Below are 144,179 nucleotides of genomic sequence, written 5' to 3'. Positions count from 1 at the left end.
ATTGTTCAAATCCGAAACCGCATGGCAGCAGCACGAGATCGCCAAAAGAGTTACGCCGACAAGCGCCGAAAGCCTCTTGAATTTCAAGTGAACGACCAAGTATTACTCAAAGTCTCACCTTGGAAAGGTGTGGTTCGCTTCGGAAAGCGAAACAAACTCAATCCACGATATGTTGGCCCCTACCGGATAACTGAGCGCATTGGTCCGGTGGCGTACCGACTGGATCTACCAACGGAACTCAGTAGTGTACACAATGTATTCCATGTATCCAATTTGAAGAAATGCCTTTCCGATGAAACCCAAGCAGTCCCTTTGGACGAGTTGCAAGTTGATGAACAGCTACGCTTCATCGAAGAACCAGTCGAAGTTTTGGATTGGGAAACCAAAACACTCAAGCACAGCAAAATTCCAATCGTCAAGGTTCGTTGGAACTCGAGACGTGGACCGGAGTTCACGTGGGAACGCGAGGACCAAATGATGAAAAAGTATCCTCACCTTTTTGAAGGGTTGACCAAACACCGAAAACCGCGAAAGCCGTCAAACCGTCAGAAATCACCAGAGGTATGAATTAAATTTCGGGACGAAATTTCTTTCTACTAGGGGATGATATGACAAACTGAAAATTTTTCTTGCTTTTGCAGACACCCATCGCGACTTGGCTCAAATTTTCAGGACGAAAATTCTTTCAACATGGGAATGATATGACACTCGTCAATTTCAGGTTAACTCCGTTAATCCAAACTCCGTCAATTCAAACTTAAGATCACTAGAACTATAACGCACATCTCATTACATTTAAACTAGGGTTTTAAATGACGCTTGACAATCACTACATATGTAGTCTTTCGGGATTGCACCGAAATGCAAACGAGTTGACGCAAACCATTGGTGAATAAACGAAAAACATCCAAACAATAATTATTTGATAATTATGTGTTAGGCTTATGTGCTATTTGATAATATTGTATCGAACATTAACTCAAGATGCAAACAGGTTACTTTATGCTAGAAAAGTAATAATTAAAAGTTGAGGGGTCTTTATGTAACATGTTATTATTTAATAATAACAAAAACCCTAACTCCCTCCCTCCTTCTCTCAAACCGATCGCCCCCCCCCCCCCCATCCCCACACCCCTTGCGACGGCAGCCATCACCACCACCATATCACTTCCGTTTTGGCCTTGTTTTTCATAATCGGAGCATCCCGCACTTGTTTCTAGGCATCTCTCACCTTCCTCTTGCTCGTTTCTGCGTTTTTAAGGTATAAACATAAAACCCTAATTTTGTAATTCATGTGTTAAGTGTTCATATGCTTTGTTTTGATTGGATGATGATTGATTATGCTTCGGTTATTGATTTAGATGGTCATATGTGATATTGAACGGTGAAAGATTGTTAGATCATTGATTGTTTGTAAACCCTAGAGGGTTTACTATTGATTTTATGGATAATTATGTTTATTGCATGTTTGGAGATATGTCGTATGCATAGGATGCATGTTAGACGATTGTTTGTGCTTGCTGAGTTTTGACAGCAGAGATAGTTAAACTTGAACGACATGTAACTTGTTAAATATAAAACCAAACTGAGCTATTTATGAGTCTAAAAGGTAGTACTCTGAGTCTAGTTTCAGAAAACCCAACCACGCCTGATTTGGAGGTGTTTTGGTTGCTCAAACGATTCAAATGTGATCAAAGGTCAAAACTGGTACTGGACAGATTGTTAAGTTATGTTTAGACGGCTGTAACTGAATGTTAATGTGGTAATTGGTTGAGATTATTAATACTACCGTGTACTAGGTTGAGTCTAGTTTCTATAAAGTTCAAGTTTGTAATTTTTGGATGTGTAAAAGTTAACTTTTATTATTTTACAAAACTGAAGTGCAAGTCTGAATTGTGAGACCTGCTGTTAGGCTGTCTTGTAATTATCATATTTCATAAACTACAAGACCAAATGGGTTGGTTTCACTTCTGGAAGTTAACAAGTTTAATTAAGAACCTAACCCAATTGGTCTTGCATTAATTAGATTTTTCATTTAACGGGAATAACAAATATCATTCTGTTGCGCATGATTCTGACTGCTGTGAGTTTACTGTAATGTTTTGACCATTGTGAGAAAACTATGTGGAATAAAAATACAATAAAAATAGTTCTGAAAACCTAACTCATGTGTGCTTTTTTGACGATTTTTGGTGAATTAATTGATATGTTTAATAGAGTAATATTTCAAGTAGAAATCTGTCTTGATAAAACTAGCTGCTGAACTATATGAAAATACATGAAACGTGCTTGTTGCTAGACAATTGCTATGTTTTTGACTAAATTGCCCTTGTGGGGAATGATTGCTAGTAATGTACAATATTAATGCTTGACACATAAGTAGTTGTTCACACATGTAACGTATCACCAATGTGTTTGTTGAGTCACACGCAATTCACAAACGAAACACGAAACGTGTCTTATGCATAGGTATTATGTGCCGAGTCTAGAGACTCAATATTAGTTCCAACACTTAGAAAATCTCATTCTTGTTTTAGAACGCTAGAGAGGATTTTCTGTGACGCGCATCTCTTGGTTGACTTGTTTTTGAAATTCTTCGCAAACAGTGAGTTTCACGTTCCCCTTTTACTCTTTTAAACGCTTTTTACTTGGGGGAGATAACATACTCCAAAACGCTTTGGATTTTGTTATTAATTATATATCACTTGTAAAGGCTAAGTGGCAAACGAACCAACTAAAGTCCTTCATAACATCGAACCGTTTAATATTGGATAATAGCGAGTCACTGTTGAGTAGTACTACTGGGTTTGACAAACCCCACCCAACGCTAAACTCGACTGGAGGTCGAGTGGATGTAATCTTGGCTAACACATTTTCCATGGTCGTGGTAGACATGGTGGCAAGGCAATTGATAAACAGTCAGCTTCGGTGTCGAACACTTAGTAATACTTGTTTTATAGGCTAGCTACCTATAGATATATAATTGACATAACATTATTCGGTAACACAAACGAAAACGCAAAACGTAAACGCAAACGCTTTATTTATATAAACTTGTGAACTCACCAACCCCGTGTTGACACTTTTAGTATGTTATTATCAGGTAGCCGAGGCGGGCGCGCGGTATAGGAACATGCATTACATTGAACACTGTCGTTTTTGCAAACTTGTTTTTAAACTGTTATTAATTGGGTTTTAAGTCGTCCTGCGTGACGCAACACTTGGTTTATGAATTTACGCTTCCACACTTATTTACACTTAAATGTTTTCGTGGTTTGAAAACTTTACTTATGGTTTGATTATAACTAATAACTCCGATCCTATTAGTTCACACCCTCTGACGGTAAAACTCCGTTAGTGGATTTTGAGGGTGTGACAGTAATGTTCAAGGTTTTCAGCAGAGGCAGGAGCAGGTTAGTGTCCCAGAGGCATCAGGAAATTCGAGTGCGGGGAAGAGTAGCGGTATGGATCCGGATCTTAAGGAGCTTCTAACTAAGAAATCTACCATGCTTTCTCACCTTATTGACAGAGATACTAACACACAGCAGAGACTGGCTGAGCACGACACCCTACTGAAAAACCAGCAGTCGTCATTTTTGGAGATGTCTCGAAATGTGGATGAGATGATGAAGCAGATACTACCTAATAAGCAGGTCGGAGCGTTTCAGGGTAGCACCGAGCTTAACCCGAAGGCAAAGTTGAAGGCGGTGACCACGCGTAGTGGCAGAGGAGGTGATCGAGAGCAGTCGTCGGCAGATGATGAGGAGCTGGTGGACGAGGATATAGAGATGGAGACTCCTATGAGGACGCACGAGAGGCGAGTTCCAGCAAGTACCGCGTCAAACGGTGAGTCTCCTGCAGAGAAAGTTGTTGAGAAGAAGATTGAAGATAAGAAGAGTCCCGAAGTCGATCTTACTCGTGTTCCTTATCCTGCTCGTCTTCTGCGGCAGAAGTATGCGCAGGAATATGGACACTTCTTGGACATGTTTAAACAACTAAAAATCAATCTTCCGTTTGTCGAGGCACTCCAGCATACGCCTAAATATGCAAAATTCTTAAAAGATCTTCTTTCAACAGTATGTTTGAATGAAGGATGCTCTGCGGTAGTCCAGAACAAGTTTCTAGAGAAATTAGCAGACCCGGGACACTTCACGATTCCGTGTTTGTTTGGCAGCTCGACTGAGAGCTACGTGTTGGCCGATTTAGGTGCTAGCATTAATCTGATGCCATATTCTCTATATAAAAAGCTAAACCTTGGCGAGCCAGTCTCGACGCGCATGAGTTTATCCTTGGCTGACCGTTCGGTCAAATATCCGCTGGGAATTGTGGAAAACGTACACGATAAAGTCGATAATTTCGTTTTCCCTGTGGATTTTGTTATTCTTGACATGGAGGCTGACGATCAGGTCCCACTCATTTTGGGACGACCCATCTTGCGTACTGCTAAAGCGCTTATTGAGGTCTTCGACGGCAGAATCACACTTCGTGTAAGGGAGGATAACGTCACTTTCGATGTCGTCAAATCAATGAGGAACTCTAGTAGTCAGGACGATTACGTTTACTTTCTTGACACGTTCATATCTCAGTTTGAGCGATGTCTTGACTACATCTCTGGAGCAGATTTGCTCAATCAGGAGGACGAGGTTGATGTTCCTCCGGAGCACGGCCTGAGCATTCTTGTTAGCTCAACTCCTTAGTACCCCGAGGTATTCACGGTTGCAGATTGCACCGAGGGACCGAAGATTGAGTCACCACCGTCCCTCGAGCTTAAAGAGCTACCTCCTCATTTGGAGTACACTTTATTGGACGGTGACGCCGATTTACCCGTCATCATTTCTTCTCACTTGACGGATGATGAGAAATCGTGGTTGGTTGATGTGCTCAAGGCACACAAACAGGCTATTGCGTGGAAACTCGTGGACATCCAGGGCATCAGCCCCAAATTTTGCACGCACAGGATACTCATGGAGGATGAGTACAAGCCTGTAATCCAGCCTCAAAGGAGGCTTAACCCTAACATGTCGGAGGTAGTCAAAAAGGAGGTTATCAAACTCCTCGACACTGGCTTGATCTATCCCATCTCCGATTCTTCAGGGTGAGTCCCGTTCAGGTTGTCCCTAAAAAGGGAGGGATGACAGTTGTCACTAACGAACGTAACGAGCTTATTCCAACTAGGACAGTCACAGGTTGGCGGGTATGCGTAGACTATAGGAGGCTTAACGACGCTACTAGGAAAGACCATTTTCCTCTTCCGTTCATTGATCAGATGTTGGAGCGTCTTTCAGGATGACAGTTTTACTGTTTTCTTGATGGATTTTCAGGTTATTTCCAGATCCCAGTCGCACATGAGGATCAGGAAAAGACCATATTTACATGCCCATACGGTACCTTCGCATACAAACGTATGCCTTTCGGGTTATGTAATGCTCCAGCTACTTTCCAGCGTTGCATGGTAGCGATATTCCAGGGCATGATCGAGAGTTCCATGGAGGTTTTCATGGATGATTTTTCGGTATATGGGGACTCTTTCGATCAATGTCTTTCTAATCTTGAGAGGATGATGAAGCGGTGCATAAAGACGAAGTTGATGTTGAATTTGGAGAAGTGCCACTTCATGGTGACTGAGGGTATTGTGCTCGGGCACAAGATTTCACGAGACGGTACTGAGGTAGACAGAGCTAAAATCGACACTATCAGTAGACTTCCTCCACCGACTAGTGTGAAATCCGTTCGTAGTTTTCTAGGGCATGAGGGTTTTTATCGTAGGTTCATTAGAGATTTTTCTAAGATCACCCGGCCCATGACTCGTCTTCTAGAGAAGGACGTCGCATTCGATTTCGATGTTGATTGTCTGAAGGCATTTGATTTTCTCAAGGGGCAGTTGGTTAATGCCCCTATCTTAGTAGCACCCGACTGGAGCTTACCCTTCGAGCTCATGTGCGACGCTAGTGATTTTGCAGTCAGTGCTGTTTTAGGTCAGCGGAAGGACCAACACTTTCATCCTATCTATTACGCGAGTAAAACCCTCAATGATGCTCAGGAGAATTACACGACTACTGAGAAGGAGCTTCTAGCAGTGGTCTTCGCGTTCGACAAATTCCGTTCTTATCTCGTGCTGTCCAAAACCATCGTTTATACTGATCATGCGGCATTGCGATACCTGTTCGTTAAGAAAGATGCCAAGCCTCGTCTGATAAGATGGATTCTCTTGCTTTCCGAGTTCGATATTGAGATTAGAGATAAAAGGGAGCAGAGAATGTAGCTGCGGATCACTTATCACGCCTAGAGGATCCGAAGAGAGAAGAGATTAGAGAGGATGCCATCGGGGATAAGTTTCCCCATGAGTCATTGATGATGGTGAGAGTGAGATTTGAGAAAGAGCCAGTTTTGTACATAAGTGCTGAAGAGGAGGGTCTGCCATGGTTCTCCAACTTTGCGAATTATCTGGCCGAAGTAGTAGTGGTTAAGGGCATGAGTTATCAGCAGAGGAGGAAGTTTTTCTCAGACGCCAGCCACTACATATGGGATTCACCGTATTTGTTTCGTGTAGGCGCCGATCGAGTGTTGAGGAGGTGTGTGAGTAGGGAAGAGGGCCGTGAGATTCTTAGGCATTGTCATAAGGGTTTAACTGGAGGTCACCATGGTTCGTCTTCCACCTCTAGGAAAGTTTTAGATTCCGGATTTTATTGGCCATCGATTTTCAAAGACTCACACGAGTTTGTCAGACAGTGTGACGCATGTCAGCGCACTGGTAACATCTCATCCCTTAATGAGATGCCCCAAAACCCTATTCAGGTTTGTGAGGTTTTCGACGTTTGGGGCATTGATTTCATGGGTCCGTTCCCGTCTTCTAGAGGGAAACGATACATTCTCGTGGCTATCGATTACGTTTCCAAATGGGTTGAGGCGCAAGCCTTGCCCACTAACGACGGGCGAGTTGTAATGGGATTCTTGAAGAGGTTGTTCAGTCGGTTTGGTACTCCCAAGGCCTTGATCAGTGATAGGGGTACACATTTCTGTAATGCCCAGATGGAGAAGGTGTTGGCACGATATGGGGTCACCCATCGATTGTCCACCGCCTATCATCCACAGACGAGCGGGAAAGTGGAGAATGCAAACCGAGGAGTGAAGCGAATTCTAGAGAAAATTGTCGGCAAGAACCGAAAGGACTGGTCTGACAAGTTGGATGATGCACTTTGGGCTTTCCGCACAGCATTTAAAACGCCTATTGGGACCACGCCCTTTAGGATGGTTTATGGGAAAGCGTGTCATTTACCGGTTGAGTTAGAGCATAGAGCATATTGGGCGTTGAGATCCGTTAATCTTGACCTGACCCAAGCTGCGAAAAACCGGTATCTCCAAATTCATGAGGTAGAGGAGTTGAGAGATGAAGCGTATGCTAGATTATGGAGTTATAAGGAGCGTACTAAGGCGTTGCACGATCGAAAGTTAAGGAAAGTGAAAGAGTTCAAGTGTGGGGATCGTGTGTTGGTTTATAATTCCAGTCTAAAGTTGTTTCCAGGTAAGCTAAGATCGAGATGGGTTGGTCCGTATACGGTGAAGGCGGCATTCCCGCACGGTGCAGTTGAGTTAGTTGATCATGAGAGGAGAGCGTGGAAGGTGAACGGCCATAGGTTAAAGCATTATATCAGTGGGCCGGCTGATTCGGTCGAGGAAGATGTATTTCTCCTCGACATCCGTACTTCGATTGCTTGATAGGGATAGGTCTCGGGAAATACCCGATTGTAGAGTTTGTATACTTTTTATTTGTTTTCCCTTAATTTTTATATTTTGAGTCTGTTTAAGTTTTTAGAGTCTGTTTGATGTCTACTTTGGGTGCTTTGAGCTTTGTGTTGCAGGTTTGGATACTTTCGTTCGTACTCAATCTCCATTCGGACGGGGGCGTTCTGAGCTTATTTGATTGTAGAGGGTACCCAAAAGCTGCGGCCGCGAATGAAATCCTATACGGTCGCTTTATTGGAACATGACATACACATATCATTGCCATATTACCAGGGGAGTCTGTTCCATTTTCTTTATGCTTTGTTTTATTTTATTTTATTTTATTTCCGCTTTATTTTTGTGTTTTTCCTTTCTTCCATTGAGGACAATGCGAAATTTAAGTGTGGGGATGGGAAACTGACGTTTTTAATTTTATTAAAAAAAATAAAAAAAGTGGAAAAAAAATCTATAAAAAAATAATAAAAATAATTAAAAAAACGAAAAAAAAAGATATAAAAAAATAATAAAATAAAAAATTGAAAACCTAAAAAAATGTCCCAAAAATTTATTTTGCGTATAATGGAAAATGATATTATTGTTTAAGGTTGATCTTTTAAAACTACTATTATATGTGAGATTAAATAACAGATAGCGCACTTAATTTGGGATGTGTCGGTAGGCCCAACTAGCTTTGATAGTCCTCTTTAGCAGATTTTATATCTCTAATAATTTGAAAAAAACGGTGAAACCGAATTTCGATGCTTAGGGAGGATTACCATGATCTAAAAACTTTGAGATGGTTATACTTAGATGCACTCAAACCAGCACACACCACATGTTCATCTTTCTACGAGCTTAGAAATAGTTATATATTTTAGGATGATATAAAAAAAGCAAAAAAAAAAGAAAAAAAAGAGTATGTTTTGAAAGTGTATTCCAAGAGTTGGTTCAAGAAAAGCAAATGCTTGTGAAGAAAGTTATGTATTGTAAAATGCCAAAGAAGCATTCTCAAAGATTGTAAAATGCCAAAAAAGCATTCTCAAAAATAGTAAAAGAGGCCAAAGATGCACATACTAGACGGGACTTAGAGTTTACGTGTTACCAAGGGGATAGTGACTCTAAGGATACACTATTGGGGCTCGAAGGTTCTTAGTCAATAAATATCAAATTAGGAATTTATAGGACAAAGTCCAATAATATTTAGGAATAGCTCGTACGACCTTCACATGACCATTCATCCATCAAAATTTCACCGAGTGCATCTAATTAGCAACATCAACGAGTCCTTGGCTTATGGTGATTTGTCGAGCCAGTTTGCTTCGACTCTAGTTCTTCTAGCTCTCTTTGTCTGAGATGGGGTAGGTGTAGCCATAGCTTTTAAACTTTAAAACGCTTAATAAAATTGGGGCTTGAGAGGCTGGTGGCTGGGTTTAAGTGGACAACAATATCGGCAATCTCGGTTTTTGCGTTTATCTATGCTTAAAAGATAACCTATATGTTTTAAAGATCGATTTTGAATTATGATTCCATTGCATTATATATTTTTCGAGGACGAAAAAAGTTTAAGTGTGGGAATATTTGATGTGTTCTAAATTATATACATATTAATATAAATATTTTCTACACTTTTAGATACTTTTGAGCCATGTTTTTATTGAATATTATTATTAGATGGTTCATATGTGGGTTATAAATGGTTTGAAGAGACAACGGACTAAAACGGTATATCAAATATAATCTTGAGAACGAGTAAATATTTAAACGTATATTATATTACGTTTTTATATTGTTAATATAGTTGAGCACCTTTAAACTATATGGTCATTTAGTGGGGGAGTTATTGACTCATGATTTATATATATACTTATCGATTTATATTGTTTGATACAGAAGTTGCAAAAGTCTTGATGGACCTCATGGGCTTTGGAGTTAATTTGGATCACACACAAATATTAAAGTATGGGTTGCTAGGTTACGTGAGAAAGGGGCCGCCAACTATTATTAATATTATTCTTATTGTTTTTGTGGGGAGTTGACAACGTGAGACATCAGCCACAAGTTGCAACCAAAATACATTATTGTTATTGCTATTCACGTGGGGTTGATTTAGAGGTGAGTGGGAGCAAAGAACTTTTGGCTGCCGCTACAGGAGGACTATTATTATTGTTTTCGTTTTATTCAGACACAACAGAGCCGCCAAAACATTATTATATTCGTTTTGTTGTGTGGTCTTGGACGAGAGGGTACAGCAGCTGCAAGTCAAAGAAAGGGTCGCACAGTAGCAAGCAAAAACGAAAATTTTGGTGATGAACTCTTTTATAATTATTTATTTTCTTGTTTCGAACATGATTATTGGCTAAACCTTTTTAGTTATCTAGGCTTGTGATGATGTTTTGTTGACTGTTTTGGACTTGTCGGTTTTCGGGTTTTGTATATGGGATTTGATTAATTAAATGTTTTGACTAGTTTTATTGGATGTGTCTCATGCGTATTTACTTTTGATTTGTGCCTGAATGAATGTTTCACATGTTACTTAATTGATTGTTTTTCGATTATAGTTGCATGTTAGGGTTGTTTACTGTGTGTTTGCAACTTGTTTATGGTTTATTGAGTTCATTCACCATAGAAACTGATTTTTGGCATATTATTAGAAGTTTATATTCTTACTAGCTTAAATATCCGACGGGTAATAAGTTGTCGGGTTTGTCTGCGTTGTTAGGGTTTTAGGTTAAATTATCTGACAGGAGGTTTGCCTATTTTTGCCTTAATTTCATTGTTTACCCGTGTCCTTTAAACTGTTCAAAACCACCCTATGTACTTAGGTGCATTGAGATTGTGAAACCGACGGGTTAGCTATTTTATAGGGTAATTAATCATAGTTGGTGAACTGACAGGTGAACTAATAAGCGGGTGTTTTTACATGATCTCTAAGATTTCTTTTTCGGTTACACCTTGAGAGTGATTAAGGATCCATTAAGTTTCCTAGAGCTTCATACCTTTAGATTCCCGGTTCCCATAACATTTCCCCGTAACCGATAAAAGTCCGAGTCGTCACAATTCGGATTCCTTGCCTAGGTAACTCTTGCTCCCATATTTGAATTTGCTAAAGTTTTTATTCAGTAATTTAATTTTCTAGTTTACTTTAATTTAATTAAGTAATTATTTCAATTAATTATTAGTTTTTTAAAATAAAATAAATAAATAATTTCAAAAATTTATTTTCTTAATTATTACTTTAAATTAGCTTTTAAAACTAGTCTCGTTATTTAAATTAGTGTCTCTAGGGTTCGATATTTCCGGTCTTCCCATAGCTATTCTACACCCGATAAGTTCACTTGCCTGTTACTAGTGGTTTGGTTTAGGGTATTCTAGGTTTTTATTACTCGTTGTGCTTGGTCATTATTTGCTAGATATTTATATACCACTTCGTGCACATCAGTCGTCATCCTCATCAGTCCACTCCTTCACAATTAATTTTTCTGCACATGAAGTAGACACGTTAGAATAATTCATACTTGAAGTAGATGGACCGGCATTAGTAGAACCAGTCCCCTCACCTTTATCTTGTTTACCGTACTTCAAATCCTTTATCTTTTCTTCCTGTTCTTTGGTAACAGAAGTAGGAACATAGTTGTGGTTGTATGGTGGGGGAATTTGACTGAATCCTATCCCCTCACCTTCATTTTCCTTCCACCACAACTGATTTTCAATCATTGAGTTGACAACTTTACTGGACCCATAGAATTTCTTAAAATCAAGTTCAGCCTTTTCAAACTTGCTAGTCAAATTTAAAATTTCAGATTTGGTGGTTTCCAGTTTAGCAGTCAACTCAGCGATTTCTTGTTTAGCATCAAGATAGTGACAGCTCTTAATACTAAAATCAGACTTAAGTTTCTTAATGTCTTTGTTGAGAGATTCAATTTTGTCTAAAAACCCCTTTTCATTTTTTTTAAGTTTAAAACTCTCTGATTTTATTCTTTCCATATCTCTAATTAGACTATCATTATGAAGTTGATACATCTCAATTTTCTCACCACAATTTAGAGAACATGGCTGAAAACGTACCTCAGATGGGTCCGGAGAAGTGAATGCCATGTATGCAAACTGGAGTTCCTTGACCTTCTCCTCAGCGGTGTTTTCCTCTTCAGATTCCTCAACTGTGGCAAAATTTGCTGTTTGATTTCCAATGTTAAGCGCAGCCATCTGCCCTTCCCAAGAGAAAGTTTGAGCCACCATACCCCTTTCACCATTTCCCGAACTCCCTCCAGCCTCACCCCGAGCATTCCCAACTGGAACCAATGCCCTTTCGGTATTTCCTTCCTTAGCTGGATTAGTACATTCACGAGCAAAATGACCCGGCTCGTGACAGTTGTAACATCTGAGTGTCTCTTTGTTAAAACCCACCTTTTGGTTATTAGGCATGTTCCAGTTATTTCTACCCGTACTCTTAGTAAACTTCTTTGCACGGAAAACTGCCATGGCAATTTGCCACGAGATGTCCATTTCTTCAACATCATCGGGATGAATCTGATCAAGTTCAGCAGCAACCACTGGTTGAACCAAGTCTCCAGCTAGAAATGCATGATAGCAATTCATAAATCCGGCCATTAGAGCAATATTTTCTTGAGTTTCTTTAGGTATAGTGGGAATCTGGCTGGTGTTTACACTAGGAGTGGTTTTGCCAGAATCACTGGCAGACTGACCAGATTTAGTAAAAAATACTGGAGCTGGATTAGGTGAATTTGATGATGATGACTGACCGAGGGTGGACGAGAACATCTGAAAGTTTCCCTGTGGTGGTAGTTGAGAGGTCTTGAATAGTGAGAAGCTATCTTGAGACATGAGGGCACTGTTAGAAGCAACGTTATATCCAGCAGCGCTATAAGAGCTAGCATGATTTATTGCCCGCTGTTTATCATCCATATCGCAGGCCTTAATAGTTGCAATCATTTCAGTCATGCTCATTCTGTTAAGGTCTTTGGTTTTTTTAATGACTGCAACATGCATGTCCCAATTCTTTGGCAGAGAGTTCACCAACTTGTTGTTAATCTCTGAGGTTTGTAGAAAGATTCCAGCAGTTCTCATTTCAGTTACGAGGGATATAAACCTTTGAAGCTGGGATTCCAGTGTCTCTCCCAGAACGTGATTAAACATATTAAACTTCTGACGCAGCAGATCTTGACGACTTCTTTTCATGTCCTCATTTCCCTCGTAAACTTCTATCAGCACGGCCCACAATTCTTTAGCTGATTGGAGTTCTCTAAACTGAAGCGCAATCTCAGGTGTGAGTGCCATAGTTAGAGTTGAAAGAGCTTTCTCATCTTCTTCGACCTTTTCAAAGTCAGCATCATCATATTGAGCAACTGGTTTTATAAGGACCTCGGTTGATCCATCCTTTTGGTAGGTGATTCTTTGAGGTCCTCTTACGATACTTTTCCAAATTTTTGAGTCTTTCATCTTGGCATAGTGTTCAAAACGGAATTTCCATTCATTGAACCCTTCAGGGGATAATAAACGAGGTACACGAGTAGCAGTACCCATGATTGAATCAAGTTCTTGGTGAAGTGACGAGTTGGTTGAATTGCTGTCATTTGTTAACTGGGCCATTGAGATTTGATTACGGATTGTTTTAGATCCAATCAAAGATTAAGTCCAATAAAACAAGCCCAAATCAACAGACTGGGCTGAGCACACTCAAACTCGTAGGCCGAGAACCAAAGTAAGGAGCAAATTTGACCGAGAACCACAGATAGCCGAGAACAGTTGTTGACAGAGAACAAAAGCTGACCGAGAACACTCTTTGGCCGAAAACAAGTGTTGACCGAGAACACCAACGTTGACCAGCTCTTTTACCGAAAACCACCTTTGGCCGAGAACTCAAAGTGTGAATAAGCTGTTTGACCGAAAACTAGGTATGTTGACAAAATCAATTGACCAAAATCTCTGATTTTGAGCAGATTTCAGCCGAAAACTAATTTTAGCCGAAAACTAAGGTTTTAATGGAACTGATCTTGGCCGAATACTCCAAACTTTCCAGTTTTTGTTGCAACAAACTTTCAGGAAATTTGGAGGTTTGATTTGTTTCCAAATCAAAGTCAATCTTTACCCAGAAAATGGCTACCCAACCTTGATATCTTTGAATCGTTGATATCACAATAACGAGCTTGAATTCGTCAAAGGCTCTGATACCAATTGTAAGTCCCGAATCTGGATCACTACAATATGATATCAACTAAACGAGTATTGGTGCGGAAAACAAACACTCGGTGATTCAAGAACACGAATAACACAGTAAAAGTAACAAGGAATTGCTTCAAAACACACGTATATTATTGAATACGTCATGTGCTTAAACACTTGCAATACAACTTGGAATCAACAACTTTACCCTATACATGATCGAGACAATATATAGGCAAAGCAAACAATAAGCCGGCCCAAACACCAAAAAGCCTACCGAGTACACATAAGTGTTCCCGGTTTACATATGCACCCAAAATCCAAGCCCAAATATATAGAACTAAGTACAAATCAAGCTCAAACCATAAAACTGGGCCCAACACACATCATGAACCCATATCACACGCCATAAATCCCAAACACACTATCCCCATACATGCAGAAAGTCTCGAAAATCTAGCCAAATATCCAAAGCCCCAAAGTTTCGACGATTTAATCCCTTGTACGCAAATTAAAGTAGAAGTGTTGCACGACCAACCTTAGGCGTCCAATTCCAAGTACCCTTGTAAGGTAGGGGTTCCGCTTAAGTATTTTATTTATATTGTTTAAACCCCCGTAAGGGGTATAGCCTAGACCTTGATAAAAATAAGTGTAACATAGCTTTTCATATACAAAGGTTATAGTTAAAATAATGTTTCTTCATGACTGTGAAATATAAGGTTTTCCATATAAGAACTATTGTCAAATTGATGTTTCTTCTCGAAGAAGAAACCTAACATAGACGTTTCTTCGTGAAGAAGAAATGTATCATATAAGTGGTAAACAAACCAAAAGACTATATGTTTAAATGTTTTACTCAAAACAAATATTTATCAAGGTTTAAAGCTATCAAAGCAAAAGTAAAAGTATGTTGGGATTGAGTTTGAAAACTGCTTATTGTTTTCTTGACTTTTTTCAAAAAGTCAGGATTTGAGACTTTTAGAAAACTGTTTTTTAACCCTTTCTAAAACTAAAACAAAAGGAATTTTTGTGATTGCCTAACACCATTTAACTTATTAGCTTTTTGAAAAAGCCAATAAGCTAATAAGGTGTTTTAAAACTCAATCCCAAACATGCTCTAAAGGTCTGTAGCCGGATGAAAAGACTATCTGAGTATTTATGTAAACCTATTTTATTATAGTTTAAGCATAATTCATTCACGAAAGTTTTCAAACGAAATCATCACATCTTACATATTAGCCAATCATAGGTGAATATATTAAACCTTTACAAACAATCAAAAGAGTTATTACTCGATGATAGGAACTGACAGTTTGTCTCAAAGAGTCAAACAAATAATTATGAGATTACGTGATCTCTAACATATAAAATTAAAAATAAAAGCAACTCAGACTGATTGCACATGTGTCTGGATCTAACCATAACTGACCAAGTAGGCAAGCTAAATTTCAGTCATAACCAGTTCTCCAATGGGCTATGTGGCTCGGAGAACCTTTTAATTGTGTGTGTATGGCAGTGGCACAATCCCAGGAATAAGATACATTCCTACTGAGTTTGTTTAAGAAAACTAGTCATTTAAAGAATTTATTAAATGTTTTAAGAGTCAACTTTTCATCAGCATATCGTTGACGTATTTTCCCCCACATTTCAGGAAATCAAGTTTAGCACAAGTAGCAAGGATTAGAGTCACTAATGGAGTTAGATGATCGCTATATGAAGATGTCTCGTTTTTATTAAATCCTTGAAATCAAATAAAACAGAGTTGAGTTTTGTAAATAAAATACTCGGTTATTTAATTCCCGAGTATGTTTACAATATAAAAAAATTAATTTAAAAATTTTTCAGCTAAATCAAACCCGCAACTTTAATATATACAAAACAAGTACCAATAGGTGTCACACTTCTAGGCTTAAATTCGGATTTTGACATTAAACACCATTTTACTTATTAAAAATTACCAACAATCTCAAGTTTCTCTAAATTTTAAAAAAAAATATGTCCCGTTAATCTCTTAATCTACCTCAATTATTTGAAAAATATGGATCAATGACGTGGTTGTTACCGACCGGGTATGTCGTTCGGTTAAGACAACTATGTGTATGTCACCTAGTTAGCGCATAACTGATGCCTGGGTGAAATCACGTGTTCTTAATGTTTAATCTAGTGCGATTTAGTTCTTTATATCAATCGAACACGATTACTTTGATTGGTTGTGTGATTACAGGTGCTTGGATCATTAAAGATACTAATAGGAAGCTTTTATTTGCATGCTTTGAAGTCTGTGGGAGTTCGGAAGTGATTGCGTTCGTTTAAAAGTAAAACGGGCATATCCGGAGCTAGAAAATGAATTATGAGACCCATAATATATGAATTTTGGGTTTCTTGACAAATCTAAAAACCAAAAATGGAAAATGAAGAACTGAGTGTCACCTCCATCGTAGCTTATGGTGGGGGTTGGGTAAAAATGGCGTAATGTGCATCGTAAGGCACAAAGCAAGTACCGTAGAGCCTGGGTCCACCATAGATTACGGTGGCCCTACCATAGCTTACGATGGACCCGACGAGGAAAGTCGGTTTTTGCGTTTTTCTTCTATATTTAAGTTTGTTTAACCCTAGGTCGAAACATCTTCATGCCTCAACCGTTTTGGATGATTTTGGGGGCTTTTATTCATCATGTTAGCACCTTTCAATCAATGATTCTTCCATGGTTTAATCCTTTCAATTCGTAATCGAGCTAACCATGATGTAAAGGCAAGGCTAAACCATTTGTGACCGCTTCAGGTATTGGGTTTGCATATAAACTAAATATTTTATGATTGTGACTAGTATTAGGATTTAAAAATGGATTAAGAAATAAGAAACGCTAGACAAACAAACATTCATGCTTAGACATTTTCTTGTCATAATACCAAATACAAACTAAAGGAAACGTGTCAAATAAACTTTTATGGCCGTTGGTCTTTATAACATCTTTAATATAATAAATAAAAAAATGGTTGTGTCTCTTGACGTCTAATTGAATAAAAAACTCATAACATGACTGAGTTGTGCAAAGTGGCAAAGGAGCTTAAGCAGAAGTTACAATATTTCCAGATTTGTCATATCGAAAGGGTATGCATTTTTATTTTATAAATATTTTTGCTCTCTCTTTTAATTGTTTGATTTAATATTTGGAAGCATATAACTCTAGAAGCGATACTCAAGCAGTCAAGCTAACATAGGTGTACATCTTCAAAGTAAGAACGACATCTTTTGTTTAGGGTTTTATGTTTTATTTGAAGTATTTGTAATATGTTTAATATGTTTGTGTAGTCTGCAGATGGTGAGTTTCAAGAGAAATTGATAGGAGATAGGCCAAGCTTTAAGTCTTGTAAAAGTGGTTAGTCAACGAGCTTCAGAAAACTTAAGATTCATACGTGTATAGATATGAACAAACGTAAACCGACACGAACAAACATAAACATATATAAATAAGCACACTAAAATGAAAAAAAAAACAAATAAATATAAAACATTAAGTAAATGATTCATTTAATGTTTTATCAAAAAATATACATAAACGAACATAACCGAACATAAATTGATCAGAATAAGTCAAACTACATAAGAATCATTTTATTTTAAAGCCCTTATTGACCGAACTTGTTTTAACCCAAACCCCTTTTAATCCGTCACCCGAACTCACCCATTTTGTCGGTATACAAATATCATTTATCAATAAGCTAAGCACAATTGCATTCCATTATTATAATTATACATCCATCCATATAGCATTGAGCTACACTTGAGGTTCCTGATGTGCCATATCATAAGTGGCATGAAGACCAAACAACACATAATAAACCAACATAATCCCGGTGCATATGCCAAACCGAATAAAAGCCATATAACCCAACGACCCCATTAGAAACAAATTTGTCGCAATAGACATTGAAGGAAGCCATGGAACTAGTGGCACCCCCCACACTTTCGGCGTGCGTTGTTGCGGCAAAAGCACCGAAATCCCAAGTGTACCCATGAACCACAACGGGACAATCACCGCATAACCAACCAAACCACTCGAGTCTAACCCCCAACTAGCCGATATCCCAATCGATGAAAGTATTATGATCAACAAAAACCCGACTAGTTTGAATAAACTTGTACGCGGGGTGACCTCGTGTACATAATACCTTCTCACGATAAGTGCAACCGCCATCATCATGAACACAAAAAGCGTGCTCACGGATAATAAACTAGATAAAATGTCCAAATCCGAAAATAAAGCAATGCACGCGCTAGAGATAGTCACTAACAGCGTCGCGTTTATTGGAGTTTTTGTTTTCGGGTGGACTAAAGCGAACCATGGTGGGATCATATGCGCTCTAGCAATATGAGTTATATACCGAGCTTGACCAAGCGCGCCAACCAATAGGACCGTGGTCATACCCTTGAGTGCACCTAGAGCCACTAAATACTTAGCCCATTTCATCCTAACCCTCTCGAACGCAATTGAATAAGCCGCATTCGGGTCGATGTCCGTGTATTTTTGCATCATGGTCAGTGAAAGCGCCATGAGGCAATAAATTACTGTAATAATCGACATTGACCCGAGCAGGCCTAGCGGTATGTCCCGAGACGGGTTCTTCGTTTCTTCCGCCATCGTCGCAATAGTATCAAACCCTCCGTAAGCGAAATAAACAATAGCCGCGGCTCGGAACACACCCTCGACACCGAAAGGCACGAACGGTTTCATATTAGAAGCGTCCGCGTGTGAAAACCCGACGATGATCACAAACAAAATCACCACCGTGTTGACCGCGGACGCGATCCAATTGAGAAAAGAGGTGTTGCGGGTACTACTCATCGCAATTGTGGCTGCGACCGCAAGCACGACAACCGCAATCGGGTCTAAAAGATTATACCCTTCCGCGAGATGAGTATGTATTCGTAACGTATTTGGTTCACGGTTTAAAAGCGAGGTGAAGTACGAAGTCCACGCTCGGGCAACCGCGGCGCTGCCCACAATGCATTCGAGAAGAATGTTTCCCGCGGTAATGAAAGCCGCAAAGTCTCAGAGTTCGACTCGGAGGTACGCAAACGAGCCTCTGGCTTTTGGAATCTCTATTGCGAATTCGGTGTAGCAGAAAACCGAAAGCATGGCTGAGAAACCCGAAGCAACGTACGACAATACAATAGCGGGTCCCGCGTTTTCGCTGGCTTGTTGACCGGTGAGAACGAATATTCCAGCTCCAATGACAGCTCCGAACCCGAACCACATTAAGTCCCACCAAGTGAGGCAACGCTTCATGTCGTTTTCGCTTTGTTTTCGTAGTTTTTCGATCTCATCGGAGTCTTGAGAGCGGGTTAGAAGGCGATTTTTGAAGCGGGGATATGTGCGGGACAAGGCGTGGCGGTAGGAAGGCCAGTCCTGGAAAGATTGTTCCGGGACGAAGTCTTGTTTGCTCCATCTCCAGTAGGATTGTGGCTGGACTTGCTCCTCATTCTTGTTTGATATTATTATGTTTTCTGATGAAGACACTTTGAATGTATATTAAGTTGTGGTTAGTTTTAATGTCAAGGCATTCTGATATTATCTCATTTATTGGTTTGATGTTTGGTGATGAAGATGAATGCATTGGATGGAATGGAGAATGGAAGAGTAACATAACATTGACTTAGAAAATGTAAATGCCATCTGTTTCATTGGGTCACTCGACACTCGTTTTTCTAAATGGATGTGATGTCTGGCCATGACATTTTGTGAAAACCTAGAAAAAAACATATGTTGTGTTATTTTACTGTATGGCGGCTCTGGTTGAATTTTAAAGAAATAAACGAATTGTTAGTGAAGTACTTTTGAAGATAAGTGTTTTAACGAATCTAAAATATATTACACATTAGGCTATAATAATCTAGCTCTTATAAGTTAAACTAGCCGAGTTCAAGCTTTGACAAACTCATGCTCAAGTTTATTAGACTCAACTTGTTTACACCCCATGAGGGCTTGCGAGTGTGGGTTTGAAGGGGGTTGAAACGAGCGTCTTAAATATGGTAGTTATGGTAATGGTCGAATGAAGGCTCAGTGGTCGGACATGGTTGTATGGCTCATAAGACCCTCCGCTATGGGCGCGGTGGAGGGTCGCGAAACACCGCCGGGAGGGGGCGCGGAAGGTCCGGCGCGGTTGGTAGGATCGTTGTGACGTTGGGCGCTTTTGCTCTCTCACACACATACATATATATAGGGGCGTCAATGGGTATTAAACCACAACGGACATTATTGATTGGGGCTTCGGTGCCCCCGGTGCTTACGTGACACTGACGTGGCACTGGTGAGGGGCTTCGATGCCCCCACCATAGAGGATGGTGTAATACGTGATAGTCATATGAGGTGGATAGCTTTTGTAGATATTTTAAATCTTAAAAATAATAAACTTTTTAACTAATAATCTTTTCACAAATTAATTAAATTTAATTTCAACTCAAACTAGAAAGATTAACCAATAATTACTTCCAGACAACGTTATCATCAGTCACAACAAGTTCTAAAAATAAAATTTATATATATAAAAATCTTGTAATTATCTATTTCAAGAAAATAGCTCCTCACGATGGAATCAAAGTGATTTGACTTTTAGACGTCCAAACACTTAGAAGACTAATGACTTTTGAGGTCTCGGGTGTACTTAATTGTGATTGGTAAAAAATATAAGTTAAAATATTTCAATCGAGTGTTTTGGACGGCCAAATACTATCTCACTAAACTTCTTGATTGGTAAAAAAATACTCAATTATGATTTTATAACAGAGGGGACCGCTTAAAGAGCCAGGGAAAGAGTAGGATAAAATAGGGTTTGCCAAGAATACCATCCCTTGGTTTGTCTCGGGTAATTTTTACTGGTTTTTACTCAGGATTTTGGTACTTTTGTGCCTTTTGCCTGAGTCTTGGGCAAAAGACTTTACTGAGAAATTAGGTCGGGGAACTGGGTTGGAGTGAGAGGCCTCCTTCAACGTGCAAAGCCTTTACTAAAAGCAAAAAAGGCTATAATCGTCTTTGCTATTTTAAAATAAAATGAACCTATACGTCTCTTCGTTTTGGTCATTTCTTTTGCATTACGTTGGAAGTCTTTGCCTTTGTGTGTTGAACACACGGGTACGTCTTTTTTGATTTGGACACTAATGGCTAAAATGCACAATTAAAGTCATTATCAAGATACACATTCTTTTCAAGAGCCTCATCTATCAAACACTATTTCAATAATACATATAAAACACTTTATAATAGAAGTTACAAAACAAAAATAAAACTATACTTTCTTTCTTAAAGATATGTCTGTTAGTTTCTATTAGGGGAGAAATAATGAGCAATGCTAGAACCTCGTTTAACTGTGTTTGCTTGCTTTTGAGGCCGAAGCCACGTACGAACCTCTTCCTGTATTTCTGGTGGCAACTCTTCCACCACCGACTGGTCAATTTCATCTGCATTGTAACGCCATGTATTTGCTCTTCGTGCATTTTGACTTTCGGTTAATGCCTCACTCTCTATATTCAATCCTTCTTGTACTCCTTCAATCAGTGCATCAACAACAGTCATTTCAAACACTAAAATATGTAAAACATGAAAAATAATAATGAAGTTTGATACCTGATGACAAACATATTGTTTCTTGCTTTGATGAAGAGCAAGAGTTAGTTTGGAGAAACCTCAGAATCGAAGATGTTCCCTTTTCTTTTGTTGCTTTCCTTTTGTGCTCATACGATCGTTTTCCATCGTTAATGTTACTTTCTTTCTGAGATAACCTTGGTTGTGGTTCATGATGTTTTGAAGTCAAACATACATCATCTTTACATGTGGTCTCATTTTGGTCAAAAGTGGAAGTATCATGTGTGATTTGAGTCTGTTGCCCACCACATTCAGTTTGATGAGAGGCTGAATGGTTTTCGATCCAATTAAATGGAAAAAGTAATTAGTGTACTAGCATGGGTGATTTATTATAAAAGAAAAAACCATTATGAGAAAGATTTACAACTTGATGGTGACAAAGTATCATCTTCTGGTGCAAGTTTTTCATCAGACGGTTCTAATGAAGGTTGAAACCGATCTTGACCATGGAAGTACTTCGTGATTGTAGAAGTCCCCTGCCAATACAAAGTTACAAACATAAAGATTCATTTTAGTGAATATAATCTCACTTTTAGAATTTTAAAAAATAATTATTATTATAATAATAAAGGCATTTCTTACCGAGGGTACAGCAACAATTTTGCTGGCTGAAACAGAAAGATTAGTAATTCCCCAGCCACAATCGGCAGGATTCGTATAGGACCCAAGGAATTCACGTAACGCAGCTTGGAAGAGATTTACAGAATCTTCTAGAATCTTCCCTGCTCCGTATCTTAAAGGGCATGACTTAGAAGGGAACTTTTTGTGTGAATCTGTATCTGTTGACTGCAAAAACAACATTAAATGTAAACCTGGAAGAACGGGTGTGTTGGGCTAGGTTTGGTTGGGCAACGACTCGACAAGTCAAAACAGGTTCAGGTCAAACTTGGATTCAGGTCAAAGCGGGCGGTTTCTTAAAAGTATTAAACTAGGTTTGGGTTAAAATGGATTGTGAGCAAAATGAGTTCAGGTCAAAATGGACCTTTTTTTAAGTATCAATTTGGGTTCGGATCAAAACAAGTTCTAACAAAAAATAAGATCAATTTAAACTTTAAATGAGCTGTTACACAGAAAAAGTATCAAAACAAACATGTTTATATTTTTTTAATATAAAAGTGTGAGCCCATTTAAGTTAACAAGTTTTATAAGAGTGACCCATTTTGAACCATTACCCAAAGTGAACCCATATTTCACATGTTTATTATGTCTAAATCAACCCAATCTCCAAAGAATGGGTCATGACTGCCACCTCTAATTAAATGATCAAAACAGTATTAAAAGAAGAAAAAATGCCAAGAAAAGGGATCGAAGAAAAAATAACAACCTTGTATGCATTAGCATGCAGAGTAAGTGTATGTGCAACTCGTTTATTTGTTTCTAGATCTAACTGCAGTCGTTCACTTAACTCTTCGCACAGTTCTTTCAGCCATTTTTCAACCTGAATAAATATTAATAAACTTTAGTACTCAAAAACAGCTGGAGATAGAAGAAAATACACACAATAGCCAATCAACAATACTGACAGCAGCAATAGATTTTAGGGCTTGAACTCCAGGAAATGTCTTCCCGGAACAGTGGCTTTTAGGGAGCAAACGACCCTCAACTTCATCCCCACTAACACCTCTTGCAATATTCCATAGCCAAGTACTGGAAAACAATTTAAAACTAAAATATCAACAATAATTTAGTATACTACTAATGAATAACAAATAACAATAGTTACCCTGTATTAGCGCCGTAAAGATCTTGTAGTTTTTCAACAGAAAACTGCAATAGATCACCAACGGTATTCACTCCAAGGTCAGTTTGTAAGGAACTCCCGAGCTTCCCGCCAAGCTGTTTCCTGATAGTGACATGTCAACAAAGCATTTTAAGTAAACATAAAAAGATTAAAACAAGATAAGCATGTACTAAAATACTAACTTACATTTTCTTTATAGGCAAAGGTTCAAGAAGTCCTTTTACTGATGACAGAGTGACAATAGTCTGTTGTGCAGGTTTATTCATACCGCTTGCTAGTTTAGCCAGCATCTGCAACATTGGCATTATAAGTTTTTGACCGAAAAATTATATTCTTGATAGTAAGAAGGTGATCAAAAAGTTAAAAAGTAATTACTTTGTTATGAGCAACGCCTGCAGAACATGTGAACTCAGTCTCCTTTAAAACTTGCAACCGAAGTTCAGCAACAATAATAGCTCCACACGCCAACAATTTATCACGGTGATCAGCATCTCTTCTCGTCAACCATTCCCTCACAATCTCTTTATCATTATTTCCATTCTGAACAACAAACTCAGCAAATGTCAAAAATATATATAATTTATCATTACAACACTACTGTACAAAGTACAAACAGTGTTTTCTTACCAAAGTGAGCCCTAAAACATGTGATTTAAGAACTTCTTCATGAATACTTTCCAAGCTTTCTAACGGCGTTTCTTTCAACATTGCCTCAGCAGCATCAGTAAGATCAAGATACACTTCGTCAATCGATGCACGCTCGCACCGCCCCTTTCTTGAAAGAATAGAAACAACCTGCAAAAGTAAACATAACAAACACACCAATCTTTTACCACTTAAGCACCAAAAAACAATGCAAAACTCAAAACTATTTAAAAAGTTTAAAAATTAACAAACCTCTGAGCCAGCATTCCTGTATATGGTCAAGTCGGCTTTACTACGGGCCACCGGGACTTGAACGAGGTGAATTTGGGGACAAACTTTCTTTGCTTCATCACCTCTCATTGAGCTTAACACCAAACAGATAATACAAGTTTAGTACTGAATAAATGGTAATGAGTCTGAGATAATAAGAACGAGTGGGTACCGTTTAACGCCGTCTTTCCTGGCTTCGTAACCGACAGCGATGAGACCCCCACCTTTCCAAGAGTTGTATTGAACAACAGCAGTTGGTTGGCCTCTTAAATGAGGTTGTTTTCGTTGCTCCACTAATTATGAAAATTGAAAAGGTTTAGGGTTAAGTTTAACTGTTGTATGCAATTGATATGAATTACGAGTGATTATAGTAAAGGAATTGAGTGTGAATAACAAGTAAATGAAAATCCCTAATTTGTTAGTTAATAATAATAATGGGAATGATGAAAACCGAACGGCTAATAATAATATTGTAGGATACATACAGCAAGTATAGTCATAATAGTAAAAGGGAAACCTTGAACGTAGAAGCAGTCCATGTCGACGTGAGCAATGATCCGAGAATCCGACGTCTCTGGTCGAGCTACCGGCATCTCTTCCTCTTTTCCCTCCAATTCAACCTTCACAAAAAGGGTTTTTAAGTGTTTCTGGGGGTGTTTGGGATTGTTTATTTTTATCAACTTATAGCTTATTAACTTTTTAGAAATTAATAAGGTGTTTGGGATTGCTTATATTGTGAGAGGAAAAGTTTTATAAGTTACAGTTTTGTAACTTATTAACTTAATGAAAAGTTATAAGGAGTTAAAATAACTATCAAAACTAGTTGGGTTTAAATTAGCGATGGGTCGGGTTTGGATCAAGTTTGGTATTCCTAATTCATACCTGATTAGTAAAGTTCGTCCCATATCTGTCGGGTATTGATCAGGTAACTACTTTTGGGTTTCTAGGATACCCACCGGGCTTCGAGCTTTCTATCAGGTTTTCACGAAAATATTCGTCGGGTATACCCGGCTGAAAACTTGTCGGGTATCTATCGAGTTTTGGAAAAACTTAACTAATCGAGAGTATGTTATTAGATCAAACTATCAAAATTCAAACAAAAACATTACTTTGAATATGAACATTATGTACAAAAGAAACTTTTTAAAAAAAGTACGCACATAAAAATTAACCGATGGAAAGATAAATCACTTATAACTTCCAGTTTATAGCATACATAAAATCAACTACGGAAAGAAAAATCAGTTTATAACATACATAACTGGCACGGTATTTATTATTTAATCTTACCTTTAAACTGTATGTAAAATATTCTTCGTAAAGTGTGTTTTTAACTTCTGCCTAATTTTCCAACTGATAAATCATTTTATGTAAAATAATTTTTGTAAAGTGTGTGAATTGCGATGAGCGTAATGTGTCACTTTGATGGTGTACTTTGCACTTCGCACACTTGCATCATCGCGATAATTACAAAGATCGTCGAGATACACGAAGGGTTGTGATTATCCACAAAATTTTGATCGTCATCGCGTTATGCGACGGGTACTTAATTGACCCATCGCGATACACAACGTGTTGGCTACGTAGCCGCGACACATTGCATGTCATGTGGCATAGCTAGGGCTGACTCGATAAGGATATGAATCCATCGAGCTACGTGATGAACTTATGTTAAGGTCGTCGCGATACGCTACCGACCTAAAAGTTAGCTATAAAAAGGGCTCAACAAGGCCAGCATTCCTCTCCAAAAATTCCCTCTATCTTGCTTTCTCACACACATTAGAGAATTGGTATAATATTGAATCTCCGTAATGATACCCTAATCCGATAGAAAGAAACTTTGATACATGAATTCCAATATATGCCTAAAAAAGGTGAGACTTTGTGTTATCGTATAAAGTTTTTAATCTCGTGATTATCATCGGTTTATAAATATCTACTACATTATGTTAGATTGGGTGCTTAATTACTAGGAAGCTCATAAATAGTAGGCATGTGAGGTGAAACACTCGAGTTTTTGTACAATTCACATTTAACTGGTTTTCCAAACCTTTCATTAAGATTTTGAAACTTGTATAACTCATGATAGAGTATAGCAATCCAAAGGTTTTCAAAATGTTTTCAAATGGTTTTCATTGCATTACTTTGTATACTTACAAGATGGTTACTACTGGTATGTGGGGGTTTGTATACAAGGTTTACCTTATTACACGTTACTTATTGGACACGTGTTAGTCAATAAGTAATATGACCACAGTCACAGATACGGTCGAGTGACAAATACCTTTCGGTAATTTATAAGTGGTAAATGTAAAACATCTTAATACTTTAATTGTAAAAATGTGTCATTTGCAAATGAATGTACTCACCAATATTTTATGTTGATCAAATATTTTTAAGCATGTTTTAGGTGACTTGTTAAAGACACAAGAATAATGCCTACGAGCCTTCCAGCTTAAATAAGTGGTTTATCACCAACATAAAGAAACATGATTTATGAAATATAGTTCTCCCTATAAAACCGGTGTATATATAAATGTGGATTTTATCCTAGTTTGTGAAATAAAAATCATGGTGTTTTAAACTCTGATGAATTTTCCGTTGCTGAATATTTTAATTAACACCGGTACCACTACTCGCGTTCACGGCTTCCACATAGGGTAAGGGTCGGGGGCCATTGCCATCCCTGGATGTAGTCATTGTCGGTTCATTAATACTTTGTTCTCGAATTTAACTCATTTGTCTACCATCGGTTAGGGGTGTTTACGGTTCGGTTTGAAACCGTAAAGTTGTCCAAACCAGTCATTGGTTTTGTGGTTGTTTTTATTTATGATTAGGGTGTTAATGAGCCAGTTTTATTTTTATTTTTTATGTTATTAGGGGTGTAAAAGAGCCCAAACTGGTTTTTTTATAACATAAATTATTCCAAAGAGTAATGCTCATTTGGTGGTTAATGTGACGAGCCGAGCCCGAGCTCGAGTCGAGCACGGCTCGTTTTGACTTACGAGAGGTAGAGCTTGAGCTCGACCATTTCAAGTTACTCTTTTAAAGCTCTTGGCTCGTGAGTTACTTTTTCAAGATCGGGTACAAGTACAACTCGTTTATTATCTATATATTAATCAATTTATATAAGTTTTATATTATTTTTATATACTTTTAAAAAAATTTCTATAACGGGTATGTGCAACAAATAAAGATTTAAAGTTCTAATGGTGCATAACATTATTGTTGATTGCTTCAAAAATATTTTAGCGAGCTTAATTAACTCAACTACAAGAGAAACCTTACTTATTTACTCAACTGTTACAATTGAATAACATGTAAACCAAAACAAAGTGTTATAAAGCAAATGATAATACCTAATATGGGAAGGGTTACTTGGGGTGTTGAGAAGACGACATGATGACGACAAGTTAGGTTTAGAGAAGTGAAAGAAACATATAACCTAATGCAATAAGGTGAGGGCAATATGATAGTTATATAAAATGAGTTTGACTAGAATTTTCATTTTTCTTTTCTCTCCTATTCCTTTCGATTTGGTATGGAAAGAATTTGCCTTCAATTTAAATCCCTTTCTTTTCTTTTCTCCTTCACTCCTTCCTTAAAAAAAATACACGGAACACCCTTCCTTCCTTATTCCTTTAACTTTCATTTCCTTTCTCTTGGTAAATAAAACCTAGGAAGAGAGTATAAGTAACAAATGTGTAATTCCCCGGTGACCCTACTTTAGCGTCGGATTTACTCATAAACACAGTCCTTCAAATCAGAGTTTATTAAAACTTTTCGCGGAATATAAAATATCAATCATTTGTTACAAAACATTAAATCTTTGCTTTGATACCATAACACAAAACTTTATATTCAAAACATTTTTACTTCTTTCTTCAGATGCCAGCCGTTCAATCCATGCCGTGTGTCATCCTCATGCTAACTCTATAATCAGCTCACCTGCGTGCATACTAAAAGTCAGCTACGCTGAGTGAGTTCTAGTTAATCATGTATCATACAATTTATTCCCATATATTACTTCCCGTACCCGAAGACACATATTACTACCTTAACCTTGTATAATTATCCATAGGAGGATCGTCACGTAATATTTATTTAAAAGAACCATTACCATTACCCTACCATATATATTTTCCATAGGAGGAACACTATACTATCCATAGAAGGAACACTTTACCTTCCATAAAAGGAACACTATACCTTCCATAAAAGGAACACTATACCTTCCATAAAAGGAACACTATACTTTATTATTTAATATCCATGTAAGGAGCTAGTCACTTCCCTTGACGATACGTGCAATATCCAAAGATCGTTCACGTACCATCAAGCAATCATTCATATATTTCACATTATCCATATAAGGCATACACATAAAATTATATCCTTTCGTTCATACTTTCTTACTTTCTTTGGTATTATCTTACTTTCATATCTTACGTTATAAAGAGCATTACGCCCTACATTCCTCGAGTATTACTAGGGCTCGGTACCCTCTTCGTAACCATACAACCATACGTTATCATTTCTTTCTTCTATTATCTCTATCATGTTCATACACATAAACATACATAACATACTTACCTTATTCTTAGCGCTGCAACCTGACAGTACGTGCAATATCCTAAGATCGTCACATACCATCAAGCAATCATTCATATATTTCACATTATCCATATAAGGCATACACTTATCTCTTAGGATAAGTGTATTGACAAACATATTGAGTATGCACACAGCCCCGAAAACGTAACACATAAATGGGGCTAGAAACTCACCTGAATCCTGCTTCTTTTTCTGATAGCTGTAAATCCCTTCTCTATCTGAGCTCGGCTGACTGTACAAGTTACACGTATCAATACTCGTCTGATCTAATCTGGTGGCCTAGTATTAACTTACTTTAACTTATCGCTTTATAATTTATTTTCTAATCAAACTTGGCTTTAGGCGAAGTTAACCCTCGGGCGAACTTAGCTCTAGGCGAAGTTAACCTTAGGCGAACTTAGCTGTAGGCGAAGTTACCAGCTAGGCGAACTTAGCTTTACAGTGAAGTTGCCATCAGGCGAACTTGGCTTCAGGCGAAGTTATCATCAGGCGAACTTGGCCTCAGGCGAAGTTACCAGTTAGGCGAACTTAACTTTACAGCGAAGTTGCCATCAGGCGAACTTAGCTTGCAGGCGAAGTTCATCAGGCGAACTTAGCTTGCAGGCGAAGTTCATCGCGTTGAAGGCGAAGTTGCCCAGATGAAGGCGAAGTTACCAGACAGCCGTTGTTCGGTTTCTTTTCAGCATTTTGAGCCATTTTAACACCCTTGCTATGGTTCAATATTACCCACTACGCTTCCCGACCATTTTTGGTCGCTTATACACTAAAAAGCTTGGATCTTTAAACCTCAAAGATCAAGAATCATACCTTTTTGGGCTTGTTTGGATCTCGTTTACTTGCTTATCACCACTAATCGTTCTCTCTCTCACTCGGGTCTGCCGGATCTGCCCGGATCTGCCTTCGGTCCGGCGGCGAAGTTAGTGTGTGTTTTTGGAGTGTTAGGGAGTTTGGTGAAAATGAAAGATATTTTGGGTTTAGGGGATATTTATACCCCTGAAATCCCATGGACCTAAGGCCCATTCTCATTTAACCCATCTCTATTAATCCTAGTCCATAACCCACGTCCATTACCCGACACTAGCCCGACCCATACCAACCTCTATTCTTTTATTTAATTCCTGATAACCCGAGTAACTTTCCCTCTATTATTAAGTAATATAATTAATATTATTTTGGGATTTTCGGGATGTTACAAGTCTTCCCTCCTTAAAGAGGTTTCGTCCCCGAAACCTAACTTATTCCCTATAAAGGAAAACTTCTTATATTTACACGCTTTATTGAATCGCCTTCGCTTTCCGAGTTATCCCTCTTACTTCCGACTTTGCAGTCATCGAATGGTGGTCATGTGTTTTAGCTATTTAAGGTAGCTTGTCCATGAGGCCCTCAATGTACCAAGTCTCGTTTCGATTTTCAAGAGGCTTTGTCCTAAATCATATTAATGCTAAAGCCTAAGTCGACACTCTATCACAACACGTCAATTTATCATGACTAACATGCATTCAGACAATTCGTACCATAATTAATAAACATCAGTCTAAATTTCAACATAAATCAACACGCATCGAGTCATCAATAAGTTACATATAGATTTAATAGTTATGGCTTGCATTTAGCCTTCTTGAATGGCTTCTCTAAGCATACGGAGGAATCTGTTAAACCTCAAGCACTCTTCTCTCCTTCATGTCCTCCCTTTGGCTTCTTGCAATCCCTTGCTAGGTGCCCACGTCCTCCACAGTTGTGACACCTATGGTAATCATTACATTCCCAAGAGGAATGTCCTACTCTTCCACACCTGTAGCAAACACATAATCCCTTTCTGCACTCTCCGGGGTGTCTCTTCCCACATTTTTCACAAGCAGTGAACCCCTCTTGCCTTGCCTTCTTTTTGCGTGGATCCACCTCATTGGCTTCCTCTGGTTCTGGGGTTGGGTTCTTTTTCTTCGGTTTCATCTTCTCCCCTTCACAGTTGGCAAGGTCCTCATAAATCATCTCGGCCAATTCCACGGCCGAGTCAAATGTTGCGGGCTTACTAGACTTAACCAAAGTGCGAACATTCCGTGGAAGTCCCCTTACGTAACACTTGATCCTTTTAGCTTCGGTGTTCACCATGTCAGGTACCAACCTAGACATGCGGTTGAATTCAGTAGTATACTCCCGTTGTGTCATCCCTCCCGCTTTCAAATTCAGAAACTTCATCTCCACTCTTTCAACTTCTGTATCAGCGCAGAACCTCTTCATCACCATGTCCTTTAGGTCATTCCAACTCATCGCCTTGATCTCTTCACGGGTCTTCCTCTGCTCCACACTCTCCCACCAATACATAGCCTCATCTTCAAAATATTGAGTGGCATAACCGACAGCTTGGTCAGGACGGCACTCGCTAATGCGGATAACCTTATCCATGGCGGTTATCCACTGAAGAGTAGCGATTGCATCTCCTAAACCAGTCAGCTTAGGCGGGTCACAACCTTTGAAGGACTTATAGTTGCAACCGCCTCGGCCCATCTTCCTATCATCATCTTTCACAGACTTTACCTCACTCGAGTCACCCCTTTCCCTCTCGTCATCCTTTCTATTATTACCACCTGCCCCTTCAACGGTTCGTTCACGGCTTCCAGCAGATCCTTCGGGATTCAGGTTCTTCACAGCAGCAACTACAGCTTGAACAATGGCTGCTTGAACTGCAGGGCTAAGTTGAACTTCTTCGTTGTTGTTCTGGTCTCCTCCAGCGGCGCTCCCTTCATCTTCGGTGTGGGAAGCTTCTTCTACCGAGGGTTGCCGGACAAGACGAGGCCTGCCACGACGTCCAGTGCGACCCCCAGTTCCCACAACTTCTCCAGCTCCAGCCATCAGTATTCTTAAAGGGGCAACACAAACATCATCACTCAAGGAACTATTTAGTACAAGGATAGCAAGGCTAACAGGTAATAACAGTGGCCAGCTGTGACTAGCTGATCACGTTGCTTTCCGTGTCCTATTCGCTTCCCTTTATAAGTCTATTTGTGCTGGTTCTACTTAAGCAGTTAGTCAAATCAAACAATCAATTACCTCTATCCTTATCGTTCACGTATCTTTTCTTTCTCATTAACATATATCATTTAATCATACACCTTACCTTTACTGATTTTTTTTTTTGCTTGAGCGACACATGGCATTCTTGAACTGGCATCTTCTTTCTTTTCTTACTTAAATCCCATTCTCTGTTCGAGTCTAAGCATGTAGGATGCTTAAATCTCTCGAACTTATGCTCTGATACCAACTTGTAAGGCCCCGAACCCGGTGACCCTACTTTAGCGTCGGATTTACTCATAAACACAGTCCTTCAAATCAGAGTTTATTAAAACTTTTCGCGGAATATAAAACATCAATCATTTGTTACAAAACATTAAATCTTTGCTTTGATACCATAACACAAAACTTTATATTCAAAACATTTTTACTTCTTTCTTCAGATGCCAGCCGTTCAATCCATGCCGTGTGTCATCCTCATGCTAACTCTATAATCAGCTCACCTGCGTGCATACTAAAAGTCAGCTACGCTGAGTGAGTTCTAGTTAATCAGGTATCATACAATTTATTCCCATATATTACTTCCCGTACCCAAAGACACCTATTACTACCTTAACCTTGTATAATTATCCATAGGAGGATCGTCACGTAATATTTATTTAAAAGAACCATTACCATTACCCTACCATATATACTTTCCATAGGAGGAACACTATACTATCCATAGAAGGAACACTTTACCTTCCATAAAAGGAACACTATACCTTCCATAAAAGGAACACTATGCCTTCCATAAAAGGAACACTATGCCTTCCATAAAAGGAACACTATACCTTCCATAAAAGGAACACTATACTTTATTATTTAATATCCATGTAAGGAGCTAGTCACTTCCCTTGACGATACGTGCAATATCCGAAGATCGTTCACGTACCATCAAGCAATCATTCATATATTTCACATTATCCATATAAGGCATACACATAAAATTATATCCTTTCGTTCATACTTTCTTACTTTCTTTAGTATTATCTTACTTTCATATCTTACGTTATAAAGAGCATTACGCCCTACATTCCTCGAGTATTACTAGGGCTCGGTACCCTCTTCGTAACCATACAACCATACGTTATCATTTCTTTCTTCTATTATCTCTATCATGTTCATACACATAAACATACATAACATACTTACCTTATTCTTAGCGCTGCAACCTGACAGTACGTGCAATATCCTAAGATCGTCACATACCATCAAGCAATCATTCATATATTTCACATTATCCATATAAGGCATACACTTATCTCTTAGGATAAGTGTATTGACAAACATATTGAGTATGCACACAGCCCCGAAAACGTAACACATAAATGGGGCTAGAAACTCACCTGAATCCTGCTTCTTTTTCTGATAGCTGTAAATCCCTTCTCTATCTGAGCTCGGCTGACTGTACAAGTTACACGTATCAATACTCGTCTGATCTAATCTGGTGGCCTAGTATTAACTTACTTTAACTTATCGCTTTATAATTTATTTTCTAATCAAACTTGGCTTTAGGCGAAGTTAACCCTCGGGCGAACTTAGCTCTAGGCGAAGTTAACCTTAGGCGAACTTAGCTGTAGGCGAAGTTACCAGCTAGGCGAACTTAGCTTTACAGTGAAGTTGCCATCAGGCGAACTTGGCTTCAGGCGAAGTTATCATCAGGCGAACTTGGCCTCAGGCGAAGTTACCAGTTAGGCGAACTTAACTTTACAGCGAAGTTGCCATCAGGCGAACTTAGCTTGCAGGCGAAGTTCATCAGGCGAACTTAGCTTGCAGGCGAAGTTCATCGCGTTGAAGGCGAAGTTGCCCAGATGAAGGCGAAGTTACCAGACAGCCGTTGTTCGGTTTCTTTTCAGCATTTTGAGCCATTTTAACACCCTTGCTATGGTTCAATATTACCCACTACGCTTCCCGACCATTTTTGGTCGCTTATACACTAAAAAGCTTGGATCTTTAAACCTCAAAGATCAAGAATCATACCTTTTTGGGCTTGTATGGATCTCGTTTACTTGCTTATCACCACTAATCGTTCTCTCTCTCACTCGGGTCTGCCGGATCTGCCCGGATCTGCCTTCGGTCCGGCGGCGAAGTTAGTGTGTGTTTTTGGAGTGTTAGGGAGTTTGGTGAAAATGAAAGATATTTTGGGTTTAGGGGATATTTATACCCCTGAAATCCCATGGACCTAAGGCCCATTCTCATTTAACCCATCTCTATTAATCCTAGTCCATAACCCACGTCCATTACCCGACACTATCCCGACCCATACCAACCTCTATTCTTTTATTTAATTCCTGATAACCCGAGTAACTTTCCCTCTATTATTAAGTAATATAATTAATATTATTTTGGGATTTTCGGGATGTTACAAGTCTTCCCTCCTTAAAGAGGTTTCGTCCCCGAAACCTAACTTATTCCCTATAAAGGAAAACTTCTTATATTTTCACGCTTTATTGAATCGCCTTCGCTTTCCGAGTTATCCCTCTTACTTCCGACTTTGCAGTCATCGAATGGTGGTCATGTGTTTTAGCTATTTAAGGTAGCTTGTCCATGAGGCCCTCAATGTACCAAGTCTCGTTTCGATTTTCAAGAGGCTTTGTCCTAAATCATATTAATGCTAAAGCCTAAGTCGACACTCTATCACAACACGTCAATTTATCATGACTAACATGCATTCAGACAATTCATACCATAATTAATAAACATCAGTCTAAATTTCAACATAAATCAACACGCATCGAGTCATCAATAAGTTACATATAGATTTAATACTTATGGCTAGCATTTAGCCTTCTTGAATGGCTTCTCTAAGCATACGGAGGAATCTGTTAAACCTCAAGCACTCTTCTCTCCTTCATGTCCTCCCTTTGGCTTCTTGCAATCCCTTGCTAGGTGCCCACGTCCTCCACAGTTGTGACACCTATGGTAATCATTACATTCCCAAGAGGAATGTCCTACTCTTCCACACCTGTAGCAAACACATAATCCCTTTCTGCACTCTCCGGGGTGTCTCTTCCCACATTTTTCACAAGCAGTGAACCCCTCTTGCCTTGCCTTCTTTTTGCGTGGATCCACCTCATTGGCTTCCTCTGGTTCTGGGGTTGGGTTCTTTTTCTTCGGTTTCATCTTCTCCCCTTCACAGTTGGCAAGGTCCTCATAAATCATCTCGGCCAATTCCACGGCCGAGTCAAATGTTGCGGGCTTACTAGACTTAACCAAAGTGCGAACTTCCGTGGAAGTCCCCTTACGTAACACTTGATCCTTTTAGCTTCGGTGTTCACCATGTCAGGTACCAACCTAGACATGCGGTTGAATTCAGTAGTATACTCCCGTTGTGTCATCCCTCCCGCTTTCAAATTCAGAAACTTCATCTCCACTCTTTCAACTTCTGTATCAGCGCAGAACCTCTTCATCACCATGTCCTTTAGGTCATTCCAACTCATCGCCTTGATCTCTTCACGGGTCTTCCTCTGCTCCACACTCTCCCACCAATACATAGCCTCATCTTCAAAATATTGAGTGGCATAACCGACAGCTTGGTCAGGACGGCACTCGCTAATGCGGATAACCTTATCCATGGCGGTTATCCACTGAAGAGTAGCGATTGCATCTCCTAAACCAGTCAGCTTAGGCGGGTCACAACCTTTGAAGGACTTATAGTTGCAACCGCCTCGGCCCCTCTTCCTATCATCATCTTTCACAGACTTTACCTCACTCGAGTCACCCCTTTCCCTCTCGTCATCCTTTCTATTATTACCACCTGCCCCTTCAACGGTTCGTTCACGGCTTCCAGCAGATCCTTCGGGATTCAGGTTCTTCACAGCAGCAACTACAGCTTGAACAATGGCTGCTTGAACTGCAGGGCTAAGTTGAACTTCTTCGTTGTTGTTCTGGTCTCCTCCAGCGGCGCTCCCTTCATCTTCGGTGTGGGAAGCTTCTTCTACCGAGGGTTGCCGGACAAGACGAGGCCTGCCACGACGTCCAGTGCGACCCCCAGTTCCCACAACTTCTCCAGCTCCAGCCATCAGTATTCTTAAAGGGGCAACACAAACATCATCACTCAAGGAACTATTTAGTACAAGGATAGCAAGGCTAACAGGTAATAACAGTGGCCAGCTGTGACTAGCTGATCACGTTGCTTTCCGTGTCCTATTCGCTTCCCTTTATAAGTCTATTTGTGCTGGTTCTACTTAAGCAGTTAGTCAAATCAAACAATCAATTACCTCTATCCTTATCGTTCACGTATCTTTTCTTTCTCATTAACATATATCATTTAATCATACACCTTACCTTTACTGATTTTTTTTTTTTGCTTGAGCGACACATGGCATTCTTGAACTGGCATCTTCTTTCTTTTCTTACTTAAATCCCATTCTCTGTTCGAGTCTAAGCATGTAGGATGCTTAAATCTCTCGAACTTATGCTCTGATACCAACTTGTAAGGCCCCGAACCCGGTGACCCTACTTTAGCGTCGGATTTACTCATAAACACAGTCCTTCAAATCAGAGTTTATTAAAACTTTTCGCGGAATATAAAACATCAATCATTTGTTACAAAACATTAAATCTTTGCTTTGATACCATAACACAAAACTTTATATTCAAAACATTTTTACTTCTTTCTTCAGATGCCAGCCGTTCAATCCATGCCGTGTGTCATCCTCATGCTAACTCTATAATCAGCTCACCTGCGTGCATACTAAAAGTCAGCTACGCTGAGTGAGTTCTAGTTAATCAGGTATCATACAATTTATTCCCATATATTACTTCCCGTACCCAAAGACACCTATTACTACCTTAACCTTGTATAATTATCCATAGGAGGATCGTCACGTAATATTTATTTAAAAGAACCATTACCATTACCCTACCATATATACTTTCCATAGGAGGAACACTATACTATCCATAGAAGGAACACTTTACCTTCCATAAAAGGAACACTATACCTTCCATAAAAGGAACACTATACCTTCCATAAAAGGAACACTATGCCTTCCATAAAAGGAACACTATACCTTCCATAAAAGGAACACTATACTTTATTATTTAATATCCATGTAAGGAGCTAGTCACTTCCCTTGACGATACGTGCAATATCCGAAGATCGTTCACGTACCATCAAGCAATCATTCATATATTTCACATTATCCATATAAGGCATACACATAAAATTATATCCTTTCGTTCATACTTTCTTACTTTCTTTAGTATTATCTTACTTTCATATCTTACGTTATAAAGAGCATTACGCCCTACATTCCTCGAGTATTACTAGGGCTCGGTACCCTCTTTGTAACCATACAACCATACGTTATCATTTCTTTCTTCTATTATCTCTATCATGTTCATACACATAAACATACATAACATACTTACCTTATTCTTAGCGCTGCAACCTGACAGTACGTGCAATATCCTAAGATCGTCACATACCATCAAGCAATCATTCATATATTTCACATTATCCATATAAGGCATACACTTATCTCTTAGGATAAGTGTATTGACAAACATATTGAGTATGCACACAGCCCCGAAAACGTAACACATAAATGGGGCTAGAAACTCACCTGAATCCTGCTTCTTTTTCTGATAGCTGTAAATCCCTTCTCTATCTGAGCTCGGCTGACTGTACAAGTTACACGTATCAATACTCGTCTGATCTAATCTGGTGGCCTAGTATTAACTTACTTTAACTTATCGCTTTATAATTTATTTTCTAATCAAACTTGGCTTTAGGCGAAGTTAACCCTCGGGCGAACTTAGCTCTAGGCGAAGTTAACCTTAGGCGAACTTAGCTGTAGGCGAAGTTACCAGCTAGGCGAACTTAGCTTTACAGTGAAGTTGCCATCAGGCGAACTTGGCTTCAGGCGAAGTTATCATCAGGCGAACTTGGCCTCAGGCGAAGTTACCAGTTAGGCGAACTTAACTTTACAGCGAAGTTGCCATCAGGCGAACTTAGCTTGCAGGCGAAGTTCATCAGGCGAACTTAGCTTGCAGGCGAAGTTCATCGCGTTGAAGGCGAAGTTGCCCAGATGAAGGCGAAGTTACCAGACAGCCGTTGTTCGGTTTCTTTTCAGCATTTTGAGCCATTTTAACACCCTTGCTATGGTTCAATATTACCCACTACGCTTCCCGACCATTTTTGGTCGCTTATACACTAAAAAGCTTGGATCTTTAAACCTCAAAGATCAAGAATCATACCTTTTTGGGCTTGTTTGGATCTCGTTTACTTGCTTATCACCACTAATCGTTCTCTCTCTCACTCGAGTCTGCCGGATCTGCCCGGATCTGCCTTCGGTCCGGCGGCGAAGTTAGTGTGTGTTTTTGGAGTGTTAGGGAGTTTGGTGAAAATGAAAGATATTTTGGGTTTAGGGGATATTTATACCCCTGAAATCCCATGGACCTAAGGCCCATTCTCATTTAACCCATCTCTATTAATCCTAGTCCATAACCCACGTCCATTACCCGACACTAGCCCGACCCATACCAACCTCTATTCTTTTATTTAATTCCTGATAACCCGAGTAACTTTCCCTCTATTATTAAGTAATATAATTAATATTATTTTGGGATTTTCGGGATGTTACACCATGTGTCTCCCTCAAGCCAGCTATCTCAGTCGATTAGCCTGCGTGCACACTAAAAGTCAGCTACGCTGAGTGAGTTCTAGTTAATCAGGCAACGTACAATACATTCACATATTTACCTATGCACCCGAAGGTACATACCTTCCTATTATCTTATATACTTACATACTTACTACTTTCATTCATACACATACATTTAAAGAGCCTTCCGCCCTATAACCTTCGCCGACATTATTAGGGTCGGTTCCCTACATTCGCCGACATTATTAGGGTCGGTTCCCTACATTCGCCGACATTATTAGGGTCGGTTCCCTACATTCACCGATATTATTAGGGTCGGTTGCCTTGTTCTATCTATACCTTTCATACCTTTCTATACATTCATAATTATAACTTTCATACGTCCATACATCATTTATACATCATATATATGTCAATCATATCTTTATACTATCCCTTGACGGCACATTCAATATCCGAAGATCGTTCATGCATCGTCAAGCATTCATTCATACATAAATCATATAAGGCATACACTTACCACTTAAGGTAAGTGTATTAACTAATCACATCAAGTATGTACACAGCCCCGAAAACATAACAAGGAAACGGGGCTAGATACTCACTTGGATCCTGTTGCGCTCGTTGTTAATCGTAATCCCCTTATTTAATTGAGCACGGCTAACTGTTAAGTATATCTATTGTTAATTAACATTCTACTTGAATAAGTTGGTGTTTAGTTAACCTATGCATTTTCTAAGTTGGGCTTGTTATTTATTTTAAATAGCACATGGGCTTAAGCTTGTGGGCTGAGCTAAGTCAGACCCAACGGCCCATTACAGTTTCTGGGTTCAGCTGGGTTCAGGTCCAAGGCCAAACCGTTCACTATCTAGGCCAACTGTCCATCTAGGCCCAACTGGATTCAGGCCCAAAACCCAACCGAGAACTGGCCAGCCGAGAACCCAGTTCATGACCAAGAACCCATCCTGACCGAGAACTCAGGCTTTGACCGAGATCTCGTGTTAACCGAAATCTCATGTTTGGCCGAGAACGTGGGTTGGCCAAGAAGCCTTGGTCACCGAGAACCCTCGTTGACCGAGTTCTCGCGTTGACCGAGAACCCATAATGGAGGCTCAGGTTACCGAGAATCCCGTGTCTGATGCATACAACCCATATTTTCATCCTTTAAACCCATTCCAAGCTTAAATAGCTGTTAACGATTTATAACTACAACTCTAACCACCTATTTCCATTTTTCATTAATCGTTTTAACACCCGACAGTAGTCCTTCATCAAGATTCAGCCCATTTTAAGCATAAAGTTTGCACCTTTAGGCATAAAACGTCCTTTAAGCTAGATCTAGGGTTTATCTATGAGCCGTATATATCCATATGTTCATTAAGTCCGTTGTAAATCCTCAAGTTTGCATTTTTATGAAACATCTAAACCCGATCTACTCTAGGGTTAAGTTTCATAGTGTGACAATCGTCAATTTCAGGTTAACTCTGTTAACTCAACTCCGTCAATTTAAACTTAAAGATCACTGAATCTATAACGCAGACCTCATTACATTTAAACTAGGGTTTAAATGGCGCTTAACACTTACTACATGTGTAGTCTTTCGGGAATTGCACCGAAACGCAAACGAGTTGACGCAAACGATTGGTGAATAAACGAAAAACGTCAAAACAATAATTATGTGATAATTATGTGTTATGTGATAACATTCTTATAAACATTAACTTAATGTGCTAGAACTAATTATTTAAGCTAGAGAAGTAACATGTGGAAGTTGAGGGACTTAAGTGTAATATATTGTTATTAAATAATATTATTATAAACCCTAACTCTCCTCTTTCTCTCCCTCATACCCGACGGCAGCCTCTAACCCCCCCCCCCCTTGCGATCGGCCTTCATACACACACATACTACCATTGTTTGATCTTGTCTTTCACAATTGAAGCATCCTACATCCGTTTCTAGCCATCCTCTACCTTCCTATTGCTTGTATTGGTGTTTTTGAAGGTATAATTGCAAACCCTAGGTCCGATTTTCATATGTATATGTGTTCATATGTTTTATCTTGATTTGATGATGGATTGATTGTGATATGATATCTAGAATTGGTATTATTACATGTTAATTGATGTGTTCTTGATTTTGAATTCAAATAAAACCCTAACCATGTATGTATGGTGTAATTAATATGCATGGATAGTGGTTATAGTGTCTAGAATGTTATATGAATGATTTGTGGTCCATAGATAGTTAATATGTTGAGTTTGGATGCAAACAGTTTCTGGACAGATTGTGTTGTTGATGTTCATTTGACTGTAACAGGGTGTAAATTTGAAAATTGGTTGAGATAATTGATACTACAGTAAACTAGGTTGAGTCTAGTTTCTAAAGAATATAAATTTGCAATTTTTGGACGTGTAAAAGTTAACCTTTATGATTTTACAAAAACGTTGTGCAAAGCTGAGTTGTTAGACCTACTGTTAGGTTGTTTTGTAAATGTTATATCTCATGAACTACGAGACCAATTGGGTTGGTTCCACTTCTGGAAGTTGACTTATTGAGTTAGGAACCTAACCCAAGTGGTCTTGCATTTGTTGGATTTTTCATTTAACGGGAATTTCAAATAAAATTCTGTTGCGCATGAATTTGACTGTTATGAGTTTGCTGTAATGATTTGATTATTGTGAGAAACCTAGATGGAATAAAAATATAATAAAATATGTTCTGGAAACCTAAGACATACTTGCTTTTGTGAAGATTTTTGGTAAATTAATTGATATGCTATGATCGGTGGAATAGTATAATCTTTCAAGTAGAATTTATGTCTCGGTGAAACTAGCTGCTGAATTTTGTGAAAATGCATGAAACATGGTAATTGCTAGTTAATTGTTATGTTTTGACCAAATTGCCCCTGCGGGGAATACTTGCTAAATAATTGTGGTGTTTTGACCAAATTGCCCCTGCGGGGAATAGTTGCTAGCGATGTACATTATTAATACATGACACGTAAACGATTGTTCACACACGTAGCGTATCACAAATGTGCTTGTTAAGTCACACACGATTCACAAACAAACACGAAACGTGATATTTGCATAGGTACTACGCGCCGGGTCTAGAGACTCGTTAATAGTTCCGACACTTAGAAAATCTCTTTGTTGTTTTAGAACGCTAGAGAGAGTTTTCTGTGACGCGCATCACTTGGTGATTTATTTTTGGGAATTCTTCGCAAACAGTGAGTTTCACTTACCCCTTTAAACTGTTTTAAACGCTTTTCACTTGGGGGAGATAACATACTCCGATAAACGCATTTAAGATTTTGATAGTAAATTATATATCACTTGTAAAGGCTAAGTGGCAAACGAAACATTTGAAGTCCTACACATCGAACCGGTTAATATTTGGAATAGCGAGTCACTGTTGAGTAGTACTACTGGGTTTGACAAACCCCACCCAACGCTAAACTCGACTGGAGGTCGAGCGGGTGTAATTTTGGCTAACACGTACCATGGTCTGGATGACCTGGTGACAAGGCACTTGATAAACAGTCAGCTTCGGTGTCGAACACTTAGTAATACTTGTTGTATAGGCTAGCTACCTATCGATATATAATTGATTTAACACTATCTGGTAACGCAAAACGCTGAACGCGAATGCAAAACGCTAAACGCAAAACGCTGAACGCAAACGCTAAACGCTTTATTTTATTTAAACTTGTGAACTCACCAGCCTTGTGTTGACACTTTTAGTATGTTATTCTCAGGTAGCCGAGGCGGGCGCGCGGTATAGGATCATGCATGGTTTTTTTGAACATTCTGTTATGCAAACATGTTTTAACTATTATTAATTGGGTTTTTAAGTCGTCCTGCGTGACGCAACTTTTGTCTTTTGGTTTTTACGCTTCCGCACTTAATTCCATTTAAACTTTTTTATGGTTTGATTATAACTGATGATTCTGATCCTGTTAGTTCACACCCTCTGACGGTAAAACTCCGTTAGTGGAATTTGAGGGTGTGACAGATTGGTATCAGAGCCATTGGTTATAGCGAACCAGAAATTGCATGCATACTAGACTATAACCGCGACGACCCATTAGTTATAATGATACGCACTGCATATGTTTGTGTAGTCTTTGTTATCTTATCTCTTTACCTCTTTCACTCATACGCGCGCGCATACACGGCTTACCTGTAGGGATGTCGACGCCACCATCATCATCATCCGATCCGATGACTCATGCTCATGGGAAGGAACCGCAGTTACCTACCTCATCGCCACCCCGAGTAGTCCCGGAACTCGAAGCTCCCGCACCGAAGAGGTATCGCTTATCCGGAGGCATGTACGAAAACGAAGTTAGCTGGGATTGGTACCCTGATATGATTAGTCGTATGGTTTATCGCAAACAAGTTCCCCCACTACCTCACCCGAACCATCCTGCTTACCCCAACACCCTACCACCCATAACCGAACCTGTAGAGCGTGTGCTTGCAGCTGTTGTTTCTTGCTTAGAGCGTGATGTTGGTTACATGCGCTATACGAGAGCGAACGTATCCGGACTGTTAAAAGATGGAACCGAAACTAAAGAGGAAATTTCCCGCATGACAGCGGCAGTGAAGGAAATGCAAGAGGCTAGTGATCAACAGATGAAGATTATGAGAAAGATTCAAGCCGAGATGATAGACTTGCAAGAGCAACTCCAAGTAGCAAGGACTCGAACCGAGATAGCTTTAGAGCGTTGAGATGTCTTACAAATGCAAATTTCTCAGAACGCAGCCGAACCTGAGACAGAGCCTGAGGCAGAACCTGAGGCAGAGCCTGAAGAGGATCCCGAAGAAGATCCCGAGGAGGAACCTGAAGAAGAACTGGAAGAAGAACCTGCTGAGGAGGAGGCACACTCAGAGGTGTCCTCAGACGATGACATCTAAGGATGATAACACCTAGATGGAGGGGTTGTCTCCATTCAAACTATTATTTTCTATGATTTTAAGGATTAGTTTTAAATACTTTGTAGCGAATACAATGGTTTTAATCATGAATTATTATTTGGATTAATATGTGTTTATGATGTGATGTTTGTTTCTTATTTCTTTCTTACCTATCTTTTTATTACATGTATGGCGTGTTACATATGAAAGAAAAATTCATGTTTAACATTTTATGCTGTGGTTCTAGGAAATGGCAGGAAGAAACGCTGGACACGGACGTGGTAATATCAACCTGACTGCAGCAGAACTCCAAACTCTGCTGAACGACCACGCGGCGGCCGCTCTAGCCGCACATGTTCAGAACCAAGCTGGAGGTCCAATTGGAACGTGTACCTTCAAGAATTACCTTGACTGCAAGCCCAGTACGTTTAAGGGCACTGAGGGAGCTATAGGCTTCCTGCGTTGGGCTGAGAAGGCCGAATCGGCGTTTGAAATGTGTAATTGTCCCCCTGCCAGTAGGGTCAAATTTGCTGCTGGAACACTTGAAGATTCTGTCCTCGCATGGTGGAATTCAAACGTGCAGATCCTTGGATTGGAACTAGCTAACGCTATGAACTGGGAGGAGTTCAAGAACATGATGCGAGAAGAGTACTGTCCGAGAGAGGAGATTGCAAAGTTGGAGTCAGAGTTTTGGTCATTGAAGATGGTGGGTTCGGAAATCGAAGCCTACACTACCCGTTCTCACGAGTTAGCTGTGATGTGTCCGCGGATGGTAGACCCGCCGAGTAAGAGGATTGAAATATATATTGATGGGTTAGCACCGCAAATTCAGGGCATGGTGACGTCTTTCAGACCAGCCACGATTCAACAAGCGATCCGGTTAGCTCATAAACTGACGGATCAAGCAGTGACCCAAGGTGCGTTACCACCTAGGGGTTCAACCACTAAAGCCCGTGACAACCGAGTACTGACAACAATAGCAACAGCAACCCGAGCAGCGGAAAGAGAAAGTTTGACAACACCAGGTCCTCATCCTCGAACCCCCCACAGCAGCAACACTACCGAAAGCCCGAACTCACTCGGGGCTTCAACAATTAGGGTCACAACAACAATAACAACGGTAGCGGGCAGGGTTCGAGCGGCTATGCTGGGAAGTACCCGAAGTGCAACAGGTGTAACTATCATCATGCTGGCCCGTGTGACCGTGTCAAGTGTCTGAGATGCGGAAAGATGGGTCACCAGGCAAAGGAATGTAGAGGAGACCTTGCGACAAAGGGTGCTCCTAAACCACCTATGACGACGAAGGGATGTTTCGAATGTGGGCAGGAAGGTCATTTCAGGAAATATTGTCCCAAGCTGAAACAGAACGACAACAATGGAGGTAATGGAAGTGGTAGTGGTGGTGGAAACAATGGTAAAGGAAGAGCTTTTGTTATTGGGTCGGGTCAAGCCCGCAATGATCCGTACGTGGTGACTGGTAAGTTCCCTGTGAACGATTGTTTTGCTTCTGTATTGTTTGACACTGGAGCTGATAGGAGTTTTGTGTCGAAAGCCTTTAGTCAACTCTTAGACCTAACTCCAACCCCGTTAGATGCTAAGTTTCCTGTTGAATTAGCTGACGGTAAGACTATAGTAACGACTCATGTACTTGCGGGATGTAAGTTAAAACTGTCAGGTCATGTCTTTGATATCGACCTTATTCCTTTTACGCTTAGTAGTTTCGATGTCGTGGTCGGCATGGACTGGTTATCCGAGAACCGAGAGGAGATTATATGTCACGACAAGATAGTCCACATTACTACCCCTTCCGGCGAGATCATTTCGATCCGGGGCGAGAGAAACGGCATGACCACCAGCGTCATTACCCTCATGAAGGCGCAGAAGTAGCTACGAAAGGGTCATCCGGCAATTTTGGCGCAGATTGTTGAGAAACCAGCGAAGGAGAAACGAATCGAAGATTTACCGATTGTGCGAGATTTTCCGGAAGTTTTCCCGGAGGATTTTCCTGGATTCCCTCCTATACGACAAGTCGAATTCCAAATCGAGTTGACCCCCGGTGCAGCACCCATAGCACGAGCTCCGTATCGGCTCGCACCGGCAGAGCTTCAGGAGTTGTCCACTCAATTGCAAGATTTGTTGGATAAGGGTTTTATCCGACCTAGCTCATCACCATGGGGAGCCCCTGTCTTATTTGTCCGAAAGAAGGACAGGACTTTCCGCATGTGCATCGACTACCGGGATTTGAACAAGGTGACGGTCAAGAACCGTTATCCTTTACCCCGAATTGATGATCTGTTTGACCAGCTCCAAGGATCGAGTTATTACTCGAAGATCGATCTGCGATCTGGTTACCATCAACTAAGAGTGCGCGAAGAAGATATTTCAAAGACGGCTTTCAGAACACGGTATGGTCACTACGAGTTTTCGGTTATGCCTTTTGGACTAACCAACGCACCAGCCGTATTTATGGATCTCATGAATCGAGTATGCAAGGCGTACCTCGACAAGTTTGTGATTGTGTTTATTGACGATATCATGGTCTACTCCAAGGACAAGGCTGACCATGAGGAACACTTAAGGGTAATTCTGGAATTATTGAAGAAGGAACAACTGTACGCAAAACTCTCGAAATGCGAATTTTGGCTTCGCGAGGTTCACTTTTTAGGACATGTGATCAACGAGAATGGTATCCATGTCGATCCCGGTAAGGTAGAGACCATCAAAAACTGGGAAGCACCTAAGACCCCGACTGAGGTGCGGCAATTCCTAGGACTGGCCGGCTACTACCGGCGTTTCATTGAAGGATTTTCAAAGATTGCCCAACCCCTCACCGCTTTGACTTACAAGGGTACTAAGTACAATTGGGGAGACGCGCAAGAATCCGCTTTTAAACTGTTGAAAACCAAACTCTGTAGCGCCCCTATTCTAGCCCTACCCGAGGGAACGGAGAATTTTAAGGTACACTGTGACGCATCGATACAAGGTCTCGGTTGTGTGCTGATGCAACTCGAGAAGGTTATAGCTTATGCCTCTCGACAACTGCGGGTTCACGAGAAGAACTACACGACCCATGATTTGGAACTCGGAGCTGTGGTGTTTGCCCTTAAGATATGGAGGCATTACTTGTACGGTACCGAGTTTACCATTTACACCGACCACAAGAGTCTCCAGCATATCTACGATCAGAAGGAACTGAACATGCGACAGCGTCGTTGGGTCGAGCTGCTTAAGGATTATGATTGTGCCATCAAGTACCACCCTGGCAAGGCCAATGTAGTGGCCGACGCCCTCAGCAGAAAAGAAACAGATAAACCCAGACGAGTGCGAGCATTGCAACTCACGATTCATACCAACTTACCCGATCAGATTCGCGAGGTGCAACTCGAAGCTTTGAAAGACGATAATCTTCCATCGGAACTCATGCGGGGCATGAACAAGCAACTTGAAACCAAATCGGACGGGGTCCGATATTTTGAGAACCGGATTTGGGTTCCACGATACGGAGAGTTGAGAACTCTGGTGATGGACGAAGCGCACAAGTCCAGATATTCTATCCACCCTGGCTCAGATAAAATGTATCATGACTTAAAGACACTTTACTGGTGGTCGAATATGAAAGCCGACATTGCCACCTACGTGAGCAAATGCTTGACTTGTGCCAGAGTCAAAATAGAATACCAGAAACCATCTGGCCTACTACAACAACCGGAACTTCCAATGTGGAAATGGGAACACATTTCAATGGATTTTATCACGGGATTACCTAAAACACCGACGGGATGCGATACCATCTGGGTGATCGTTGACCGGTTGACTAAGTCCGCACACTTTTTAGCGATTAAGGAATCGGACAAAATGGAAAGATTGACTCGCGTCTACATGAAGGAAGTAGTGTCTAGACACGGAGTGCCTGTCTCAATCATTTATGATCGAGATTCTCGTTTCACTTCGCACTTTTGGAAGTCACTACAAAGCGCACTAGGCACACGCCTTGATATGAGCACAGCCTACCATCCTCAGACGGATGGGCAAAGTGAACGAACTATTCAGACCATGGAGGATATGTTGCGTGCATGTGTGTTGGATTTCGGAAAAAGTTGGGAACCTCACTTACCTTTGGTAGAGTTTTCGTATAATAACAGCTACCACACAAGTATTAAAGCAGCGCCGTTTGAAGCACTGTACGGACGGAAGTGTCAATCACAACTCTGCTGGGCAGAGGTGGGTGACAGCCAAATCACTGGTCCAGAACAGGTACTCGAAACTTCGGAAAAGATTGTTCAAATCCGAAATCGCATGGCAGCAGCACGAGATCGCCAAAAGAGTTACGCCGACAAGCGCCGAAAACCTCTCGAATTTCAAGTGAATGACCAAGTGTTACTCAAAGTCTCACCTTGGAAAGGTGTGGTTCGCTTTGGGAAGCGAAACAAACTCAACCCACGATACGTTGGTCCTTACCGGATAACGGAACGCGTTGGTCCGGTGGCGTACCGACTGGACTTACCAGCGGAACTCAGCAGTGTACACAATGTTTTCCACGTATCCAATTTGAAGAAATGCTTATCCGATGAAACCCAAGTAGTCCCTTTGGACGAACTGCAAATTGATGAACAGCTACGCTTCATTGAAGAACCAGTTGAAATTTTGGACTGGGAAACCAAAACACTCAAGCACAGCAAAATTCCAATCGTTAAGGTTCATTGGAACTCAAGACGTGGACCGGAGTTCACGTGGGAACGCGAGGATCAAATGATGAAAAAGTATCCTCACCTTTTTGAAGGGCTGACCAAACACAGAAAACCGCGAAACCCGACAAACCGTCAGAAATCACCGGAGGTATGAATTAAATTTCGGGACGAAATTTCTTTCTACTAGGGGATGATATGACAAACTGAAAATTTTTCTTACTTTTTAAGACACTCATCACGACTTGACTCAAATTTTCGGGACGAAAATTCTTTAACATGGGAATGATGTGACAATCGTCAATTTCAGGTTAACTCCGTTAACTCCGTTAACTCAACTCCGTCAATTTAAACTTAAAGATCACTGAATCTATAACGTACACCTCATTAAATTTAAACTAGGGTTTAAATGACGCTTAACACTTACTACATGTGTAGTCTTTCGGGAATTGCACCGAAACGCAAACGAGTTGACGCAAACGATTGGTGAATAAACGAAAAACGTCAAAACAATAATTATGTGATAATTATGTGTTAGACTTATGTGTTATGTGATAACATTCTTATAAACATTAACTTAATGTGCTAGAACTAATTATTTAAGCTAGAGAAGTAACATGTGGAAGTTGAGGGACTTGAGTGTAATATATTGTTATTAAATAATATTATTATAAACCCTAACTCTCCTCTTTCTCTCCCTCATACCCGACGGCAGCCTCTAACCCCCCCCCCTTGCGATCGGCCTTCATACACACACATACTACCATTGTTTGATCTTGTCTTTCACAATTGAAGCATCCTACATCCGTTTCTAGCCATCCTCTACCTTCCTATTGCTTGTATTGGTGTTTTTGAAGGTATAATTGCAAACCCTAGGTCCGATTTTCATATGTATATGTGTTCATATGTTTTATCTTGATTTGATGATGGATTGATTGTGATATGATAACTAGAATTGGTATTATTACATGTTAATTGATGTGTTCTTGATTTTGAATTCAAATAAAACCCTAACCATGTATGTATGGTGTAATTGATATGCATGGATAGTGGTTATAGTGTCTAGAATGTTATATGAATGATTTGTGGTCCATAGATAGTTAATATGTTGAGTTTGGATGCAAACAGTTTCTGGACAGATTGTGTTGTTGATGTTCATTTGACTGTAACGGGGTGTAAATTTAAAAATTGGTTGAGATAATTAATACTACAGTAAACTAGGTTGAGTCTAGTTTCTAAAGAATATAAATTTGCAATTTTTAGACGTGTAAAAGTTAACCTTTATGATTTTACAAAAACGTTGTGCAAAGCTGAGTTGTTAGACCTACTGTTAGGTTGTTTTGTAAATGTTATATCTCATGAACTACGAGACCAATTGGGTTGGTTCCACTTCTGGAAGTTGACTTATTGAGTTAGGAACCTAACCCAAGTGGTCTTGCATTTGTTGGATTTTTCATTTAACGGGAATTTCAAATAAAATTCTGTTGCGCATGAATTTGACTGTTATGAGTTTGCTGTAATGATTTGATTATTGTGAGAAACCTAGGTGGAATAAAAATATAATAAAATATGTTCTGGAAACCTAAGACATACTTGCTTTTGTGAAGATTTTTGGTAAATTAATTGATATGCTATGATCGGTGGAATAGTATAATCTTTCAAGTAGAATTTATGTCTCGGTGAAACTAGCTGCTGAATTTTGTGAAAATGCATGAAACATGGTAATTGCTAGTTAATTGTTATGTTTTGACCAAATTGCCCCTGCGGGGAATACTTGCTATTTACGCAGACAGTGTTGTAGGCACAGAGACGTACGTTGATCCAGAATATTGGAATACATTCAAGTATAAAAAGGAAACAGATATTTACTCCTTTGGAGTAGTATTATTTGAGGTCTTATCTGGAAGGTTGGCCTGAGATTTTTACTTACACTAGCGAAAATCCCATGGGGCTTGCAGCAATTGCAAGGAGACGCTTTAACGAGGGAACGTTAAAGGAATTGATTGATCCTAAATTAGTAGAAGAAGATGATGGACACATATTTACTTTAAATAGAGGACCCAATAATAATTCTTTCCACAAGTTTTCAAAAATTGCATATAAGTGTTTGGCAGAAACTCAAGCCAAACGTCCAATGATGGATGATTAATAATTATATAACTTTTCTTAAGCAAAGGTTATAGTAAAAATATAGTTTTTTCTTGACTAAGAAACATAAGCAATTATATACCAAGGGTATAATAAATAGTATTTCTTTATTATTAAGAAATATGATATTCAAAGAATATAGTTTGATTAATGTTTCTTCTTGAAGAATGAACTCAATATAGACGTTTCTTTTTGAAGAAGAAACGTAGCATATGATTGGTAAATAAAGAAAGGGACTAAAGGTCCAAATGTTTTATAAAAACAAATATTTTTTATCAAGGTTAAAGCTATACAAAACGGACTAGAGGTCTGAAGCTAGATCGTTGATCTAGTTATTTATACAAAGGTTATTCTCGTACTATAGGTCCGAGGTAACAAAACAAGAAGAAGAGAACAGAAAACAGGAATCAGTATCAGAAACAGATTATAAACAGAAAAGGTGAATACGCCCCAAACCTTTTATAATGAGTCTGAATATTTAAAAACTTTGTGTACAATAATAAGAAACGGACACTCTGATTAAGAGTATACATGTGTCTGGATCCAAACATACATGGTGACTCGGCATTTCCCCGAGGCCATGCATATCATCAACATGCCTCTGAAGGTCTACGGGACTGTTTAGAGAAATGATATTGTGTATATAATTAATTGTACATGGTACTTAGGGTAATTTGATCCCAATTTAGTTGGGTGCCTAATGAGTAGTCACAAAGATATTATTGTTGGTTTCACAAAGGTATTATTGTTGGTTTCACAAAGGTATTGAAAAGAGATTTTAGAGTCAGCGTTATTCACCAGCTTTGTGCTGATGAATAGAAGATTGGAGTTATAGTCATTAGATGCTATCTGATGGCTCAGATATTTTATTTCAAAATATTACAAAGAGTTATGTTTTCTAAAGAAATGTATTGTAAACATTGAACGGGTATTTAAACCCGACTTTTCAATAAGTTTTCAAAATAATAATATTTTATTAAAGACTTCCGCTGAAATAAAACCCGCAACTCTTATGAATTTACAAAAGAGGTACCAAATTGGGGTCACACGCCTAGGCCCTAAAGTGGGGTGTGACATGATACGTGGTCTTGGACTTGTTATCTTGCTAGTATGATCAAAGGTCCAACGTTGCTATGATTGGTTTAAGGTTTGGAAGGTGGTCGGCTACTATGTGAGGTGTTTATGGCTTAAGTGTGTGTTTTGTGGTGTAAAATGAATAAGATGGATGGAAATGGAAAGATTTAGGGTTTAAGGGGGGGTATTTATACTCCCTTAAGCTCATGGATCTAATGCCCATCTTTCCTTTTTGGTCCATGATTACTTCCTTTTAATTAGCCTACTTATCTTTCCTTTTTACCAATTTACTATTTATTTATTAACTCAAATAAACTTTTCCGTCATAACGAGTCAATATTCATTATTATTATTATTATCCGAAATTTTGAATGTTACAAAATGACACGTGTAATTTATCTGGTTTAACATTTTAAAAAGTGCAACAATATATAGTGTATATATAACAAAAGGTTCACGGACCAAATAGTAAAAACAGAATAAAAAGACAAAAGCACCTGTAGGTTCACGGACCAAAAACAGAATAAAAAGACAAAACGCTTGAACAACGCTCACAACTGTATACTCACGGGCAAAACATAAAAAGGTGTGAGAACATGACTATTAGATGCTTCGTATACGCTCACAACTGTATTCTAAAATTTTAGCCAGAACATAAGTCTCCCACACGCTTGCAGTACGCTAAACAACTGTACCTGGTTAAAAACTATTTTTTAATCTAGTTTTGTACAGAACTTAATTACATATATATAACTACTCACTTGTCAAAATGTGGGAAAAGATTTTTGTGATGATAGCCTACATCAAATCTTATCAAATTAATTACATTAAATTACTCTATATCAACTACCAAAAAATTAAAAAATATATATACTATGCATAAAAACGCTTAAGAATTCATAAATTACATTTATGACTACTCAACGTATTTGGAAAAAATATTTCTGTGATGATCATATAGCCTAGATCAAAATTAAATGGCATTGATTACCTTTATCTCAACTACCAAAAATTAAACTTTATGTCTATATATATCACATCTGTTTTGCTATTCAGATCACACAAAACACTCAAAAAACTTAAAAAACAACCAAAAAAATGTACTCATGTGATAGAACCGTGAAGAGCATAGTCAAAGCAAAGTTGGATCTTGAGAAGCCGAAAGATGAGAAGTTTCTCACCGCCATTCAAGAATCACAAAATGTAAGGCCCCGTCACCGGTAGCCCTACTTTAGTGTTGGATTTACTCATAAACACAGTTCTACAAATCAGAGTTAATAAAAACTTTACGCGGAATATAAAACTTCAACCATAATATCTTACATAACCTCCAAATCTTGTCTTATAAAACATTCATAGTCATTTAAAACAAAACATAGTTTTTCAAACATCACAACATTTCTTCGAGATGCCAGTATCTTCGATTCCATGCCATGTGTCTTCAATCACGCGAGCTGCCTCAACCTATTTGCCTGCGTGCATACTAAAAGTCAGCTACACTGAGTGAGTTCTAGTTAATCACATAACTTACTTTACATACACATATACGTGCCCGAAGGTACGCATTACATACTTAACCTGTCCATCAATCTTTCATACACATACATAACTAACCTTACGTTATAAAGAGCATTCGCCCTACATACCTCGGATATTATTAGGGTCCGGTACCCTCCATCCTCGGATATTATTAGGGTCCGATCACCCTTCATCCTCGGATATTATTAGGGTCTGGTCTCCCTCCATCCTCGGATATTATTAGGGTCCGGTACCCTCCATCCTCGGATATTATTAGGGTCCGGTCACCCTTTCTTCCTAGCCTTCATACCATACCTCTTTTTATACATAATTGTAAGTTCATACATACATACATCATTCATTCTTTACATACAATAATCTTATCATCAAAACTTTACATGGCGGCACATGCAATATCCGAAGATCGTTCATATACCGACAAGCAGACAATCATACCTTTCACATAAAACATATATGGCATACACTTATCACTTAGGATAAGTGTATTAACTAATCACATCGAGTATGCACACAGCCCAAAAAAACATAATAAAGAATGGGGCTAGAAACTCACCTGAAATCGGTTACGTTCACCGTTTATAGTTATTCTTTTCTTGAGCTGTGCACGACTAACTGTATAACAATTACACGTATCAATTATCTTTCACTGCCCACACGTTTCTAGTCTAATCATAACCCTCAACGGACGGGGGTCCGGGGGCAGCGCCCCTGGCAGCGGGGTCTAGGGGCGGCAGCCCCTAGCAGGGTCCAATGGGCAGAGCCCCTGGCTGGGGTTGAGCTGCCAGGTCAGCTTGGAAAAATGTTATTTCCATTAACTATCTTAACACATTTCCCATTAGAATTTTGGATCATTATTTAATTTGCTACTTAAAAGTTCAAGGGCTTCTTTGTAATTAAATCATTCTTTTCAAGTCCAGGGACTGTTCTGTCATTCTATCAAACTTCTGGTTCGTTACTTTGTTCTTAACGAATTGCGTTATCATAACGAACTGATCCATGTAGCGAATTGAACCCTTTAACGAACTGGTTACTAAGCGAACTAGACCTTATAACGAATCAATCCATAATGAACCAGTCCAGGTAACGAATTGGTCCATCCAATTCGTTATCTTTTTCTAACGAACTGGTTATACGAATCAAGGGTAATTCGTTACCCTTTTCCCTTAACGAATTAGTTAACGAATCACCTTAATTCGTTACATTCCCGTTAGAGAACTAGGTTTAGGTCAGATAATGTCAAAAACATTCTCTGACATTCCCTTCCTCGTACACGCCGCCTTTCCGGCGCCGCCGCCGAAAAACCGCGAACACGCCGGAAAAACGAGTTTTAACTCGTTTTTCACCGTTTTTCGTCCCGTTCGATCCATATCTGAGCTAGGGGTGACCCCTAAGCTCATCATAGGTTCGGTTTATACCCGATTCCACCCGGATCTCATGACTTAAATGGTTTAACGGTGTCGGCTCGTCGTTTCGTGACTATATCTAACGGGTTAAGCTCATACAATATTAAACTATCATTACCTCGGGTCGGTAATCGGTTTCCTTCTTGGTTTCGGCTTAGGCAAGGAGAGAACTAGAGAGAGATCTTAAGTGTGTGTTTTGGTGGTGTATGAAATATGTGAGAAATGGATGATTAAATGGGTGATTAAGGCTTATATAATTATGGGTCATGGGCTTAAGCCCATGGTCTTTCCTTCTTTCCCTTATAACCCAAGTCCATAACCCATATCCATTTAACCCAACACTAGCCCGACTCATAATAACTCGTATTTTCATTTATTAACTGAAACTAGAAAACGGGATGTTACACAAAACTATGTGCTCCAAGAGAAATCCAAAACTCTTGATGCATATAACGAACTCCTGCTGCACCAGACAGTGAGTTCAAGGCAAAAGTTGTTGAGTACCTGAAACAACATACTTCATGCTACGACTCAGTGTATGGTACGTTGGTTGACACGGTTTCTACGGTGTCAAACAGCATGGAGTTCAAGAAAGTTGGGCGTGAGATAATAAAGAACAACGAGTGATGGGGTCAGAGAATGGGGCCTGATGGAGTCTGATGATGGGGTCTGATAATGTTAGTTTTTTGTCTTCTTTTGTTTTATGTGATCTTGTAATCGTACTTTTCTATGGTCTAATATTGTGTTACCAGCGTGTTTTATAAATAAACGGTGGTTGAAATTACATGCATATCTAAAAACGCTTGTATAAAAAAAGTGACTATAAAACCCACAATCTTCAAACAAAATACAGTAAAAAACCAAAAAACCAATGGCTAATTCTTTCTATCTAAAACGCTATACGCATTCTTGATTCTATCTAAAACATTCAATCAACTAAAACACTTAAAAAACGCGTCACTACGGATTCATTGTTGTTGTTGATGTTGCAATGCTTTGCAAGTTCTACTATTGTGGCTAGGTTGGTGACTAATATGACACTCCCTATAACTCTTCCCAGATCGACTAATGGATATCTCTTTCTTTGATGTAACTCTTTTGTGTGAGCCACGACCCTTGTTCCTTATTCAAGTAGGCACACGAACAGTAACTTCTAATGGTTGTTCAAATCCTAAAACAACAGCAAATCTATCCCTTTTAGATGGACGTACTCTTTCATACCGAGTTAAGTCTGCTTTTTCAATCATCAAATTCATCTCATCTCTCACTTTTATCAATTCATCAACATGCAACATAACTATTGATAAGGTATTCACCGGAATATTTCATTTCTCTTGAAATCTCTTTGATCTTCATGTTCTTATCATTACCAAACTCTAATATTGAAACTGTTCTGATATTCACCGCAGCCTCTTTTCTCCATAGATCATTTATATATCTTTTCGGGAATTTCTTAACTTGATACATATGCATGATGTAGAAAATATGTCGACACAATAAACCATATTGTTCAAATCTTTTGCAAGAGCATGTTGCAGTAGACTCTTCACCAAATTCACCGTCATTCTTAAACACAACCTAAAAAACAATGAAAACGCTCAAGTTAAACGCTTATTAATTAGTTTAATGTTAAACAATTTTAAACTAAAAACGCTTATTAAACGCTCAAAAGTACCTCCAAGAATCAAATCCTGGAGCATGCGCATTAAAATCTCATATCTTACACCTCAAATAACCTCCTTCTTCTTCAGAAGCACTGAATTGTGAAACACCACCAACAGTTTCATTAATTTCATTTTGGACATCATTAAAAATAGATCTTGTATATATCCTAACTGCTTCCCTTTCAAGATAACTTCTGGTTTCTAACTCAGGATAAGTGTACCTACTGCCATGATCACACCGCCTGCCATTGTATCTTTGTATCTCCATGCAAAAATCAAAATGGTTGGAAAATTCAACTAGTGTTAACTGAGAATTTGTAGCTTGACCGAAAAAATGGTTTTTGCTCTCTGATCTTGATGTTGTACGCATCAATCCAGACAAAGGTTCGTCTCTATAAAAAGCAGGCATCCAATCAAATCTGATTTCTTACATATTAGTACGCCATTTATTATTGTCAAACTCAAACTCAGCCATTATCGTCTGCCATTTATCCTCAAATTCATAATGGCTAATTGAATCCCTCCACACAATATCACATATCCTACGCTTAAAATCTTCGTTATTACATAAATCGGCTCCCAACTGATAACAAATGTTAAACACTTGTAAACCGCTCATGACCAAAATATACTATCATATTACGCTCGTAAGACTCTCACATATTAAACTCCAAAAAATGACTATCATGATAAATCGCTCGTAAAACGCTCATTATTTAAACTAATGAAAACAGTTAAATCAAGACAATTAAGTTTACCTTGTAACCAACTTTCTTCATGATGTGCCACATATATAACATATGCCTTGTATTTGGCAACACAAATGCAATAGCTTGCTTCATAGTCGGGACTTGATTAGTAACAATAACCTTCGGTGCACTACTAAATGACTTGAGTAAATTTTGCAATAACTATGTGTACGATTCAACAGTTTCAGAAGCTAATAATGGTTATCATTTGGCGTGAATGGTACAAAAACCATCTTGTACCTGTACAAAAAAAACATATTTATACATACAAAAAACACAAAAACTAATACAAGAATTTTATATTGCAAACTGTATGGATCAGTAACTTACTTGTTAGTTTTAAATGTGGCATAAAAATATGTTGGATCCCGGATTAACAGTCGATAACAATAAACAGATCTCAGATCTGTGAATATCTGATTACCACTATTAAAGATCTAGCTCATAATTTACCTTGATTTAATGTTATGTATGTATATATATAGTCAATAGATTAAACGAATAATGTTAAGGTGAAGCTTGAGAGAGAGCAATTACTCAAAATTCCTTTTGAAAACTTTTCTCCAAAAACTTACATTAAAGTGAACAGTAGTTCACTATATACAGAAGGCGACCTGGTTCGCTAACATCCCCTAGCGAACCAGCTTCCCCTTCGTTACATAATTTAACATAGCGAACCACCCCCTGATTCGTTAACATCCCCTAACGAATTAGGAGGGTATACATTATAATGTCTTAGTTCGCTAACATCCCTAGCGAACTAGACTTAACCTTAACGAACTAGTCTTAGTTCGCTAACATCCCTAGCGAACTAGACTTAACCTTAACGAACTAGTTAATAATAAACATTAAATATTACATTAATTAATAAATAAAACATTAACGATAAATACAAAGACTCTAGACGCAAAACCGTGCACTAAAAAAATATATGATACTCCCAAATGAAAGATAATTACTCTTTGAAATCTCATCAGCCCAAAAAACACGAATTAACTCACTATTGTCATTAACATCATATTCACATGAATAATCAGGTGAAAATGTATTCTTCACACACAATCTCTGAACAATCATCTTAGCATCATACTCTCCAATAAAACAATTCAAACATTGTTTAAAATTCTTACAATCATCTTTAGTTGCCCCAACTTTTTCAAAACAACCATACTGTGTTCTCATGAGGTTAAACGCTTTAACAGGTCCCAAGTTCAAATTAGACAACTCATAAATAGTTTCCTCTTGGACATGTGTTAACTTTCTCGCTGATCGAACAAACTACATATCACAATCTGCTAACATACTATGATTATGCCCTTCAACAAAATCATGTACTTCAAAAATTACATCGTCCACAGATTTTAACTGCAGATGTGCTTTACAACCACATCTATTTGTGGGTCTTTTCCTCCTTTTATAATATGACTTGTTTGATTCATTATAATCACCTTTTGAATCATAACTTTTGGCTGGCTTGTGACATTCTTTACAACATGTAAAATACTTGGTCTTTAGTACCCCATCATGCATGTACAATCCACTTTTGCGAACCCCAAATCCATTCTTCTTAGCACATTCACTATAAATATCAAATGCTTGATCAGTTGAAGAAAACTTCATTCCTTTAACAGGTTTGTAAGAAGAAAAAACTTCAGGAATAATATCATCCCTTTGATCTTCAACCAAAACACTTGCATCATCTGCCAAAAATTTTTTTTAATTAAAATAAATACATATTACACGCTCATGCAAAAAGCATGAATAAAAATGAATATCAACCTCAACACTAGCATGTTACGCTCGTAAAACGCTCATATTCTAAACATCAAAAGCAAAATCATGTTAACACGCTCGTAATACGCTCATTCAAATAGCATGAATAAAAATGAATATCAACCTCAACAATAGCATGCTACGCTCGTAAACCGCTCATACTATAACACATCAAAAGCAATCATGTTAACACGCTCGTAATACGCTCATATTATAAACATCAAAAATCAATCGTGTTAACACACTAGTAATGTTAACACGCTCGCAAACTAAACAAATCAATTATCATGTGATTGTCATAGAACACTAACATGCAGAAGCATGTCCGATTAAAACATACTATACAATTAATGTCGATTACTTCAAACAGAGCAAAAACTTACATTCACGATCGTCTTCCATTTCAAAATCCTAGATCAAAAATCGGCTGATAACTGGTTCGTAAACTCAATTGATTTTATTTCGGTACAAAAATTGGTTCGTAACTAAAATTGATTTTGATTAAGCTAAATATCAGGATCGTAATCGTTTATACGTAAATTACTAAATTTAGATTACGTATCAAAAAGACAATCGTACCCTTCTCGCTGAAAATATACGAAATCTTTTCAACTGAACGCAACTGAATCAAAGGTATAGATCAACGCTCCCAGATGTCGCATACGTTTTGTACGATAAGGCATTAGCGTATTACATCTTTTATCTCTCTCTCTCTCTATATATATATATATATAATAACATAACTTAAAATGATATACATGGGTTCATTTGTTGGTTAGGGCTTCATGAACCACCATGGATCCTTCCAACAAATGAAAATTATCGAACACCAAATAAACAAAATCAACTTAAAATCAAATTTGAGGGGGTGTTGAGGTAGATGGCTGAATTAGTTCGGGAACCACCCCGTTATACATACTTTATGCATCCGGTCAACAAAATACAATACGGAGAAACCGAGTTTAGCCATGAACCACCGTAAATTCTGTAAAGGTGTGATCGTCACATGACCACGTTTGATACAATTAGGGTAGCAGATTCGGGTACGTTTGGTATGATACTCTTTGGCTTAATAATTTTCACACCCTTACCGTGTTCTAGGAAGGCAACCGGGTCTCGCGGTTGATTGAGATTTACGCACATCGCACTTTCTTAGGCTCGCAAGCCTTGGTGTCAAGAGTTCGGTAAACAAGTGTGTCCCTCCTACAGTTACCACATATCCGTCTCACGAATCATCCTCAAGGAGAGGGGAATAAAAAGGTGAGATTTCTTAAGAAATTTCCGGATTAAAAATTGTCCTAGAGTTTTAAAAATAATTTTTTAGAGTGAGGCATAGCCTCGGAATAAGTGTGTGCTTTTGTATATAGCTGTATATGATAAACAATTTAAATATGCTAAGCTATGTACACAAATTTAAAGTAATAGGGGTGCGCATATAGGAACACGTATAGGGACCCTAAACATGCTACTAGGTCGTTACGTCTAACCACTTATCTTATAGCCTTCAGATCTGATACCAATATGTCATACCCCAACCTAAGGCGGAACACGCCGGGACGCGACAATATTGTATCATAGCTCAAAATACACTAAATAAAATACATGTGTTAATAATATTTAAATTATTCATTTCATATAACGGTCAAGTACACAAAAACATAATATTGTCTTAATGGAAATAACTTGAAAAATTAAACAATTGAAATAAAATCCAACTTTATTCGACAAGCAACCTAAGGTCATTGGTCTTTAATTGTGGGTGCATAAGTGGATATTTTGTCAGTTTATTTTGGGGGGGGGGGGGGGGGGGGTTATTGCACATGTCTCATAGTTATAATCAATTAAATAAATAAATAAATAAAAATACTAAATAAATGCGGGATTTATTGTTTAATAATCCGAATACGAACTCGGGTTGGGTAATGATTACAAATAAAAAACCTAATTGTTACAAGTTTTATTTTCTTTTTTAATATCTCGATTTAGTAGATTGTCATTCTTTGGTTCAAAATATGTATTTATATAAAAAAGAAAAATTAGTAACTTCGAGATCTGCATGTAACCTATTTTCTTTTTCTTTGTTTGTTTGCTATATAGGTGTTCTAATAAAAAGACAATTTATGTAGAAACGTGTTTCTTGGTAAAAATTTATTCATACGTAATAAACTACAATATTACGTACACACATGAATGCATATATATAGATATATATCCAAATGTAAATTTATTCATCTTTCTTTTTTTCTTTACATATAATAAATTTAGTAGGCTTATTTAGTAATCAACATAAAGTTTACATACATGTAAATCACTTTTTTACACATGTGTTAATCCTTTTAACGGTTTTTTAGTACTTCAACTGTCAATAGTCTTAGAATTTACACATATGTAAAAATATAAATCACTTTTTTTACATATAAGTAAAATTAATTTGATTCTGTAAAACTTTAGTACTTGAACTTTCAATAGTCTTAGAAGTTTACACACGTGTAAAACTGTAAATCACATTTTTTACATATAAATAAAATTAATTTGATTGTTTAAATTTTTAGTACTTCAACTCTCAATAGTCTTAAAAGTTTGCATATGTGTAAATCACTTTTTTTTTTACTTATAGCAAAATTAATTTGATTGTTTAAAGCGACCAAATTGTAAATATAAATTGCATATATTTACATATACAGTAGAAACTCGATAAATTAATACTCGATTATTTAATAAACTCTCTAAGATAATAATTTTTGCCGGTCCCGACTCGGGGATAGGGTGCTAAATTAATAATTCGCTAAAATTATAAGATAATACATTTTTGATAATTTCTTTAGACCCCATATAAAATATAAATTAATAATTCTTTATATATAACATATTACATGAATGATTTATGAAAGTTTCTTGAAAAATGACTCAATTGTCTTTTGATTTTTGTTGAATAATAAGGTTTCTTTGAATAATAAGGTGGGAGATTGAAGATTTTTTTCAAACTGGGTCGTTCATTTGATATACATGCATTGTATACAATAATTAAGTGGAAGCTTGAAAGGTATTTGTAAACTAAGTATTCTATTATAAATTAATAAAATATTAATTAATATATAAATTAATAATTATTAATTTATCGATTAATTAATAAATTTTGATGGTCCCAAATGTATTATTTTATAGAGTTTTTACTGTATGTATACATTTGATTTTGATTGTCTAAAAATAAAAATACCTAGTCGTGTATTTGTAAATGTTAAATATGCATATTTCATGTTAAACATCATCCATCGCCTTTAAATTATTGTAATTTAGTGTCACTGTTATGCTTTACGTAATGAAATGTCAAGAAAATTGCCATTAGAAAGAATATAAAAATTAGTTTCTTTTTAATTGATTTGTGTAAAAAACACCTTTTTAATACATTATTGGATTTTAATAATCCTTATTAAATGGTATTGGCCGATAATAATCCTTATTCGTTTTTTCACCACTGGTGGTTCCAAATTCAAAAAAATTGGCCTCAATGATCCCCGTTAAATTTGACTTAACGGCGTTATAGTTTTTTCTGAATTTGAAACCAATTTTTAGGGCTTTTGATCGTTAGGAAGATACGAGTAGATTAATGTAAAATTTAGTTTGAAATAGAGTATCAAATTTACCACTTTGAAAACGGTAATACCCATTTCCTCTTTTTCAATCATTGACGCCACTACTACTTTGAACTGAAACCGTAAGATAACTCAAAATTGGTAGAAACTAATCGAAGGATTCACACGGTGGAACAGTGACGAGGTATCTTATACGTGGAACAGCGATGGATTATCGGCTGATTTAATAGTGGTGATGTCGGTTCTCGCCGGCGACACGGATCCTGCAGCCCAACAATTAAGCAATCGATGATTTTGGTATGCAATTCCATATGAGTTTGATCCTTTAATTCATTTACTTAACTTCATTTTTTTTCTTCTCTTGTTTCAAAATGTAATCATATGTATTTGATAGTAGTCTGTTTCAATTTGAGAAACAAAGTGAACTGAATCGCCAATTTCAATTTAATAAGATATTAAGATTGCTAGATGTTAATGTTTTTTAAATTCGTCGTATCCAAAACTAAAATGAACTATTCGGATTTCCAACTTATGCATAAAATATTTCCACTAGATATATAGCGTTAAAAGATCAAATAAACAAATAGGCACTATCACAATTTTAAATCAAGAAATTAGCTGTGTCAGTGATGTGGTGAATTTTTTAATAGTCAAAGTAAGTGGGCTATGTTTGACCGGGGTTTTTCTAGATCTCTTAGATTAATAATGTTCATGTCATCTAGTGTTGTTAAGTAAACATGTCGCCGGAATGAACTCTTCTTTATTCGATTTCTGTCACAGATTTGTTGTTGAGAAATGGAAGAGCTGAAGCTGAAGGAAGGAGAAGGAGAAGGAGAAGGAGAAGGAGAAGTTGAAGTTGAGAGGGATTTGACAGATTGGCAAAAGGCTGTCTCTCTTGTAAAAAACTCCCACGATGATATTAAGGTATTCCTACTGTTTCTTTTAAATATATGATTCCAGGAAGATTAACATTTAACACCACCATCATATGAGAGGTTTTTATTTTTTAAATTACTTTTTTTATCTTTTCAATAAAGATTGTTTTTTTTAATAAATTTACACAAACCTAACGTCAGTTGCAGCAAAAATTGTAGTATTAAACGGGCTGGATCACAAATATCTTTGGTTGATTTCTTTATATTTTTATATAAATATATATTTTTTGGTCATTTTGACTCCGATCAAAGCGACTTAAATAGAAACTGATACAGTTCTCAGCGGTTCGTTTTGATAAAAAAATGGTGTGTTTAAAAGTCGACTTCAAGCAAACCCGTTTTTAACCGAAATAATTTTTTTTTTGTTTAAAATTTTAGAGTTAATGGCCATTTTCGTCCCTGTGGTTTGCTACTTTCGCCACTTCAGTCCAAAGTTTGAAATTTTGTCAATTTATTTCTCATAGTTTTAAATATTAGCCAATTACGTCCCACCCATCTAACGGCATCCATCTATGCCGTTAGTTTAAGGGTATTTTTGTCTGTATCCTTTTTATTTTGAGTTAATTGTCATTTTCGTCCCTGTGGTTTGATACTTTTGCCACTTCAGTACAAAGTTTGAAATTTTGTCAATTTAATTCAGTTTTTTTTTTTGTCTATAAACCTAGAGAGCATAATTTAAGCCCAAAACATGTCTGTATTTACTCTGTCGACAACCTTAATCATACCCCTCCTCTCGTATTAGTTTCTAGACGGTTTCTAAACTCTCCCTCATGGTGGAATTTAATGGTAAAGTGGTCAAAGCAATTCCCTGAAACCGAATTATACGAAAAAAACTAAAAATCATTTCTTTGATGAATGACATAATAGTTAGGGTTTAGAGATTAACATATCATAACGAAAATCTGGGTCGAAATCAACTATTATACATTAATCAACGAAACGATTTTTAGTTTTTTAGTACAATTCGGTTTCAGGGAATTACCTTGACCACTTTACCATTGAATTCCACCATGGAGGAGATTTTAGGAAATGTCTAGAAACTAAATACAAGGGGTATGATTACTGTTGTCAACAGAGTAAATGCATACCAGTATTTGAGGTTGCTCGATGGTTTTGGGCATGAATTATGCTCTTTAGTGTTATAAACAAAAAAAAATAAAAAATAAAAAAAACTGAACATTAAATTGACAAATTTTCAAACTTTAGACTGAAGTGATAAAAATATCAAACCACAGGGACTAAAATGACCATTAGCTCAAAATTAAAAGGAGAAAGACAAAAATACCCTTAAACTAACGGCATAGCTGGATGCCGCTAGACGGATGGGACGTAATTGACTAATATTTAAAGCTATGAGGACTAAATTGACAAAATTTCAAATTTTGGACTTAAGTGGCGAAAGTAACAAACCACAGGGACGAAAATGGCCATTAACTCAAAATTTTATTATTATTTTTTTAAGATCCAATCTAACTCGGACACATTTTAGAAAGTAAACCAATTCACATAGTTTGACCCTTTGTAGTTTGACAGTCTAAAATGGGCACAAAGATCCAAAGTTATTTTTTTTTGTTCAAAATGAAAATGAAAGCAAGAAACAGTACATCTGAAAAACATTCCAATCGCCAGCATTTTATTCAAAACCATTTTAAAGAAATTTAAAAAATTCAATATTTTAAAATAAGGAGTCATTAGCATAAAGATCTTAAACATAGTCAATCACTGCAAGCTGATTTCCACAATCTCAAGCGTCGTCATCATCATCATCGTACTCAGTATATCCCACCAATAGCAATGCTATGGTAGGGTCTGAGGAGGGTAAGATGTAGACAGCCTTACCTCTATCCCATAGGGATAGAGAGGCTGCTTCTGGTGAGACCCCCGGCTCGATAGATTGCATCAAGCCTTGGACATAAGGCACATAGCACTCAATCATCGGGACACCGGCTAATCGGTGCATGTGCCCTTGTCTTTCGGCTATCAATGCCACCACATGATGCCTGATTAACCTTCCGCCACTTTTAACGTTATTTTCACGAGATTAGTAAAATAACGTCAAAATTAGTACAATTTTACTTTTGCCCACCCGAGGGTTCACACATATATACATTATATGCGCGCACCGCAAGCAGGGCGTCACAATCTCAAGCGTCAATATTAATAATAGATTCCTCAGAAATATCCTACATCTCAACCTCCTCCTAAACAAATGTTTAAAGTTCAAAGTAATGAGCTCAAAACACATTTTAGTTAAACAGATATACCATATCATTGTCCACCATTGTATCTGATGTTTCCAAATTCATTGGCACATGTTCATTTTCATCTTGATCTTCCCACACACCAAAACCCTCATTTTTCTTTTAAAAATTCTAGTAAATGGATGGAATCTAAAGTCAAAACCTTATGCAAATAGATCTAATCTAAATGGGAGCCTGAATCTGTAATGCCAAAGACGAACTCAAAACAAACTTACAAATGTAACATTACGATACAAATTTATCATCCCTTCGAGTCTACTTCCAAAACCCCAAACTGAAACATCCAAACACAAATTAAACCTACAAATGTAACTAATAGATAATCATTTGTATTTAAATTTTAAACATAGTCAATAGTCAATGTTGAATATTCGTTGCGTGATCCTCCATGATTGATGGGGATTCCATTGTATATATAGTTGTAAGTTGTAACTTTATTGTGAATAATACACTTTCCATTTTACAATTCTATCATGGTATCAGCCTAGCCTAACTGGAGATCCTTTCTGCAACAAAACCTACGATCATGGCTTGCTCATCTTCTTCTTCAAATGACTCAACCAATGCTTCGTTACACTCCCTTCTTCATCTCCTCGCCATCAAACTCTCCTCAACAAATTATTTACAATGGAAGAATCATGTGTGTCCTATCTGAACGTAATCGGACTCATTGATGGCACCTCACCTGTACCTCCGGAAACACTAACGGAGGATAACAAAACAGCCCAAATCCTTCCTTAACGATTTGGAAAGAGGCTGATCAAAGGGTTATTTTGCCGCTGCACTCTTCCCTCACTGAAGAGGCTATGTCCGAAGTTATTGGTCTCACATCTGCTCGCCAAATCTGGTTAGCCCTAGAGACTGCCTATGGTCACCATTCTTTGGAATGCATGCACACTCTAAATGATTACCTAAGACAGTTGCAAAGTGGATCCTCCACTGTCACCGAATCTGGTCGGAAATTCAAGTGTCCTTGTGACCAACTAGCGGCCACCGGACATCCCGTCAAAGACAGTGACAAAACCCACTGGTTCCTATGTGGTCCAGGGCCTTCATTTGAGACCTTTTCTACAGCCCAACGAACCGTCCGACCTCCTCTGCCATTCCGCGATTTGCTCTTACAAGCTGAAAACCATGAACTATTCTTGCAATCCATTCATGGTTCATCGGTTACTCAGGCTGCTTATTTAGCCAAACCCCATCATGGTTCCTCCCACCATACCCATGCATCCTTCTCTAGACCTCGGGGTCGTGGGTCTCGATCTGGTTGAGCTCGCTCGTCCGCCCCCCTGGCGCAACCCGCACTGTCAACTATGCAGGACTGAAGGTCACTATGCAAGTGCTTGCCCCAGCTTGTCAACAATCGCTTAACGGGCTTCTCCGATTGATGCAAATCTCACTCAAGCTTTTCACGCACAATGTCATGTGACGGCAAACTCTCCAGATTGGTGTCTTGACTCCGCTGGTCTTGATGCCTCGCACACACATACGGGTAATGATTATGTAAACCTTTGGTAATGGTCAATCTTTACCGGTTACAAAGTTGGACATTGTTTCATAAACCCTGGTTTATCCTTAAAAGATGTTCTTGTTCTATATCTTACAAAAACCTTCTATCTATTAGTCAACTTACAAATGACTCACCCGTTGATGTTTTGTTATTTAATCATTTCTTTCATATTCAGGATCGAAAAACGAAAGCGGTTCTAGCCAAAGGCAAGTGTGAGAATGGTTTCTACATTCTCTCACAAGCACAAAAGCATTTGTTGCCGATTTGCCGCTCTCTCATCTCATCATCTTCGTGCATCTTTTGAACGCTGACATAGTCGGCTTGGTCACGTTTCATTTGATGTAATTTCAACTTTGAATAAACTTGGTCATTTGTTTATTACTTCTTTATTACCCAAACCGGGACTTGTTCTTCGTGTCAATTGTCTAAGGCACATCGTTTACCTTTTGATTTAAATAATAAACGCTCGTTGCATGTTTTAGATTTGATACACTGTGATCTTTGGGGACCCGCACCTATTACCTCTACTGATGGTTACTTATATTATGTTATATTTGTTGATGATTGTTCCCTATTTACATGGTTCTACCCTTTAAAAGCAAAATCTGAATTATATAATGTTTTGACGGTCTTCTTAACATTTGTCCAAAATCAAGTTTCTCAAACCGTTAAAATTTTTCAAAGTGATGGCGGCACCGAGTTTACAAATAATCGGGTTCAAAATTTATTACAACAAAATGGCATTCAACACCGTTTGTCATGTCCTCACACTCCCGAACAAAATGGGCGGACCGAACGTAAACACCGACACATAACCGAAACGGGTCTTGTTATGTTGTTTAACTTTCATGCACCAGCAACCTTACGGGTTGAAGCTTTTGTATCGACAACCTATATTATAAACCGTCTTCCCACTTCGGTTTTGAACAAAAAAATCACCATTTGAACTTCTTTTTGCTCAAGCTCCATCGTATGCAAATGTTACGAGTTTTTGGTTGTCGAGTTTTCCCGTATCTAAGGGCTTATGCAAAACATAAACTCTCTCCACGAAGTGCTTCATGCATTTTCATCGGCTATTGCCCTAAATACAAAGGTTATCGGTGTTTAGATCCTGTGTCATCTTAAATTTACGTTACTCGGCATGCCCAATTTGATGAAGACACCTTCCCGTTTAGTGGTGTCGTTCCAGCAGTTGATGATGCTAAACTTGTCTTCTCCAATTCAGCCCTCTCTACCAAAAACTTCTCAACCACACTTATCCATAGGTTCGAGCTCACTTCCCTCGCACCTAAATCATACATTCCCAAAATGCGCATTATGTTCCATACCCATTGTTGTGCAAAATACGGCTCATATGCCCCCTCCAACCCAATCTACATCCACGGCTTCTTCTCAAGCCATCAGTCCATTCATCATCCTGTAGCCCAATCACATCTCACTCCACAGCCCATTCCCCATCCTCCAGCCCAACCACATCTCTCACATCTGAATCCACAGACAAATCATTCCCCTCTCCGACCCATTCCAATCAGCCAACTTCTTCCAGCCAAGCTGCTCCACCAAACCCGAATCCCACCTCATATTTACATCAGATGACCACGCGGTCAAAATCAGGAATCTTCAAACCTAAACACCATGCTGACCTATCATTTTTTAATCAACTCCTTTGCATCATGCACTGTTTGTTGCTCATGACCCTAAAGGCTTCAAGTCGGCATCCAAACATCCTAAGTGGCCGGGTGGCTGCAATGAATGAAGAAATAACCGTTCTTCACAACAACCGAACTTGGGAACTTGTTAAACACCATTTACACGCAAATGTCGTTGGTTTCAAATAGGTATGTCGGACTAAGTATAAAGCCGATGGTTCAGTTGATCGTCATAAAGCCCGGTTAGTTGCTCAAGGCTTTACTCAAATTCCCGGCTTAGACTACTCACTAACCTTCAGTCCCGTTGTCAAGGCATCTACAGTTCGGGTTGTTCATGATCTTGCTACCATTTATAATTGGCGTTTACACCAACTAGACATCAAAAATGCCTTCTTAAATGGTACTCTCACTGAGATGGTTTACATGGAACAACCACCGGGATTTATAAACCCACGTTATCCAAATTATGTTTGTTGTTTGAAGAAGGCACTTTGTGGTCTTAAACAAGCTCTTCGCGCTTGGTTTCAAAGACTTAAGTACTTTTTTAAGTACTCTCGGTTTTCAATGCAGTCGAGCGGTCACCTCACCTTTTGTTTTCAAAAAAGATTCTGTGCTTCTTTATCTTCTCGTGTATGTAGATGGCATCATGTTGACCGGTAACGATGAGGCGGTTATGCAAACCTTTATCACACACCTTCACACCGAATTTTCTATTAAATATTTGGGTACCTTAAAGTCTTAAACTATTTTTTGGGTCTTGAAGTCACACACACTGATTCTGGAATATTTCTGAACCAAGCTAAACATGCCTATGATATAAGCCGGACTCCTTGATGCTAAACATGTGGCAACACCACTTACCATCACTGATACCTTTAGCTCCAAAGGGGACTCGTTCCATAACCCGACACTTTACAGATCGTTAGTAGGTGCTTTACAATATTTAACGATCACACGACCGGACCTGTCCTATGCGATCAACCAAGCAAGCCAATTCCTTCAAAATCCCACAACTCACTTTCATTTGGGCTCTCTTTTGATCAACCTACCACTACTCGATTAGTGGGCTATTCAGATGCGGATTGGGCATGTTGTATAGACCTCTCGACGATCTACTTATGGTTATTCCATATACTTGGGTTGTAATCTTGTGTCTTGGAGTGCCAAAAAGCAACCTACGGTTTCCCGTTCTAGTTGTGAATCTAAATATCGGTTAATGGCCAACACGGCTGCCGAAATAATCTGGTTAACTCATATGTTACGTGAGTTGCATGCATTACCTCCTGACTGTCCTACATTGTTATGTGATAAGTGATAACAAAAGTGCCCTTTTTCTAAGTCAAAATCCAGTATCTCATAAGCGTGCCAAACACATCGACATCGATTATCACTTTGTTCGAGAGCTCGTATCTCCCGGTAGTCTCTACACAATGTTTGTTCCAACCATGCTCCAGGTGGCTGTCATCTTCACCAAAAGTCTGCCAAAGCCTCTCTTTGAACGGTTTCGCACCATGCTTCGAGTTGGTCCCCCGCCTTTCCGCTTGAAGGGGGGTAATAGATAATCATTTGTAATTTAAATTTTAAACATAGTCAATAGTCAATATTGAATATTCGGTTACCGAATATGTATCTGTAATTGTTGTGATTCTCCATGACTGATGGGGATCCCATTGTATTTATAGTTGTAACTTTATTGTGAATAATACAGTTTCCATTTTACAATTCTATCAGTAACATTACGATACAAATTTATACATATTAGGGTTTACTGATTTATTTTATTTGTTCCTACACTAATTTATTGTTTGGACATTTGTGGAATTGATATAATCGGATCAAAAGTATCTATAAGTTGCCCACATTCTTTTGCAGTCGCAATTGCGAGTAAAATTTCTTTCGCTGAGGATGGCGCTAAGGTCTATACCAAAGGTACTACAACCTTTAACCTTGCTACCTTGGAATGGACAAAACTTTATATGATCCAACTACTTGAGCAATAAAACAGGAGGGCCTTTTATAAACCAGTCAAAGTTGAACATTAATAAAAGATAATTTCAATCAATGTTTTTTTTTTTTTTGGTTTTAACAAAGTCATGTTAAACATTTTTGTATAAAAACATAAGTCATCGGGTGTTTCACCATTTAAACATTTATATAAACGTGTCAATTTCGTATGTTTCCTGGATTATATAAATAATGAAATGGATTGTGTAACCAATGATGTGGATTATGTTATCACAAATACCAAGTTAATAGATGATACGCCTTTTTCTTTTTCTATAACAATAGGTGTAAGGAACATTTACATTATGCAAATTTATACATATATTCACTATTCACGTTGTAGTGTAAACGTTTGTTACACCTATTTTTGACAGACGTAATTCTTTTTAGATGTAACTTATAAGATATGAATTTTTTTTTTTGGTTTTTTTTTAAAAAAAAATTGGTAAGTGGTGTTCTTTCAAGTTCTCACAACTTAGATCGGTTCTAAAATGATCTCATTTATCTCTTTAATTGTGTGTATGTGTGTGTATAGGGAGCTTCATTAGGGAACCATAAAAATGTGGGGAATCAAATAACTATTGATTAAACAAACTCCAATTTAACTCATTTTAGCGGCGTTGGAACCGGCTCGTAGAAATGAGCCGGTTCCAACACCGTTGGAATGGGTTTAATCGAAGTTCGTTTTCTTGATGGTTCCCCAATGTATTAACCTCTCTATATATGTATATATATATACTAGAGGTATCCGCACGATGCGGCAGGTAAAAAACACACACTGGTAATCACATAACATGTTACCTTTTTTTTGAAATGACAAAAAACTATAATTATACCACACTCAAATCAAAGAGAATAAAATGTTCGTTTTCATTATGTAATTTTTTTTAATATTTGTATATGAATATTTTGTGGCCTTTTAAAAATCGTGGGGAAAGTTGGTTGAAGAGTGATAATAAAAGAAGGGTCCTGCTGATAAGACGCCCACCTTCAAAATTCAGACACCCTTCATACTACTCGTAGTTTATACGAGTCGTATAGACTTCCGTATTCTGACATCCACCAGCTTTTTGGAAAAGGTGTTTGATCAGATTCTTAAACGAGTCGTATGACTCATACAAGACGACGCTGATATTTATACGAGTAGTATAGCCTATAGGCCCTATACTGCCCATACACCCTCTAGACGTATGAAATTAGGGTATACTACTCGTATAAATATCAACGTCGTCTCGTATGAGTCATACGACTCGTTTAAGAATCTGGTCAAACACCTTTTCCAAAAAGCTGGTGGATGTCAAAATACAGAAGTCTATACGACTCGTGTAAGCTATACGAGTCGTATGAAGGGTGTCTGAGTTTTGAAGGTGGGCGTCTTATTAGCAGGACCCTATATAAATGATTTGTTTACTATAGGTTATCAACTTTAGATGCTGCTTTTATTTATATATAAAAAAACTAGTTTTGGACCCCGTGTGATGCACGGGAAGCTCAAAAGAAATGCAATTAAATTATAGAAATTAAATGGTTAAATTAAAACAAAACCTATATTTTATCAAATTAAATAATTCAATAAGTTCAAATTATATTTTCCAATGGAATATTCATAAGAATACGTGGTGCATTCTCAATCAATATCTTTATTTTTACGAAAAGGTTGCACCTAGTGTTTTTTATAAATTTTAATTATATTTTTTTAATGGAATAGTGAATTCTAACAAAAGATGATAAGATGATTTATTATAAATGACATAAAAAGAGAACATCATATTCAAAATTAACATGACTAAAACATGTTGTTGCATTATAGATTTGAAAAAGATTGAAATAAAAAATCCATAGATCCATAGAGGTTGAATGAATACATGAGAATAAAATTGCTATTCATTCATAATTTCTTCTTGTTTTTATCTTATTAGATCTATAAATATCGTTCAAATTTTTACCAAATTCATCTTCTACACTGAAAAGTGTTTATTAATTGCTTTAATAAAAAAAAGGTTGATATGTTTTCATTAAAGATATAAATATTTTTATTAAGACAAATACCCGCATGTTTTTAATCTCTATAATTTAGGTAATTAATTATTTGATTAAATGATGGATTGATATGTATTGATTACACTAACATATATAAGTTTTCATTAAAAATAGGAAAATAGTTTGAGCGGGAAATTTTAGCTAAGAATGAATCTCCAAGTGACATGTGTCCCCAGTTATTTTACTTTATTATTATAATATATATATATATATATAGTTGTAGCATAATAAACATAATAAATAATTAAATATATATCTTTTATTTACAAAAACATTTTATGTAATAATTATTACCTTATTCATATTCATCTCTAGTTTTCTTCTCTTTGGATTTAATTAGAGACCCGCTCTTGAAAGGATAATATCTGCCACCAACAACTTCTCTCGTGAAAATCTGATAACGATAAGTGCACTAGGAAAGGTTTACAAAGGAGAACTTTTACCGTATGGCAATTTGGTCGTACAAAGGCTGGATTGTAAGCATGGGCAAGGAGACGAGTTGCAAACTGAGATTGGAATGATTAAGAGTTTTGAACATAAGAATATCGCCCCTTTTTTTGGGTATTGTGATGAAAATAATGAAAATATCATCATTTACAAAGCATTTCATGGAACTCTCAAACAACATCTAAGTGATCCAACTCTCACATGGTCCCAAAGACTACAAATATGTTTAGGTGTTGCACATGGATTGAATCACATCCATTATGATGTCATACATTGTGATATCAATAGCTCTAAAATAATTTTAGATGAAGATTGGGAACCGAAGATATATGGTTTTGAACTTTCCACAAAATATCCTCAAAGTTGGAGGCATCGCCTTCTCTTCTCTCGCTACTTTGACACCAACAATTTGACACCCAAATATGATGTTTACTCTTTTGGTGTGTTATTGCTTGAAGTCCTTTGTGGGAGGAAACCAAATATTACAAACGATGGTCTTGATGAAGAACTAGAGGGGATAATTGATCCTAATTTAAGGAAACAGATGGATACCCAAACGTTGACACTCTTCATAAGCATAGCTTACAAGTGCCTGAATCAACAACCTACGCAACGTCCAACTATGGATCAGATTGTCAGAGAACTTAACGAGGTGTTGGAACTTCAATGGGAACATGTTGATCTTGTAAGCCAGTTCTTTTGTTTTTTTCTGTTTCATCATTTTCTCATTATTACTTCTATGTTTACAACTTTATTTTTCCGTTGTGGTAAATTGTATAAAAGGAACACCCAAAAGCTGAAGAGGAAGCTACACCATCCAACAACTTGGAGGTAATTTTTTTTTTCTAACATCTAACACACACCTACCAATCATATTCCTAAAATCTACTTAATTGTCCGAATCGGACCCACAGGCTGATGGAGAGAGACCATTTTACCCATTTCAATACCACTAAGCCAAAGACTCTTTACTTGAAAGAAATTACTTTCCTTTTATTAGTTTGAGGTGATAATGATAAATAAAGTAGACTTTTCTCTACAATTCAAGCAACCATTTAACTAAAATTAATTTTCTTTTAGTTTGTTTGAATTTGGCGATCCTCATATTCAAATCTTTATGATTGGAGTAAGTTATTTCCTCAGATAAATAGAAAACCATTTTTAAGCACCAAAATTACTAAACCAATATGGTGCTCATTTTTTTCGTTTGGTTGGCATTCCTTAATAGACATGCATAATTGTCAGCACCAAAATAGAACGAACATCTCCAGTCTCCACACTTTTAAAAAGTATGTATTCAGTAATGTTTTAAGTTTTAGGTTACATGTCTTCACACTTTTGAAACCAAAAGGGTATTGTTGTTACTAACTATTTAAATTAGTTCATTAATCTACAAGTTTTATGCCCTGTTTGCGGTGCGCGCATAATAATGTATATATGTGTGGGCCCTTGGGTGGGCAAAAATGAAATTGCACTAATTTTGATGTTATTTTACTAATTTCGTGAAAATGGCCTTAAAAGTGGCCGAAGGTTAATCAGGCATCATGTGGTGGCGTTGATAGCCGAAAGACTTGGGTACATGCACCATTACGCCGGGGTCCCGTTGGTTGAGTGTTATGTGTCATATGTCCAAGGCTTGATGCAAACCCACTATCGAGCCGTGGGTCTCACTTGAAGCAGTTTCTCTATTCCTATGGGGTAGAGGCAAGACTGTCTACATATTACCCTCCTCAGACCCTATCATAGCTTTGCTATGGTGGGATTTACTGAGTACGATGATGATGATCTACAAGTTTTAGGTATTTACCGTAATTTTAATTTTTTGTTTATTTGGTAGGAACCTTGGATTCAACTTATAAGTTGTTTAGAATCAAGTGGTGAATCAATATTGAAAAACAAACAAATTAACAGAAAAAATTAGATTACTCCCAAATGTTTAATAATATAACTGAAAAAACTTGATTATAATGTATACTGTTACTCGGTTTATTTAGCTAACCTAGAGTCTATGATATGAATTGTACTAATTAATAGATATAACCAGTTTGTTATAATCTAACTAAAACACTTAACCAACTATGAGACTTGTCAATATTGGTCCCCAAGTTCACCGACTTGTGACTTGAACTTCGAAATTACCAACATTGAATGTCCATAAAAAAAAACTCTGTTATAAAAAAAAGATGATTTTATATACTGATCACCTAGAAAGTGACCTACTTCTGTTTTTTACATGCATACTATCCTATTTATATACAAGCACCTTGTGATGCCGGACCCAAGAACTTTTTTCATCGTGGTGGCCATAAAATTTTGAGTGCCGGCAGTCTATCGTTAGATATTAACTTTTGGGGTTCATTTTGGGTCGGGTGATATACTAAAAATATAAAAACAAACTGTTTGGCCTAAAAACTTCCAACCCTAGTGGCAATGCTGAAAAAATCAAAACCGAACTGAGTCCATCGTGAATAGCTTAAACCGAATTCTCCCCTTCTCACTTGATGCATAAATTTGTATGTGCATAATTTTCTATCTAGTTTCATCATCATTCCTGCTAGCATTTACAAGCTCTAATTCTCCCCTTCTCACTTGATGCATAATTTTGTATATGGATTTCTTGTAGATCCCACTAAGAGAAATAAAGCGAGCCACAAACAATTTTAACAACGCGTGTTTTGTTGGGTCTGGCGGGTATGCTGATGTGTACAAAGCAAAACTTGACTTTTTAGATACCGAAGGATCTTCATCAATGGAACGGATGAGTAAAGATGAAGTGCCTAAGATAAGCAAAACTGTAGCTATAAAAAGGATTAAAGGAGTAGATGAGCAAGCTAAACAAGGGTTTTTAACAGAAATTGAATTGCTTTCAAGTTGTAAGCATCCAAATGTTGTCTCTCTTCTTGGCTTTTGCAAAGAAGCTGGTGAAATGATTCTTGTCAGTGAGTTTGCTTTTAAAGGAAGCCTTGCTGATTATTTGGCAAGTAGTGAGACGGTTGTTCTTACTTGGACACAAAGAATACAAATTTGCCTAGATATTGCGAATGGAATTAATTATCTTCATACCAACATGGAGGGGAAACCAAGGATAATACATCGGGATATAAAGAGTGATAACATTTTATTTGATGAAAATATGAACGCGAAGCTTGCTGACTTTGGGCTCTCTAAATCACATCCTATAAATCAACAACCTAGCACTGTCTATTCAAGACATATTGCAGGGACAATATTATATATGGACCCAGAATATTTGGCTACAGGTAAATATAAAAAGGAGTCAGATATCTATTCCTTTGGAGTAGTTTTATTTGAGATCCTATCTGGGAAAGTGGCGTATGATTCAGTTTACATTGACGAAAATGACTTGGGGCTTGCACCAATCGCAAGGAGACGATTCAATGAAGAAACATTAAAGGAGTTAATTGATCCTAAAATAATCGAAGAAGATGATGGTCACATTTTTACTTTTAATAGAAGACCCAATCAAGATTCATTCCTCGTATTTTCGAAAATCGCATATCAGTGTTTAGCAGAAACTCAAGTCAAGCGTCCAACAATCGAAGTGGTCATTAAGGAACTTCAAAATGCATTAAAGTTGCAAGTAAGTTGATATTTAAAAAAAAATTACTTCAGTTTTTCTTATATGCTTCATGCTTGATTCCGTTTAAAAATACTATATATGGTCTGTAACATTTAAAAGGATGGTAAAAACTATTCTCGCTTTATTTTAGAATACATAAAATACAAATTAACTCGTTGTTGGGTACATCTAAGCAAGTAAATTTATAAACTAGTTGTCCAACTCCAATCTATTATCAAAATGAATTTATTGAACTGATTGTTTAGGAGGTTTCCAATATTTTTAACATCAAATTTGTCATCAGCTCATTACCATTTTTTTAGTTTTTTTCGCGATATTTCTCATCGTTTTCTGTTTATAATTCATATGCACATGCATACATAAATATATTCGAAGGGAAATTAAATAAAAGGATTGTAACATAAAGAGTGCACACATGATTTTTTTATAACTCATAACTGTTTAAAAAAAATCAATCTTCACTTCAAATTTACAATTCTGATTGGACGTATACGTATCACTTTTGAAGAAAAGAAAAATACAAAAATGTGGCATCAGTTTGAAGGGAAATGTTTACATAGTTTTCATATACAACATTCTTATTCATTTTACCACATGATGTTGCAGGGAGATACCGTGGTACTCTCAAGGTTTCGACTCAGTGATATATTGTTGGCTACTGAGAACTTTGCTGACATATACCAAATTGGTTCAGATACAGCTGGGACGGTGTACAGAGCTAAACTTGATCATTTTGGCAGCAATAGTTTGTTGGCAACAGAAGGGAAGAATAAGGGTGAATCTTCCAATAAATGTGTGACTGTGGTTATAAAACTCGTCACTAGTATAGATGGCACCGGGCAAGGGAAAAAAAAATTCTTTGAAGAATTTGAAATGCGTACTAGTTATAAGCATGTCAACATTGTTTCCCTTCTTGGCTTTTGTGATGAAGGTGATGAAATGGTCCTTGTCTATGAGTCTGTGCCAGAGATAACCCTCGACGACTATTTGAAAAATGTTAATAAAATTGATAGTTTTACATGGACGCGCCGTCTACACATGTGCCTTGAGATTGCACGTGGACTCAATCACCTTCACACTGTGATAGTCAACATGCCAAAGATAATACATATTGACATAAAGAGTGCCAACATTATGTTAGACAAGAACCAGAGGCCAAAAATCGGTTACTTTGTGATCTCCAACTCACGCCCTGATGATCAAGAGATAGGCATGAAAGTGTATGTGGATCCAGAATACGAAACAATAGGTCAATGGAAAAGAGAATATGATGTTTACTCTTTTGGAGTTATTCTTTTTGAAATATTTTGTGGGAAGGTGGCTTATGATCCTGTTTACATAAAAGAAAATGATAAAGGGCTTGCACCCGTTGCACGCAAATGTTTCAATGATGGAACCATACACAGAATCATGGATCCTAAGCTAAAGGAAGAAATGAGTGAAGGCATTTTCACTTCACCCGATAAAAGATCTGAGATCACGTTTTTAAAAATTGCATCTCGTTGTCTGGAAGAAGCTGTCAAGCGTCCTACAATGGACCTGGTGATCAAGGAACTTGAGAGTGCATTAAACTTACAAGTAAGTCAATATTTTCCAAGTACCACATTCTTGATTTCGTCTCCACATATATACTTGATCACTATCCAACACATTTTAACAGAAGTCAAGTATTATTATTATTATTATTTTAATCTTATCCTGTTCTTACTTTATGCTTTATGTGTTATTCATTTTGTTATACTTGGTCTTTTTATATATATTTTCTAATTATTAAGATTTTTAATTGTTGTTTTATATTGTATTTGATGTTTGTATGTTTTTCAGGTTTTCGGAGGCCGTGGATTATAGATGATAAAGATTATTCGGGTTCCTAAAGAGAGAGGAGGGATGATTTGTGCGTGGAATTCAAATCAAATAAAGAGATTCAAAATGTTTGTATTCATATGATTACTAATTTCCGGTCATACTTTTTGTAAATTAATAAAGCAACTAAGTTGTAAAATCAGCTTCATTCAGTTTAGATGCCGTTTAGTTAGCTTTCAATGGGCTAATTCTATTGCAAATGATGAGTTTAATTTCAAAAACCACATACCCATTATATGTTGGATAGCAATGGCAATATCAGCAAAATCGCAAAGTGATATGTGATGATTGTTTTCACTAACAGATCAACTATGGTTATTTCTCCTAATTAAGGTTTAGGAAAATATTTTCACAGACAGGACTTACGCGGACATTGTAACATTTGTTATATTTAACTTCTGAAACAATATCGGGGTTTGGGGAGTATTTGTAGATATTTAGCGAAGAATGCATGTGAAAACTAGGATGGTTTGAGTATTATTTATAATAAATATTTTTGAAGGATCACTGACGGAATGTCTGTTGCAAATACCTCCGTACCTGTAAGCGATAACAATTGAAATGCCTGAGGTGACTTATCCGAAATCCGTATCCTCCAAGTCTGTAGCCAATCTGTATGTGTAAAACTAAAATTGACAATTATTGCAATTATTTTTTATGTTTCCTTTTGGATTCTTTGTGGGATTCCGAAACCACGTTGTAAGATGTTTTGGTTCAACCATGTTGAATTGTGTTCAATTCATATTAATTAAGCGTTGTGATTATTAAACATAAATATGAAAAGAATGTTTCTAATGCATGTGTTTATAAAATGACCACTAAATTCATTATCAAAACACCAAGACATATACTAAAAAAAATAAAAAAAGAAAACGGTAAACTTACACAACTTTGAACGTACTTATAAATCTACAATGCTCACGATAGAAACTTCAACTACCCCCACTTGATAGAAAATGACCATTTTTAAAATAATAAAAACTTTAATTAAATAAAAGAAATGTTAAAAAATTGCGCCTAGCCGGGTCTTAAAGGCTAAAGCACATGCTCAAAATGTTTTATATATAATTATATATGGCCGGCCTTGTGAATCTCTTGTTTCTTGCTATATGGTAACCAGTCTTTTTTAGAATGGTTGAATAGAGCATCCCTTTATCTTATAATAAGAGCATAAGATAGTAAGTAGTATACTAGTATGTCACTGTCTCCCGGTCTGTCTTATAATAAGATAATAATAAGATAGTAAGTAGTAAGTGAGTTGATTATTATTTGAGGGTAGAAAAGCGAAGGAACATAGGCTCCAAGAACTTTCTTTGTTCCTCGAACTGCACTGGTCGGAATCTCATAAAGCCTTGCAAACTGAAACGCAGGGTATTCCTTTCTTTCTTTATCCCTTGTTTTGCTATTGTTATGTTTTGTTTTGTTATGTTTTGTTTTGTTTTGTTTATTTAAGTAGTTCAACTAACTATGAGCCTTTTCTTGGCGTGTGACTGTGATTTTACAGGATCTCCGCCAGATTCTGTCCGTGCTCCCGCTCTGCGGTCTGATCAGTTACGTCTCCCTCTGCCCAAGATCTTCCAATCTCGACGCCGTTCCAAACGGACACCATTAGCCATGCCTGAAAGGAAACATAGCCAAGGGAGATGGTCATAAAGGGGAGCTGAGTTTAAGAAGCCGTTATCCTGTCTGTTTGCCATTTGCCTAGTAACAACGTACAGCTTTTGAAGGGGTTGACTTTGATTTCCAACAGTTTATCATGGATTTTTCACACTTGGGGGTACGTTAAATTTATATGCTTACCCTAAAGTATTTAAATATGCGGTTTAAAACTACATTATCTCTAGATTTCATACTTGAACCAACGATATGATGAAAGTATGAAACATGTCACACTTTGAGGTTCAAATTATTGTCGATGTTATGATATAAATTTTGTTCAACTTTGAGGTTCAGATTATTATAATATACAAGTATAGTTAATTGATGTACAAGTTCCTTAATTAAGTATTAATAAACACCTTAATTGGTGATTCAAATTAAAGTTTCACATGACTTCCGAGAGTTTTTTTTTCTTCTATTTCACATAATAAACAATTTTTTTTTCTTTTTTTAACATTCATATAATCTTCGAATATTATATTTCCTTAATAATAACCTTTTTAGTTCGTTAGTAATGAGTTGATCAAGTGTCGTCACGCGCCACACAACGGGGGTAAAAATCCTCATTATAATATAGAGTAATCGGATAATGTAAAAAAACAAATGTACAGGCACCAATACTCACCTTCTCACTTGCTACAGTATTTTGTAGCTAAATCTTTTGGAGATCCCACTAAGCGAAATAAAGATGGCTACAAATAATTTCAATGAGGCATATTGTGTTGGTACTGGCGGGTCTGGTATTGTATACAAAGCAAGACTTGACGTTTTAGATATCCAAAATTTGTCATCAGTGGAAGGGAACCATAAATATGTACTCCCCCCCCAAGATAAACAAAGTTGTGGCTATAAAACGCATTTTTGAAGGAGCACAAGAGCAAAAGCAACGCGTACAAGGGTTTTTTACAGAAGTCGAGTCGCTAATTAGGTGTAAGCATCACAATATAGTGTCTCTTCTTGGATTTTCAAGAGAAGATGGTGAACATATACTTGTCTACGAGTACACCTTTAATGGAAGCCTCGCTGATTATTTGGGAGGCAATGGTAACATGCTTAATCTTACTTGGGGGCAAAGAATACAAATTTGCCTTGATATTGCACATGGAATTGATTACCTTCACACTAATATGGAGGAGAAGCCAATGATAATACATCGAGATATAAAGAGTGCTAACATTTTATTAGATGAAAATTTGAAGGCAAAGATCGCTGACTTTGGGCTCTCCAAGGTCCACCCCATGAAGCAAGAAACTATCACTATCCATACAGATAAACTTGCAGGCACTAAACCTTATATAGATCCAGAATATATGAATAGTGGTAGGGTTAAAAGGGAAACCGATATTTATTCCTTTGGGGTAGTTTTATTTGAGGTTCTATCTGGGAGTTTAGCCTATGATACCATATACCTGCACGAAAATCGCATGGGGCATGCACCTATTGCAAGGCAACGTTTCGAGGAGGGAAGGATAGAGGAACTAATAAATCCTAAATTACCTGAGAAAGACAATTCTACTTTGAATGTAAGACTCAATCAAGATTATGTCCATGTATTTTCAAAAATCGCATATCAATGCTTGGCAGAAACTCAACACAAGCGTCCGACAAAGAAACTCGCTATCAAAGAACTTCATAATGCATTCAACTTGCAAGTAAGTCAAGTTTTTTTTTAAAGTAGAGTATTTTTCTTCATCTCTTGATCCCTGTTAATATGTTATGCTCATTAAAATTTGAAAAGGATGGTAAGATTTACATTATTCTCATTTCAATTTAAAATACAAAAAGCCCAACCATGTTTTTCATATGTACAGAAATAAAAAACATTATATGAGATTAGGGGTTTGAGTTAAAATAAGATTTATCAATTTTATAGAAAGGTGAGTATTTTAAAAACCCAACTTAATTTATCATCTCACCCACCAAGGCACCAACTACATCATAAACCCTAATCTCAAAAACCTAGCCATGACCATTACACCATCCACTGCAACTGCTTGACACCACCAACATCCTCGCTGGTGTCGGCTCTCCTTCGTCACCATCCATAGCCATCGATGATAAAATCCTTAGGAAACAAACGGTTGTTAATGGTGTCGCCGGAAAAACGCCATGAGGTAAATGGAGCCACTTTCATGTCTCTGGCAGTGGTAGTGCCCTCGGTTGGGACGGCGGATGTGGCAGCAGGCGGCGACGACTATAGAAGTTATAGATCTAACGGTGCTCAAATCTAATCCCTGTGACGGTACCGACGATTACAGATCTGAGTTCATATTCCGCGACCCTTACAATCGCACCAGGAAGGGACGACGTTGGAAATGACAACTGGAGGAAGATGTGTTCTACCAGATTTTCCGGCGAATTAAGTAGATGAGAGATGTGGTGTGAACGTCATTGTGTTTTTCAACATTCCATTAGGCTATACGTAGTGGGGCTCTAAAATATGGCTTTTTGTGTCATTTGATACCTGATCAGCAAATGGTATGTTTTTGTTTTTAGAACGTAACGGTGTTGTAGCATTATATATATATCACACACACAATCAATTATTATAGTAATAATCACAATGAGAAGCAGAAGAGAAGAGCGACAAATAGTTGACGCCACCCCTTATCGCCCCACATTTCACGCGGGGGGGGGGGTTCACCTATATCGTCGGAAGAGGTCGCCCACTACGGATGGCCTTAAGGGGGGTGTTTGACCTAGCTTTTAATATTTGGCTTATGTTTATATTCTTACACAAATAAACTTCTTCATATAAACTAAAAAACTATCTTCAAACAAGCTTTTCTTCAAATTAGGTTATATAAGATAATAAGTTTAAGCTTAAAAAGCTAAACCAAACACCAAATTATGCTTATTTTGTAAAACAAAAGCTATAAGCTTTGTTAAAAAAGCTTGGCCAAACACGCTCTAAGATTTGGAGATTGAAGGAGATAGAACACGTTTGTTACCTAAGGGGCATGTTTGGAATTGAGTTTGGAAAATGCTTATTGGCTATTGACATTTTCAAAAAACCATTTTAAAAATCCAGGATTTGAGGCTTTTGAAAAAACTATTTTTTAACGCTTTCAAAAAGCTAAAATATAAAAGACTTATTGGCTTTTTGAAAACACCAATAAACCAATAAACGTTTTTCAAACTCAATCCCAAACATTCTAAAAAAAGCATTTCATATTGAACAGCAAAATTGCATTTTTAATTGTGTGTTAACACAATTTTGTTTCTTGTATCACGTTTCACCTTGTGTTATCTATAATATATATAATGAAGGAGTCATGGGCAAATTAAGACGGTGGATTTTAAGGGAATTATAATTATTTAAACACATGGTACAACCTAAAATGAGGGCAAAGTGGTAATTCTAGCATTAAATCTCACGGTTTTCCAATTGTCTTCAAATTACTTAATACATTGCCCCCTTAACTATAATCAATTTTTTGTAAATTTATAAAATAGTTATAAATTTGGTCCTTCATCTTTTAACCGTTTATTATTTATAATTTCATTTTTAACCCAAATACCCCCTCGATTTTTAAACGGTCATAACTTTTTCGTACGTTAATATTTTTTTTTTAAATTGCACCATAAAAACGAGCATTTAATTCTCTTTAATTTGAGTATGATATTGTCATAGTTTCTTTTCAGTTAAAAAAAATAAAATTTTATGTATGGGTATTTATCGTTCAATTTTGATGTTTTTAAATTAAATTATGAGTCAAGCCATTATTAACGGTTTTTGGTCACTGAAAACTGAAACTAGACCGTTGAAAATTAAAACCCAACAAAACCAAACCATTAAAATGGTTAGGTTCTATTTTCGTTTGTACTTCGATATTAAATTGAGTTTAAAATAAAAACTATGAATCTACTTATAACAATAAATGGTTTCGATGTTCCAAACAAAACCACAAGCACCCATAAATCTACGTGATTACCAATGTCTGTATTTCCCGCTACATCGCGCTGGCATTCGTCTAGTATTTTGTAAAACACAATAAATTTGTAAACAATTATAAAGAAAAAGAACACTTAAAAAAAATCCTGTGTTAAAAAATTATGAAAAACCCACTATAAGAAAAATAAATGAAAAAAAAAACACAACTGAAAGAACAAATTTTGGTAAAACATAATTTTGTAAAACAAAATGAAGAAAAAAGACAATGAGAACTTATAACACAATGTATTAAAAAACCTAGTAATTTTTTTCATTTTTATCTAGCAATATGGTACTCATATTAAAGATAAAAAAAAGTTTTTATCATAATGTTTTTTTTCTAAGAATTGTCATATAAAAGTTTTAAAATGACGGAGGAACTTAACATGTGTCTTGAATGTGAAATGAGAAAGTCAAAAAAATGTTTGTATTTCCATTTATGCTCTTCCCCATATTTCATAATTGATTTTTCCCCAAACCAAAGTCAACCATTCCGGTTTAAAGTTAATGGTTTATATTATTTCTTGTTCTTTCTAAAAAAATCACACTTCTTAATTTAACTTCACTCTTAGATTAATTATATCTTATACCCGTAGTAGTAAAAGTCGCATTGTGAGACAAGTAGGGGCAAACCTATGACTTAGCTATGGGGATCGGTCGAACCCTGTGAAATTTTTATTTCCCATGTTATTATATGATAAAATCTTGATTGAACCCTATGAAATACCAAGAAGAGGAGTGAAAAAAAAAAGCAAGACGAATAAAAAATTCCGATAATAGCCCATGACGGGAGTTGCATTGGTCACTGGTAAAAATAAAGAAGTTGAACTACAATTATTTCTCTCTTTTAATTATTTATTTTATATATTTGATTTGAAAATAAGTCTACCTACATATGTAGGCCTCACGGTTGGCATCCCTTCAATTTATAGAGTAACTTTGTATGCGGTGTGAACTTTTTACCCTTTTATGTGCTTTTTTTAACGAATTTAGGGTGTGTTTGAGATTGCTTATTTAAAAGAAAAAGGGTTTTTTTTTCTAAAAGACTTATTAACTTACAAATTTCTAAAAAGAAGTTTTTAGAAAAATATTTTGATTAGCTAATGTGTTGGGAAAACCAAAATAACTACAAAAGGACACTCTATTTTAAAAGGGGTGTAATTGGTTTTGAGGGCTAGATGGGTATAATAGTTGAATCAAACTCATTAAGTTAACAAGTTACATATTTCTAATTTTTCAAAACCCATTTATTTTGCCTTCTTTACAAGTTAAAATCCATAAGACCTTATGGTTTGTCAAACACCTTATACACATTATTAAATTTTCAAAAAATTTATAAATTATAAGTTGATGAAAATAAGAAATCCCGAACACCCCCTTAAATTAATTTGATATACGTATTTTGTCTAGGATTTATTTTGTTTTATTTCTATTGATTTTTTTATTTTCCTTGTTGAGTCATTATAGTTTTTCATTGTGAAGTATATTTCTTGACTATATAAAATGTCTTTTTCTGTTTCATTTTAAATACCTTGTAGGTACAAATATCTATAATCTATAACTTTATAATATACAATAAATAAAAGTTTCTCAATGTCACATAATATCATACAACATAGATCTTATAAAATTTTCTCACATCTCTTTTAGTAAATACATTTTTCTTTCTTATTAATAATTTTATATCTAACTTTTTTTCTTTTTAATATATTATTTTCTCTTTTTGATAATTATTTTTTGACTTAAAAATTTAATAGCAACATAAATATAATATTTAGTTTTATATAAATATATTCTATTAGTTATTAATATTAAGTTTTTATAAGTAACAAATTTTCAAGTTGATTTAGATAAAATAATCAATTTAAATTTCAAAGAAGGAAATTTTCATTATATGTATGTTTTGCAATGAAAATTAATAAAAGCTAAGACCAATCACTATAGATGGTTGGTTTGTTTTTAAGACAATTTATTTTAACACATGGTAAGTTGTATGTTTCATTTTATAAAGTTGAAAGCAAAAAACAAAGTGAAACTACTAAGTTTGATATGGAAGTTATAATTACAATTATTGTATATAAAAAAATATTTAGATATTTACCAAAATTCAAAAAAAGAATTATTTTAATATTCTGTAACGTGTAATTTGTTCTACCATTATATCTTTATATATTTTGAACATATTTTTATAATTCACATTGCGTCATTATTTAAATAAATTTATTTATTCAAACTCGTGTTCTACACGGGTTTCTTAATGACATATGTTAATGAGTGGTCCTTACAAATTTTCACATATCTCTCTCATATTAAATATATATTCTTTTTATTATTAATAGTTTTATATATTTTTTTAATCTATTATTTTCCCCATTTTATAAATATTTCATGGTTTTAAAAATTTAATACCAACATATTTATATTATTTCGTTTTATATAAATATATTGTATTAGTTGTTAATATTAAACTTTTATAAGTAACGAATTCTCAAGTTGATTTAGATAAAATAGTTAATTTCAAATTTTAAAGACAGAAATTTTCACTTTATGTTTGTTTTGCAATAAAAATTAATTAAATTAAGGCCAATCATTATAGATGGTTGATTTTGTTTTTGAGACAACCTGTTTTAACACATGGTCAGTTATATATTCCATTATTTAGAATTGAAACAAAAAACAAAGGTGAAGCTACTAATTTTAATATAGAGGATAAAGTTACAAATGTTGTATACAAACAAATATTTAGATATTTAGGAATTTTCAACAACTTTTTATTTCCATATTGTGTATTATGTAATATATTATACCGTATATTATATCTTTATATGTGTTGAACATATTTTTTATATTTCACATTGTGTTATTATTTAAATAAATTTATTTATTTATTGTAACCCGGGTTCTACATGGGTACCTTACCTAGTTTCTTCAATTTATAAAAGGAGTGCTTTTATAAATATAAATCATTTTATCGTATATATGTAGAGCATTAAGATACACTTAGTTGAAAATACACACAAAGCGTGATTGTTGACATGTCTAGATTATGTTTTTTTCTTATTATTATACATATAGATTGTTTAGATAATAAAAATATACAAATCTTTGGAAGACTCAAGTTCAAAGAGATGCACGAGTCACTTGGAGTTGAAGACCTCCCAAAATCTGACTCGAATTAGGGGGTGAATGTTGGTAATTAACCGAGTCGTACATGTCAAGTCCGGGCCTAAGTATCACATTATGGTGTATGAGATTAAGAGGCTAGAGGGTTAGTTGTCATAACTTTGAGGGTTGGACATTTATGTCTAAGTAGTTAGACATAAATGAATGTAGTTGACAAGTTATCTAACTAGTATAAATAGATCTACCAAGTAAATGCTAGATATCATCCATAACATCACCATTACCACCACTATCACAACAAATGTCATTGTAATCAGTTATGAGTTAGTTTCTGGTTATAATACAAGTTGGTTATACATATATTGCTCGTTAATTATCGTTTATCGGTCTTGATAACAACACCCTCTAAACCTACTTACTTTTAAATCTACATGAATGTACACTATAGAACTGGAACGGTTAACATGGGGAACGCCATGATACCACTAGCTAGGCTAGAAGCCTGCTAGTATAAAAATAAAGTAATGATTACCTTCTCATTCGTATATATCCCTAGTTCCTAAACCTTTTCTCTTTGGTTAATTTACTCAGGCGGGATACAAACTTAATGAGATATTGTCTGCAACCTACAACTTTTCTGATGAAAAGCTCATTACAAAAGGTGCATTAGGAGAGGTGTATGAAGGACAACTCTTGCGGAATGGGACTTTGTTGAATTTTACCGTACGAAGGTTAGATTGTAAGTATGGGCAAGGGGATGAGTTGAAGAGGGAGATCTCAATGCTTCAGAGTCTCAAACATAAAAATATCATTTCTATTTTGGGGCATTATGATGAGAATAATGAAAAGATCATCATTTACGAGCAAGCATTTCGCGGAACTCTTAACCGACGTCTAAGTGATCCAACTCTCACATGGTCCCAAAGACTATATATGTTTAGGTGTTGCACGTGCTCTGAATCACATCCATTATGATGTCATACATTGTGACATCAACAGCTCTAAAATATTTTTAAATAAAAGATATATGGCTTTGAATTTTCCACAGAATATCCTCAAAGTTGGAGGCATCGCCTTCTCTTCTCTAGCTACTTCGACACCAAAAATTTGACACCCAAATATGATGTTTACTCTTTTGGTGTGTTATTACTCGAAGTCCTTTGTGGGAGGAAACCAATGATTACAAATGATGTTGTTCAGGAAGAACTAGATAAGATCATTGATCCTCATTTAAGGAAACAGATCGACACAGCATCGTTGAGACGGTTTATAGACCTAGCTCATAAATGCTTGAAGCAACAACTTATGCAACGTCCAACTATGGATCGGATTATGAAAGAACTTGAGGAGGTGTTAGAACTTCATGCAAATCCTGTAAGCACACCCTTTAGTTTAGTTTTTATTTCTTATCATCCTTTTCCATTATTACTTTGATTCGAATTCATTTTCCATTGTAATTTGTATTGAAGGAACACTCAAAAGCTGTAGATGAAGGTACATCCTCCAACTTCAAGGTAGCACTTTCTTTTATTTAGTTTGATGCAACTATGGTAAACAAATTTGATATTTCATCATAACGCAGACGGCACAATAACTGAATTTGAGATTTTCTTAATGCATGAGATATGACAAATTGAAAAGCCACGTATCCAACAAGACTAAACCAAAATGGTGTGATTTTGAACCTTTTATTTCAGTTAGCCTTCACATGTATTCTTTTATTAACTCACAGCCTTATACTGCACAAGTTTTAAGAAGTTGGTGTTTTGTTTTCTTTTTAGACCAAAAAATTATCTTCGTTTCAAATTTCAAACTATTTGCATGAAGTTCATATCGATCTTGATAATTCAGGTGTTTTTAAATTACGCTTTAAGTTTTAAGTGCATGTCTTCACAATAATTCAGGTGTCTGCAGTAATTATCATTTTAGCTTTCGTGATTGTTATTACAGTTGTTTGGAAGAAACTTTAGTTTTAGTTTTTTATATGAAAGTCTGTAAGGGTGGACAGAGTGGAGTCGGGAGGTGGTGCGCCAATATAATTCTTGTTAACTTAACAGATTAATTAATCTTTATTTTCGGGGTGGCCACTTATATTTTTATTTATTTTTTTACCATAGATAGGAATGAACATGGTATATAAGGATAGAATTGTTTTTAATTTCTAATTTCGGCATCATCCTTGCTAGCATGTACAAGCTCCAATTCTCCCCTTCTCACTTAACGCATAATTTTGTAGATGGATTATCTGGAGGTCCCATTGAGTGAAATGAAGCGGGTCACAAATGATTTCAATGAAACATACTCTCTCGGGTCTGGTGGGTTTGGTAAAGTGTATAGAGCAAAACTTGATGTTTTAAATGTCCAAAGTTTGTCATCCATGGAAGCGAAGTGCAAAGAAGAACTTCCAAAGATTAGCGCAACTGTAGCTATAAAAAGGATTATAAATGGAGCAGATGAGCTAAGTAAACAAGGATTTTTAACAGAAATTCAATTGCTATCTAGATGCAAGCATCCAAATGTTGTGTCTCTTCTTGGCTTTTCTAAAGAAAAGGATGAACTGATTGTCGTCTATGAGTACGCCTCAAAAGGAAGCCTTGGTGATTATTTGAAAGGCAACGGTAAAATACTTAATCTTACTTGGGCGCAAAGACTACAAATTTTCCTAGATACCGCAAAAGGAATTAATTATCTTCACACCGATATGGAGGGAAAACCAAGGATAATACATCGAGATATAAAAAGTGACAACATTTTATTAGATAAAAATCTCAATGCGAAGGTTGGTGACTTTGGACTCTCCAGAATTCATCCTGTGAAGCAACAAACCAGCACTATTTACGCAGACAGTGTTGTAGGCACAGAGACGTACGTTGATCCAGAATATTGGAATACATTCAAGTATAAAAAGGAAACAGATATTTACTCCTTTGGAGTAGTATTATTTGAGGTCTTATCTGGAAGGTTGGCCTGAGATTTTTACTTACACTAGCGAAAATCCCATGGGGCTTGCAGCAATTGCAAGGAGACGCTTTAACGAGGGAACGTTAAAGGAATTGATTGATCCTAAATTAGTAGAAGAAGATGATGGACACATATTTACTTTAAATAGAGGACCCAATAATAATTCTTTCCACAAGTTTTCAAAAATTGCATATAAGTGTTTGGCAGAAACTCAAGCCAAACGTCCAATGATGGATGACATCATCAAGAAACTTCAAAAAGCATTGAAATTGCAAGTAAGTAAATGTTTTAAATTTGTGTAGACTTTTCTTCATATTCTTGATCCTTTTTAAAAATAACGTGCTACTTAACAATTACCAAGGATGGTGGATTTATTCGCACTTTTGGTTTAGGTTTTAGTTTAGGATTCACGCATGAAGCATAAACATATATTTCGGATGTACAAAAGCTAGGGCTGTTCATGAACCGAACCGAACCGAACGCGAGCATGCTCATACTTGGTTTGGTTTGAAAGCGAGCCGAACCGATCGGATTGAATTTAAAGAAACGAGCGATATCTTTATGCTTGAACTTGGTTTGGTTTTGAAACCGAGCGGCTTGGTTCGGTTTGGTTTTGCTTTATTTCGTACAAAGTTTTCAATTTTAAATTTCTAAAACTTCAAAATATCATTAATTCAGGACTTTCAACTCTAAATGGTCTAAACTTTCACCTTTAAAATGTATAAAACTCATAGTTAACAACAAAACATATATAAAACAAGTGGCTATGGTTTAAATTTGAACTTTGAATTCAACACAAACGAGAGAAAGTTTCAAAACATTAAAAAAATAGTATACTTATATATATATACATAAAGTTTATATATAAAACTAATAAATAAAAAATAATTCGAGCAAAACGAACCGAACTAAACCGAGTGAGGCTTTGCTCGTGCTTGGATTGCTTTTAAACCGAACCGAGCCGAACGGCTCACTTCCAAACCGAATCAAAATCGAACGAGTATTTTTCGAGCAAAATTCGAGCGAACGACAAACGAGCGGCGAGCGACGAGCAGTTTGGACAACCCTAACAAAAGTTCATAAATATATGCTTTTATATCTCATAGTCTCATACAATTATGCGTGTTTGTAGAATTAAAAGCTTAATAACTGTGACAACCACAACATAATTTCAAGTTTAAATATGTAATACTTATTTCCTAAGATCAACTTTATTATAAATTCATAATTGCTTTTTTGTAAGAATAAATATATTTTATACTACATTTGTCCCCCGTATTATGGGGTTATTTGTTTATATATTTTTTAGGATTTTTTATTTTATTTATTGTAAGGAAGTTATTAATATATTTATGATTTGATGATGAAATAGTTTCACAAATAAATGAGATGTTATAACTCGGTTTAAAAGTTATATGAGTTTGGTGAGACCCACGACCCAATTTTTTTACTATAAAATTGTTTCTTAATTATAAATAATATCTTTTTTTTAAACGGTTATTAATTTTTAGTACATCCCTATTTTATAGGATTTTCATATCAAATATTTAATGAGATTAATTTGTAATATAATGAGATGTTATAACCCGGTTTAAAAGTTATATGGGTTTGGTGAGACCCATGGCCCGCTTTTTTACCATAAAATTATTTCTTAATTAAATAATATCTTTTAAAAAAACCGGATATTAATTTTTAGTATATTACTATTTCATAGGATTTTCATATCAGATATTTGATAAGATTAGTTTTTAATATAATGAGATGTTATAACCCGTTTGAGGGATATCTGGGTTTGGTGAGACCTATACCCGTGAATTCGGGTCAAATGCATAAGAAACATTTATTTACAAATAAAGCAATCTGATGGCTTAAGAGATTTCATTTATATATATATTTAAGATGTGTATTAATATGGCTATCATTATCATTTATATTATCACAAGGCCAAAAGAATTAAATTGTACTTTATAATATATTAGCCTGGTAATTGTTGATCGGTCATATTACCTTTACTAGCTAATCAAGAGTTTCCCTAGGGGGTGTGTGTATGGAGTAATTAACATCATAACATAACCCCAAACACACATCAAAATTCGTGTGTCACACTCTCTCTCTCTCTAATATTTTCAGTTTTCACATAAACCCTCCCCATCATTAACAAACATATTAAAGAGGAACTCAACTAGGCTGACAATCATGTCGTCAGGATCATACTCATCTGTCGTGGGTACTCTCTCTGCTGTAACAAATGCGTTTTAGTTATAGGTTTATCATATCATTCATTTTTCTCATTGCTAACGTGAAGAATTGATCAACATATGGTCACTACATCCACCACTGTTATTCCGCCTCAACCCAATGCTCCATCTCACTCCATGACTACACGCTCCAAAGCCAGAATTTTTAAACCAAAAAATTTCGTCTATCTTACAGATTTTTCTTCTCACAAACTTCATCATGCACTCTTTGTCAACCATATTTCTAAGGTTACAAAATAGCCGCTAAAAATCCCAAATGGGTAGCTTCTATGAACGTTGAAGTTAAAGCTCTCAGTTACGACAATACTTGGGAACTTGTGCAACGACCAAATCACTCGATGTGGTAAGTTTAAAATGGATATACTGAATCAAATATAAAGCCGATGGATATCTTGATCGCTACAAGGCTCGTTTAAATTCTAGTTCTAGATTTCTCTCACACATTTCGTCCAGTAGTCAAGTCCTCCACTATTCGAGTTGTTCTCAATCTTGCCACTGTTTGTAATTGGAAACTTCGTCAACTTGACGTTAATAATGCATTTCTAAACGGGCATTTGACTGAAACTGTGTACATGGAACAACCATTGGGATTTGTAAATCAACAATTTCCATATTATGTATGCAAACTTAAACGAGCTCAATCTTGGTTTCAATGTTTAAGTACATTCTTAATCACTCTTGGATTTCACTGTAGTTGAGATGATGCGTCTCTCTTTGTTTACAAAAAGACAAAATTTTAATTTATCATTTAATATATGTAGACGATGTTACTCTCACTAGGAATAATGAAGCTATTATTGATGCATTTAAAAATCGTTTGCATACATAGTTTAAATTGAAGGATCTTGGCCCGCTAAACTATTTTTTGGTCTTAAGGTCACCCACACCCATTCTAGCATCTTCCTCAACCAAGCTAAGTATGCGTAGACATACTCTGTTGGGTCGGCTTACTTAATTCTAAACCTGTTGCTACACCCTCAATACCAAAGATACCCTCATTTTCAACGACACTCCATTCCATGATCACTTTTTATTGCTCCTTGGTTGGTTCTCTACAATACCTTACCATAACTATACCGGCTCTACAATACCTTACCCCTCATATGTCTCTCGTTTGATCGTCCCCCAAGACAACATTAGTTGGTTATTCTGATGCAGAATGAGTAGATGCATTGAAACAAGACATTCCACGTATGGTTATTCTATTTATCTTGGAGGAAGCTTGGTCCCTTGGAGTGCTAAACAACAACCCACCGTTTCTCGCTCCACTTATGAGTCAGAATATAAGGTCATGGCCAACACTGCAGCAAAAATTATGGATCACTCATCTACTTCGGGAAATTCATGTTTTACCACCATATTAACCCACCTTAATAAGTGACAACAAAAGTGCTTTCTTCTTAAGTCAAAATCTCGTAGCTCATAAGCGAGCAAAACACATTGATATTATTAATCACTTGTTCAGGATTTGGTGTCTTCCGGTTGCCTAACTATCAAAGTCTTTCCTACCAAGCTGGTGGCTGACATTTTCACCAAAAGTCTACCACGGCCTTTATTTGAACGCTTCCACACCATGCTCAGATTCGGTGCCCGCACATGTTCTCTTGATGGGGGTAATAACCGATAAATATAAATTTAAAATTCAAGTTGTATTTTATTTATAGATAGTTCAAAGACGTTATCTTTTGATTTATTGTAAGGAGTAAATCACTTCATAATTCCACGATATATTCTTTGTATTTTAACAATTCTATTGTAAAAGGATATTCAAGGAAACTAATTTCTCTTACAATGGCTACCAACACATGTCTCGCATTGACTGAAAAAAGCCTATCATAACTCTCACAAGTTTGCTAGCTTTTAAATTGTCACCCACCACCAATTGTGGATATTGGAAGGCCATGCTTGAACATTTCCTAATCACTACCAATCTTAACAAGTTATGTTTATATTCCAGTGCATGCCCAAATTGTCTTTTACTTCCTAAGGATTTCGAGTGATGTCCATGTCTAAATGATCCTTATCTCAAAAATATCCGAGGTCTCATTCTCACATGCTCATGGCAGTAAAGCCCCCTGACTTATAGCTTTCTCTTGAAAAAGCTTTTCTCCACGCACTTCCTCATGAGAATTCATTCTTAAGACACAACTCCTTAAGCTTCAAATGAAAGGTGATGAGACACCTCTTTCCTATCCGAGTAGAGCACAAGAGTAAACACTTGCACTCAACAACAGTGGCAAAGCAATCAAAGACAATGATTTAGTTTTATTTGTCACTTTAGGTGTTCATCGGGAATACAATAGCCTCAAATTCACTATTTTCGCTCTTCTTTAACATTTTTGAGGTTATGGTCATCTAAGTCATCATGATTAGATAGGAACAAAACCCCTCATCATTTTCTCATAGCTCTATTTGTGTTGCCACTGCCACTTTGGGATCTACACAAGCTTTCCACATCAGTCATCACGATTTACTACTCTTCAGTAAATAGCATCTTAACAAGGCTTTCAACTCATGCTCAACGTTACTCCACATGCCTACTATATGGCTATCGTGCACCTACCAATCGCAACAACAACAATCGTGGACTTCGCAGTTCCATCTGTGACAATATCAACATGGGGGCACACGGTCGGAGACGGTTGTCTGGTGTATCCTCACAAAACACTATCTAATTTTTTTCAATTTGTATTTCATTAAAGGTTAAAAAAGATCCAATTACAATTAAGATGCAGGTAAGCGGGTAACAATTTGCGATGTAACCCCTTTTGAAAGGCAAAATTAATCCAACTGAAAACAAAGCTATGGTTGATGAGTTATTGTGCACGACCCGTTGAATTCTTTTCAAGAACACAACATCTTCGGGTATAATGGACCCAAAAGTATCAAATTGTTGATAAGCTAGAATCCCAGACACAACTTTTTAAACAATCGAAACAAACATAAAGCTTGAATAGATACAAATTCAACCAAACTTCAATCCAATTCTTAAACAGGAAACACAGATACATTCAGTTTAAGCATAAACCCTACACCTAAAGTGATCAAAACTGATTTAGCCTTGCCTTTGCATGATTAACAGCTCGATTATGTGTTCAAATGATGAAAGCATGGAAGGATTAACAATTCGTGAGCTCAAGGGAAGGAGTAAAGTCGCCTCCTAAGTCTTCAATAGCCTCTAGAATAAAAGATATGTCGAATGGGGACTGAAAACTGATTATAACAAGGATTAGGGGTTTTTTTAGGTCCCTCGATAGTTTTCGCATATGGAAAGATAATAAAGCATCATTTTTGGATTTCTCTCGCCAAGAAACCCAAAATTCATATATTATGGGTCTCGTAACTCATTTTCTAGCCCCGGATATGCTCGGTTTACTTCTAGACGATTTCATGTAACCTGTCTTGTTCAGTTTTCACTTCGTCTTCAGGTTCCTCATCCAAATCATTCCTGAATCCTTCTTAATCATCCATATATGCTCCTCTATGCTTCCTTCTTCACAAGACTTGCTTAATCTTCATTTGGATGGCTCTGAATTAGCTCATTTAAGCTCTGAACACCTACGATCATAAAAGAACTCAAAGTAATCGTGTTCACTATATATTATCAATTAAAATACATGAAATAAAACATGTGTACACATGATTTATACCAGAACATCACATCCCCATGATTACCATTTGTTTGCCCTGAAGCAAACTACCATGCAACACATCCACCTCGATCATTGGTTTTATCAACTATCATCATTAATGTTAGTATGGTCTAAGTCATACCCGATTCTCAAGTCTTATACTTTCAAGATTGATAACTCAACAAACATATTCTTGGTGATACTTTAATACTAGACCCAGTAGCGGATCCAAAGTTTTTATTAGGGTGGGGGGGGGGGATTATGTCGATTAACATGAATTGGTTAAAATGGTCAGGTCAAAATAAGTCCGGTTATTAAAGTTCGGGTATAAAAAATTCATTTATTTACTTAATGATATTTCAAATTATTCATACTTATTACCTAATTATCATATGATGGATTTACAACATTTCCTAACAAATTACTTAAACGTGTATAAATATTTGATTATCACATCAATATACCACAAACTGACAAACATGAAAACAACAACAACAACAACAGAGAGAGAAAACACTTACAAACAAAGAAAAATAAACAATAACACTTGAAAACCACAAATATGGTAACAAGAAACACTTCTAAACATAAAGAAATTAGAAAATAAAGAACACAATCAAGTGTTCCAATAACAATAACATTATATATTATCTGCATTATGTAATTTACTTATGGATTACAACTATATCTAACATGTAAGGTTAAATTACTGAGTTGTTTAAATCTCAAATCAATAAAAAGTCTAATTTGTTCTTTTAGTTGAACAAAAAGGCATTGTTTAAAACTTGCATTTTATCTTTAAATAACCATGTGTTTTCATGACCAAATGTTTTCATACAAGAATTTATTATTCCAATGCAATTTATCTTTCCATCTCTTTCTGAGACCCATCGTAATGGGGCGCTTCTCACCCTCAAGGCGTCGGGAACATCGCCTCCAGGCGCTTTGGAGGGGATGGGCGTTTCTTACACAGCGTCGGGTTGGGAAATGGTGGAATGTGATTGGTGGGTTTTTTTTGTTTATTTTGTTAATAAAATATAATAATAAGGTACTGATTTGAAGGGGCTCCACCCACTACACTCATTTTGGCCAAAAAGCCCTACGTAGACGTGGTGACACATGTCGCACAATGTCCCGTAGGAGCTCCATGCACTACACATTATCTTAAGAGCTTTCATGGCTATCCTGCCAAATAAACCGCCCAGCCTCTTCTATTTTCTTCTCTCTCATATCAATTTTCTACTCATATAAGGTGCCTCCCCTAGATATTTGAGAAAGGGTTTGCTAAAAGAAAATGAAAATTTTCTACTATTGAGACGAATCTCAGTGGGGATCTATACCTCGTGACTTGCCAGTAAAAGGTGTGGTGGTATCTCTGACTAGTATTTTATGTTATTGGTATCATACCGGTATGGTACCAAAAATACCAATACCAAATTTCCAAAAAAGTGGGGTACCAAGTACAGTACCGAATATATAGGTACGGTATAGGTACAGAAACCATAACTCGATGCCAAATGTACATCCCTACGTTACTATTCTTGCCTAGTCCTCCGTGCCTCAATGCCCTCCCGCAGATCTTCTTGCATATTATGAACATATTTGTAAAGGTATGGCCCTAACCCCACGGTATGACCCTTTACTTATTACATAAGACGTTATATTTGTTATGTTATTCTTTGTTTACTAATCAAGGCCCAATGGGCAGGGGTTGTGGCGATAACCCCTAACCGGGCTTGGCCCACAAAGGTTAGGGTTCATAATAGTGGCCATGGAGTCCCCTATATAAAGGACCTTCATCTCTTATTTGAAATGATCCTCTCTTGGACTCTCTTGGCCTCCACCACATTTTTGTGTTTGTAAAAAAAAAAGAGAAAACTTTTAGCAGTCATCTCCACTCCCCTATTTTTTGATCATGAAACTGAACTTATCATGTTGCAAAATGAAGTCATGTTTATATATCTACCACTCCTATTCCAACATTCAATCCTTGCGCCTCTATTTGATTTCAATATACCTGCACTTCATGCTCGAGCACAACCTTCACCTCTACCTCTATAACAATATTCACCTCTACAATAATATCCACATCTACAAAACTCCCCCCCCCCCCACCCCCCCCACCCCACACACCTCTACCTCGTTCCCATCTTTACAACTTACATCGAAAGCCAAAATACCAAACTCCTTATAGCCCTTCTACCAAACACACAAATATCTCTCCAATCTCTTGTTGAATCCACATCTTTACCATTGCAAGAAAACAACCAGAGTGGTGTCAAGCCATGGCTGATGAACTTTTAGCAATTTTGGCTAACGGTACTAGGTTTTTAGTTCTTTATGTCCCAAAAACTAATGTCGTTGATTTTCAAGGGGTATACAGGTTAAACAAAGATTAAGTTGGAGCTATCACACATAAGAAATTTTGTCTTTTTGCTAAGGTTTCTGAAAACAACTAGGAATTGACTTTCATGAAACTTCAGTGCGGTGGTAAAATTCATAACTACTCAAGTTGTCTTATCTCTTGTTGCCACACAGCGATGGATGCTTTAACAACTTGTTGTTAAAAATGAATTCTTACACGATGATCTTACTGAGCCCGTTTATCTTCAACAATCTCTAGGCTTTGTTAATCAACAATATCCAAATCATGTTTGCCTATTTCATAAATCCTTGTATGGACTTAAACAAGCTCGGGGTCTGGTTTTATTGGTTGTCGCAAGCTCTTAACAAATTCAAGGGCACATATTATGCATATTGGTATGTGATTGTGACATCATTATCACCGGTAACAACAACCAAACTATTGATATAGAGTCATTCACCAACTCAATAGTGCCTTTTTGTAAAGGGTCATGGTGATCTTGACTACTTTCTTGGCATCGAAATTGTTCGCCACAGATGAAATAATTTGGTGTCTCAAAGAAAAAACATCTATGAGATTATTCATAATGTTGGTGTTTGGGATTCAAAGTCTCTTCTCCAATGAGCCTATTCAGGATTTAACTATTCGCAATAGTCCTCTTTTATCTCAACCCATTTGGTATCATCAACTTGTTAGTGCCTTTCAACATGTGAACTCAACTAAGTGTGTCATTATATCATTCGCTTGTAGTCAAGTGTTTACTACGTTATCTCGGTGGCACCATTGATCATGTCATGTTAATTCATAAAAAACTCAAGATCAACACTGCACGCCTTCATTGATGCTAAAAGAAAGGGCCCTCACCTCTCACTGCCTATCCTGATGCTTGGCTGGTTATTGGATGACCGTCCATCCATAAGGGATTTGATGTCTATTTTGGTTCCAACCTTATCTCATGAGCCGCATGCCTCCTTCCTCTACTAGTTCTGGAGTCAAGCCAGCAAAGAAGTAGACTCTTTCCATTTTCACCGCTAGAAAACAAAACACAAAAAACAGAAAATAAAAACCGGTTTTCAAGTCATCCAACAAGTCATAATGCAAAGATCTGGTTGATATTGTTGCAATATTATTGCATTGCTAACGTCGATACATGCTCTTCTGCGAGAACTTGGGATAGACACAAAATCTACCCCCAATATCTAGTGTGACAATCTGGGTGCCGCTTATCTGGCAGCCAACTTGGTCTTTCATGCTCGAACAAAGCACGTTAAAATCGATTTCCACTATATTTGTGAAAGAGTAGCTCAAGGAAAACTTTGTCCAATTCATATCAACGAATTATCAAGTCGCATATATTTTCACAAAACCGTTGTCAACCCAAAAATTTATTTTCGTGCGGTCCAAGTTATGGGTCCAAGCTCAAAGACAACCAGTCCATAGGAAAAATTTTTGAAATAGGAAATTAGTTCAAGGGTGAATGGTTTTTTGGAGAGAGAAATGTTGTTGATGGTTTATTGGAGAGTTGTCATTTGAAATGGCGGATCTCAGGTGACATATAAACCATGTCAGATTTTGTCTGGTGAGTTGGATGATTACCAAGTGTTCTGCCATTTGAAATGGCGGATCTGGTATATTTTATTCGTGTTCCGCCATTTAAAATGACGGATGTCAGTTTATGTGATCCATCAGTTTGACTGGCAGGTTATCATTTCAAACGTAGGCTACCCCTATATGTCAAAATGTATTTTGACAGACATACGCCATTTGAAATGACATATGTCTTCTTGACATCCGTCATTTCAAATGGCAGATGTGCATAGTGACATGTGAATAGTGATGCACGTTACTTATTGACAACTCTTCTTTTTCTTTTCATTATTTTACCTTTTCAAAATAACGTTATCTAAAATATAAAAAATTTAATATTAAGATGTTTTTTTTTATTAAAACACAAATATATGTAATTTTAATTATTAGAAAATACATTATTATTTTACCTTTACAAAATAGCATTATTTAAAAAATAAAAAAATTATATTAAGAATTTTTAGAAAATACATTAATTATTAGAAAATACATTTTGACGGACATCGACATCTGCCATTTCAAATGGCAGATGTGAATAGTGACACGTGAAAAATGACAGTTTGTTAATCAGTCAGGTGCATCACTATTCATGTCTACCATTTGAAATGACGGATGTCAAGAAGACACGTGTCATTTCAAATGACAGATGTTTGTCAAAATACCTTTTGATATATAAGGGTATCCTACGTTGGGAATGGTGACCTGGCGGATCACATAAACTGACATCCGCCAAATCAAATGGCGGAACACGAATAAAATATACCAGATCCTCCATTTCAAATGGCAGAACGCCTGGTAATTGTCCAACTCACCAGAGAAAATCTGGCATGGTCTATATGGCACCTGAGATCCGCCATTTCAAATGATAGATCTCCTATAAACCATCAACAACATTTATCTCTCCTAGAAACCATTTCACCCTTAACTAATTTCCTATTTCAAAAAACTTTCCATGTTCTATATGGTAAAAGTTTTGTTATAATTTCTCATAAATAACAAATGTTGTTTGCTTATTCTCTAGTTAAAAGGATTGCTAATGTTTTATTAAGGTTCGGTTTAGCTCATAAATATTAATCGAACCGGACCCATGTACTCACCCCTATTTTTTGTATCAAACTAAACCTGAACGGGGGGCGTATGTGTGCACATAGCAAAAACACAGGAACAAAGGATAAATGATAGTTTTATTTTAATTTCATGGTCACCCCTACTAGAATGTACAAATTAAACTGTTATCTGATTTAAAACACAATTTTGCAGGGGGATTCCGTGGTGCTCAAGAGATTTCTGCCAGATGATATAGTGTTGGCTACCGGGAACTTTGGTGGAGCATACCGTATTGGTTTAGACAAAAACGGGACAGTGTACGAAGCTGAACTTGATCATTTTGGCAATGATAGTTCATCAGCAACAGAAGGGAAGAGCAATCGTGAACCATCCAAGAAACGCATTATCGTAGCTATAAAACACATCACTAGTAGAAAAGGCGAGCACAAAAGACATGGATTCTTTGAGGAACTTGAGATGCGTGCCTATAACCATCCCAATATAGTTCCTCTTCTTGGCCTTTGTGAGAAAGGTGATGAAATGATCCTTGTATACGAGCATGCTTCTAGCAGAAGCCTCAATGACTATTTGACAAGTGGTGATAAAATGGATACTTTTACGTGGACCCACCGTCTACGCATATGCCTTGAGATTGCACGTGGACTCAATCACCTTCAGGCCAAGATGGCCGACCAAAATATAATACGCACTGACATAAGGAGTGCCAACATTATGTTAAACAAGAACGGGGAGGCGAAAATTGGTTACTTTGTGATCTCCAAGTTGCATCCAACAGATGAAGGGATATGCATGAAAGTGTATGAGGATCCCGAATATGATATTACCCATACACTAGAAACAAAATCTGATATATACTCTTTTGGAGTTGTGCTTTTTGAAATCTTTTGCGGGAGAGTGGCATATGATGAAGTTTACACAGCAGAAAATAACAAAGGGCTTGTACCCATTGCCCACCAATGTTTTAAAGATGGAACCATAAAGAGAATAATGGATCCCAAGCTAAAAGAAGACATTTCAACGGGGCCCAATCAAAATTCTGTAGACATATTTTTAAAAGTTGCATATCAATGTTCGGGAGAAGCTCTCAAGCGTCCTACAATGGAAATGGTGATCAAGGAACTTGAGAGAGCGCTAAACTTTCGTGTAAGTACACCATTTGTTCCTCTCTTAGCTTCGAATATATTCTCAGCCATGATCTTACCGACTAATTAACATTTTCATCGTCACATACAATAGAAAATGTTAGAATAAAGTATCAGTTTGTTTACACAGAAACTTGTTGCAAATTTGTGGTGCTTAATTTTACAAAATTCATACACTTTCATTTTTATTTTTTTGTCTCTCTTTTTCACTTTTTACGCTTTATGTAATTTTGTTATCGTAGTTTTATAGTTTTCCTTTTTATACTGTTTGCAATGTTTTTATTGTTTTTTAGGACCCCCAAGCTGACGTTGAATCTAGATGATGTTACCAATCGGGCTCCTCGATCAAAACAGAAGATGGATGGAAAAAGGTTTACGTGTGGAAGTTCAAATCAAATTATGTTCTTCAAGATTATATATTGTATTTCTATGGATTGTATTTCTGTGGATTTGAAATGTGTAGCTTATCAAGGAACAATATTGAGTCGTGGCCGTGTGTTTCAACCCATGTAAGTTCTGTAGACATGATTTCCGTGAAGATACCTACAGCTCCCATGTAGTGGCGGATTCAGAAATATTTTCAATGGTTTCGTTTTTTTTATGCTTCAATTTCATATGGCTGAACATAGAAAAATCAGGTCGGTTCGATGGTTCAAGTCGAATAAGTTCATCTCTTAATAAAAATACGATTACAATAATAAAGAAAACCTCTTAACAATAGTCATGAAAGATACCTCCATTTTCTAATTATAACAATTATATAGATAGACAACAAACACCGTGAAAGCAAATATATTAATTATTACATAGAACAATTCACTTAACGCGAATATTTTTTCGGAAATAGGAGAAAAAATGGAAATGGTTTCTAAGAGAGAGAGAAATTTGTTTCGGGTTTTTAGGTGACCCGTCATTTAAAATGACGGATCCTAGAATGATAGCAGAGTCTGTTAGTGTTTGTCGGGTGAGCTAGAGGTTTATCTGGTGTTCCACCATTTGAAATGACGGAAGTGAGCTAATTACCTGTATCCGTCATTTTAAATGGCGGAACCCAACTTTACCTCATCAGCCATTGTAAGGCCCCTTTCCCGGTGCCCTACATTCAGCGTTGGATTTACTCATAAACACAATTCTAAATATCAGAGTGAATTAAAGCTTTTCGCGTAATATAAAACTTCAACCATATATTACATAATCATTCAAATCTTTTCATAACAATCAAACTTTTGTCTTTAAACATAATATAAAAAGTCATATTGAAACATCACAACATTTTTCTAAAGATGTCAGCCTCTTCAGTCCAATGTCATGTGTCTTCATTCAAGCTAGCGTGCATACTAAAAGTCAGCTACGCTGAGTGAATTCTAGTTAATCAAGTAACATACATTTCATACACATACTTACATATACGCATCCGAAGATACATATTTTGTACTTAACATGTTTATCTTTCTTCCGTACATATAAGCATTCATATATTCCTTTCATACATACTTTTTTTCATACTTTCATACTACATACTGTATTCATAACTATCTTTACTATCTCAGATTTTAGTAGGGCGTGGTACCTTCTATCTCAGATATTAGTAGAGTCTGGTCTCTTCTATCTCATATATTAGTAGGGTCTAGTCCCTTCCTTTTCTATCTCAGATATTGGTAGGGTCTGGTCCTTTCCTTTTCTATCTCAGATATTGGTAGGATCTGGTCCCTTCTATCTTTACAATCATACGCCCATACATACATTTCATTATATATACTTTCATACATACTCTTAACCATTTTCTATATCATACGTCAAATATTCACATATCATACATCAAACATTCACATATCATAAACTTACCACGTAAAGTAACTGTATTAACTAATAACATCGAGTATGTCCGTCTTCCATAAGAAATGAGCCTTGGTCTGTAACAACATTGTTTACTTGCGCTACCACGGTCCAAACATTACCCGTTTGTCGCGTTTCATACAAAAAATCTCATTTACGTTCAAATATATATTTTCCTTGTATAAAACTATCCTATTTGCTTTAGTATCAAATCTTAGGGGAAACCAACCTTAAAAACTGTAACAACTCGGACTTTTAGAATTAATAGTTTTATTAGAACCCGGCCCATTTCGATATTCGGGAAATTTTAACGCATTTATCAAGAAAAGTTTACTTATTATTATATTATTATTTAATTAATTATATATTATATAATCTAACTTTCTTATCTTGGCAAAAACCACCCAAAAACCAAACTTTAACCCCCAATTGCTTCCCTCTTCATTCTCTGGGGACTAAACTGCAATTTTATAAGTTATGACCTACCAACCCAGTACCCAGGATCCAACCCGATGACCCATACCCGTTTTACGAACCCGATCAACAATCTGAATGTCTTGGACCTCAATTTTCTTAGCGATTATAGAAAATGAATCAATGATTGTGTATTACTTACCTATTGCGGCCTACCGACACTCTAAACGTGGTTAATCAATCAAGCTTTATTCGCGATTCCTATTTTACTAAGCCGACCTAATGTGTTCATCGATATATACTATACGTATCACCATAATTCAATTAAACTTGTAGCCTCAATCCTCTAACCCTCGCCGTCAATACCCCCCATAATCAATATGATTATAACAACCTACGGATTCTAGTTCTTGATCCATTTAGGGCCGCCATTATTTCGATCTATTTAATCAACGTTTGATTCTCAAATAAGGTATTTAAATACATAATTATGTTCGTTACTTAGTGTATATCATTAACCATAAGGTTAATCAATCCAAAAACAAATAGATTAATTGATTGATTTTGGTGGAAATTGGGATTCTCATCTCCCGCTTATCGAAATCTCATATAACAATAGCTATAATTCTAGCATTGATATGGCTCATTTCCAAGATATTTATGGCCGTAAGTGTCGTTCTCCGATTTGTTGGAGCGAGATTGGTGAAGCCCAAATCACTGGTCCCGAGATGGTCCAAGACGCTACCGATCGTATCGATCAAATCCGTAAAAATCTTCTCGCTGCTAGAAGTCGTCAAAAGAGTTATGACGACAAACGGCGAAAGCCTCTCGATTTCAATGTTGGTGACCTTTTCCTTCTCAAAGTAACCCCTTGGAATGGGGTAGTCCGTTTTGGAAATAAAGGAAAACTAGCACCCTGATTCGTAGGCTCATTCAAAATCTTTGAAAGGATTGGAAAAGTGGCTTACAAACTCGAATTACCGCAAGAACTTACCGGTGAACATCCAACCTTTCATGTCTCGAACCTCAAAAATCGCTTAGCCGAGGGTAACCTTCATATACCTCTCGACGAAGTACGTATCGGCGAAACCTTGCAAATGATCGAGAAACTCGTTGGAATCATGGATAGCAATGAGAAACGAACCAAACGTAGCCGCATCCGTTTAGTTAAAGTTCGTTGGTAATCACGGCGTGGCGCTGAATTTACTTGGGAACGAGAATACGAGATGAAGGAAAGGTACCCGCATTTATTTATTACGGATTCTTCTTAATTTCGGGACAACATTTCCTAAAGTAGGGAAGACTGTGACATTCGTCATTTTCGGTTTAACTTGTATTTGTTTTTGTATCGGAAATCCAACCCGTTTTAGTCTTTCGGGTCTTTCCTTATTAATAAAATATTGGGTTTTATGTTTGTTTATGTTACACAATTGTCGAATCAAGAAATCATCTCTTTCAATACGTTAAAACACACTTTTGGCTAAAAATGAGTTAAAACAAACTTAAGGGACTAAACTTGTCAAATAACAAAAGCATGTTACCTTAAAAGCAACATTATGGCCAACCCTTCAATCTTTCCCAATATTAACAAAACCAATGCATTCCTTTTGGGCTTGCTCATTCACCAGAAACGCTCCCCAATCTAGATCTAAGTATACTTTCTTCAAACTCTTGATAGTTTGACTTCTCAAAGTCAAACTAGTTCTAATCTTTGTTTGTAACTAATTCTTGTTAATTAAAGCTTGTTATTATAACTTGTTTAAAATATACTCCCCTTGTTTCCTTGGTTTTCCCTTCTCCGGCAATGGTCGGTTTATGTGTATTGCTAGGCAAGACTTCATGAAGGACTATTATAGTCCTTATTAACACTTTAAATTTTGTTTAACTTTATTATTAATGTTAATGTTTAGTTCTATATATTTTAGTTTCCAAATAATTTTAATGAGTTCTATGGTAATGGGTATGTTGCAACCATCCTCGGTTTCATCCCGAGTCAATAGCCGAACCAAAACCGAACTTTTGTTTAAATACTTTATTGTTAACATATTGTATGTAAGACTTAAGTATTATCAATTCTAAGTTTATTTTAATAAGTTCTATGGTATTGGGTATGTGGTAACCATCCTCGGTCTTATTCCGAGTCAAGGACCAAACCAAGACCGAACTCTCGTTTAAATGCTTTATATTTAAATGATTTATTAATATGTTACATGTAAGATTTGTGTATTATAATTTCTAAGTTCCTTTTAATAAGTTCTATGGTATTGAGTATGTGGTAACCATCCTCGGCCTTATTCCTAGTCAAGGACCGAACCAAGACCGAACTAAACCGAGTTCATTCGCTTAAGACACACTATTTTTCTCTAAAACTATATTATAAACTAATTTTAATTATTTTCTCAAAACACTTGGTATGTTGGATCCAACTTGATCTTATAACAAGTTTGGACCGACAAAGCCAAACACCATTTAACGGATGTTAAGGTTCTTCTTAATAGAACTACACACTTGGTTAAGCTTCTTTTGATTTCAGTGAGTTATCTCATAACATTTATCACTTTGGAATCTCGACTTCGGGATTGACCAATTATCAAGACTCGAACCGACAAATCCGAACGCTCGTAAAATCTCGTCTTAGTATCTATTTAACAAAGGGTCTTGCAATAGCATAATTATACCCAAATATTTACTTAACAAAGGTTAAGTAAAACTAATGAATAGAATACCGAGACCCGATTTCTAGTAAACTTACCTTTTTAAAACCATTACTTCAATCCTTATGTATTTACACTTTAACTCTAAAACTTTAATTATTTATTTTACTTGTCATATCATTTTAATTTAAATCTTTTAAGTCCATCTACTAACTCCAGACCCTCTTTAATCTAGGTCTTGCTTGTTGAACTTACCTTTCCGTTTTATCATAAACTAATCCTCCAAGTTACTTATTTCATGTGAGTACATTTCATCCCCCGTTTTCGTTTTATACCTTGGGGTAAAATGAATACTTATTCAAAACAAGAATGATTTATAATACTCGATCCTCAAACCACAAACTTTAGGGTGTATGATACTAGAATACTTGCTCTATTGTGTGTTATATGTTTCATATGCTTTACGTGCACGAGTGTTTATTTTTATGTTGTTGTTGAGCCTCAATAAGTATGATCACATGCACCCCTAACTACTTTAGCCTTGTGCTAGTAGAATAGGGTCTCATTATCCGAGTATGTCGGTTGTTACCCATTAGAAAGGATCCTCATTTATTTATGATCTATATACCGCAATTGTTGCTTTTATTTATAGTTTCATATACGAGTTGTGGATTTTGCCTCATATTATATATACTCAAAATTATAAAATTGCTCACCAACATTCGTGTTGACAAATATTATTTTTTGAATTGTTACAGTTTGATTATTGGTTGATTGGAGTTCGAAGATGCTATCTTATTTGAGATCGTTTAGGTTATTAGAAGAATGAACAATTAAATTATTATATTTGGTGCTATTTTGTATAAACGATGTTGTGTTACTTTTGTTGATTAAATGGAACGAATGAGTTGTTTAAATATTGTCACTTTAATAGTGTCTTGTGTTCTTGAGCAATCCGTTGCACCCAGGCATGTTCCGCCGCCTTTGGTCGGGGTGTGACATGTAGGGAGGCTATAAGATAAGAATGAGGGTTTTTAGGGTTTTAGGGAGGTTTAAGGGGTTTATATACCCTTAAGCCCTTGGACCTAAGGCCCATCACCATCCCTTATTCCATCTTTCTTTGTCCAAGCCCACACTCCATTATTTTATTTAACTTAACTATATATAAACACACCCTTAAGTAAACGGAATTTCTTTTATTTATTATTATAAAAAGTAGGATGTTACATTTATCCTTGATCATCTCGATAAAAATATAAAAATTCAAAAATATTGTCTTTTTTATGCTTTTTAAATTCCTTTTAAACTAACTTATTAAACCAAAACCACTATGATGTGTTTACTCCAGGTTGAAATAACTACGACTTAATAGTAAAAATCAAACAAGTGTGTCTGTGGATGGATACTTGATTCTTACTATGCTATACTACATATACGATATGTACAATTGCCTATTTGTGTAACATCCCCAAAATTTCCGATCTAAAATTGACAACTTAATAAAATTGAATGATAAAAAATAATCCCCAGTATATAAGAAAGGAAAAATTAAGATAAGGAAACAAAAATTATTTTTATAAATAAGGAAATAAAAATATTTCATAAGGAAATCAATCTCACATTAAAGAAATGAGAAAAAGAATCTATCACACATGGAGAGATGGAAGAAAGTGAAAGCATTCCACATTGGTATAAATAAGGAAAATAAAACTCATCCCACATGGAAAGTGGGAAAGATTTGGAAGCTCTTTATAAAGAGATAAATTTCCATAGTAATATACTTTTATGCCAAGCATGCACCCAGTGGCCCTAGCAGAGGGTGCGAAGCACCCAACCCGCACGGGCAAGGGCGAAGACGAAGGCGAAGGTGCACTTTACACTTCTTAACCCATCGCACCTTATTGTTTTAGAAAGTGGAATCTAGGTCAAGACATGACAAGTTAGTAAAGTAAAGGGATCAAAATGAAAATTTTGATATGTTAACCCTTCGCGGTACGCGACGAGTATAGCCAAGGAGCCATCGCGATACGCAATGGACTCCTCACCAAATCCCAGAAAGGGTGGTGTCGCGATACGCGACGGCCCAAGACATTAGGCCATCGCGATACGCGATGACTAGGTTAACTGATTAAAGACGCATGTCCACCACGTGGCAGATGTGGCAGACTCTGAACGTAATGAGTCATCGCGATACGCGATGACCCTTTTAAAAAGGCCATCGCGATACTCGATGGGACCCAGTTTCAGCTATAAATAGAAAGGGTCAGGGCATTCATTCTCACACCAAAACACTTTCTCTCTCTATAATACTTTATCTCTCTACCTTGGTTTTCGTGCCCTCGACCTGATAATTATATCATCGTACACCGACTTGCCTCGAAGTACGTGCCAAGAATCCGACGACCGGTGCACCTAGTTTTGCTTGTCGAGCATCGTTTTGCGTGTCAACCTCGTTTTGCGTTCCAACCTCGTAGTGTGATCTGAAGTTCCACCGATTTAAGCCCTAGTACGCGACATAGAGTAGAAGTAATACTCGTACAAGCTTAGGCGTAAAACTCCAAATACTTGTGTAAGGTAGGGGTTCTGCCTAAGTTATTATTTTAATATTATATTACATGGCTTGGACCCTAGTCAGGGGTATAGCCTAGACTTGATCGGGATATATAAATACAAAGGTTAAGTTAAAATAATGTTTCTTTAAAATTAAGAGATATAGTATTTTATATACAAAGGATATAGTCAAAATAATGTTTCTTTATGATTAAGAAACATAAGATTTCATATATAAAGGTTATAGACAAATGACGTTTCTTCTTGAAAAAGAAACCTATATTATAGATGTTTCTTAATGAAGAGAAACTTATGACATGATTGGCAAATAAAGAGGAAGGTTTCGTATCAAAATATGTTATTCAAACAAATGATCAATCAAGGTTTAAAGCTATCAAAACCAGACTAAAGGTCTGTAGCCGGACTAAAAGACGATCTGGGTATTTATATAAACTTATTTTATTATAGGTTAATCATCATTCATTCATAAAGGTTTTCAAACGAGATCACCACATCATTTAGAACAGACAATCACATGTGAATACATTAAACTTTTTAAATCAGTCCAGATAGATGGGTTGTTTATCTTAACAAAGTCAGTCAAATATTTTATAAGATTACGTAATCTCTAATAAAAGATTTAAGAGATAACGTGATCCCTAATTTACAAGATAGAAAATAAAATCAACTTAGACCGAGTACACATGTGTCTGGATCCAAACATAATTTGTCTAGTCTATCAATCAAGGCTACGTGGCCGCAGACTAGAGATCATAATAGAAGTTCTCCGATAGGCGTCAGCTCCCGGATAATCGTAATTGTGTGTGTATGGCAATTGCACAAATCCCATAAATAAGAGACGTTTCTGCTGAGATTGTTCAAGAAAACTATCTTATCAGTCAAAGAAAGATTTATAAACTGTTTTTAGAGTCAACGATTCACCAGCATATCGCTGATGCATTCCCCCCCCCCCCCCCAACATTTCAGGAAATAAAATTAGTATAGGTAGCAATGAATTAGAGTCATTCAAGAAGATAGACGCTCGCAAGGTAGAGATGACCCAATTTTACATCATTAAAATATTATAAACAATATTTAAATATGATTTGTAAAATCAAACAAGGTTTATATTTTATAAATCAAACCCTCAGATATTTATTATCCGAGAAGCATTTCAAAATATATTAATATTTTATTATAAAATAAAGACTTCCGCTAAATAACCCGCAAACTTTGATATATTTACAAAACATGTATCAACTATTGGCCACACGCCTAGGTCCTAAATCGGGGTGTGACAATTTGTGTGAGTCCAGTTAAGATAAAAATCATTATTATAAATTTAAAACTCGACTTTGTGTGAAGCGAAACATTTTGAAAAAACTAACACATTTTCATCACACCGCAAACAAAATCACTATACACTGAAAATAAATGTATTTTACAATACGTCAGGGGACCATTTTTTTTAACTCGCCCGGGGCCCATAAACTTTTAAGGATTCTTGGGAACAACCTTAAAGGAGATGTTAAAGTCACTGTTTTGAATAGCCAGTGTTGGTTTCATTATTGGCAAGAAACTTAACTTAAAATTCAACATCATCTTAAATGATTAACATGTGTGTAAGTTAGCCTCCTATAAACACAAGTAGATACCAATCCTGTATTAATGAAATAACAGCTTTCATTTTTTTCTTTTTTATGGGTTCCATAAAAATACACAACTCACTGTAAGTTAGTAACTGTTAGAGCATCTTTAATTGTGCTAACATGATATCATATGGATATATAAACAGAATTTACAAACCACTTTTCTTGTTGGAGTGTTACCATCGTAACACCATTAGTTTGTGAGCAATAACAAAAACAAACGGTTGAGAGTACACTTCACTCACATTGATATAGATTATATAAATAGAAAAGTAGGTGATGAGGTTACGGTTTGAAACGACATGTAATAACCATGTTAGGAGAATTAAATGTTTTTATAAATTGATTCAAAAACTTATATAGCATGTTGAGTTGAAGGTATAAAACAAGAACGGATGTTATAGAGGTAGGGTACCAAAAAGACCCAAATACCCTTAAGGACTACCCGCGGGTCACTCAGAAGTTCCTCATAAGACACCCGCGGGGCATACAAGTCACCCGCACAATCATTTGAGGAAGAAACACTCTCATAGCACATGCGGAAGCATCATAGCACCCTCAAAAGTCATCAGCAAGAAGGAATACCCTTCCGCGTAAATGACCACGAGGTAATGCTCCGGGACAGCTGTCAATAACCGATTACCTTCTAGAAGACTTGCCAAAATACTTTCTTGGGCAATACGTGATCTTTTGACTAATCAGCTAGTGACACCTGGCGAGATCGTTATAACCGTGCACATGGCCAATATTCCCCCGTTAACTAATGATAAAGAGACACGTGTCCAGGTTATTATACATGCACATGCAACGTATAAATTGAACCAATCACATAAGGACACGCGTCCAGACGGTTATGCAGGTATCTTCTTAAGGGACAGCTGGCCCAATCACCTTCCCACACCCTTCGGCTATAAATACCCTCTCGATCGTCATGTGGTATTCATTCACTCCCACTGTACTCTTTCAATTTACTTTAGTGCTTATCTTCTACAGAACAGTACTTACTCTCACGCCGGAGGGTGGTTACGGGAAGACCCCCCCCCTCTTGTCCTTCCCGTAACGAGCTCACGGTGTCTGTTTGCAGGTTCACGTCACTGGACTTTGGACAATTGGGTTTATATCGTATTAGCAATTAACCATATCCTAACATGTTGACTCATTGGATCGAGTACCCATATCCTACCATATCCTACCGCCGTGATTTGATATCTTTATTCTTGTAAACCATGACCGAAAACACTCCTCCTGCAAGCGTAAATGAAACAACAGAGAAGACTGCTGCAGTAATAGAGCCGATTCGACTGCCTACAATCGAAGAAGTAAGAGGCCAAGACATTTGGAACAACTGTGCTGTTCGCAGTGTCGCCAGCGGAATCATGGGTTGGGTTTAACTCTCTTTCTTTTTAACATTATTATTATTATGCTCATAATTATCAACACAATTTGTAGCCTTTAACATTGTTGCAAAATCTTCTTTATTTTTAAAAGGAGCTTACTTTTTACTTATTACATCAAAAATTAGCAATAATTAGGGTTCAAGTTTGAAACTTATGCCAATTAGGTTACAGGTGCAAATTGTAACCGCTTAACCGAAACCGGATATTAATTGGTATGGGTGAAATCGGTTCGGTTATGGAAAAAAAATCGGAGGTTAGGGACCGGTTAGGAGTTTTCTTGCAGGATCTGATTCGGAATCGAAACTGGTCGATTGAACATAGGTTAATAAGATTAGTGTTATTAAGGTTCATTTCAATTGGTTATTATCGGTTAACCAAGCATAGGTTAATACTGGTTAACCGGTTTAATAACCAACCCAAACTGGTTACATAGGTTAGCCATTTTCTACTCAAAAACTGGTTAGGATTAGGAACTGAAACCACTGTTTGACCAAAAGCCGGCTCGGTTAATAACTGATAGCCCAGAAGTCGGTTAACCAGTATTTGCACCTCTAAGTTAGGTGCAGGCAGATAAACTTGGTCTTGTATGACAATTAGGGGTTATTTACGTGGTGCAGGAGGTGGGCTTGGGATGGCGATGGGATTGTTTCTTGGTGCATTGGATAATCCGATACATCAGGAGCAGATGACGGGTCGACAGCTCTTTGTTTATACTGCAAAGCAGATGGGTGGTAGGAGTTGGCATTCCTGCAAGGCGTTTGCTGTTATGGGATTAATTTTCTCGGCTGCTGAATGTGTTATTGAAAAGGCAAGATGCTACTGCTAATTTGTTAATCTGATTATTGATTGTTTTTGAATCATGTTATTGGTACTGATGTTTGGTTTTTGTTCGTTTAAAGGCTCGGGCGAAACATGACATTACAAACTCTGCTATAGCAGGGTGTGTCACCGGGGGTGCAATTTCTGCAAAGAGTAAGTTTTTCTCTTACTTTTAGTTATTACTGCTCTTTATAATTCATGATCATTTAGATGTCAAATAGTTTTCAGCCTCAAAACTACTATCAAAAGTACATCTAAGAATTCATTATGCATTATTTTAGTATACTGCAGGTCTTATTTATCAGATTAGGTTTTACAATTGCTAGGAGATATATGTATATGTGAAATTCTTTGACCAGACTTCACAACTCATGTCATTATATTCGTTGATTTTCATATAGAATAGGATACAAATAGTAGGGCTTTTTTATTTGATTTTCTTATTTGCAGACGAAAATGAGACACTTAAGTCACCATGTAAATTTCAACAATTCAAGAATAAATGTATATTTTAGTATACATATATTTCTCTACTCGCTTAAAATGGCTTGCTGTTTAATTCCTTAGTCTTAGGTGCAGTACAACTGACTTTGAACGTATGTGTAGCATATTTAGCTAGATAATAACCAAATTAGGGTATAGTTATTAATTATCATACAGAATATAATCTTTTTACTCCTGACAAGTATGTTACAGCCTTATAACAAAAAAAGACATAGACTTGAGTAACTTAGGCCAGATAATTTGGTTTCATGAAAATGTTGTAGTTGTTATCTGTTAGTATTCTAAAACAGGTTTTCTCTTTGGTATTTAAGCTGGTGGTCCGAAAGGAGCATGCCTTGGATGTGCAGGCTTTGCTGCTTTTTCTGTGGCAATTGAGAAGTTTTTGGACCGACACGAATGAGAAGACATGAATTTTTGCAGATACAAATAATTTAGTCATCCTGAATATGTGAAACGTTAATCAGAAAACAGGAACACTATTAAGATTTATTTTACTCTATAGCCATTGGCTCAAGAACTTCATGGGATTTGTTGGTTTTGTATCATCAGCAAATCCTCTTCATTTATCTGGCATTACATGATTCATATAACAGATATTATCTTACTACTTTTAGAATGTTTGTTATTTTGTTCATTTTGCCACCACTATAGTTAATACAGTTCTAAATTGGTCTGTTGATATGGATGCAAATAATATTTACTTTAGGCTGTTCAAATAGTTTGACCTAAAATGTCTCGAGCCAACTTGTTCATATAAATGTTCAGCTGTTTTTAAGCTGATGAGCTTGCTGGCTTGTTTAAAGATTCGTGACTGCGAGTTCAGAAGCAGCATATCAGCTTATCTCAACAGTCACAAATATAAAACTAAAAAAGCGTGCAAGATAAACATTTAGGTATCCTAAACTAAGTCAACTGAAACAAGCTCAGCTAGTTCTTCAGAAGTTTTCTGATTGGTTGAATGGAGATGAAAAATAGGGCTTTTAAATGAATCATGCTCACGGGTTTGCAGATTGAGTCCAACAAAATCGAAAATTTTACACGAAAACAAAAAATCATGTCACATACATAAAACACGGACACATAATACATAAAACACGGACACATATTCGTGGGTTGACGTGAATATGACCGCTTAAAACGTAAAAAAAAATATTTAACTTTGTTTACATAGTGACGCTCCAAAGTCTAATCGAATATATTATTTTAATTCTTTTAAGAAATTATGTTTAAATCATGCCATTTTATTTTTCAAAAGTCCAAGTTTGGCATAAAAATTGCCCAAACTATTTTTAATTATAAGTTTATTATACAACATACATTTAAAAAGGTTAAAAAAATGTATATTAACCTAAAGGGTCAACTCATAAATACGTCAGATTGGCATAAACACAACCCGTTTGACCAAACATGTTTATTGGTTTAATCCAAGGTTGACCGAAAGGCCAAAACAATTTATGATATAGCTAAGTCTGTAAACTCTAACACAGTATCGTGTTAGAAATTCACATCCCATCAGAAGCTATAACATAAATTTTACCTCAATTTCACAACGAAATGAAGCCCACTTATTACGACAGGGTTTTTTCGCTTTCGCGAACAGCCTTATTCTTAACTAAAATTGGCAACATATTTTTTGCAAATACATAAATCATATACGAAAAGCTCATTGATGCCATTATAAAGAACAAGTGCCGGTAGCAACTAGCAATCATATAAAAGGTTTATGAAATTATGGACAATAAACTCCTCAAAAACAAAAGACAACAAATAAAAGTTCCCGACACTAAAGACGACCGAAGAACCACGTCTCTTATTGTCGGTGTAAGTGAACCAAAGCAACAAAGAGCCACCTCAAGTATCGATTCGCCATCAAGATAATACACCTTCACAACAAACAAAAAGAATATTATTATAATTTATTACACTAAACCAATAAAAACATTAATTCAAGTTTAAGAACACATACAGGCAAACTATTGAGTAAAGCCAGCATCAGTGACACATGGAAAATGTTCACCAACAGCTTCTCCACCAAATCAGGAAAATATGCAAAACCATACCGCCAACGAGGTCGATATTCAGTTAACCATATCGAACGTGACATCGACATGATGTCACCTATGAAAACAAAACTCCCACCACACGACGATTCATTATAACTCGAGCCTCCAGTTTGTGCACATTCACTAGAATAAGGTTTTGAAAATGTAATTTCAACCCATGTGACACCTGGCAAATGAATTGGAGTAGCGCACGAATCGTCCTGTGTACATAAACAGTCGGTATCATTTTTCACAACATTATTCCATCCATTACCACATTTTCTCTCACCCAACACGCCATTTGCTGGAAAACAATAAGCACTATCCATCATAAGTTGATTATCGGTTGCATTTCTGTTAATATCATTAACCGTCCTCGAATTAAAACACGAAATTGTAGTGAATAAAGTGAGATCGTTTGGACATTTGAACCGGTTATTCACAAACTCAGCACTCTTGCTCTCTGCAATCGCTAGATTCGGGACACAATAACCCTTAAGATTTGTAGTATGATATATTTGTCTGTCTAACAAGTAAACCATTTCCATCCACTCTTTATTAGTGTGAACATGGTTACCATCTAACTTGGTGATCAAGTAACCGGGAGATAAATAACCATACAATGCAGAGTCAGCAGAAACACCCAAAACCATGAGGCTTTCACCGTGCGAGTAAAGTGGATATAAGATGAATGGTAGCAAGAACACAGCCAATGCACAAAGTACACAAAGCTGCAAAAGAGAATGTAATGTTAACACTTAGTAAGCTGAAAAGAAATGAAAATATACAGTATGTGGTTAACTCACTGCTGCATTATGCCAAATTCCAGCACAGTATATTCTAAGTGTGGATGCACGCGGTATAATTTGTAACGAGTCATAATTAAAAGCCACCAAAGCACCTGGAAATAGAACTGCCAAAAACAGGGCAGTGTACTCAATTTGTATGCCCTCACTGATACAGGATCAGGTATAAGATCCATTTTCTAAATGATATATAAAATTATTTAATAACATATAAATAGTTCAGTAATAACCTTGTAGCAGCAAGCGCGTGTCCAAGTTCATGTATAGATACAGATATGATGGTTGATATACACATGTATCCAATATCAGCGACTGATACGCTATATTTGTAAGCCTGTATCATATGATTTAAGAATAACAAAGAGATGTTATTTCAGTTTTTATTATTTCATTATGCTAGATGCATACCGAAGAGTAGAATCCGAAGATTGATCCGTTTAAGATATTGTTTAGCCATGGGAGACCGTTGTATAGATTCAAAGCTTTAGCTGCTTCCAATAACATAATCTGATGAGCAATAAATCAAAGAAAAAGATTATTTTTCTATACGGATGTAAACGAACCAAACGTTCAACAAACTGTTCGGCAGGAAGTTCGTTTATGTTGGTTCAATTAATAAATGAGCAAATATGAACAAGGAATTTTGTTCGATTAACTAAATGAACGAACATGAACAGAGGCCATGCTCATTAAATTTTGTTCATGAACGTTCGATAATATATTAATATATTTGTTCATTAAAGATTTTTTTTTATATTTGTTAATGCCTTTTCTAATCTTATCATATAGATTAAAGCAAAATGATTAACTAACTATAAAACAAATATATATGAGTATTATGTGATTAAGTTATATGTAAATTAATATTATGAATATGAATGTTATAAAAAACATCAAACTGGTAGCCATTGGCACTGACCATTCTCGGTTAGCTACATTTGTGTTTGTGAACCGTTGTCTTGTCCGATAAAAGCTTAAAGAACGAAGATGAAAGTAAATATAGTGAAAATGTGTGAGTTTGGTTTTGTACCAGTGTAACTCCGATCAAGGTGGTGAGGCTGAAACCCATACCAATAGCAAACCATATTCTTAACCACCTACAAGTTAATAAAATTAAGTGAAGCTAAATTCAAAATAAACAAATAAATAAATAAATAATATAATAAAGACCTGTAATGTTTGCGTCCGAAGTGGAAGAGGGGTTCGTTGAAGACTGACGTTTTGAAGTCACAGTACCTGAAATTAACACCACCAATCAATTGCAAAATTATAATAATAATATATAAACAAATGAATAAAAAACTATGCATACCAGCAGGAAACTGAGTTAGTGAGGTGGGATGTACGACGGAGAGGAAGAAGGGTGGTTCGTGAGGGTGTTGTTCCGGGTGCTCTTCTTACCGGTCTTCTTCCTGACTGTAGCTGCTGCTGCTGCTGCTGAATATTATTATTGCCTTCAGCCATTGATGGAATTGGCTCCGGCGAAAGAAAGAAAGACGGTTACATGTTGACACCGATGTTGATTCGTTGTTTTTAGGGTTAGTTGCTGTTTTGGTCCCTGTCGGATTTCGTCCTTACATAATATATAGATTACCAACGCCGGTCCTTCAGAATTAATGTTAGTTACCCGTAATTCATGTCTTAACAGGTTATAAATGACACGTTTAACACAATTATCAAATATAAATACGACTCGCTTAGCTACTTTATATGTCATGACTATAAGCAGTTTTAATTTTCATGTATCAATAAGGGAAAATGACGGAGTCTAGATTACTCTTTTCAATTATTTAAGAAAATTAAATAAATCACATACCGTATTTTTTTGATTTACAGCTTTTATCGTGTCTTAAACGTGCACATAAATTGTCAGCCCTTGAGTTCAGTAGGATTAAGTACACATTAACAAATTACGTTTTGAGAGGGTATTTAATTTGATTCTTAAATGCTCTCATATATAAAGGATTAACTTTATGTTTTAAAGAGAACACGCGAACATGCGGTAGGCGTGTATTATTCACGAGGATATGGATACTTGTTAATCCGGTCAATTTATTAACAGTCAGGCTTTCACGACTAAGGCATTCGAACTTGGTTTGATGTTTGAATTTAATAAAATGCATAAAAACATAGCCGCTAGAGAAATTGTCAAAAGCATGGATTATATAACTCTAATAATAATAATTACATTAAAGGCAAATATCGAACATGTCAAACACTCATTTAAAGATTTGGAGGTATTCGTAAAGAATTAATGAAGACTCGACATTAGAGTGTCTTGTAAAAGTAAAATACTCATCAGAGATATATTTTTCATCAAAATCATTGTTTGAGCTTAAAAGCTTGCTTTCTAATAAACATTTTGATGATTTAGTTTAAGCATTCTAATTTCGTTGATAAAATTTGTGTTTAAAATACAATCAAGGTATCCTAAAAAAAGTAATGCTTTTGAAAAATATTCTTAAGTGGTCCTGAAGATGTTCATCATATGTTCTGACCAAATTCTCGATCAGTGCATTTTCATTGTTCTTGTCAAGGACACTGTGGTGGAGAAGGTTGCTTACGGTGGCATGCAGCCCGGGTTTAATGATAACCATACCGACAACAAGTTTCTTCAAGAAATGGTAACGAATTCAAACATTGTTAAACAAGACATGCTGAAAGTAATCTTGGATTCGGTTTCTTTTTCTCAATATCTTTGCATTGTACTAGTTGTTTTGATTTGGATAAACACTCTTTAGTTCCCCCCACAACCATAAACTTTCTCTTAATTCTTGAAATTACCCTTCTTAAATCTCCAGCTTCTTTGTTCTTCTCTTAATCTTAACTGCCAACATGCTCTCATTCAATCTGTTGATCATTTACACCATTAGAGCATGCGCTTTCACAACGGACTTATAAGTCTTGTCTCCAATATACCACACGCTTACCAGGTCAATCAGCTTGGATTCCAAATTGGTACCTTCTCTTTTGATCACTTCTTGCCTTGCAACAAGACTTATTGAATTGTTATGATGCTGCCTTCAACGCAAGTTTTCCTTTTCTCACCGGTGGTGACTTAGATCCTTAAGAAGTACTTGTTCTGGCTGCATCTTTTTTCTCATGTGTATGGCAATGACATTGACCTGTGTTTATAGATTGCACAAACTACAATTTGTGGTCTTGGTGAGGTGGCTAGTTTTTGTTAACTTGGTGTGTCCATATTGGTTTATCAGAATTCAAGAGTATTCAGTTTGAAAACAATGGTCCATGGGATAAAGCAAAGCTGTGTTTCAACATCACGGACTAAAGGTTATTTTTATTACTTTTTAATTTCTTCAAAGTTTTAGAAAAGCAAGTTTCTTTTCCTCTTATATATTGATTATAATCAAATTTACATAACTAATTAGAGTTTAGTCAAGTAATGAATCAAAACAAACATTTGATTCAAAAATGCTCAAAATTCTGTCACTTCTAATTGAAGATTGTTAGAAACTTTTTTAAAAATTGACGCAGTAATACTCAAAATTCTGTCACTTTTTAACCGTTCCAACATATTTGTTCGGGTGTACAGATGAAACTTCATATTTGTTTTGGTCAATCCATATTAATACTAACCACCCTAATTACTACAAAAACGATTCACGTGGGACCTTGAAGAAAAGAATTTATTTGAGTCCGCATAACTTTAAGGTGTGTGGTAGTTAAATCAAATTCAACATATAACTCGATGGTTCAAAACCTACTAACGAACTCAGAGTTATCCTCAAATCAATTCTGAAAGACGAAACAGAACTCCCTAAAAGTTAAGAAAACGTTATATACACTCTACTTTCTTGGTAATAGATAGTGGCATTCACGGGGTAAACGTAAAAAGAGTGAATAAAACTTGTGTTACAAATTTGTTAATTGTTGATCCAGGTTTGTCCCTAAAGCTATTCAATCATAATCTTTCAGTTAAACTAACATTAGTTGTACAATGTTATATCAGTAACATTGAAAACTAATTAAACATTGGAAAGTACATGTATTCATTTTATATTCTCAACCCTGCACTTGTTTTCCTACTGAAAGCAAAAACCAATTTTTTATGCAAAAACCAGAATTTATAAAAGAGTACAGGAGTTATTCCAATGCAAATATCCAAAAAAAAAAAAAGATTAAAAAAGCATAATCGAAGTACAAAGATTGTAAAGAGGAGAATCAGATAAAACCATAAGGAATATCATCATAGAGTGTGAGAGCTCAATTATGTAATAGTTTGATATGCGATAGCTTTCAATGTCATCTTTTTTTATTCAAAGATTACCAACAACCACCACCTCTTAAGGCAAGAACCAGATGCAGTACAGATCCTCCTTCAATGTTGTAATCCTTTGCTGTTTTGTCATCTGCAAGCTGTTTCCCAGCATATATCAACCTGCAACACCATTGACAATACTTGTTTAAAATCAATTCAAGATCATAAATACAGCTGTAAATGAACTACACGTTAGGCGAACCGTTCATAAACTGTTCGAGTTCGTTTCTTTTCTTTCATTTAATTAAACTCATCAGCATGAAGAAGGAATTTTCTTCCATTAACTAAATGAACAAACACGAACAGAGGCCATGTTCGTTCATTATTGATAAGGTGTTCGTTTACGTCCGCTTATGCTGATTAATGTTTGTTGTTTATGATTGTTCATTAAAGACTTATTTAGATTTTTTTAATGACTTTCCAATCTTATCAGATAGATTTAAGCTTTTAAACAAAAATACATATGAGGTGTCCATTGACGTCCGTTCATGATAGTTCATGTTTGTTCATTAAAGGTTTTTTTAGATTTTTTTAAATGGCTTTCCTAATCTTACCATATAGATTTAAAATTAAAACAAAATTACATTTATCGAGTAATATATGATTAACTTACATGTAAATTAACATATAAGTTTGCCAAATCTTATAAAACACTGTTTGTGTTCGTGAACTGTTAACAAACAAAAAATTTCGTTTGGTTAGGTGTTGGTGAAACGTTCGCTTGAACAGGAGCAAATATACGAAAGCCAAACCTTTGTTGCACAGGCGGGATCCCTTCCTTCTCTTCAACTCTTTCCTTGATCCGATCAATCGTATCCGTCGGCTCAATATCAATCTCAATTTCTTTCCCGGTAAGAGTCTTGACCTTGATCATAGTTCCACCTCTCAACCGTAACACCAGATGAAGTGTTGACTCTTTCTGGATGTTGTAATCAGCAAGTGTTCTTCCATCCTCTAATTGCTTTCCAGCAAAAATCAGCCTCTGTTGATCCGGAGGAATACCCTCTTTGCCCTACAAATTCCAAAACCCAAAATTTTAATAAAACCCACATAGTATCCATCTGGGTCTAACCTAAGTTAGCAAAACCCAGATAGTATTCAACCTAATTTATACAAAATTTAACCTAATTTAGCAAAACCCACATCATATTCAAGCTAAATTATACAAAAATTAATCTAATTTAGCAAAACCCAGATAATATTCAACCTAATTTATACAAAATTTAACCTAATTAAGCAAAACCCACATCATATTCATCTGGGTGTAACCTAATTTATGCAAAATCTGACTTAATTTCAGAAAATCAAGTAAAATATGAACCAAAATCTAGTTAAAAACGTTCCACTAGCAAAATATAATAATTGAATGAAAAGGGTAACCTGGATCTTGGCTTTGACATTGTCGATGGTGTCACTGCTCTCGACTTCGAGAGTGATGGTCTTTCCGGTTAGGGTTTTCACGAAAATCTGCATCTTTGTGGTTTGTTTGCTGCTGGTAATGGATTGATTGATTGATTGATTATTTTGATGGGTATATATGGGGGTTTATAAGAGGTTCGTGAATCCGGACGCTGCGTTTAAACAACGCGGGCCGTGGGTGGACTCGTTTATATTCTTAATTCTTAAAACTTCATTATCACCGTATGACCGAATAGGTTTTTTTTCTTTTTTCTCTCTTTTTTTTACGACAATTAACGAATAAAGTCTGACTACTCGGGTATTAAATGGTAAAAGACGATTACAAAAGTCCCTGACTACACAGCGTTGCGTAGCCCAATCCCAACATCTCTTGTTTTGAGGAAGATATGTCGCTAAAGGCCAACTACGCCAAAATCCGGTTGAAATCGAATTCAAACTTAAAACGTTATATTCTATAACTTCTCCTCATATATATATATGGTGCAGTTATTGTATGCTAATGCATTAACGTACGGTAGGTACGCGAGACGCTCAAAGACAAAAACCTAAAACGCTCACAAAACTTAAACGCTCAAAAACGGTCTTCTTGAAAAAAGTGAAAGATTAACCATCCAAAACTGTTTTTTTTTCGGTGAACAAATGATTGATTGGATATGAATTGACGATTCCGAGATGTTTGGATGTGATTTCATGGATCGTTTCGTGAAAAAATGGATTCGCGTACGTAATGTATGTTAAGGCATTAGTGTATTGGATCTTTTCAATATATATATATATATACACTAGACGGGTGTCCGCACGATGCAGCGGGAAACACAAAAATTTGTAATCATGTAGCAAGTTTATGGGTGTTCGTTGTTCGATTTGAAGATGAAAAACGTTCAAACCAGTCATTGGTTTGATTTCACCATTGATTTTTTTCATTAGCTTTTGGTCGGTCGTTTTCAATTTTCAAATGCTTGTTTCGGTTTTTGACGACAAACACCGGTTACTAACGGTTTGACCCACGGTTTAATTTAAAATTCATCAAAACCAAACCGCAAACGCCCTTACGTAAAATCTTATTTTTTTTTAAATGAAAAAAACTATAACAATATGATATTCAAATTAAAGATAAAACATACCCGTTTTTATGGTGTAATACCTTTAAAAAATATTAACACGTGAAAAAAAAAATATTGTCTAAAAGTAATGAGGGGAGTTGAGTTAAAAATGATAATAAAAATCATATAAGAGTGAAAGATTAAGAATCATAGTTGTAAATATATTTATAATTTACAAAAGTTAAGCAAAGTGAAGGGGTCAATGTTGTAACTATTATTTAATAATCTCTTTTAGTTGATAAGTTTGCCCTTATCATAGATGCATTAAAGGTTGTATCATGTGTTAATTAATTTGTAAATCCTATAAAACCAAAGTGTCTTAATTTGCCATCCTTTCATACATTATATATAGTATAGATATATAGTATATATATATATATAGGGTGTGGTTAAAATAAGAAGTGGAGTGTGTGTTGGTGCCTTTTGTGACCGTCGCTATGCAATTCTGACCAGCGGAGATGCCATAGGCGAAGTTAAAACAACTTCGCCTTAGGCGAAGTTAGAACAACTTCGCCTACAGGCCCAGGCCCAAGCCCAAGCCCAAGCCCGCCAAGTTGGTTATCTATATATATGTGTGTCTTGTTTAGGGTTTAGGATCCAGAAAGTTAGAGTGTTTTGTGTTTCAGTTCAATTGTCTAGAGAGAAACAGAGAGGTAGATTCGTGTGGGACGGCCCGAGGTAGAGCTCACCTCGGGTCGGCCGTGTCTTTGTTTTTGTTCGGTTTGTAACGTGGTTCGATTATTATATAAAGGATCTGCATACTCGTTTATCCCATTCGTGTGTTTGTTCATGTGTTTGTTTGTGTGTAATCGTGTTCTTCGTCTTCTACACCATAAACGAGTCTAGGAGGATTCCGCACTCCTAGACCTCGTGCGGATCTCGTATCGATCAGCGACGCCCCGGGGGGACTTACAAGTGGTATCAGAGCCTTAGGCTCTTATGCTATGGTTCGAGATCTGCGTTTTGGTGTTTCTGGCATGTTTCTGATGTGTTTTTGGTCGAACAGCCGCCGTAGGCGAAGTTATTGGGTTCAGGCGAAGTTGTCGCTAAAATTTTAGGGTTTTGGCGAAGTTAGTAGCCAGGCGAAATTATAGGCGAAGTTGACTTTTGGGCGAAGTTGACTTTCAGGCGAAGTTGACTTTCAGGCGAAGTTGACTTTTGGCGAAGTTAAAAAAAAATTGTTTGGAGTTTTCGTCCGAATGGCCAGGTGTACACGATTATTGTGAGACCGAAGACGTTGTTCCGGCAACGAGTGAAACTTGGTATCTCTTGGTCTTACGTGTGAACAAATACGGGTCAACTCTGGATATGGAGTTGAAGTTGTGAATGGGATATTGATTGAAACTGAATATTGACACATATTTGGGTGTTTTTGGGCAAAGAAATTGTTGTTGTTCGAGGTTGACCAACTGAAGAAAGTCAAATTTTGTTCGGGTTTTCGTCATTACTGGATTGCGGTCAGAGCATATTATTTATGTTATTTTCAAGGCGTTCGAGAATTGGATCCTGTTACGATTTTGGAACAAGTTGGATTTAATCGGGAATTAACTTGTTTATGTTCTTAATCGTTATCCCTGGTGATTGAAGATGCTTCGGATTAATTAATGGTCATGTGTGTTAGATTCTGTCAAGGTGGTTTTGTGATGAAATTGATCACTTGATGTTGAGTAGTTGAAGATTGAACCGTATCTTATTATACAATTCCGACGTGTTGGTGAAGTTGTGGAGGGAGCACAACTTCACGTGTTGGTGAAGTTAGAAGAACTTCACGTGTTGGTGAAGTTAGAAGAACTTCACGTGATTGGTTGAGATGATCAATTAGGCACGGGGATTCATGTCAAAGATCTCGATCGATATAGTCGGAGGAGCTTACACTGAAGGGGAGATCTGATATGGAAGACGTCGGGTGATTGATAGATTTGTGGAGCTACAAGACAGTTTCAGACATGGCTGGTTGAAGACAGGATGGATGTTGCATGTATATGTGAAGTTCAAGTTTGAAGATCATAGTGCAATCGAGTCCTACAAGAAGAAGCAAACAGAAGATCATCAGTTAAGAGGGAGTCTGTTGGTGCATGTTTTGTAACAGATGATCTTTTGTGTTTGTTAGAATTGAGAGCAACGGTCAAAGGGGAGTCTGTTGGTGCATTTTGTGACCGTCGCTATGCAATTCTGACCAGCGGAGATGCCATAGGCGAAGTTAGAACAACTTCATAACTTCGCCTACAGGCCCAAGCCCAAGCCCGCGAAGTTGGTTATCTATATATATGTGTGTCTTGTTTAGGGTTTAGGATCCATAAAGTTAGAGTGTTTTGTGTTTCAGTTCAATTGTCTAGAGAGAAACAGAGAGGTAGATTCGTGTGGGACGGCCCGAGGTAGAGCTCACCTCGGGTCGGCCATGTCTTTGTTTTTGTTCGGTTTGTAACGTGGTTTGGTTATTATATAAAGGATCTGCAGACTCGTTTATCCCATTCGTGTGTTTGTTTGTGTGTAATCGTGTTCTTCGTCTTCTACACCATAAACGAGTCTAGGAGGATTCCGCACTCCTAGACCTCGTGCGGATCTCGTATCGATCAGCGACGCCCCGGGGGGACTTACAGTGTGTCTTAGAAGTGTAAGAAATAATCTGGCGCGTTAGATATGTTGATCTGACGGTGGATATGGAAAGTGTGTTTTTTGTTCAGTGTGTTTTATTTCAGTTGTGGTGTGTTTTTTGTTTGGTATGTTTTAATAGATATAGTGATAAAAACACACACACACACACACATATATATGAGATTGTTAACGTAAAAATTGAATTTTCGTGCTAAACATGAGAATCAAGTAGAGTAATTATATATACAAGTAGAGTAATTACATAATTACTCTATGATAATTACTCTACTTGATTTTCACGTTTTGCACGTTAATTTTATTTGTATTTGATTCAAAACCTATATATATATGTGTGTGTAAATTAGCTAAAGCTCATTGAAACTTGGTGATGAATGAGTAAAATGATAATTTATACCAAATAAAATTTATGCAATTTTATAACCACCTCAATAGGTTTCTAGAATTTCAAAGGTGGTTATCTAAAATCAAAGTTAATAGCTAACTTGAAAAGATTCAAACATGTCAACTAAAATATAAAGATATTAGTAAGTAGTCATATTTACCGTAACAAATATATTTTCTTTCACACGTAGGGTGGTGAGAGTATATCTGATATCTCATCTATCTTGTATATTTTGTAACTTTGTCTCCTTCACATCATCATCATATCACATTTTTTTCTCATCTTATCCCAAAACCATAGATATACATTCACCAAATCATTCCACCCATCTCAAACTTTTCAATATATAATTCAAATGAAAATTATTAAAATTAAATAATAACAATAATAATAGTTCTCATCATTTAAATATTGTTACATTTGTTTTCATTTTTACTTTTTATATTAAATTGATGTCGGGATAACCGGCATCACTCCACTAGCCCTCCCAATTTTCACTCGGTATCATAGCGGGTGGTGTTCCATAATCGGTAACACATCAAAAGTCATCTCATCCTGCTTGATACTTGCTCCTTTTAACACCTTTATGGTTTATACAGAAAAGTTTAAATAGTTATGTTTTATAATTTGGTGCCTTATATAGTTTATAATTATAATGAGTATAGAGAAATAGTATAAACAAAATCGTCTATTAATCTTTTCTTTTAAACGACAATTACTAGTCCTAAAATTCACCTAGTATTCAACTTTTGTGACTCAACTTTGACAAGAAGAAACACTTGATACCACTAGATTAAAAAGCTAAAAAACTATCAACAATCGTCTCATAATCTATTTAATATCGTAGCAAGGTACATGATATAAAAGTTGTCTTCACTACAGCCATTAATTCAAGATGCCTCAGTTGACTTTAAGAAGACAGAATTTAAAAATATTAGCTGGAAAGTGATTTGCACACAGAATTTATAATTCGAAATTCTTATTGAATAATATTTAATAAATCAAAATATATATATATATATATAACGCATTCTAAAATTCCATCACATGGACCTATAGTCCTATACAAAGAGAGAAAAGAGTATCCAAAATATTCTTCTTATTATTATTATTATATCTAGTGGAGTATGTTGTCATGCTTCACTATAGAATATGTTCATTCATCACTTGAATGAAGCCATTGTAATCATTTAACTTAGATTAACGTATCATACAAATACTCAGATCTTTAAACCAAAATAACATCATACAAATGTTTCCTTGAACCAACATAAAAAACACTAATGAGAATCTTGATCCAAGAAACACCTTCCCTTGTTCCAACCATGATATACTTACTGCACCACCTCATCTTCCAAGAACACATCCTTAGAAGCTAATTTACATCTATGGTTTACAATCCTTAAACAACCATTCTACTGAAGCTTAAACTCAAGCATGTCCTTTATGTCTAACCGGATCGACGGCCCCATTGATGAACATATATGCGCACTTTTCCAGTACACTCCTTTCGCCCCTGTCGGCTTGTTTGTTTCCACAGATTTCTGCCGTTTCACAAACCGATCAGAAAACGAGTTATGTTCACAGAAAAGAAGCATTACAAACAATGAAACAAGCACGAGGCTTACCACTGTAGCGAGAAGGTTTATTAGTAGATCTTCTTCTGAGAAGTTCGCCTTCCCGAATGGCAAGTGAACGATTCCTGTTTTGTCCGCTCGGAATTCCACTTTTCCCTTCTTAAATTCCTCTATGGTCTGTCAAGGAATATATTATGGTCAATGGTCAATGAATGTATGTATACATGTATGTATGTAACTATGTACGTGTATATGTATACCTGGGGAATATTAGTTGTCACGGTCCCGGCTTTTGGGTTAGGCATAAGTCCTCGGGGTCCCAAGATTTTCCCCAAACTGGCAACCTGTCGACATATAATCGTTCAGAATTTAGTTACATTTTTAGGCAGCATTAATTTATATAAAATGGCGGGATCAGGTACAAATGAGTTTTAATCTGCGAATTGTGCAAAGTGATTACAATTTTGCCACCACGTGGACTTTTCTCTTCACTTCGCGCCAGTTTGCACGTTAAGTTTTATTCGTATCTGATCCAAACACTATATGATATGATCTAAAGTAAAGTAAAACCTTAGGCATCATATCAGGAGTTGCAACAAGTTTGTCAAATTCCATGAACCCTCCTTTAATTTGCTCTATCAAGTCCTCTCCGCCAACAATATCTGCTCCTGCATTTTTTGCTTCATCGATCTTTTCACCTGTGGATTTTAATAATCCAAAAAATTAATACAAGATCCTAACTAGTGGCTAACAAAGAACTTATCTATAAAGACAAAATTATATCATAATTAAACGAGTTAAAATAACAAGCCAAAAGATAATTATTTTCGTGTCATGCCAAAAATTATCACAAACCTTGAGTCAAAACAGCCACCCTAACAACCTGCCCAGTTCCTTTAGGCAAATTCACCTACATTAGAATATCCAAATAATCATAAATTGCTACAAACATGTTATATATCAATATATCATACTCCAAATAAAGTATTTTGTAACTCACTGTTGCTCTCAACTGCTGATCATTATATTTTGGGTCGATATTAAGACGAAAATGTGCTTCTGCACTCTCATTAAACTTTGTGCTCGACATTTGTTTCAGCAATGATACCGCGGTTTTCACATCATATTCTTTCTTATTCTCCCTCAGCTTCTGAACCTCCAAAAACCTCTTTGACCTAGTCTGATAAACCCAAATTGCACAACAAAAACATAAATACGCAACTAACCAGAAGCCAGATATATTTCCATCATCAAGAACTTCCCCATGCCAACTGATAACAGCAGTCGGATTGGGCCCAATTAAGCCCCATATACCTCACCCTCAATTGACTAACTGAGAGTCCATTTTTAAACTACATTATACTATTTTAGGGGTGTGCATGAAACCCAAAAAACCATAGCGAAACAAAAACCGATGGTTCGGTTTTATGCTTTCATAAAAACCAAACTTCTGGTTCGGTATCGGTTTTGTGTGTAACGAAAACCAAACTGAACTCATAGACTTTGTTTTTTATTAAAATTTGTAAGTAATTTATAATATTTTTGTGAAATTAGCAAACCAGTTAATAGTCGGGCAAAAAGGGTGGTACGGTTTGATCTCGAATGGGCGGGTTTGGATGAAATCACAAGAAGAATGGCTAAAGAGAAAATCAATAGCTCGGAGGCTAAGTTATTTTTATTTTTAGTATTTGATTTTGTTTCCATTTAGTCCTAGTTTTGGGGTGTCTATATAAACCCTTTTATGTTTTATGTTCTTAATTAAGTCGATAACAAACGAAAAGAGTCGATCAAGTTTTTGATCAAACTCGAACATGTTCGTGGTTTTTGTGTGCTCCCAGTTTAACAACTTTAACCCAAAAATTTTAGCCCAAACGTATAATAATCAATTAATCATTAACTAACAAAATAATTTAGACCATAATTCATTATTATCAGCCAACCATTTTTTCCCCAAAATTTTCAAGCCCAAATAGCAAAACCGAAAACACCTAAACTAAACTGAACCCAAACAAAAAAAACTGAAACTAGGGCTGAAAATGAACCGAACGTTTAGGGAACAGTTCATGAACCATTCGGCAGGAAGTTCGTTTACGTTTGTTCTTTTAATAAATGAACTAGCATGAACATAGGTTGTGTTCGTTCACTTGTGTTCGTGAATGGTTGATAATGTGTTCATTTATGTTCGTTTGATTATGTTCATTAGTTAAAGGTTTTATATTTTTATAACAGCTTATTTGTAATAACCAACCTAACATGCTTGCCTTGTCGACATCATCAAAATAAAGCCGCTGATTGGGGGATGATTATGTCTATGATTATTATTATCTCAAGTGCTTAACTTTATATTTAATTAAGGTGATTATATCTTATGTTTTGGATTAAAAATGTTGCTTTTTTTTTCTTAAACAGTACATGTTTGTTTGCGTTCGTGAACCGTTCACGAACAAGTTCAATTCGAGCGGTTCATTTCCATTCGTTTACAGTCCCACTCACATACTAAAATCACTAACAAATTCCACAATAAATAAAAAAAACAATTAAAACCAAATAACATTAACAACAATTAAGACAATAAACATACATACCCTGTCTCTCTTAAGCGGCAACGCAGCTTTCCCTTTCTTCGGTTTAGTCACTACCGGAGGCGCCGCCGTAGCAACAGCGCCGCCACCAACATCCTCTTCAACATCTTCTTCATCCAATTCAGCTTCCGCCGCCACCGCAGACACCAAAAAGCTTGAATCTTTATTGTTATTGTAATTGAAAACTCCTGATTTGAAAGTGGTGGGTCTGGTGCATTCTAACTGGGATTGCAAGAACAAGAATTTGATTTTGGGGTTGGGTTTGAAAGAGAAAGATGAAATTAAAGATGATTTGGGTTCTTGGGGAAGGTGGATTGATGATAGAGTGAGTGTAGTAGCTGAAGTGGAAGCCATTGTTTATTTTACTTTACTGGTTTTGGCTTATGATTTGTGTGTTTTATCCATACACTAGTATACCATGAAGATGATGATAAGGCATTTTGGGTTGGTTTACAGGTTGTATCCCTTTAAGTTGTGGTTTGTGCACAAATGCACCCTCTTCTTTTCTACCAGGGTGGTGTTGCTATGTTCTATTGGGCCAGACTTGAGCCCAGTTGGACTACTTTTATGTTGACGGTTTGTGTTGATAGAATAGAAGCTCTTCCTACTCTCGTATCCGATGAAAAATAGGCTTAAGAGACATCCATGGACAGCCGCCACCCACGTGGTTTAGCTAATTCAACAGTCTTTGGAGAAAAGAGACAAGTACCACCGGACAAGCAAATCACTTTTGGAATCACATCCTTTTACGGTAATTTAAGGTGAAAATATGGTACTTTTAGGAACCGGAACCGGGTAAGAACTAGTTTCGGGTGTGGTTAACAAAAAGTCAAGAACCAGTTTCGATATGGTAGGGTATTTGTTGGTTTTTTATCAGGTTTTGGCCAGATCAGGTCCAAATTTTGACCAGATAGAGGTGGAACCGATTTTGGCAGGTCCGCTTTTCTTAGGAACCGAAACTTGATTCGCACACGTGGGTCAGGTTGGGTAGGAACTGGTTCCGGATCAAGTATACCAGGTCAGGTCAGATACAGGGTTTTTTACCCACCTCTAGATACCAAAATTTTGATTATAAAAAACTAAAGTATTAAAAAGTGACTAGAAATCTTTTATGGTTCCTATTATGTACTTAGAAATATTAGAGTTGGTAAGGTCTTAAATGATTTTAGAACATTACACTCATGAGTCATGACCAAGTGCCCAAGTTAATAACTATAAAAGATATTAAATAAAATAATACTCGTGTCTGTGAGAGATGCATGACGTCAAAATATATTTTACGAATCAGTTTTTGATTTGGTGATTTTGAGATCACGGTATATTTGTTTAGTAGTTGAGTAGTAGTATGGTGGTTATATCAAATTTATTTATTTGAGACGTATGAATCAGTTTAAATGATATATGTTTATGTCGTGTGGTGGTCGGTTTATGCATAAGACCACACCGCCATCTCATATTTGATAGATAGTTGTATACTTGCATATTTTTTTTTTTGAAAGGCGGTATATTATATAAATAAAGAAAACAGTCCTAGCAAGTAGCTAGAACAAAAAAACAAAACATTACAAGTACAATAGAGGGTTCTTAATCCACTCGATCCGAGAAATATTACATTTACGATTTCTGCTACTATACCATAAGAATGAGAAATGTAAAATTTCATCAAATATCGTTTCTTTGTTATGTCGAGTCTTCTCAAATACCAAGTCATTTCTGAATCTCCAAATAATCCACCAAGTGACAAAAATAATCATTCCGATCAAATCTTTCTTATGAGTTTGAACTCTTAACGTGTCCCACCAAGACATCAGCACAATCGAAACCAAAGAGGAAGACAACGGAAGGCCAAGCTAAGAAGCAATAAAACCCCAAATCTGATTAGTCACCGAGCACATACCGAAAACATGGTCGATAGACTCCTCACGATCATTACAGACAGGACATAAACAACTCGGAATGTCTATACCCTTACTCACCAAATTGACTCTCGTATGAAGTCTCTTAAACAACACCCTCCAAGCACAAATATTAGCTTTTCTAGGAAGAAATTTGAACCATATTGTCTTTCGAGCCCACGATGGAAGAAAAAAGTCATCAATAACCTTCCTAACACCTTTAACCGTGAGGTCTATCATATCCCCAAAATTCCAAACCCATCTATCTTGAGAATCCGTTAAACTTACATGTCCTAACTCAACCATCAAATTATCAAATTGTTCACGTTCTCCTCCCCCTCTAATCTCTTTTCTCTAATTTCAAGAAACTGTGAGTCAATTGTAAGCAATTAATGTAAGCAATTGTAACTGTGAGTCATTGTCCTCCTCGTTCCATTCCCTATATATAATTACAAAGATAATAGATAACTATTGAAATAGTATCTCAACAACCTATATAATATTTTGGCAAATCATTCTATACAATATAGTTATCTTATTGCTATTACCCCCCCCCCCCCCGGCAGTTGAAGCAGGATGTGATCGTATGCTAAGACTGAACCGGAAGTCGTTGACTTGGTATCGTGTGGGCATGTGTAAAATGCGAACGCAACGCAGTGAAACTGTTCGCGAACGAAATGGATATCTAGCTCAATATGTTTTGTTCTTTGATGTTGAACTGGTACCCAGACATGTAAATAGCATTGACATTGTCATAGTAAACGAGAGGAGCACGTGATAGTGGGCGCCAGAGTTCCACGAGAAGATTACGTAACCAACATATTTTTGCAACGACATTAGCAACTCTGTGTATTATGCTTCGGCACTGGAACGATAAATAGTTGGTTGTCTTTTTTATGACCGTGAGATGAGGTTGTTGCCAACGTATACACAATAACCAGAAGTGGAGCGACGGGAGTTCGGACACGTGGCCCAATCGGCATCTGTATAGGCCAGCAAAGAAAGTGAAGTGTGTTTCCTCAATGTGATGCTATAATCAGTTGTACCTTTAACTTAACGAGCAATCCTCTTAAAAACATCCTAGTGATCGGTTCGAGGTGGGTGCATATGCATGCATATTTGTTGCACCGCATACGTAATATCGGGTCAAGTAAAAGTCAAATATTGTAATACACCGGTAAGACTTTTGTACAAAGTGGGATCAGCAAATGGCTCCCCTAAATTTGAACCGAGCTTGGGATTTGATGATTTAGGATTTGATGTTTCTTCTCCTTGACCTTGTTTATATTTGTATAATTAGTTTAATATTTAATTAAAAGCCAATTAAAACAAAAACCAAATAATACAAAACCATTTAAAACCGAATTAAGTATTGTTTTAAGAAATTAATTCATTTATAATGGAGGGTTGGGTTATTCTACAAAAGTTAACAAAAATGTGAATTTTGAGAAGCCATAAGCAATTGACATGTGTCAAGTGGGCGACCAAAAGAAAAGGGCATATAAGTAATAGTACATATTTTCTCTCTTCGCATACAAGTCACATGTTAATTCCTCCATTATTTTAAAAAGTCGATAACCTTTTCATATGATATTTAAAAAAAATAAAAAAATCACCATAATAACAATTATTTTTTTATCTTAATATGAGTATTATTTTTATTTTTTTATAAAAATTAAAGCAAAAATCACGTCAATGTGTCTTTTTGCTTTCCATTGTGTATTTTTTCGTCATTGTGTCTTCTGTTTGTCATTGTTTTTTTCGTCATTGTGCCTTGCAACTCATCATTATTTTTAAATACTAATAACACCGTTGTGTAATAAAAATATCTAAATCTAATGAAAAATATCAACAAATTATCTAATACATAAATCACAATGATGAATACATATTACACAATACCCTGAAACGTAAAACACAATGATGAATACATATAACACAATGGCGAATACATATAACACAATGACCTGAAACGTAAAACACAATGAAAACTATACATTACACAATGACTTGAACGTAATACACAATGAACATAATACAATGTTTCTCAAATTAAGTGAATGTCACATGTCAATTCAGAATAAAAGACAATGAATGTATTATAAAATGACTAAAACAAAATGATAAGTAGAAAGACAAATTTTTAGCACAAAGACACAATAACGAACAAAAAGACACAATTATGTAATCTTTGTTTTAATTTTTATCTTTAATATAAGTATCGATTGCAAAACACAATACCAAAATTTATAACACAACTTATAGAAAAACCCAATTAAAAAACACAATGAACAACCAAATAACACAATATAAAAAACTCACTATTTTTTATATATAACAATATGATATTCATGTTAAAGATAAAAAAAACACTTGTTATTACGGTAAAAAAAATCTAAAAAAATGTCGTACGAAAAAGTTATAGACGTTTTAAAATGATTGAGAAATTGACATGTGTCTTGCATGTGGATAGAGAGTAATTATAAGAGAGTTATTATCTTCGTACCCTTCTCGTCAATTTTGATTTTTTAAATTAATCTGCACAATCCAAATTTAAGATCAATAAATTAGATTTTTTCTCATTTTTCTTATTTTTGTTGTATTTTGTATTTTAGCCTTACCCGTATAATAAACTATTGATTTTTCTATTTGTAAAACCCTTTAAAACTATACCATTACAAAATTACTCCCTAAATTAATATGGACTTTTCTATTAGAAAATCCATCGATATATACATCTCTAATAAATTTAGTTTGTCATTTTTCTATTTGATCTTGGCATGTTATTACAAAAAAAATTACCGGTTTGGGTTTAGAGGACTCCTCCGGCTCAGAGCTTTCAGGTATCTACTAAGAGCAGACTACGCCGTTAGCCTCATAACAGAAGATGGTAATATACGAAAAGTCTCTGGTGTTAGAATAAAATTGTGGCATATAGATGTGATAAGCAAAAAAGATTATTGGTAGAGAGAGGGAGTAAGGAAGAGTGGATAAATATTTACCAAGTGAAATTGGTTGGATTCAAGTATCTACGTCATCATGACCCATTACCCATTCTCATATTAAGACTGATGTGTGGTGATGTAAACGATTAATTTGTCAAAATCTGTTTAAAACAAAAAATTAAAACAAAGATTACATTCATTGTCTAAAATAAAATAACATCAAGGAATCAGAGAACCTGAAGTGTTGTTTCACTTTCACTTTCACCTATAAAACTAAAAGGAAAAAACATATTCATGACGTTTATAGGTTAATAGATTAATTAATATCTTTACTGTAAATTCATTTAGAGTGTTTTTTATGTATGTTCACTTTTTAGATTTGAATTTAGTGAATCATAATAAAACGTAATAAGTAAAAAAAAAACACACACATAACTAAAGCATGTTAAAATTTCCCAAACAATCGATAACTAAAAATCTAATTTAAAACAAATTGGATTTTAATAGACCAATCTATAACTCGTTGGCCAAATTGATATATATTAGCAATGTGATAAATGGCATTTCTAATTTTTACTTTTTCCTACCATTAACAATGTCACTTAAGTCTATCCATTGTGATTTAACTAAAAAATCCATAATGTCTCGTCCCGTTCCGCCACGACATTGACACGTAGATAAATGAATTTTAACTAATTCATCATTTAACTATCACATTGTAGCTAGCTAATATTTAATAAAAAAAAAGAAAATAAATAAATGTGTGCGCGTGTGTGTTTGCATGTGATTGGTGGAGAGAAATTGGCCCCACACACCCAAAATGTGAGAGGGCATTAAAGGAATGACGTCAATGGGGCTAACACCTTTCATTAATCTGCACATTTTGATGTTCAAGGGCGTAAAGGCTTAGGCTGAGGGGTGTGGGGCTTCAACGGGGGCGCTAGAGCCCCTCCGCTCGCGCCCCCAGGCGCTAACACCACACCACCAGGGCGCTAGCAGGGGTGCTAACGGGGCGCTAACGCGAAAAACAATGCAGGCGTGAGCCGGTTAGCGGGAGGAGAGAGAGGGCTGCACAACTTTTGATGGTTTTTTGACCGTTGGGAGCCGAACAAACCAAAAAAAAATATATTTTTCCTATATAATTATACCCCATTTCACCCATTTTTATACCAAAACTTCAAACCTTCACCCAAAATCAATTCATCTTCTCAACTTTTTTTTAAAAAAAATGGCTGGAAATTGGTTCCCAAACCTTGATTCGATTATCTTGACGATGATTTATGGTCGTCACCGCACCAACCGATGTTTTATTCGGAGCCGCAAGAATCATCCGGTTTTCAACCATCCAACACACAACCGTCTCCTAACTTTGTTGTTCTGGAGACACAAGAATCACACGGTGAAGCTACGGGACCAAAAAGACGCGTCCACCGGAAAAAACAAGTTGCAACGGACCGGTCGGGACCGGCTTCGACTCCGAGGACGAAACGGAAAGCCACTCCGTGGTCATCGGATGAGAAGGAAGCCTTGTGTCGGGCTTGGATAGTCATTTCTGAGGATCGGCGTTGCAGTAATTGTTTTAACGTTTTTAAAAATGATTTTTAATAAAAAAGTTAAATAAAAAAGTTAAATGGAAATCTAATTTATTTAGTCATTTTGCAGCCGACTACCAAAAGAGCAAGATTTTTTGGACAAAGGTTAGGGAGACGTTCTACATGCTCGTTGGGAGTACAGAGCGGAACGCCGATATGATTTCGGGTCGGTGGTCCGAAATCAGAAAATTTGTCGGCTTGTTTACTAATCTTTTCAACAGGAACAGCGGTCGTATGAGACCAAGTGGCAGTGATGATTTGGCGGTTTACAATTTCACGGTCGAAGAGTGGAAGCAGGAGTGTTTGCGGAGGTATGGGATGGTGAAGACGTGGGACGATTTAAAGTTGTGGGAGAGGTTGAAAAGGTGTTCCAGGTGGGTTGAGCTGGTGGCGCCGGACTTTGATGCGGAAGTAAGGCCGAAACGGACTAAAACTAGTTCGTCTGGAGCGTATAGCACTTCAACCGGGTCGGATTGCCGCGTTGGATTCGACCTAAACATTGGTGAGGAGGAAACGTCTTCACCGCCGAGGAGGTGGCCATTGGGAAGGGACGCCAAGGGGAAAAAACCGGCTGAGGGGGAAGCCGTAAACATCGCCAATCTTGTTGAATCCCTCAATAAATTCAACAAAACCATGGAGGTGGTCTCTTATGACAAAAAGGAAAAAAGTCGAATGAGAGATTTGGACTTTCTTACTAGAGACTTCAGTAACCTAAATCCGGTCGATCAAATGCTAATGGAAAAGCAAAAGGAACGTATCCGAAAGAGGTTGATCGAAGAAGACCAAGCCGAAGAATAAGAAGAATGTTTTTTTTAGTACTTTAATTTTTATTTTATTTTTAGATATTAATATGTTTTTTTATTAATGTGTGTTTTTTTAATAATTTATGAGTTTTTTTAATAATACGTAGTTTGAATATATTTATAAAAAAATAAAAAAAAATTCGCTGGAGCCCCTGCTGGAGCCCCTCCACACCAGGGCCAGAGACCCCAACGGGGGCTCCAACACCCCCCTTATCCAGTTTCTCTCTCTACCACACGTCATAATATTATTGGTTGGAGCCCCCATTAAAGCCTCCATTAAAGACCCCACACCCCGCAGCCTTATATGGGTTTGACATCCTTTCTTTAATGCTCACAACGTACGGTTTAACATAAAAGTAATCTCGTCCTTTTCTAGCTCTCCGTTAAATAAAATTGTCACTATAAACAAAAGTACTATTGTCATTTAGACTTTTAGATTATTACGACCACATGATTGGTTTTTATGAATCCATTTTTCATATATAAAAAAATTTATATATTTATTTCTTATTTATTACTAGATTTTTTTCTCAAGAAAAGATAAGGTAAATACTAATTATCAGTTTAACATTAAAGGTAAGGTGCCCTGTATATTATTATTAAAAAAATCAAAGTTGATTTAACGTTTGATGATGATAAAAAAAAAGTTGATTTAACCGATGTAACAAAGAATATGATTACCTTAAACGAGGTAATAAAATAAGTTTTGATTTGATTGATGTGGAGAAAAGTTAAATAACACCATGGATAGATTAGGTTATCGTTGTATCATCAATTGTGACAAATATACTATACTATAGATCAGGAGGTTTTACGTAACCTTCTAATGTAACATTGTTTTGTTTTTAGAGTTTGGAGTAGTATTTTTCTTTATCCAACTTTTTGCTAAACCTTGGTTGATTGAAGAGATATGGTCCTAGATCCGGGTTGGATCCGGATCTAAACTGAAGGACAATCAAATACCATGAAGGGAAAATACCAAGAAAAAAAAAACCTGCAAGCTCACACCTGGGCGAATAGGTCCAAATTGTTACGCAAGATAACGTACAACAAGATCACTGCCAGCACTAGAATTGTGCAGGCAAAAGTACCCATGGATAGATTAGGTTTAAACCGGTTTTAAGCGGTTTAAAACCGGTTTGATAGTGAAACGAGTGAATTGATATATGAACCGACAGTCCAGTTCGGCTGAAACTGGTTTTAGATATGAACCGGTTCGGTTTCCGATTAACAGGTTTCAGACCGATTTTTTTGCATGTCTAATAGTAGGTACACGCGAGACCACCACAATAGACATGCGAAGGAGACAATAGTACTAAAAAGTGGGCCATGTCCCAAAAACACATCCATGATCTCTACTATGACGACTGTAGAAGGACAGACCGGATACTCCCTCACACCTCCGGCTATAAATAGATGGCTTCTCCAAACGGTAAAAGGATTTGAACTTCACTCTCTCTAGTCATACATTATCTCTTCATGCCTTATAAACTTATATGCACAGAGAGACCGTCATGAAGGCTATGATGACACTTTTCGTCTCTCCCTTCTAATTATCACCGCTCTCTTCACATCTTTGTATTTGTAGATCTCGACATACCACCCTTTTTTTGGATTCATGATTCCCAGTTAACCTCACCTCGGGAAATACCCGTTCAGCCTTGATTGAACTCGTTTTCCTCAACAGGTTATTCAAATATCAATTTAGTTCTGTTATTATATGTCTATCCCAACTTAAAGTAGCCAAAGAAAACTTTTTGAGATGATAATATATTACTGGCTTACAAACTATTTTGTTGTTAGATATGGTTTCTAGAATATATCATGACAACAAGCGACGATTATAACAACTATAGCAAGTTAAATATATGCTATCATTTTCATATTTTAATACATGGGATATCCTGACAAAAATAATAGATTTGACATGCTACTCTCAAAATTAATGCATGATTTTTAATATCTTGGTTATCTATTTATTAACTTAAAAAGATACAAATAGCCACTATTCAATTAAGACAAAAAAGTTTAATTTACATGAGATGAGATGATAATAAAATAAACAAAAATAGTGATGTAATTGATGTAACTTGTTAAAATAAGAATAGAAATGACGTAAAAGAGGTAACAAAATAAAATTTGATTTGATTGAATGAAATAGTATGAAGAAAAAAACAGTTGAAATAGCATCCTGCATAAAAAGTTACATTAAAATCTTTAAAATTTTTAAATACTATTAAAGCAATACAATGTGGACAAATGGCCTTCTTCTAGGTTGTCCACATGTGCAATCCAGTCACCATATTTCCATTCTCATATGCTCTAATATTTTGTCATGTGTCATGTTGACTAAACACCAAAAAACTTATTTAAACCTTAATATTTTCCATAAAAATCATTTTAATCTCTCTCTTTCGACTTACTAACTCCACTATCCACCATCTTCTATATTCCGGTAATGTAGATCGGGATTAATCGTTTTCCGGTAAGGTTATATATCATACTCTAATGGCCAACAATGTTATTTGAGTTTCCGGTAAGGTTTTCCGATATGGTTTTATATTTATTTTAGTTGTTATATGATTTTGTAATAATCTCCTTAGGCTGTATATCAAAATTCAAGATTAAATTGATATTTTGAAGTTATTACGGTTTTCCGGTAAGGTTTTCCGGAATGGTTATATCTTTTTTTTTGCAACATCATATATTATACTTTAATGGCCAACAATGTTATATGATTTTTCGGCAAGGTTATATCTTTTTTCTGCAACATCATATATTGTAGATCTAACCTTTTTATCTTTATTTTCATTGTTAACTGAATTTTTTAAAATCAGTTTAGGTTCTAAATAAAAAACGGCGATTAAGCTAATATTTCTACGTTTTTACGTTTTTCCGGTAAATTTTTCGGTTCATGTGTTATACCTATAACAATGGTTGTTTTATATTTATTTGAAGTTTTATATTTTTCCTGTATTTTTTTTTACATGTTGTTCTTCTAGGTTCTACATAAAAAGTTTCATCCATGGACATTATCATTAGTCTTTTTCCGGTAAGGCCAATAATAAATTGTAAATCAGTGGTTTAACATTCCATAACATGTAGCATTACCGTGATTAATTTTTTTATTTCTAAAAACGATTACAATTTCGAACTTAAAATTCCAAATTTAAGTTAAATTTGAATCTGTAAATGGTAAGTCAATATTCCATAACGTTTAAACTTACCATCATTACAATTTATATTTTCTAAAAAGATTTGATTTAAAAAGTTTAAATTTCCAAATTTAAATTAAAGTTGATTTTTTTATTTAATTGCTGGTCAAAAGTTTAAGTTGGTAAGTTAAACGATTTGATTTAATAAGTTTAAATTTCCAAACGATTTGATTTAAAAAGTTTAAATTTTCAAATTTAAATTAAAGTTGATTTTTTTATTTAATTGTTGGTCAGACGTTTAAGTTGATAAGTTAAACGATTTGACTTAAAAATATTAAATTTCCAAATTTAAATTAAAGCTGATTTTTTTATTTAATTGTTGGTCAAACGTTTAAGTTGGTAAGTTAAACGATTTGATTTAAAAAGTTTAAATTTCCAAACGATTTGATTTAAAAAGTTTAAATTTCCAAATTTTAATTAAAGTTGATTTTTTTTATTTAATTGTTGGTCAAACGTTTAAGTTGGTAAGTTAAACGATTTGATTTAAAAAGTTTAAATTTCCAAACGATTTAATTTAAAAAGTTTAAATTTCTAAATTTAAATTAAAGTTCATTTTTTTATTTAATTGCTGGTCAAATGTTTAAGTTGGTAAGTTAAACGATTTGATTTAAAAAGTTTAAATTTCCAAATTTAAATTAAAGTTGATTTTTTTATTTAATTGCTGGTCAACGTTTAAGTTGGTAAGTTAAACGATTTGATTTAAAAAGTTTAAATTTCCAAACGATTTGATTTAAAAAGATTAAATTTCCAAATTTAAATTAAAGTTGATTTTTTTTATTTAATTTCTGGTCAAACGTTTAAGTTGGTAAGTTAAACGATTTAATTTTAAAAGTTTAAATTTCCAAATTTAAATTAAAGTTGATTTTTTTATTTAATTGCTGGTTAAACGTTTAAGTTGGTCAAACATTTTTAAATTGTATGGTCAAACATTAAAGTTGAATTTAATTTTTAGTTGAACTTTTTAAATGGCTGATTAAACAAACATTCATAATGTCTAAATTACCATCACTAAAATTTATTATTTCTAAAACGATGTAATTTAAAATTTATAAATTTTCAAATTAACGTTGAATTTTATGAATTACTGGGTAAATATTTCATAGCATGTAACATTACCACGATTAAAATTTATTATTTGTAAAACGAATATTAATATTTAATTTTCTCATTTCAGGTTATGTTCCCAACTTGATATAGCTAATTTCATGGGTTGAAGATTTGTTGATAAGATATCTTATTTTTTGTTTAATATTAATGTATATTTTTGTTATTATTCATGTATTTATGTATTTTTCACAATTCATGTAATTTATTTGATTTGTATATAATCAATCATATATAGTTGTTGGTTTTGTCTATTTAATATATTTTAGTCAGAACCGATGTATTAATTTTTTTATTTATGTATCTTATATTTATCTATTTATTAATGATAATCTCTATAATTTATATAATTATTATAATTTTAGTAATTTTGTTATTATTAATTTATTACATTTTCTAATTAGTTGTTACATCTTATTTTGACAGAAATAATAACATTTACTCCTTACCATTTTTATATTTCAATATATTTGACTTAAACATTATTATTTTATTATATTGTAAGATACATTATTATATTTTTAATATATAACAATTACATTATATATGAAAAACTCAATAAATAAGTTATAAAGTTTTTATGATTTTAATTACAAGATATTTAAACTTCTTTTAAATTCGGAAATTGACCAACATTTCAACAAATTTTTAAATGTTTTAATACTCTTCATAATTTTAAACTCATTTCAAAATCTTTTCATAATTTTTTGAGGTTTTCAAATTAACCGAATTAATTTGACTTTCCTTATTTGTTAAAAAAACCGAATTAATAAGTTACAATTTAAGTATATCCCACTAATACAATTTATTGAGTTTGACTATCCTTATTTGTTTAAATAACTAATAATGATAGTTAAACTCAATAAATTGTATTAATGGTTTTAATACAATTTAATTAACATATTTAAACTCCTTTTAAATTCGGAATTTGACCAATCTTTCAACAAAGTTTTAAAAGTTTTAATAATCTCCATAATTTTAAACTCATTTCAAAATATTTTCATAATTTTTTGAAGTTTTCAAATTAACCGATTTGATTTTCATTTTTGTAATATTTCTAAATTAATTAGTTATATTTTTTCAGCTTTAATTATTTTCAAAATCAACATAAAATTTTTTAATCTTTCCAAAGTTATTTGAGAATTCATTTAGTGTAAAACGTTTTTAAGTTTTGCAAATTTAACAAAATATTAATGTCAGTGATTTAAAAGTTTGTTGCAAGATTGGTTAAAAATCAAAAACAATTTCATAATTTTTTGAAGTTGACTAATTCTAATTTTTTTATATTTTGTAACTATAATGAAAATATTTCAAAACGGGTTGTTTTGACATAGTATCAAATTTGTTAGTTAAAAATGACAGCAAAAAAAATGTTTTTATTGATATATCTTTTTGGTTTAATGGTTTAAGTTAGAAACATGTTTTATGTTGTCATTTTTTTTGTTTTTTGTTATATGTTATTTTGTTTTAATAAAAACAACAATTTAATAAAAACAACTTTATTAATGTTCAAATGTTACTCATTATTAAATATGTTATTATGATATATTTAATTTGAATGCTATCATTTTATTATATTTTCAGGTGGTGAAGCAAAATGAGTTTTTTTGATAAAATGTTTGAAAAGTTGATGGTGGTTTATATGAAAGAACATGTTTATGTCTTTTGTTGATGTTTTTTGGTTGTTCGATGTACATTAACTTATTTTAACTTTTAACTTTTAATATCTAGACAATGTAAATGGTTAACGTTTTGGTCCGAAAGTTTGAAGAAGTTTTGTGTTGCTTGAATTAGTTGTTTAAATTTATTATATTTTTTAACATATTTTTCCACCCGTGTGTAACACGGGCTATACCCTAGTAAATAAACATTACACATCACTCTCATATCAATTTAATTCTTGTTTAACATCTATTTGGACTAAACCAACC

At 36.0% G+C, this 144,179-nt stretch overlaps 7 protein-coding genes, 1 long non-coding RNA gene and 2 pseudogenes across 12 annotated transcripts; 5 read left to right on the top strand and 5 right to left on the bottom strand.

The window, feature by feature from the left end:
* Positions 1-17,448: 17,448 nt before the first annotated feature.
* On the bottom strand, positions 17,449-19,497 carry LOC143571363 (cationic amino acid transporter 5-like; annotated as a pseudogene).
* Positions 19,498-21,012: 1,515 nt separating this feature from the next.
* Positions 21,013-24,837, bottom strand: LOC143571362 (DNA polymerase eta-like). 2 transcript variants are annotated; one of them, XM_077056805.1, is made up of 13 exons: positions 24,718-24,837; positions 24,373-24,493; positions 24,183-24,294; positions 23,913-24,080; positions 23,661-23,825; positions 23,472-23,575; positions 23,268-23,387; positions 23,068-23,191; positions 22,869-22,982; positions 22,127-22,330; positions 21,909-22,020; positions 21,527-21,811; positions 21,013-21,447 (listed from the first exon to the last, which is right to left on the bottom strand). In XM_077056805.1, the coding sequence occupies exons 1-13, from the start codon at positions 24,791-24,793 to the stop codon at positions 21,218-21,220; spliced, it is 1,935 nt and encodes a 644-aa protein (XP_076912920.1). In that variant the 5' UTR covers positions 24,794-24,837; the 3' UTR covers positions 21,013-21,217. The 2 variants fall into 2 exon arrangements, with proteins under 2 accessions (XP_076912920.1, XP_076912922.1); XM_077056807.1 differs by having other exon boundaries at positions 21,912-22,020.
* A 47,774-nt stretch (positions 24,838-72,611) lies between these two features.
* Positions 72,612-78,425, top strand: LOC143571361 (uncharacterized). The gene is made up of 5 exons (XM_077056804.1): positions 72,612-73,557; positions 73,656-73,703; positions 75,496-76,473; positions 77,080-78,051; positions 78,298-78,425. The coding sequence occupies exons 1-5, from the start codon at positions 72,943-72,945 to the stop codon at positions 78,319-78,321; spliced, it is 2,637 nt and encodes an 878-aa protein (XP_076912919.1). The 5' UTR covers positions 72,612-72,942; the 3' UTR covers positions 78,322-78,425.
* Positions 78,426-79,860: 1,435 nt separating this feature from the next.
* On the top strand, positions 79,861-102,626 carry LOC143571359 (putative serine/threonine-protein kinase PBL28). Of its 4 annotated transcripts, XM_077056803.1 has the most exons (7): positions 79,861-80,113; positions 80,648-81,647; positions 87,644-88,426; positions 88,522-88,566; positions 89,289-90,288; positions 101,116-102,066; positions 102,359-102,626. In XM_077056803.1, the coding sequence occupies exons 5-7, from the start codon at positions 90,052-90,054 to the stop codon at positions 102,386-102,388; spliced, it is 1,218 nt and encodes a 405-aa protein (XP_076912918.1). In that variant the 5' UTR covers positions 79,861-80,113; positions 80,648-81,647; positions 87,644-88,426; positions 88,522-88,566; positions 89,289-90,051; the 3' UTR covers positions 102,389-102,626. The 4 variants fall into 4 exon arrangements, 2 of the variants coding, with proteins under 2 accessions (XP_076912918.1, XP_076912917.1); XR_013142083.1 differs by lacking the exons at positions 101,116-102,066; positions 102,359-102,626 and having other exon boundaries at positions 89,289-90,056; XR_013142084.1 differs by lacking the exons at positions 79,861-80,113; positions 101,116-102,066; positions 102,359-102,626 and having other exon boundaries at positions 80,493-81,647; positions 89,289-90,056.
* LOC143571368 (putative receptor-like protein kinase At5g59700) lies at positions 88,229-90,023 on the top strand. The gene is made up of 2 exons (XM_077056810.1): positions 88,229-88,426; positions 89,289-90,023. The coding sequence occupies exons 1-2, from the start codon at positions 88,229-88,231 to the stop codon at positions 90,021-90,023; spliced, it is 933 nt and encodes a 310-aa protein (XP_076912925.1).
* A 9,734-nt stretch (positions 102,627-112,360) lies between the features above and the next one.
* LOC143571351 (uncharacterized) lies at positions 112,361-114,540 on the top strand. Its single transcript, XR_013142081.1, has 3 exons — positions 112,361-112,548; positions 113,183-113,537; positions 114,200-114,540. It is a non-coding gene; the product is annotated as an uncharacterized LOC143571351 (long non-coding RNA).
* Positions 114,541-115,536: 996 nt separating this feature from the next.
* On the bottom strand, positions 115,537-118,492 carry LOC143571358 (membrane-bound transcription factor site-2 protease homolog). The gene is made up of 8 exons (XM_077056801.1): positions 118,049-118,492; positions 117,907-117,972; positions 117,767-117,833; positions 117,145-117,243; positions 116,967-117,070; positions 116,737-116,884; positions 115,855-116,661; positions 115,537-115,771 (listed from the first exon to the last, which is right to left on the bottom strand). Exons 1-8 carry the CDS (start codon positions 118,198-118,200, stop codon positions 115,610-115,612), a joined length of 1,605 nt encoding a protein of 534 aa, XP_076912916.1. The 5' UTR covers positions 118,201-118,492; the 3' UTR covers positions 115,537-115,609.
* A 721-nt stretch (positions 118,493-119,213) lies between these two features.
* Positions 119,214-120,147, top strand: LOC143571366 (phosphatidylinositol N-acetylglucosaminyltransferase subunit C pseudogene; annotated as a pseudogene).
* A 678-nt stretch (positions 120,148-120,825) lies between these two features.
* On the bottom strand, positions 120,826-122,606 carry LOC143571350 (ubiquitin-NEDD8-like protein RUB2). The gene is made up of 3 exons (XM_077056793.1): positions 122,396-122,606; positions 121,768-122,027; positions 120,826-121,135 (listed from the first exon to the last, which is right to left on the bottom strand). Exons 1-3 carry the CDS (start codon positions 122,486-122,488, stop codon positions 121,021-121,023), a joined length of 468 nt encoding a protein of 155 aa, XP_076912908.1. The 5' UTR covers positions 122,489-122,606; the 3' UTR covers positions 120,826-121,020.
* Positions 122,607-127,702: 5,096 nt separating this feature from the next.
* LOC143571357 (large ribosomal subunit protein uL1c-like) lies at positions 127,703-131,197 on the bottom strand. The gene is made up of 7 exons (XM_077056800.1): positions 130,698-131,197; positions 129,113-129,292; positions 128,968-129,022; positions 128,683-128,810; positions 128,373-128,456; positions 128,164-128,289; positions 127,703-128,079 (listed from the first exon to the last, which is right to left on the bottom strand). The coding sequence occupies exons 1-7, from the start codon at positions 131,046-131,048 to the stop codon at positions 127,951-127,953; spliced, it is 1,053 nt and encodes a 350-aa protein (XP_076912915.1). The 5' UTR covers positions 131,049-131,197; the 3' UTR covers positions 127,703-127,950.
* Between the last annotated feature and the right edge of the window lie 12,982 nt (positions 131,198-144,179).

Source organism: Bidens hawaiensis, unplaced genomic scaffold, assembly GCF_021521415.1.
Source record: "Bidens hawaiensis isolate Kalapana, Puna unplaced genomic scaffold, B.hawaiensis_p1.1 tig00025356_1, whole genome shotgun sequence".
Taxonomy (NCBI): domain Eukaryota; kingdom Viridiplantae; phylum Streptophyta; class Magnoliopsida; order Asterales; family Asteraceae; genus Bidens; species Bidens hawaiensis.
The sequence above is the reverse complement of the archived record's forward strand: the minus strand, read 5'-3'. Positions and strand labels throughout refer to the sequence as shown.

What these genes read in the sequence shown, in the direction of transcription:
- LOC143571358 (XM_077056801.1), bottom strand. Translation starts at nt 118,200, where the DNA reads ATGGCTGAAGGCAATAATAATATTCAGCAGCAGCAGCAGCAGCTACAG. An exon ending in TTCGGACGCAAACATTACAG is followed by an intron (nt 117,834 to 117,906) that starts GTCTTTATTATA and finishes ATTAACTTGTAG; the next exon opens with GTGGTTAAGAATATGGTTTG. An exon ending in GAATTTGGCATAATGCAGCA is followed by an intron (nt 116,662 to 116,736) that starts GTGAGTTAACCA and finishes TCTCTTTTGCAG; the next exon opens with CTTTGTGTACTTTGTGCATT.
- LOC143571350 (XM_077056793.1), bottom strand. Translation starts at nt 122,488, where the DNA reads ATGCAGATTTTCGTGAAAACCCTAACCGGAAAGACCATCACTCTCGAA. An exon ending in ATGTCAAAGCCAAGATCCAG is followed by an intron (nt 122,028 to 122,395) that starts GTTACCCTTTTC and finishes TGGAATTTGTAG; the next exon opens with GGCAAAGAGGGTATTCCTCC. An exon ending in ATCCCGCCTGTGCAACAAAG is followed by an intron (nt 121,136 to 121,767) that starts GTTTGGCTTTCG and finishes ATGGTGTTGCAG; the next exon opens with GTTGATATATGCTGGGAAAC.
- LOC143571362 (XM_077056805.1), bottom strand. Translation starts at nt 24,793, where the DNA reads ATGCCGGTAGCTCGACCAGAGACGTCGGATTCTCGGATCATTGCTCAC. An exon ending in GGACTGCTTCTACGTTCAAG is followed by an intron (nt 24,494 to 24,717) that starts GTTTCCCTTTTA and finishes TTTCATAATTAG; the next exon opens with TGGAGCAACGAAAACAACCT. An exon ending in CTTTACGGCGCTAATACAGG is followed by an intron (nt 23,192 to 23,267) that starts GTAACTATTGTT and finishes ATTGTTTTCCAG; the next exon opens with TACTTGGCTATGGAATATTG.
- LOC143571357 (XM_077056800.1), bottom strand. Translation starts at nt 131,048, where the DNA reads ATGGCTTCCACTTCAGCTACTACACTCACTCTATCATCAATCCACCTT. An exon ending in ATCAGCAGTTGAGAGCAACA is followed by an intron (nt 129,023 to 129,112) that starts GTGAGTTACAAA and finishes ATTCTAATGTAG; the next exon opens with GTGAATTTGCCTAAAGGAAC. An exon ending in GGTGGCTGTTTTGACTCAAG is followed by an intron (nt 128,811 to 128,967) that starts GTTTGTGATAAT and finishes TAAAATCCACAG; the next exon opens with GTGAAAAGATCGATGAAGCA.
- LOC143571361 (XM_077056804.1), top strand. Translation starts at nt 72,943, where the DNA reads ATGATTAAGAGTTTTGAACATAAGAATATCGCCCCTTTTTTTGGGTAT. An exon ending in CACCATCCAACAACTTGGAG is followed by an intron (nt 73,704 to 75,495) that starts GTAATTTTTTTT and finishes GATTTCTTGTAG; the next exon opens with ATCCCACTAAGAGAAATAAA. An exon ending in AAAATGCATTAAAGTTGCAA is followed by an intron (nt 76,474 to 77,079) that starts GTAAGTTGATAT and finishes ATGATGTTGCAG; the next exon opens with GGAGATACCGTGGTACTCTC.
- LOC143571368 (XM_077056810.1), top strand. Translation starts at nt 88,229, where the DNA reads ATGATTACAAATGATGTTGTTCAGGAAGAACTAGATAAGATCATTGAT. An exon ending in TAGAACTTCATGCAAATCCT is followed by an intron (nt 88,427 to 89,288) that starts GTAAGCACACCC and finishes ATAATTTTGTAG; the next exon opens with ATGGATTATCTGGAGGTCCC.
- LOC143571359 (XM_077056802.1), top strand. Translation starts at nt 80,808, where the DNA reads ATGTACTCCCCCCCCAAGATAAACAAAGTTGTGGCTATAAAACGCATT. An exon ending in ATAATGCATTCAACTTGCAA is followed by an intron (nt 81,648 to 87,643) that starts GTAAGTCAAGTT and finishes TAATTTACTCAG; the next exon opens with GCGGGATACAAACTTAATGA.